Below are 121,896 nucleotides of genomic sequence, written 5' to 3' on the forward strand. Positions count from 1 at the left end.
AAGCAAAAACATCAGCTGTTGAAAGAAACCTCTTATAGCTTGAAAATACAGACTTTTCATGGAAAAATTTGAAAAGAGAGAAAGAGAAGAACTTTTGAACAAAAAGTCTTTTATTTGATTTGTGTTTCTTCAGTATTTCACATACTATTACTGGAACTGCAGTAGTTCTTTGGATCATAGTTTAGTCTCTCTCTTTTCTGGTCCTTCAGTAAAACCAGAAGTCTTTTCTATGTTGTTGGATGGTCTATGTTTTTAATACTGAAGTAATCAGGGTTCAGCTTCCGGTTTGTACCCAAGCTACATACAATTAGTGTAATTCCCCTTTGTCTAGTTTCTCATCTTGAAATGGAGAAGTGGATGTTCCCTTCTCCAGAAGCTCCCTTCTCTTCTCTTGAAAAGAAGGAAGCCTGCTTGTCTTGAAAAGACAAGTAGCTACTTAACTAGCCTTTACAGAAAATGCTGCAATTCTAGTCTTTACATTCATCTAAATTCCATATTCAAGTTCATGCTAAGTGCTGAATTTGGGGCACGTAAGTCTTCCTAAAAAAAAAAAAATAATTGCAAAGTAAGAAGGATTTAAAATTAACCTTTGTGTCTTGATACAGCTTAAGGAGTAGAACTAGAATGGACAAATAAATATTGGGGGTTTTAGCCTCTTTGCTTAGACTGATTTCCTGTGCTTCCTTCCCTGAGCCCACTGTCAATTTATTAGAGATAGTGCTAATTTTGCTTTCATTGAAGACAATGGAAGAGTTAATATTGACTTTATAGACTGAGCCCTTACCTAGCAAAGCATTTTTCAGACCTTCTAATAATTTGCTTTGCCTGTATCACAGGCAGCAGGTTTATTGGGATTTATCAGCTCCCATCTCATTAGAGAGGCTGAAGGCTGGGTAGTGTTTAGAAGCAAAACTTTGTCCTCTCCCCTAAGAGTGATCAGAGGAGAGGGAAAATGCAGAGCAGCAGGCAGAAACTTGCATTGGTTCTCCCTGTCTCACATTCATTTCTATGGATAAATAACTTAAATCCCTGTGGAGTCAAGGTCACCTGGCACCTTTCACAAAATGCGTTTACATCCACTATGCAGAAAAACAATCTCACAAATGTAGCTGACTATAAAAAGCAACTTTAAAAATACAAATGAGTATGTGCTGAAACCACTGACCACAGCTTCTCGGAACATCCATAGTTGATTGAGTTTGATTTGGATTTGATTTGCACCAGCTTTGCACGGATGTTCAGGAACCATTCTCCATTGCAAGGAGCTACTGTCCAATTTAAAACCTTTGCATCTCCGTGAATCATAAGGACTGTCAATGGCTGGTCAGTGTTACAAAGAGTAACCAGAAGGCTTCACGATTCCACATGTGTATAGGTGTTTCTCTTAGTTAAGATTTTGAGTAGTAATGCTGCAAAGAAACAACCTTGCTTGATCACCCGTGAGTTCTGTACAGGCACTCTGCCTATTAGCATGTATTTTCAGGGAGCCGGCCCTAATTTTGTATCGACCCTCAGCTTTGCTCTGTGTCTTTTGCAGGGTATTAGAACTCCTTTCAAAATTCCCTGTTTGCAGTTTGTTAGTGTTTAAGACCAGCTCTGTCACGGTGAGCACAATAGCCGAGAGCAATAGTCTAGCTGCAGAATAGTGAGGGACTGGAACTTGTAATCGTCTCCTCCCTGTGGATCTGCTTGTTTTGTTCATTGTTATTCATCATGAATGGTTTCAACAACTTAGCTGTGAATTGTTAATAGATGAACGCAGAACATGAAACTTAAATACCTCTTGGGTCACTGAGTCATGTCTGTTGTATGTAATACTGTAATATAATCGTATTTGAACTGTGGATTTGGAGTTTTAATCAAAAGACCTATTACATAAAAGATGGATGACTGAATCTCCAGAGTTTATACTTTAGATGGAAAATAAGATCTCAATTCTCTGAAAGAATAGGTGTAGGCAACTATGCTGGTGACTTGGATCCTGAGTGGATGGAGGCAGCTAAAATCCTGAAGAGGCACGGCTCAGGTTCATCTCTGTGCTTTGGGTTTCTTTGAACCTAGGCTGGTTAGGCTTTGGGCAGTTTTTGAGACATCTGACTCAGTCCGTATGTTGTTAGTTAGATGTGTTACAATAAATTCTGGCTTCCCTTTTGAGGGCTTCTCTCCTAAGACTCCTCTAAGTGACTCTGTAGTTCCTGGTAATTTGTGTGAGGTGAAAAGGTGAAAGTTGGTTAATCCCTATAGCAGTACTAAAGATTGTGAAATACATAGTGAAACAACTATAGTTTGTGTAGCCTTATTTTTGTTTCTGTAATCTCTGTAGTTCTCTCTGAAATTATTTGTCCAAACACTGGCATTCCTTTGTATGGGAGGAGACAGCACTTTGGCTAAAATGGAAAAATACTGTTGTTTAGCTGTGCAATGACTATAATCTTGAGCACACAATGACATATCAGAAGGTTCGTTGTTAAGACACCCTCTGAAAATTCCATGGATTTCAAGTGTTATCTGAGTGGCAGGTATAATCTCTTATTTTATTGTCATATGAATACAAAATTTGAATAGCTGTGGTCTGAAAGTTATGTAGAAAATAATTCCTACTTATTTGTGAAAAATGAGAAAAAATGCAAGTATAAAAGCAAAATCTATGGGAAAAAAAAGGCTATTTCTAATAGTATTTTTCCAGGTATCATTCTTCATAATAAAAAATGTATCTTTTTCTTTCCCTTACTTGTAAATTATTCTCCGATATTCTTGATTTCATAGAATGTAACACCCTGCTGGCTTTGTTTGCAGGAGTTACATCAAGTGCTGCTTTTAAAGATCCTGCTAGAATTTGGATGTATATATACACATATAGCAATTCATTTATATGCTTGTGTGTTTTGACCTGACTAAGGTAATAGTTAGATGAAGGATTTTGCCTTCTGCAGAATTACTGAATTTCTTCAACACACATTATACACGAAAATCTTCAGGCTTCTAATATCAGTGTAGAAAGAGGATGTGGATCTGCCTAAATGAGCCAAACCTCCCTTCATCAGGTGGTTTGGTTTAAATGTGTCGCTGGAGAATTTTGTCATAGTTGCTGACTATGGTATATAGTGGGCAGTTAAGCCACAAGTAAACATCACAGCTTTACCAAAAGGATAGGCATGAATAATCATTAGTTTCACAGGAAGGGAGGAAATTACTCTTTTCCTGGTTGTCAGGTAGTTAAACTCTGTCTTTCCAGAGTGGATTTGAATCGATGAGGTGTTAATTCAAACAGTGAGGACAAAGGAACAGTGAATAATTTTTTTTTTTAAAAGAATGGAACTGTAAACAGCTGAATCCTCAAAAGGTAAGTAATTTCTTTCTTGTGCTGTTCATCTTAAATTAACCCTGAGAAAAACTAAATATCTTTTGTTTGACCTAATTTGCAAATTCATGGTTGGTACAGCTTAATTGAATTAGTGCACACTGAATTCAGTCTGGGGTGTTCGTTAGTGCTGAGATTATCTGCACTTACTAATAGGCAGCTTGATGAGATTCGGTGGTCCCAGCAATGGGAAATAATTATCAGAACTATCAGGCAATTGTTGGGTAATCCAGGTAAATTAAAGATACTTTGTTTTTGTTTATTGCTTTGTAATTTGTGCTTTGGTTAATACTGGTATAGTATTTCTGAAGGTTTTTCCCCTGTATCTTCTTTTTCCATACATCCTTTGCCTTTGTTTTGTTTTATAGGGTTAAAAAACCCGCAAAGAATCAGAAGTGCTTTTAAAATTCATTTGCTTTTCAATAGACCTAGTTTATTCACTGCTGGACAACCCAATATCTGTTTTTTGTATGAAAATGCTCTCCTTTTTTCTTTTTCCATCAGGTATAAAGTAGTATTTCTCTGCTCTGCAAGTCCCACATGCATTTTATCTTCATGAATGCATGTCCCTCTTCAGTATAGCTCTGGCATATTGCCATACTTAATGTAGGGTAAAACCTCCAAGACTTCATTAACTTACCATGTTGAAAAAGCACAAATGACATGGCAAAATAAAATACAACTTCCAAGTAGAAAAAGGAGAAGACATGAAAGCAAACAAGGTACATTTTTTTTCATTAATTTTCTTCCAAGCATATAACTTTCACAAAATTATCTGAAAAGATCCCACTCATAAAATTATGTCAATGGTTAACAGGTTGCATGGAAGTGTGTATTAAAAAGCCATGTAATTTGGGACTCACCATTCCAGTTTTACTGTGTCTGAGCATAGAAGGAACTAGAACAAGGAAAGGTTTAGGGCCCCAGCTTATATTCTTCACGAACTTAAGATTCGCACTGTGGTTAATCAAAACTGTAGAAGAATAAAATGCTGCATGTAGCTCTAAACAGAAAACAAGCAGAACAAAATCCTTTCAGATTAAATGCAATTTTGTCTGTAAAAATCTGTTCTCTATTTTTCCTCCCAGATGCATTACATATGCTGGTTATGCTGTGCAAACTGGGTAATTGCTCATCACAGCATAAGTCCCTTTCAATTGAAAAGGAGCAAATGTAGGTAGGACAGATTGGTAGAAAAAAATCTTTTAAATACAGTAATCTGCTGTTCTTGGAAAAAAACCCCTAATTTTCTATGAAAACTTGTCTCTACAAAATGTCTTCTGGGTCCTTAGCAGTTGTGGTTTCATATTTGGTACAGTGGTAGAAAGGGTGAGGAAAACTGCTCTATGATATTTAATCTTCCCTTGGTTCCAAAGGATGAAGGAGCTGAACTATTATCCCCAGTACATGTTAGAGTAGTCCCAAGCCTGCTTTAGTTTATGGTGAAGGAAGCAGCCCCTTAAGGACAGTTCCTCCCTACCCCAAAACTGCTAGAAGCCATTGCACTCTCCAGAATGCTCCCTTCACCAAGAAGGTGAAGAGCATTTGGCAAATGTGTGACTACTTTGCTTGCTGAGGTTTTTTTCTTTTACGGTAGATCATGTGTGAGGGTTATCTACCCAGTAATTTCCTCTTCTGTCATACTGGAATAGTACTGAGCAAGCCCTTGAATTAACTGCCTTACAATAACTGGATTTGGCAAAGTACCTAGAGACACACAGACTCATGCGCCATTACAAGCAAAAAAACCTTGGCAGATCTGCTGTTAAATGGTGCCTATATTTACCCTATCCAAATATTTACAAAAGACGACAACTACTATTAAAAGAGCTTTTATCAGTGAAGGTTCACCAATCAGTTACCTAGAGAAAACAGGAAATCTTTAAAATGCAAGAAATAAACAAGTGAGGTGCCAAATAATGAGTTCCTTGAGTCTTTCCATACTTTTTCCTCAGGCAACCCCCCTGTTCGTCTCCTATGTCATATATTCACAGGAGTCATGCCTGCCCTGTCCTTTCCTCATGGTCCAAGGACTCTGCGTCTCACCATAGCATAATCTCCATCCTCCTTTCATTCATAGCTTTTCCCCCCTCACATACAAGCTATCAGCATTTTAAGTTATATTGGCAGAATAGGAAGAGCTGTCATGGAGGAAAGACAAAGCAGGATAATTTTGCTGGAAGGAGTCTTTGGTTTCTGTTAAGAGAATCTGTGGACCATAAGAAGAGGTGCTTAAAACTGATAACCTTGCTAATCAGATGCTGAAATTTTAGTTTTCCTGCTTCTCACAAAGCACTTCCCTCTTCTGTGGTTGGTTGGTTTGGTTTTTTCCTTTCTAATTTTCACTGTAATCAATAGAGTTGATATCTGGAAAATTTGGCATTGACTCGATTGCATCAGTGTTGAACATTTTACATGTTCCACATTAATGACAGAGGAGTACCACTGTTAGACTATTACTTCCACTAGAAGATTTGATTTTTGGTAAGGGTAAACTGACAAGATGCCCAGCTGATTTAAAATGGTGTGATGAGTGCAGTACCATCAGAGTCAGGTGAAGCTATGGTATGTGGATACTAGTGGAATAATATTCCTGTTTTACTGGCTGAGAAACTAAGCAACATGGACATTATGAGGCCTGGCCACAAAAACTTAGCAGGCTCTTTACAGAACTGGGAATCAAGCCAAGTCCCCTAAAACCCAGCTGAAATTTCTGACCAGTGTTGCACTGACTGAGGCTCTAATTAGTGATGTTTTGAGGAGCTCACTTCTCTCTTACACACAAAAGGAGATTAATCTACTAATCATAAATACAAAATTAATGTATCTCACTGTACAGTTACAAAATGATGCTTTCAATGTGACTTTTTAAGCATCTTTCTGCTCATTCAACATTATTTTCTATGAACCAGAGTGCTTACAAAGAAATACTGTTCAACCTCTTCTCTGCATAACAAAAAGCAGCCTACAACTGTAAGGTCTCTTTCCATTCATCAGCCACCACATCTGTTGCTTGCTTGGACACTGACCAAAATGATTCATTCACATGTCTAACATTTATTTTTGGTGAAATACTGGGATTATACAGAAAGGCAATATTTCAAAACTGGGTCTAGAAAACCAAGGGAAGTTGGAAACAACTTCCTCAGCTGAAAACAAACACAGCGTTATATCGTTCTGCAGCTTTATTAGAAGGAAGGCAGTAGCCAAGTGAAGCAGCTGGAATCACACTGAAGTCACTCTGAACTCTGCAGATCACTTCATTCTTCCTTCTGCTACAGAGCTCACATCCCTGATTTACAGTGCGTTTCATTCCAAAGAACTAAACGAGGTAGGTCAATCTCTCTGTTTACACTTTAAATCTTTCTCTCCCTCCCTTCTAAATAATGTGTTTCTACAGTTACAACAACATTTGCAGGCAAATCCTGTAAGGTACTGTAGCATATACTGGCTAAAAGAGCTTCTTGGAAGAAAGAATGTGATACTCATTTATTTCAAAGATTATTTTGAACCACCCCTGCAGCAAGAAAAGATATGAAAGTATGTGTGAGTTTAATTTTTAATGGCTTTTGAATGTGTTACACAAACTTCAAGGAGTCTTTATCCTGTCAGAGAATGGTAAGTGACTTTGACTTAAATCTCTCTCTCCCTCCCCCCTGTCCCCCTCGGCTCCCATTGTGTGTTGGTTTTAATTTTTTTATTTGCTTAGGGAAAGTATATCTCATATAGCTATAGCAATTCCCAGTGTTATTAGAAATAAGTACATCAAGTCCAATCTGAACAAATTCTAGAACAGAAACTGGAAATAATTTCAATTTAAGTAGCAGATTAACAAAATAATTCTGAAGAATTAGTCATGAAGAATTAGAAGAGGCTTCTATGATCTGAGCTGGAAGGTGTATATGTTTTCTCTAACCATTGTGGAATAAGGTCGGATGTGGATCTAGCTGTCATTAAGTACATGGGAGCATGTTTCCTAGGAAGTGACGAGAAAATTTGAAGCCTTATATACTACCACACAATGAGACAGGGCTAGATTCCACCTCTTATTCAGACTTGGTGATAACCATGTCATTGTCACCTGTAGCCTTTCAAAATGTGGTCTGGCGAAGCCAAACAATATCCCAGACCTGTTTTTGTAGATTTACAGAAGATACATAGATTGGCTATGAATTAAAAGACATTTCCTTTCTAGCTGAATAAAACTGTATTACTGAATAATTTTAAATGTTTATTAATTCATAGTCAAGAGAGTGAGTGAGGGTGAGTCAGGGTAAAGGAATTTGTCAGACCAGGTTTGTAGAAAATGATTCAGGGTTAACTTGCTTAACGGCTTACTTTCACTAGTATCGTATTATTGTTTTGCCTCAGCTGAACTAGGAAATGCAAATATTTTGATAACCCAATTTACTTTTGGTTAATGTCACTGCAGCTTCTGCCTGAATATTTAAAACATTATCAGCCACTTATGCCAGGCAGACAGGGTAGAGGTCCTACCAAGTTTACTTTAATCCTAGGGGTTTTATATATGCTGTGAGTGATATTAGAGTCCACTTTTATTGCACTTAGAATCTCATTGAGTGTGGTGTAGTGGAAGTTATGTGACTCTGGAGAATGAATTTATGGTTTGGATTCTCCAATTGCCTTTGTGGAAAGGGATCACAAGTCAGGGGGAGTCTATATGAGGATTCCTAGGCAGGATCCGACTACAGATTTTTACTGCACCAGTGGGGGCAGAGGAAAACTGTTGATGGCAATAATGCAATCGGTTTGTACCATACATTATAAATTCTTCCTTTTCATTTTAAGAATTTCTTTCTCTGCTTACAACCTAACGAGCAACTTCTGAAATGCTGTTAGATTTGTGTTTATTTCTGATAGATTGAGGAAAATTTATACTTCTGTTTCCTAATAAAGCCAGTTGCCTTAAAGAATTTTCTTTCCCTTATGTTTCTTAAAAGCCACTTGAAGCTTGTGATCTGTTCTTAGATATTCATTTTTTTATTAATAACTGCTATTCCAAGCACTAAGCAGCTAGTTTTGCAGAGGATTGTAGTCTGTTGAAGGGTCTTGTTATTTGCTTATTTATTCAGTTTTATCTTATGGAATTTGCCAACAGTTCAGCTGTCTCTTACTGTGGTGGCTGGTTGTCTGGCTGATTTTCACTCATTATTTCTGATAATGGTTTGATTTGTGTTCATTCAGTCTGAAGCTAGCAGTTTCACAACAGTGCAGGGCTCTGTTGTTGCTGGCTTTGCAAGAGAACACTGAGTGGGAGGAACAGTTTCTCATGGCCTGCTACCAGAAGGGATTGCTGTGACTGGGGTGGGTGGTGTCCAAGAGACATTTGGTTTTAGAAGGGAAGAAGCCGTCATGCACAGATCAACTCTCCCACACTTGCTATTGCTTTTACAATGTGCTTGATGCTCCTGAGACTAAAAGAAAAATTATGTGTCCTCAAAAGAAGCATATAGTATTTCCAGGGGAGCTCAGCTAATTCTGTGCTCTTTGTATCTTCAATACATTCCAGAGTTTGAGGGCCTGGAGACAGGAGCAAAAAGCCCTGTATCAGCCCACGGCTGCTCTTTTCCAGAGAGGATTTTTGCTGGCTTGTTGCAGCTCTCTTATACCTGGCCCACCATTTTACTGCATTACAATTCTTTAGATGAACTGAACAGACCTGCTGCAGATACAATACTTTTTCATTAGTGGGCTCAAAGGGAAACTAACAAAACCCATTGCTACAAGTCAGGTTTGTTTGCAAGGGTTATCTGCGAAGGCCAGTACTCTAGAAGTCTCCAGTCCTTGCCAGGGACATTAGCTAGCAAAGAGTTTGCAGCCTTCCACTTCTCTTCCACAGTCCAGGCTCTCTTATCCCTTTTTGATACTTCTTGAAGGATGTATTTCAAGAATCACAAAGCATAAGTATGAAGAACCAGCACCTTTTCCCTCTATCCACAAAAGGTATTTGCCTTTTCATTCTTCTGGCAAGGTTTGAATTCTGCCTCCAGCCCTACCTTTGAGTCTACTGTTTGGCTTTGGGCAAGATACTTCTGTTGTTTTGCCTACTCTTCTTGTGTCTGTTTATTCTGTTTAATTAAAAACACGGCAGGAATTGTCTCTCATTATGTGCTTATACTGCCTAGATCCAGTGAGGCTTTGATCTTAAAGGCCAAGGCTTTTAGGTACTTTCCCAACATATAAAATACTTGCTTCTTTCAGCAAGTGTGAGCCTGGCACAGAAGTTTTATTCTCTTCTGAAGCCTTCTAGATGGGAGAGAGAGAGATGAGTTGTAAGTCCTGTACTGTCAATGTAATATCGCTTTCTACGCTCCCATTTCATCTTTCTAGTGATCCTCTTTTAAAGAGCTCAGCCCCACATCATTTTAGTGAGATGTTTCAGAAATGTTAGGAACCATTGTCTCCTTTAAGAAACCTGAGTAACATGTTGTCGAGGTCCTAAACTCTTAACTGAGAGTGTTGCACCATATCTGGTGGAGTCAAGTGAGAAGTGATTTGCAAAGGTAATATGGGAAGCCTGTAAAACCTGTATTTCCAAGCTCCTAATTTAACACCTTAATCATAGGTGCCATCTATTCTTATCAGTGCTAGGGAGTGTTCCCAGTGCCATATAAGGGAGATAGATAAATGTCCAGCCCTCCTGAAATTGTGTTAACAATATGAATTTTTCAGTTTTGCAGGAATACAGGCAGGGCTTATTTTAGACTTGATCTTAAAGTAAATAAAAGAGTTAGCTTTGTATAAGTAGGAATATTACACTAACACTGATACAGAAGTAGACACCCTTAATCTACTGTATACAGTGATCCTAGTACATTAACTGTGAGGACAAAATAAAGTATGTTATCAGCTGGAACGTTTTGGTTATATACTAGCCATATTTTGGAATTGGATGTTCTGATATACCCATGCAAGAGTATGTGTCAAGAGTAATATAACCGTAGCAATATTACAATCATGCTAGAAGAAACTGCTGATGTAGATAGATTTAATGAGCAGTAGAATAAACCTAGAAGAACAGAGATCAATTTAGAGGGCAGTACATAACCAAGCATACTGTTAGAAGTGACTGGGAAAACAATATATGAAATAGAATAGAATATAAAAAGGCATATTCGAGGAATGAGTTGTGTTGCTAATTTTCTCTGGGGTTAGCTCTTAACTCTTCTTGTTAAAAGGACTGTAAGTATAACAGGTTGTAAGCTATTTTTTATCTGTTATTCGATAGAGATTTTTGTATCTTGCTGGAGAGGATTATTTTATTTTTTCCGTAATGACCTGTTGTTACCCTGCAGTAACTTTAGAATGGCTGTTGTCTAACATATGTTTAATTGGCCTTAATCGGTCTGCTGAGACAACAGTTGATAGTCTGAAAGAAATCTCTGCATTCACTCTCTTTTCTCTGCTCTCACTTTGCTACTTCCTGTTAGGAGGGAGTTGTGGTTAAAGCATGTGTTTGCTGAAGGAGTACAACCATTTAAAAAACATGCTCAGAGCTGCATTATCATGTAATGATCATATGAATGCTAGTCAAAATCTTCTTTCATCACAAATATATGAAACAGTTGCAAAGTAAAAATTCCAAATTGTTTTTGCATGAAAAAATTAAAAAGCCATGCTTGATTAGAAATACAAGCATTTATTATCTTATCAACCCTGTCACTGTGAAGCTGAGGCACGTAAAAATTTTAAATCTGGTATCTCTGTTACTCTAAGTATGTAGTTATTATGGTGGCTTATAGCCAAAGAAAGTACTGCTGGCATTTGTGGATGAATAGAAAACACATGAAACTTCCCTGGAATAATACTTCATTAGCGTGCATATCTTGCATGCTGAGGACACAGCCAACATGATGTATGGCGTACCTGCTGGGCTTTGTCATCTGAGTGATGTGCTTAATGGCTCTGAGGTATGTCCTGGGCCTGCAGAGACAGATTAATGTATATGACAAGCAAATGGTGGAGATCAGGTTCCTTTTCTCTTCAGTGTAGAGAAAACAGACCAGGATCTGCAAGGGCTGCCCAGGTAGGTGCTGGCTCCCTCCATCACAGTGGGCATGACGGCACAGGGGAGAGCCTCCCTTCAGGAAGGGGAAGGTCTCCCAGAGGTGAAGCTGTGGTTTCTCTGCTCCACCGTGAGTGAGGAGACAGTGTTATGTTTAAGAAAGGAGGACAGGACTGTGGTTGAACCACTAGGCAGGGACTCTAGGTTTAGCACCTGGTTTGATCAGAGACTTCCTGTAGGTCATTCTCACCCTTCTCGCCTGTAAACCAGACTGATGATACCTCTCACTTGAGCCACTTTCACTAAGGATTATGAATACTGAGGTGTTACCACTGGTTCTGTAAATACTTCAGCAATGCTGACACATACGATATAAGACCGTATTTTAAATCTCAAGTGGCATTGTTTACCTAAACTTCTATTTTTACCTACTTGCAAGAATGCTTAGATTTTTTTTTTTTTTCCCCCCCCAGAATGGGGCCACTTTAAGTGTTTCACAAATATCACCTGTCATTTTCTTGACTCTGATGTAATGTGTTTGTGGTCACATGACAGACTTGCAGTGGTTACGGCAACTCCTTACGTTCAAAAGGAATATTAAAAAAGGTATTTCTACTTTTAGCTGTGTTAATGGAAGGGAAGAAGAGCAGGAGCAAGTGCTAACTACATAGTTACCAAGTGTGCCGTCCCGTCCCCCCCCAAGTGCATATCCAGAGGACGTGAGTTTCTTAGTCTTCTTTGGGGACAGAAGTCTTGGTGCTTGGGATCAGCATGAAAATAAATCACTTCTGATGATATGCTGTTGCTGGTTGCACACATTTATGAGTTAGCTGATTGTGGAAATGGTACACTGCTCAATTGTAACAGTTGTCTGGATGATTTGTTATATTCAGACCAGACCTGCTGTGTATACTTTTCCTATTACAGCATTTAGATATAAAGCCGGGTTTTCCATTTGTTGTTTAACATTTCTGTGGCGGCAAAAGTGCTGGTCTGAAATCATTGTGTTACCAGTATTAACTTAGTCTGCTCTATAAGGGTTTGTTAATCCTGCTGTAACACTCACTTTGTGTAAAATATCAGGAGGCTATTATCTGGTCAAATGACTTCAATACCACAGATGAAGTGGTGTGTTATGACTAACAGGGTCATGTTTGGCCTTGCTCAAAGAAAGTTGTTCTTGGCATGTATTTTAGGAGATGTCTAGCTAGTACATTGCGTATACATTTCTAACACTGCTTTACTGAGAGACTTAATGGAGAATGATGGTTATTTGTGTTCTTGTCTTGTCTGATAGAACAAATACATCTGTATCGTGGCTTGAAAAGCTTTCCAGTCACATGTCATATCTATTATGACCCATTCTAGTTGTTGAATTCAGGATGGCTTACAAAGTCATTTTGTTACCATATGTCTAATGACCATTAAAGTGATAGTCAAGATAGGCGTGTGTGTCTGTGAGAGAGAAAACGTACACACAAGACTTGATTCTGCTTTTGTGTATACTAGCTTAAAATGCTCGTTTCCTAGTGGCTTTGTCTGCAGGGCCAGCTTTAGGCTTAAATTATAGCATAGCTACAATTTAATTTTGTAGTATGGGTGTATCATCATGCTATAGGAATGTTTCTACATGGAGGCAAGTGGTCATCTTGGCTTTGTTCTTTTGAGGGAGAAATATGAGTCTATGACAGTTTGTAATCTCATCAGTATTCCTTGTGAGTTTTAGGATCTTTTCTTATGTCTTTGTAAAATACTTGCCAGAAATATGTATGTACCTCTAATAAACTTGCTCAGCCCTCTGTGTTTTGAACTTTACAGATAAATTACTGGGTGAATTTCATGTTTATGTTTTTGAAGCTAGATAAATTCAAAACTGAATTTGAAGCTAGATAAATTCAGAGGCTCTGAGCACTGTTTATCACACCAAACAAATAGATTTTTGGGACTACCACTCAAATATTTGTGTTAGTTAAAAGTTAGCATAGACAATGAATAAGCTCTTCCCTTGGACCTCTCTGTAAATTTCAAAAGTAATGAGGACCAAATGTGAGAGAGAGGTTCTGTGGGCTGTAGCCCAAACATGTGGCTACCAGTGTAATTAAGTTGGACCCTAACTTGTGTGGTGCCCAGAGAGAACTTTGAGCCCCCAGGAAGACTTTGCATCAAGTGAAGTGAGTGGAAATTACAACTGTTTTGTTTTCTCCTATTTTAGACTGAAAACCCAATATAATTTAATTCCAAAGCCATTCCACTGACCTCAGGGCTGAGGCATGGAGAGGTCAAATGACTTCCCCTGGTCAAACAGGATGCATGTGGCATATCCATGAATAGAGTCCAAAGTACTGGTCCCATGTCATAACCGTAAGGCCATTCTTAGCGTGACAAAAGCTGTTCTATTTTAAGCAGATCCAATCATTTGTCAAAGTTGTCATTATGGCTCCGCTTTATGAAATACTGTAATGGTCGCAGAAAAAATGAACTCTAGGTACTTGTAGTAAAAAGCTATGAATATGTCAATTGAGATCCAATTCTGTAACTCCCTGCTGAAATTCAGAGAAGAACAGTTCATGTAGCACATGGTGAAGTCTCTTCCCAGCAGCAATGTGGCTTTGTATTTTAGAAATATTTCCTAATGATCTGTATTTCTTGGTAATTCTGTTTTCTGTCCCAGGATCTAAAAGGTACTAGCACCAAGTGCCAGCCTGTGATATTCCTATGAAGTCGTTTACTAATTAACTTCTGTTTTACAGAAGGAGACAGGAAATGAAACCTCCTGGTCAAACATTCTGAAACCTATTTGCTTAAAATTAAGCAACTATATTCATAATTAAGCAACTGAATCAAGGAGGCTCAGTTTTCAGAGCTGCTTGTGACCTCAGCAAACAGGAACAGACTCCAGTCAAACAACTGCTGAGTGTACACTTTACACAGGCTGTTTACTATTAAAAAAAAAAAAAAGAAAAACAAAAAAACAACCAAAAAAAACCCCAAAACAAAACACAAAACAGACAGGATGAAGTCTAAACTTGGTTATATTCATCCATATGCAATACAACACTGTTCTGTAACCTGCGGCTGCCCCCAAGTCCTATTGCCAGGCCTCTAACCACACTTTCCTGTTTATTGAAAAATATTGTCCTCGCTCTGGCTCCTTTTTGCAACCCTGGACCAGCAGGGACTGAGCCAGTGAACTGCACCAAACCTCCTTTACCTTTTCTAGCAGTTGGCCTGAAAGCCAAGCGGAAACTGCTGGCAAAAAGTCTTGTTTTCTCTACTGAGCCTCTGCAGAGAGGTTCATGAGAGTCTTTCCAGCCTGGAAATTAGGCCATTTGTTAGACATCATACAGGAAATCAGTGACAGAATAAGGAATAGAATTTGATTTCTTCACTTTCAAGACCTAGACTTGAACTGCAAGACAGTTTTCACTCTGAAAGTTTATTAATATATAAAAAACAAACTCATGTATTTGAGACTATGTGTGTTTCAAGAACACAAAGAAACATGCCTGCTGAATGATGGTTAATGGTTATCCCAGAAGAAAAAATCTGGGTCCTTATTGATGTAAACCAGCATAGCTCCACTGACAGTCCCTTACTGCTTATCTTTCTCAGGGCAGGGCTTAACACCATGAGTCCTGCTATAGAAGTTCTTCATATATGTGGATGTCAGAAGTAAAAGTTTCTGGGCTTTGCAAATATAATTGTCAGTCTTTGCTGAGCCCTAGCCATAGAGTCTAGTTTCAGCATCTGTGCAGTGGGAGCAATGGTAAGCAATGTTCCTCCTGTTTTTTTGCCCCCACTGCTAAAGAGTTACTGCATTGGAAGACTAGGAGTTAGAGATAAGGAAAAATACAAGCTTGGAAAAATAATTGCATTCTAAAGGTGTGCTCTTTCAATGGAGGAGTTTTAAACTACAGAAGGCTTGGTAAATATTTGGTATTTATTTAGGTATGTTTTCTTTCTCCTGCTATACATCATCTTTGAAATTCTAAATATAAAATTAACACTGTTGGGCAGTAGGCAAATGTTTGTTATTGTCATTATGTTTTTTAGCACCATTAGGAAAAAAAAGGCTTGGGAAGAAATGTTTGAATCCAAATATTGTGTTGTGCTAGCTCTTGAGAAACTTAAAAACAAAATTGATTAGTGAGTGGAATATAGGATGTTAATCAGCAAGAGTCTGAAAAATTGGATTTTTTTGTTTAATTGCATAAATTCAATGTGAAGGTATAGTTCTGTATATAGGCAAAGACACACAAAAATCCAATTATTAACCTGACTGTCCTCTGAAACTGTCCAAATGTAATGTTGTTCCAGATGTTAGTGGTACTGCTCCTTGTTTATGCTATTTCTCGGCAGCTGTTAAGCTATTTGAAAAAATGACTCAGATGGGTGGTACTGGTATTTGATGCAGAATCTACCCCCAAGGGGCATGTAATTACATAAATGCAGCCCAATAAGTATCATTTTATCAGGACAGCGAACCAAATAACATTCCTTCAGCCTGATGTAAATTACAAAGGGCAAATGTTATCATAGCCTCTTGACAGAACAGGCTGTTTTGACTCTTATTACATATTTTTTTAATCAAGAGATATAAAATTACACAACTTCCCCCCCCCTTGTCTATCCATCTACAAATGAAAAATCTAATTCTGCTAATGTGTGTGCACATGCGTAGCTTCACTTGTGTGAGTAATCCTTTCAAAATAAGCGAACTACTTGTTTGGAGGAAAGATATGTACATGAATACAAGCTTGCAGATGTGGTTCTGCAGGCAGTGTGCTCTGGAGACCCTGCTCCTGTTGTCCTTAGCATGCTAAAATTTCATGGAATTACAGGAATGCAGCGCTAGGTTCCAAAAGTGCGGGCTGAATTCCAGTTTCTGAATGGAGCTAGCACTCAGAAGTGTACCGGTGAGCTCATCCATAGTACAGCTAATGGGATGGTCGTGTTCTGCTTTCAGGGACAGGTTTTTAGTGCAGCCGAGTCCAGCCAGACAATATAGCTTTAAATGATAACAGAATTTAGCAGAGTATTTGTTTTGACCGTGGCAGATACTTTTGTCAGGCTGTGGCTGTGTGTGCTGTGCTGCAGCTTTGTCTGTCCTGTGGAATGGATGTGTAACTTCTGAGTGCTTTTTCCTGTTCAACCTGTTTGCTATCTGTTTTCCTGTTCATTTATTTTTTTCTGGCTTTTTCTTTTGGTTTATATTTTCCTTCCCCCCCCCCCCCCTTCTACCCCTCCCACACTCTTCCTTTGGAGTTTTAGAAGAAAATTCCTATGTGAAAAATCATGTTGTACTTGGAAGTTCCAGAAGCTTTTGCAGCAGAAGAAAACAGACCGTCATTCTGTCTTAAAAAAAAGAAAAAAAGGAGACACACAAATTTTCATCTCTAGCTCTTACAGTGTGTCCTATTCTCCTGGGAAGCTTTATTTTCTTTCAGCTGTTACATGTTTCTCAGCTCGCTAGTGGGAGAATACCATAATTGTATACATTGTCTCTGAAATACGTTCTGTACGTTTCTTTCTCTACATCCTTTGCTGCGTTAAGGAAATCTAATACATTGAATGTGTCTGAAAATCAGCATTCCTTGATACAAAGATAGGTACATGATAGAGAGGAATGAACTTTCTCCATGAACTTTCAGTTGCTGGAGAAATCACTGTCTGTGATTTTAAGTATAATTTGAAGGGGGGGTATGTGGGTGGTAATTTTATAAAAAAAGGCTTCCTGGCATTTTAACTGCCCTTTTTTGCCTACATAGGTGTCTAGTGCTTCTCTGATTTCTGACAGATATAATCCATAAAATTTGCTTCAAATAGGAACAGAGCAATAAAATATGAAGCCCAACTAGAAAAGAATAGAAAAATCACACTTCACTAAAACTTTGCATCTGGTCTCCCAGAAATTTCTCAGTGATACTGTGCTCAGTGCTCTCTTTTAAGAACTAAATGCAAGGAAAACATTTCCTGGAGATTTCAAGTGTTGTCTTGATTTGAGCATTTCTTGAAATGCCTGTGACCAAAACATTCCACAAGCTTTGTGCTAGCAACTGACAGATAAAAAGTGATAGATATGTGAAACTAAGTCAGTGTTTTGGGTTTTTTTTTATGACCAAGAACTTAAAGGAATTGCAGGTTACTATTTGCAGTGCAGTAAAACATTTCTCTTTTGACTGTTCCTTTACTTTTCTTCCCCAGAAAGCAACTGTGCAACATGACATTTGAAGATTTTGAGAACTACTCTTATTTCTACGACCTGTCTGAGGAAGATGAATCACCCCAGTCCTCCCTCAGCATTGCCCATATGATTTCCCTTTCCTTTTACAGTGTGGCATTTTTGCTGGGAGTGCCAGGTAATGCCATTGTCATCTGGTTTATGGGCTTTAAGTGGGATAAGTCTGTTTCTACACTCTGGTTCCTCAATCTGGCCATTGCAGATTTCATTTTTGTTCTCTTCCTGCCCCTCTATATTACATACGTGGCAATGGGCTTCCACTGGCCTTTTGGGAAGTGGCTCTGCAAAATGAACTCATTCATTGCACTACTTAATATGTTTGCCAGTGTTTTCTTCCTGACATTCATCAGCCTTGACCGCTACGTCCGCCTAGTCCACCCAGTCTTTTCCTACAAGTATCGGACTGTAAGGAACACCCTCATTCTTAGTGGGGTCATTTGGATGTCAGCTGCAATTATTGGTGGCCCTGCCTTATACTTTAGAGACACAGCTACAGTTCTCAACAATGTCACCATTTGCTACAACAACTTCCACGTGCATGACAGAGAACTTATTTTGCTGACACATCACATTCTCATTTGGGTGAGGCTTGCATTCGGTTACCTCTTTCCTCTAGTGACCATGGTCATTTGCTACTCGTTGCTGATTGTCAAAGTGAAGAGGAGAACTGTATTGACTTCCAGCAGGCTTTTCTGGACCATCATTGCTGTAGTTGTAGCTTTTTTTGTTTGCTGGACACCATATCACATATTCAGCATTGTGGAGCTGTCTGCTCACCACGATGAAAACTTGCATGACTTACTGCAGGATGGCATTCCCCTCTCCACTGGCCTTGGTTTCATCAACAGTTGCCTCAATCCGATCCTCTATGTTCTGATTAGCAAAAAGTTCCAGGCCCAGGTCAAGACAACAGTCTCCGAGGTGCTAAAATTGGCACTGTGGGAGGTGAGCCGCTCGGGAACTGTCAGCGAGCAGCTGTGGAGCTCGGACGACACCCATGCGCCTGTGCACTATTGTGAAACTGCTCAGTGACTGCTCTTGTCACCATCCCTCTCCAAGACAGCTGACAGGAGATTTGGAGGTGTTCTTGACTTTACATCTGCAAGTCAGATGTGCATCTTTGCATATACAGTTTTACGTAAACAGCTGGCTTAATTGCACTTGCTGCTTTCCTTGAAGGGTTTTTAAAGGACACATCATTTGGGTGTGGTGTACTTGCAATGCACACACTGCCTGAACTGCAAGTTGTCAGCATGAGTGGAATTGCTCTAACTGGGTTTTTGATCAGGAATGTTGTAATCCTGTTGTTTTGTTGTGGTTCCATACCTCATTGATATCAAAAGAGCACATAATAAAAATATTCCCCCTTGCCATCACTGATAACACTCTTGATGGAGGCATTCTCATCCAAGAGGTTGTGGCCGTACATCAATGGGTCATGAGTCTCCTGAGTGTCTAGTATTGCCTTAAGTAGGAATCACCTGGCTACATCCCAGCTAAGTGAAGCTGTCGGTGGTTCCACTCTGCAGTTGGAAAAGAATCCCAAGACAGAGACCACTGAATCGCTTCCTTCTCTTGCCAAAAAATAGAAATACGGAAATAAAATCTGTCTTCTCCCAGTGCTCTTTATCTTATACTCAAAACTAAGACAGGAGATCCTATGTTTTCTGGTCACTTATTCTTGTGCTTTTAGCACCAGTTGGGCGCAAAATACTGAGCAGATGTTTTATATAGGTATTGGGCTCATTTGAAATGTGCAAAGAATTAGTGAAAATGTTTCTTACAGAAGCTGAGATTGAAGGCCCCGTGCCACACTTGTTCTTTTCTATGTTTAAACTTTCAGGCTCAAAGAGGTTTACAACTATCGGTTGTTCTTTATTGCTCTGTCAAACAAAGGTAAAGAAATAATATAAAATTTTGTTTGCCTTAATGCCAATCTTCAAAAAATGGACAGAGTGAATTCAATAATATTCTGTTACAAGTCTGTAGCCAAATCTGGACCTCTTTGCCAAACGAGAGGCAAGACAGTACATCCAGCAAATGGAGTCCACTCCCGTAAGTAAGATGAAGTAGTCCTGGTTATGCTGTACTCTGTTACAACTTGTTGCTTGCTGTAGAATCACACATGCACCAATGCAAATATATATGCTAAGTGGAGTGGACTAATTTCTGACATAATACCACTTAATTAAAAAGTTGAATGTGTGATAAAACTCCACTGAAAGTAAAAAAGCATAAAGCATAAAGCTTTTAGTAAATTTGAACCATTTTTTCCTTGTTATTGGCCTAGGTATATAGAATAAAACTGCCTTTCAGATAATCTGCCTAGTTTCTATGGCCTGCCAACACACATAAGTAGCATTTATACTGTAATTGAGGCCTTATATGTAAATATATTTGCTTTTGTATAATATATATATATGCATGCATGAGCACATCCAGTATTGGTAGCTGTACAAATAGAAACAGTCTGACTGTGATCTGTAACTGTTTGTTTGGGCTCTGGTTTCAGAGTATGAGAGTCAGGGAGGATCAGTGGAATTGCAATGTATTTCACTTTGGGCTGGAAAGTTGGTAACCAGCCCTGTTCCTTTGAGTCATTTGCTGCCTGGCACATAGTGACTCATCATCATGTTTTGGCACCCTGCTGCTGAATGTGCCCAAATCAAACATTTTGCAGTTTTTATTCACATGTTCCCTGACATCTTTCTAAGAATGATGTATTAGTACTACTCTCCTGACTGTACTCCAAGTGAAGTAATAAAATGTTGTTGTTTCCAAAGAATGTGTTCATTTGCTTTCTCAGCAGCGATATGCAGTGACTGTCCATTCTTAGAACAGCTCCTTCCCAAAGATTTTGGAAGACAAAAGCAAGCCCTGGCCCTTTCTGCTACAGGAATTAAGGTTTATGTCAGCTTTCTTCTTGCATGTCAGCTATGTGAGCACACATGTTGCTATATACAGTAAAGAGATTGATTTTCAAATGGGGGAACATACACGTGCTGTCTTGCATAAATTATCAGAAAGCTTCCCTTGAAGTAGACAACAGAGATACAGAATAAAATTGAATAAGGCCAAAGTCAGCCCTGGTCTATGGAATTAAGCAGATGAAAAATTTTGCAATGTAACTGCTACCTCGTTCACACCAAGATCAGTTACAGAATGATCTCCACATCATTTCTGCAAGAGTAACGGAAGATAACTAAACAAAACAGGTAACACTCGAAGTTTCTGTTTCCAAAGAGTGTCCAAAGCAATACTGACAGTTCTATGCTGCTTGGACTGAGGAACGCTCATTCAGCCCACCACAATGGAAGAAAAGCCAGGTGAAGGGGATCTGTCTTATCATGCTGAAAGATACTATGGAAAAACGTGCCACAGGAAATAGCTCTATGATCAACCATTCGTTCAAGAATAATAACTATTGACACATTTTGTAATAGACAGGTTCTGGTTACTTTTACCTGCTTCCTGAACAGTTTGTACTTCTTAAGGTTATTACGTAGAATAGTTTGTAACCAATACTCTTGTTGAAACTGTTTTCCCAGTATTCCTATATATCACATATTTAAGTTACAGAACCTTCTGCTGATCTTTCTGTTAGGGGGTGCACCTGGGATAGAAGCATCTCGTTTACTCTAAGATGCTGATTTTTCACAGGCACGATGACACAGTAATATACCAGCACGTACCCAACTACTACACAAAAAACCCTAACGTAGATATATGTGGATTCTGTGGAATTCTCTTGCCCACATGCCTACCTATTTTGTAACTAACTGGGGAGACTGTGCTCTCCAGCTTTTTTTGTTTTGTTCCTGTGCAGCAAGTTTCCTTCTAACATCAGGGGAAAAAAAAAAAACACAAAAGAAATCCTGACGACTGAAGAGTTTGTGCATGCATGCTGAGCGTGAATGAAACACACACGTAAAAATCCAGTCTGGAGGTCAGATGGATGGCTCATAGTGCTATATACAGGCTATAAATCAAGCCATTTTATCCACTTGGAGCTTTAATTTCAAGGTCAAGGAAGGAGTTTAAAGGTAAGCAGCATGCTGAATGGGAGGTCAGAAAGAGTGATGGCCAAGAATAATGAAAATTACATTTTTGTGGCAGAAATTTTATTTCTTTTTTTTTTTCCTGATGTGGCATTTGCTACGTGATTTAGCAGAAGCGACAGCTAGAGAATTGCCACAGAAAGGGTACTGTGCATTAGTTACACACAGGATGCAGCTAGTCCTTTAGGAGTTAAGTTTATGGAAGGTGGGAATGAAGCTTGTAATTATACTTACTTTCAATTCTTTAGTCATGCTTTAAACCTCTGGCAGGCGGATTTTTTTTTTTTGAGACAAATTATAAAACTGAGCTCTGGCATAACCTGAAGTTGGCAGACCTTCGAACAAGGAGAAGCAGGACCTGCGGTGCCAGATAACCACACACAGATGCTCTGTGAGAAAAAGAACACAAAGTTATTTTAGCTGCTGCTGTCGGGCTTCGGCACTGAGCATCTTCATCTCAGTGACCAACGTGGCACATAAAAGGCTTCCGTTTCATGGTCTCAATACATTCTCTCAGTCCAACAGAAGGCCTAGAAGCGGGAATTTGTCTAGAAGCGTCACAGTTTTGACAGCTTTCACATTTGTGTCATTCCTATGGATAGTTTTTGGAAAACAATTTCGTTCTGATGGGTTCTTCAACCTTTAAAAAAATGTCAAAATCAATCTAGGAACCAATCTGGAGCCAAGTAAGCCGCTCAGACTGGTCTTAATTATGCTACTTGATCTTCACGTTTTAATCGAACACCCATTTTTCTGTTGTTGCTTTTAGCCCAGAGCACGCTTCAAGTCCCCGCGGCCGGCGGGGACAGGCGAGGCCGCAGGCGCTGGCGGGCGCGTGCTGCCCCCTGCCCGCGCCTCTCCGGCAGCGCGAGCCGCTGCCCGCGCCCGCCGCGGGGCGCCGGCACCTGGGAACACGAAGGCGGGGGCTTTTAGCAACGCCCTTGTCTGCCGTACTAGTTCAGAAGCCCCGGAGAAGATGAGAAATTTGAAGTAATCTCACCGCAGAAGTCTCCACACCCGGGAGGAAAACGGCTCCGCGTCCCCCAAGGGGAGAGGAGGAGGAGGCACCGCGGCAGCCGCCGGCCAGACCCAGCCCCCTTCACTCCATGCACTGCCAGAGCCCCTGTTCCTTCCAGCTTCACTCCCTCTGCAACAGCCAAGCTCTAGCTTTCAACAAAAGCCACGGTATATTTGGTTAATCACCACCCTTATTAAACAAAAGGAATTTATACTACTGTTTAACTGCTAAAAAAAAAAAAAAAAAAGTTATTTGCATTTTGCCCTAGTCCTGTGCTTTTCCCTGAAAGCCACCCCTCCGTCCAGAGGTATTATGGAAATTTCCGAAGATGCAACTTCCTCCAAAAATGGAGCAAAAAGCATTTCAGATTTTTAAAGCCATGTAAATGTTAAATCTGGATTGATGGTAAATGCAAATTTTCTATTTCCTCTGCTCAAGCTCTTGGGTACTACAGTGGGGTGGTGGAACGACCCTGAAATTCAGTTTTAGCTTCGACCTTACCCATCAACCAAATTTTACATGTATGAGTTGGATCACACCATGACTTTGAATTAACCACAGACACAGCCCAATTTTTGCAATTACATTTATTCTAGATATATCAAGACTTAAATCTTATTGAAAGCAGCTACATCCATTGATTGTACATAGTCTTCAAAAGCTGTTATTCTCTCTTCCAGCATATCTGTTCCAACTTTATCATCTTCAACAACGCACTGGATCTGAAGCTTTTTGATACCATAGCCAACTGGTACTAGCTTGGCTGGAGGGGAGGGGAAAAAAAAAAAAAAAAGGAGAGAAGAAAAAAGCATTTAGTACTCCTTGACTGGTAGAATCCCTTAAAAATGCAAATCCGAGTTTGTACTGACCAAAGTAGTCTGCAAGAATACATAAAAGCCATAATCTGTTCCATATCATAGACTGCCTAATCAACAACAAAGCATTCATTACAAGGTGGTCAAAAAGAGTTTGTTTTTGTGGGTCCCCCCCCCGCCCCCCCAGACCAGTGATGTGGGTGTACGGGTGTTTTGCTTGCTGCATCAGGAACTGTACAGGGAGACGCAGGATAGCGGAGCCAAGGTTTTAAAGCTTTTCAAACCTGCATTTGTATCTTAACCTGGCCGCTGCACTAACACACCTTTCTGACTATTGCAAGATACTGAAGCACTGTAGTGTTGCGATTCCTGCACTGTTTTAGCTACCCACGTTTTCAGAGATCAGCAAACAGTGACCGCAAGTCTACCTATTCATACACCCTCTTAAGAGGCCGCACTCTCCCCCCTCTCCCCGCTTTGAAATTTTCTCCTACTTACAAGATCCCCAGACCAAGCCATCTGCCTGAATGCTTCGAACGCACTCCTCTAGTTTGGCCATGTCTGTCTCATCATCCCACGGTTTCACATCAAGCAAGATTGATGATTTGGCAACAACAGCTGGTTCTGGGGGAAGAAAATTGCCATTAAAGTGAGGAAATTTTCGAAACCTCATGAATATACATACTTGCAAACTAGCTTTACAAGAACAACTTTTCCTCCTCACATAGCAGTGACAGACCTCTTGTACCAATACACATTTCGGAAGTATTTAAGCTATGCGTATCCCAATGTTCACGATGTTGATACACATGTTCTTGAGAAACAGTCTCCTAAGAAAACATAGATTAAGAAGCTAACGTTGTTTGTTACATAGGAAGTCCTTTTCAGAGGATCTGAGAAGGAGCTTAATGCCGTGTAACAGTTTATTTTCCACAGAGGGAATACTGCAACTGCTACAATTCTGAACAGTTCCAGACCAGTAGCTGTGGAGGGACTTGCATAGTGCAGCCTCTTCTCTAAACTTTTAAAGAAAATCCTGGGGTTCTCTCTGTTTAGATAGAAAGCGCAGTCTCTGGGTAAGACAAACGAGTGTATTAAAGCAGGACAAAAACCTATGTTAAGGTTCCCATTTGCTATGGGAAAGACTAAGTTCACAGGCAATTCAAGGGCAGCTAATTACTCCCATTCTCGTTCCAGTCAAGTTTATCCATTACAGTTAATTAGTGTTTCTAGCCGTCCTGTTCAAATGCATGAAAATTAACCCAAGCATAAAAGATTAATTTGGTAGACATACTTTTGGACTTCTTTGATTCATATTGGGCCAGACGTTCTTCCCTCAGTTTCTTTGCTTCTTCACTTTCCTGGAAGAGAAATGTAAAGTTAAGGAAGAGCACAAACACCCCACCTCTTTAAAGCATTCCCAAATTGACTGGCATCTACTCAGGCAAAAACAAATCATCACAACTGTCAGCCGAAAGATGGTGATTTTTTGTTTTATTCATCATGTAACCAGCCAGAGTTAAAGTAGACAGTCCACCCCATTGCAACACATTCCTTTCTAACTCTTGAGTTTTTACCTTCCAGCTGTTCTCTTCTGCGAAGACAGCTGAATTTGAGAATTCCAAGTAGGACCTGGTATCAAGGTCACAAACTCAAGTATCTTAAACTAGTTAAGGCAAAAATCTGCATACCTGGGTATTTCTAAAAAAACCCAATATAATGCAAAAAGTTCACAAGTACCTCCTCATCATCAGATCCAAAAAGATCAATGTCATCATCATCTTTGCTATCTGTGGCTGCACCTGTTGTGTCCTCAACATCAGCAGGACCATATTTCCCCAAAGCCTTCTTTACTCCTGGCAAGCTGAAAGAAAACAGCAAATATTAGGAACCTACTCAAATGTCGATACAAATACTGCCAATTTGTCAATGAACCTACAAGTGCATTCATAGTAAGAAATGCCGTGCAAAAAAAAACAAGTATCTAATTCTGCTACTTGAAAACAGAACCTTCCCAAAGACAATCCTCAGTGCTCCTGACATGCTAGTTGAGACTACAGCAAATCCCATATTCAAGGACTGTTCATCTAAGCTGACATGATCCTGCCCAACACTGCTGCTCCACCTAAGTATATGGATAGAAAAAGCTTGCTTATTGGAATCATTTATCTGCATTATGTTCTGTGTGGGAGGAGTTATCAACTTCTTGTTCATGCTTCCCTAAAAACATTTTTTGTTTGTTTAAAAAGGAATAGTCACAGAAAACACATTGTTGCAAGGTGACTGAGCCTGTGACTTTTTAAGTTTCAGTGAATGCTGTACTCTGAAAGTTTGCTCTCAACAGCACATGAGGGAGCAGGGCGCCTGAATTAAATCTTCTATAGCTCATATAGTTCTGTAGTCTTAGAACACGCTTGTAGTTCTATTGTTACTGCGAACTGCCATTACGGGAGTCATAAAACTAGCTTTAGTTTTCAGGAACTACAAGCAGTTTCCACAGAGTGGACTTTGCGAAGCAACTTTATCACCTCAGTCCCCTTTAGCATTGTAAGAGCTTTGGAAACAGATGGGTGACTGAGCCACCCAACTTTACAAGGGTTCCCTCCAAACAGGACTGAGGCACACAGAGGAGGCAGTGTAGCAATACTGACACTACCTATGCTGTACCTTTTTAGAGAGGCCTGCAGTCTCCATGGATGTCAATACAGCACCTTTCATGAACACTAAAATCACTAAAAAAGAAAAAAAGATAACATTTGCTTTCATATTTCCCCTTCTTTATATGTGCTTCTGCATTGTAAATCATTGATTTTGCTTTATCTTCTAGGACTAAAAGCTTGAACGAACCACTTTCCTTATTTATCACCTACATACCGTAACGCTTTCTAACCCATTTTGGTGTTGCCTTTATGGGGTCCATTACCAGTAAGCCATTTCCAGCTTTCAGCATAGTTGTCTGTGTAAACGGCAGCAACAAAACTCAAGCCTTTCTTATAAGCTTTAGCAGAAATCTTAGCAAATGAACAGAGACAGAATCAGGTTGCCTGAATTCTACGTGAGAAGCGTGATGTACTGACAGAAGTCTGCTCTGCCTCTAGAGCCATTCCCGTTCCAACGGCAACACAAAAAGCCACGTGGTACCAGTGAAAAACACAGTTTTGTTCAAACTCGAAAAATCAAACGCAACACTTCGCAGGCCAGTTCGCACACATATTCCAGCTTTGCAGTTTAACCATACCTTGCCTTTTGCTTTTCATACGACTTAATATGATTGTACCACCGAAGAGCATGAAACAAGTCTGCAGGAGGTGGGGCAGCGATTGCTTCAAAGACTGCTATATCAGCCTGAGAAGGGACGTACCTGCGGAGAATAAGCCGAAGTTAACCCCCTTCCTCGGTGCACGCAGAGAGACGTGAAGCAGCAGCCGCTGAGCACAGAGACGACCGCGCCGCAGCAGCAGCTCGGTGCGTCCGCCAGGCTGCCGCTGGGCCCCGCGGCCAGCGCCGCAGAAAGTGCCAGAAGCCAGGCGGGCTCGGCACCGCGGGCGCGCTGCAGCGGCCCGCGGGCTCGGCCAGCTCCGGCGCTGCGCCTCCCACAGCGGCCCTGCGGCAGCAGCTGCCGGGGGCTGACACGCAGGCGTGCCTCAAGGGCCCCCGCCGGCACGGCCCCCCGCCCGCCCCCGCTGGTTCCCCTCAGGCCAGCGGGCCTCACCGCGGCCTGGCCAGGCTCGCCTCCCCCGAGCCCCAGCACTCCCCCGGCCGCCTCTCACCCCTCGATATAGCTCCTGTCAGCCAGAAAATCATTGAGGACCCGGAGGCCAGCGGCGGACTTAAGGTCCCCGAAGCCCATGGCGGCAACGGCGCGGCACACACGCTCCCGCCCGCGCCCTCGGCCCGACCGCCGCGCAAAGAGGCCCAGCAGCCCCTGCGCCGCCTTTATATAGCGTTCAGAGTGTGCCGCGCACCTCCACGTACATAGATCCCTCCGCGAGAATGAACCGCGAAGTAGTTCCTGACAAGCTGGCGGCTCCAGCGCAGGGCCTGCAGCGGGCAGGACATCGGAGCTGCGTGAAGGATCGGAGTAATAAATGTGAGGTTAGCGACAAAGCCCAGGAAGCTCGCCGGTGTTACGAGGGTATTGTAGCATTCCCCGTACTGTCCGTCCCTCCCCGCCCCCCCCCCCCCCCCCCCCCCACCGCAGGCACCAGCGGAAGTTGCCGGAGTTGGACGAAGACAGAAGCGGAAGAGGACGGAAATTGCCGAGGGTGGCGCGCCTGACGGTGGCCGAGAGGGCGCTGGGAGAACGGCGGAAATTGCCGAGTTCCATCGTCCGCCGACAAGCTGACGGAAACCCCCGAAGCGGTTAGTTCCGAAGATTGCCGAACGCGCGCGTCAGAAAGCGACGCGCGCCGCTGAGGCCGCCCGCTCCGGAGATTGCCGAAGCGGGCTCCGGGGAGCGGCGGAAAGGCCCGAGGCCGCCGCCATAGAGGCCGAGGCGGAGGGCGGCCCGTGCAGCCGCGGGGAAGGCCGGGGCGCCGCCGCCGCCGCCTGTCCCGCGCCAGGTAACGGCGGCGGCCGCGGCAGGGACGGCGGCGCCTCGGCAGCGCGGGGACGGCGGGTGGCGGCGGTGCCGTTACGGGCGCCCTCCTCCCGTCGCCGCTCCCGGTGCCCTTGACGGCTTCCGCGGCGGGCCGGGGGCTGCCCGGCGGGCAGCGGCGGCGGCGCCTCCAAGGTGACCCCCGCGCCGGGCGGCGCTGCCGCGGGCCGTGCCCTCGGCCCGGCGCTGTGGCGGAGCGCCCCGGGCCCGCCTGGGAGCCCTCGCCGGCTGGGATGGGGACGCCGGGCCCGCCGCCGAGCTGCGCCGTCCGGCAAGGCCGCGGCGCCGTCCCTGCGGAGCGGGGCCCGGGGGCCCGGGGCGGGCAGGCGCCCCGCGGCTTGGCCCGCTGCAGGCGGGGAGCCTGCGTGGCTCCTGGCCGCCGCCGAGCGCTGGTGGTGTGCCTTTGCCTGTGTTTGTAAACAGGGACGGGGTGCAGTGGCGCTGCCGCCCGCTCCCGCTGGCCGCTCGGCCTTCCTCCCTCCTGCCGCAGCTCTGGCGGCGTCAGGGCTGGCGCTGGGCTGCCAGCTGTTGATCACCGTGACTTGCACCGTTTCTGCTGTAAGGTGACATATGTATGTACAAAGTATAGCTAGTTACAAAAAGAGAGCCATATCATGTAGTTTAAGAAAGTAACGTTGTATTCCCCTGCACGTACTGGCACGTACGTACTTTTTTGCAAGTGGTACAGAAGTTTTTACTCTGCCTGTTTAAAACCTGTCAGCAAACGTTTGAACTGATAAAAACTCAGTGCTGTTTTCTCTCTTATCAAAGCACCATGCTTCGACTACCTGCTGTCCGCAGGGCCCTAGCTGGGGTTGCCCAGTCCTCCAAAGTGTGTGGTGAGTGTCGCTATTCTATTCGTGTGTATATGGTGAAAAAGTTAATGTATGTGTAATTGACTTATTGAAGGACGTGTATGCATGCTTCATTTGTAGCTCTGGAATTCTATGTTGTGCTGTTTATAGAAGTGGAATCGTATCAGTACTGTATAACTGTAAGATACGGAGCGTGGGGTCTGACGGTTTGCCTCTAGCAGTAACTGAAAGTTTTTGGGTTTTTTTTCCCATGTCTTTCAGGACGTACAACTGCGACAGCAGCCAGCAACCAAATAGAGGTGTTTGTGGATGGCCATCCTGTATTGGTGAACCCAGGAACCACAGTACTTCAGGTGTGGGGAGTGGCATGCTGAATTTTTCTTGGACTCCCCAAATCACTTCTTGGCAGCATGTTCTATTCTATATAGCAAAAAAAACCCCTTTGCGTTGTTTCTTGCGATTCTTTAGGGGTGTTTTCACTGACTAATACAATTTCACATGGCAGAAATCCTTTGGGGAGTTCAGTGTTTGAAAAAGAAGTATCTGCCATGATTGCCTGAAAGAAGATGCGTGCAGCTTGAATCCCAGCTGCAAAAATTTATGCAATACAATAACGGACTTTGATAAATTCTGGTTGAAATTCTAGCTCTGAACTCTGCGTGACCTGGTAGTCTTTCAGAACCCGTTAATTTTGTATCTTATTAAAGTGGCGTCTCAGGTAAATGAGGGATTGTCTCCTTTCGGTTATTAGTTCTTATGATTCAGAATGCTGATCCTTTGCTGCTTTTATTCTTGGTGTGGGAAGAAATGGAACCTGGATCTCCCAGCCTGTACTCAGCACTGTTGCTTTTCAGGTCAAAATTTAAAGTAGATCTTTTTCCAGTCTAACTTCTTTTAAGAAGCCATTAAATAGGGATGTGGTATAGTGAGCTAGAACACTAAAGTACACAGTGTTTATTTAAAAATATATCCCTCGTTCTTTGGATACAAGTTACTAATTTATTTAGGCATTAGAATCCCCCCAGCGGGAGTCTAATGCAATGTTTTCTTAAATACTGGTTTTTATTAGCTTTTTTAGGTTTTCTTACATGTGCTAATTTTTTGTAGAAATGATCAGAAAAGTTAGATCTTGTTAGTTCTGTTTTATTGAATTCAGTGGTGTTTCTTCTGGCAGGCATAGCTAGCACTATAGCATAGATCCCATCAGCCGTGGGGATTTTACACAGGAAAGGCCGACTTCATCTGTTCTCTGGAAATCTGTCATCTCTGTCCTCCTATCTCTTCTTCAGACATATCATGGAAGAATGTTTCTGAGTTTGAGGTTCTGTTGAAGTTGAAGATTGACTATGCTCCAGTACCTTTATAGAGAGTATCTGTGGTGTTGAATTATCACAAGTCATTATGCCCATTGTTGTTTCCTTTGTATTTTTCAAATTTTCCTCTTTTATGCACTTTTCTTTAAATAGTGCATGCTTTCTTTAAAAAGTTATTTTTATTGCTAGAGTCCTATCTATTAGAGAGAATTCTCTCTATTCTTGGAGGAAAGAATGAAAGAGAGGTCAGTTCTCATTTCCTCAATCAGTTACAAATTTTGGAAAAAATGTATTTGTCATTGATAATCTGACATATTTCTGCTTGATCACTATTTTTTATTTATGGTCACTTAAGATGAAAAGTTGAATGCACTATATTCCTGAGGACTTTACACTGTTAGTCTTTGAAAAACTGAATAATGTTTTATGAGGTGGAACTGAAAGGTCTAACTAAAATTTAATTTTCCATTGTTTCTTGTTCTTTATAGGCCTGTGAGAAGGCTGGAATTCAGATACCTCGTTTTTGTTACCATGATCGTCTCTCTGTTGCTGGAAACTGTAGGATGTGTCTTGTGGAAATAGAGAAAGCTCCCAAGGTATTGTTTCATAGGAATTACAGTTTTCTGCTGTGCTTAGGGCCTAGTTTAAATCTTGTAAATAATTGTTTGCACTGTCGTTAGCACACAAATTGTTGTCATTCAGCTGCTCGAAGCAGGATTTTCCTTTCTTCCCATTGGACCGCAGTGATAGCCTATGGATCAAAGTCAGTTCTCAGGCTCTTATGGATTATCTTGCTCCTGGACATAAGCATTTGATAGCTGTGTGTTTTCAGTCAGATATATTTTTATTTTCTGTAATTCAGGCTTCAACCACACATTTTCAGCTGATATTACACAAACAGTAAATTTCAGATACTGTATGAATTCAGCTGTAGGATTAGTGTCTGCAGGTTTGTTTTAGCTACGCAGAGACTGCAGTTGTTTAGCAGTTTATATTTTAATGCATTATGTACCATTGATGTCTGTTTTAAAATAGTAATTGACTTCAGGATTGAAGGCTGTCTTCAGCAGTATTAAGAAATCTGTGCAGATAGTTGAGGCATTCTTTTGGAGTTCAGTCTTGGATTACACATTTATGTTCACATATGAAACTCTTTAGCTCACCTCAACTTGAATTCCATAGTTTGAGCTTTGTGTCTCTGAAAATGTTGGGTTATCACTAAAGATGGAAATCATGATGGTCTGCCTCATGATGTAATTGAAAAGTAGGAGGGATTCGTTTTCTGAGCAAGAGTTTTTGTTAATCTTGCAGTAATCTTCTGAAAAATTTTATTCCAAGACTCTTTGTATAGGCTTTGTCCATATAAATGTCTAAAATGATGCATACTCTGAACTTCCGTTCTAGAGGTTTTCCAGATCTCTGCTGAATCTCTTTGATTTGCCTTATATCTGCTACAACCGACTTTTGTCCTGCTATTAACTACTTGAATTGGAACCCAAAAGTGTAAAATTTTCAACTTTAAAAATGAATACATCACAACTAATTAACCTTTTTATATAGCAGATTATTAATAAATATGGCTTCTAGTGACTATTAGTTAGATTTTCTTCTTTTTTTTCCCTTGCAAATACCTTTTTATTTTTACAACATGTTAAATTAATAACGGATGTCCGTGTAAGAATTTGGGGGGAGGGGGAGGTTAGGGTTTGTGCCTGTGTTGAGAAGAAATATGCTGTGTTCATGCTTGCTTTTTATGATGAATGCAGCCAGTTGCTGCTTGTGCCATGCCAGTTATGAAGGGCTGGAACATACTGACAAACTCTGAGAAGTCCAGGAAAGCAAGGTACCTTTCTTTTAGCCTCCTATAGCTGATTAGTTGTGCCATCTGCTAAACGATGTAAAACTGACATTAACTTTAATTCCTGAACCCAACAGAGAGGGTGTGATGGAGTTCCTGCTGGCAAATCACCCATTGGACTGTCCTATCTGTGATCAGGGTGGAGAATGTGATCTACAGGTACAAGCTCCAATTAAATTGCGTAGACATGTATTAATACCCTTCTCTTACGTGAAATTGTGCTTTCTGGCAGCCTGGATATGTCTGTTTTCTGTTGTGTGTTCTAGGATCAATCGATGATGTTTGGCAGTGATAGGAGTAGATTTAGAGAGGGAAAACGTGCTGTGGAGGACAAGAACATTGGCCCATTAGTCAAAACAATCATGACTCGGTGTATACAGTGCACTCGATGTATCAGGTAATGATGTCCTTTATTTTTCACTGGAGAGAGTACTGAACAGGCATATTTATATCAGTTTCTTACTTGTGAAAGAAACACCATGAGAGGCAGTCAATTTTTCTTATTTTCTGACTGTACTTAAGAATTTTATTTCTGGTAGGGACTGACAGCTGGTTTCCCAGAGCTACCAGACAGCTGTCATGCAGGTAACAGAGATGGCCAAAACATGAAAGTGAAATGAGAATTCTACAGGGCAGAACTGGTCCCATGGTGTTAGTGCCAGAATGGATTTTAAAACATTAAGTGACTTCCTCAGCCACAGTTGCAAGATTTATTTATTCTTGACAGTCTCTGGTAGCTGTATTTATGCTGTTCTGTAGTCCTGAGATTCAGTGCTAGCAAACTTGAGCCAGATGGAAAAGAATACAATGTACTCACCTAGTTCTAGAAAGAACTTGTTAGTTAGGACTAATCTTGCACTCAGACTGTGAAATTCAATGACCACCGAACTGCGCTGTTTTTTGATTTAACTCTACATGGGTTTTGTAGCCCCATCTGAATGAAATTCTGCAGATGTATAGTCCTGCATGTGATGGCACTGACTAATGCATCTGAACAATTGTTTTCTTCTTTCAGGTGTATGAACTAAGGCTAATGTTTTATCTTAAGAAAATGAGATAAGGGTTGAAAAATGTGCTATGTTGCTGTTGTACATTCCAGATTTGTTTTTCATTCTTTTTGCATCTACCAGGTTTGCTAGTGAGGTTGCAGGGGTAGATGACTTGGGAACAACTGGAAGAGGAAACGATATGCAAGTTGGTACTTACGTTGAAAAAATGTTCATGTCTGAGTTATCAGGAAATATTATTGACATCTGCCCAGTTGGTGCTCTTACCTCCAAGCCATATGCCTTTACTGCACGCCCATGGGAGACAAGGTACGTATCTTAACTCATACTGAAGATGCAGCTTTCTCTGTTTCTGTCATACACTTTATCTTAGAATATGTCTCTATGATACTAAGGGTCTTCTCTGATTTTTATGCTCTCCATTTTTGTTGTAGGCTTTTCCATAGACTGAATCTAACACAAATTCTCTTATTTACTCACAGCTCATTCAAGAAAAGGAAGAGTGTTGTAGTTTGTAGACTATTCTTCCCTTATTTTTACTTTAAAATGGTTTGGACTTGTAGGTTGTGCTGATTGCTCAGTAAAAAAATGTGTATAAAGGAAAATTCAAATTTATTAACTCAGTAATTGTTGAGGATTTTTTTAAAATATCGTGTGCAACTAAACTCTTACATGTATATCTAAAGCTAAACCTACAGCACTTTATTTTTTTGTTTTGTTTGTTATGCAGTCTGTTGCTGCTTGTATATAGAAAACTGCAAATAGTTTATTTGTTCTAAACAGGAAGGTAGAGTCAATTGATGTTCTTGATGCAGTTGGAAGCAACATTGTAGTGAGCACGAGAACTGGAGAAGTGATGAGAATTTTGCCAAGGCTGCATGAAGATATCAACGAGGAATGGATATCTGACAAAACAAGGTGGGTGGGAGGTGTTTGTACCCACGTGCGCGTTTATGCATGTGTTAAAGGCATGCTTTGCAGAACCAGAAATGTGGACAGTAGCACTGACTTCTGGATTCCACTGTTAATATTGTAAAACTATAGTGAAGAATAATTGATAAAACATGTTTTTAATATTGTCATTGAAGTTACTGAGTTTCTAATGTTTTCATTTTTGTAGCTTTTTTTTTACATTAACTTTTTTATTTGTATGACAGGGTTTTTTGCTTGTTTTTGAGAAGGAAAAGTTAAACTTTCAGGGGAAATATTTCTTGGGCTTCTCTTTTCTAATCATTGCAAGCTGTTAGAAAACTCAGTCTTAGAAAATATTTAGTATACACAATTATCTTTGTCTTTGGTCTTTAATAATATTAGTGGTGTTCACTTAGGTTTGCTTATGATGGTCTGAAGCGTCAGAGACTTACTCAGCCAATGATCAAAAATGAGAAAGGACTATTTGTTTATGCCTCATGGGAGGATGTATTAACTCGTGTTGCTGGTGTGGTAAGAACAATTTTCAATATATGTAGCATAAAATTAATTTCTAAAGCTGGACATATTACAATGATTAATATCAAAGTCATATAGAAAAGGGCTTTTTTCTTTAAGGTTAGAGGGGAGCATTTGACTTCTGATCCATTGTATTTCCACTTTAAATTTCTTCTTTTGAATATTATTTCCTGTTTCATGGATTAGACCATCTGAAAAACTTTGTCTTATCATGATTTCATTTGGGCCATTGGGAGAGAAATTACTTTTATTTAAATAGGAAATGAAACTCTTCCTTCAGAAATCTAGGAGGAAGCAACTTTCCTGAATTACTCTGATCTATCTGAAGAGTTCTTTAAATTTATTTAAACTGTGCTATCACCACTTTTGCCATCAAAGCCATTAATTCTGTATTACTTATATCTGAATTGTGCTTGCCTCAGTGCTTTCTCTGTGTGGTGATTGATTCTGCTGCTCAAATGAAGTGCTGCATGACTGCTCTGGGTTTTGATTAAAAATTTTATGTGGGACAAAGTAGAATTGAATAACTGTAATTGAACTTTCCTCAAGGATGTTTCTGCCCGTGGTACGGTAGTGGGATTTGTTATGAAAGCTATTGCTTCACAGATAATACTTTTGAGTTGAGTTTACTACCTGAGCTAGTGTTGTGGAAGTTCGTATTCTGTCTACACTGTAGTTTCATTAAAATAAAAGCATTCACAAATCTTCTTCTCCTCACCACACCAAATGAGAATTAGCCATATCTGAGCAATAACTCAAGTGAGAGAGACTTGCACAGAATACCAAGAGCTGTTCTTTGCTTATCATGAGTTCTGAAGGAGCTAGAGCTGCTGCCTTGCAGAAGTCAGACACTGCGGATCAGTTTGTGCTACTCCAGGCCAGCGGATTGCACTGCTGGCTTTGGCACATCCTAATGTAACAAACATTTACCTGGGCCAAATGGGAATTTATGTCAATGGTTTCTTTTGCTTATGTTTATACTTTCTCTCTCTCTCCAGCTACAGGCTGTCGAAGGTAAGCAAGTAGCAGCAATTGTAGGAGGACTGGTGGATGCAGAAGCGCTAATAGCTCTGAAAGACTTATTGAATAGAGTAAATTGTGATATGCTCTGCACCGAAGAGGTCTTCCCTACTGCTGGAGCTGGGTAAGAGTTCAGGCAGTACTGTAATTAGTATGTTAATAAACTTTCCAGTCTGCAGATCATCTCATGGTAAGATTCTGACATGACCAAGGATAGCAATTGCTGATGCATTAGCAGGTTTTGTTTGAATTTACAATAATAATTTATAGAGAGTATTTATGGATTGTGAGTTGATAAATAGTCTCTACTACAGCAAGGGTTGCACACTTTATGTTGAGGCTGCTGCAGTTTAACAGTAGGCTACCGAAAGCCAGTTACACTGTTGTAAGTTGGATAATTTAGTCTATTTCTATTTTTGTTGTGAAAACTATAGTATAATTATGACCTTGTAAACTGTGGAATAGCAGATGAAGTTTGTGAAGGCTGACAATAACTGTAAATGTAGGAAATATCCACATTGTAATTCCTTTAATGTTTTGCTGTCTCCGATACTCATGAAAGAGAGGCTCTTACTTTTTATTTGAGTTAGTAATTCAGATTGAGAAATCTCTTCTTTCCCTTTCTCCACCTGAGATGAAAAAAATATTTTGAGCATCTAGAATCTTTACCACATCTTCATTCCATCCCTTTACTGAATTCTCATCCCCGTTCTTTCTTAAATCTTTTTGTTATAGCACAGATTTACGCTCTAACTACCTGCTTAATACCAAGATTGCTGGAGTGGAGGAGGCAGATGTCCTGCTTCTGGTTGGCACCAATCCACGCTTTGAGGCACCGCTTTTCAATGCTAGAATTCGAAAGAGGTTTGTCTTCCTTGGTGGTGAATAAGCATGCAAATCCATCTGGATTTGATACAATGCTCAGGTGGAGCCGCAGGCAGTAAGTTGAGAGTGTGCATCCAGACAGACTCACTGGATTTAGTTCACCTTTTAGTAAAGGGAATGGTGATATATGTGTAGAAAAGGGGGTCTCTTCTCCCTGCAGTGTGTAGCTATGTTTTGTTCATTCTCACTTTGACATTTTACCTAAGTTCATATACTTAGGCTTTTATTCATTTGTTACATTACACAGACACCTCAGATTTTCTGTCTTGTAGAAATTTGTTAAAGTGTATTCCTTAAAGATTTATTTTCAGCATCAGTTTGCTGCTTTTTGTATTGTTGTTGTAACAAATCAGACTTGCCGATTTTAGAAGCAGTCATTCAAGTTTAACATTTTCTTTGGCAAGTAATGTGGCTTTCCTAAACTTTTGAACATAGCTAATTCAACTTCAACAAGATATGTCAGCAGGAGACAACTGAGGTTTATAAAAGCCCTGTCTGTCCTAATGCTGGGATCTTCCAAAAATACACCATTTTAAACAATAGTGGCCTTAAAATTTTGAGACAAAAAATGCAATGAAATTTATCATGTATTTTTAGAAGTCTGTGCTATGAGAGGCTGCAAAAAAAGGAAAAATTTCTAACCAGCTGAATTTTTTTCCCTGCTTATCTAAGAAATAAGTGGATTTCTAGAACCGTGAGCACTGTCAAATTCATAGAATCACGGAATCATTTAGATTGGAAAATACCTTTAAGATCATCCAGTCCAACTGTTAACCTAACACTGCCAAGTCCACCATTAAACCATGTCCCTAAGCTCCACATCTACATTAAATACCTGCAGGGATGGTGGCACAACCACTTCCCTGGGTAGCCTGTTCCAGTGCTTAATAACTCTTTTGGTGAAGAAATTTTTCCTAATATCCAGTCTAAACCTCCCTTGCCACAACTTGAGGCCATTTCCTCTTGTCCTGTCACTTGTTACTTGGGAGAAGAGACTGACCCCCACCTCCCTACAACCTCCTTTCAGGTAGCTGTAGAGAGCAATAAGGTCTCCCCTCAGCCTCCTCTTCTCCAGGATAAACAACCCCAGCTCCCTCAGCCGCTCCTCATAAGACTTGTGCTCCAGACCCTTCACCAGCTTCGTTGCCCTCCTCTAGACACGCTCCAGCACCTCGATGTCCTTCTTGTAGTGAGGGGCCCAAAACTGAACACAGTATTTGAGGTGCGGCCTCACCAGTGCTGAGTACAGGGGGATGATCACTTCCCTAGTCCTGCTGGCCACACTATTTCTGATACAAGGAATTCTTTCCTCCTACAACTTACTTCAGTTCTGAAGTAACTACGAGTTAAGTCAAGCTAAATAAACTTAATAGTAGCTGTAGGTGTGGGTTTTTTTTTTTTTGTCTTGTTTGTTTTTGCCCAACACTGGAAAAGATGGTTTAAAGTTGTAGCACCTCATTTTGTGCAATCTTTTTTTCCACTGAATTGGCAAAGGTTTGAGGGGAGGAGGGAATTGAGTTATGAACTTCTCACGTAAGGCGTGTTGCTGCACTGGTCTCAGAATGTATGTAGAGAAGTAGTCCTAAAAAAACCTTAAGCTTGTTTAACAGTCAAAATAATACTAAAATTGAAAAATGAAGCATGAACATGAAGCATGTTACCAAAACAATTAATGCCATTTAAATTCCCTTGAAAGTATTTGCATCCTATTTCAGGTTACTGCTAACATTATTACTAGTGGCTTTCGTTGACTAAAACTCTCTATTTCTCTGATTTTTATAAAATGTTTGCTGTGTTTTCAGCTGGCTTCACAATGACTTGCAAGTGGCCCTTGTTGGCTCTCCTGTGAATTTGACCTACACATATGACCATCTAGGAGAGTCCCCACAGATACTCCAGGATATTGCTTCTGGAAAACATGCATTCTCCAAGGTACACACAACTTAAGAGTGTGACTGTTAAATTTCAGATGTATTGAATAATAATCTGAATTCCCCACAGAGATAGATTTGAAGAGAAGTACCATGTTGTATATGGGGTTATTTGCTATTAATCAAATGCAGAGATGAGGTAATGATCAGTGTGCACCAAGTATGTGTGAGCTGTTTAATATATTCAGGTGTGTAAAACTTTGTGGTGCAGGAAACTCCTGAAACATTTCTTGATATAAACCAAGCTGTTTCAGCCACTGGTGTTCCCACTGAAATGTCTGGTTATCAAGAGTATAGTTCTGTATTGACAGGGTAGCGTACTGCTTACAGCAGTTTCTCTTGGCTTTATCTCTAATGAAACAATGACCACTTCAGAATCGTAGCTTTGCGTGGAAGACTTATGTAGAAATTACAGGATTTGTTACATTGATTTATTACATTATCTGCACCAAGAATTGTCTTCAGAGCCTTGGAATGAATTTTTTGATTCTTTACTTGCACAGGTCCTCGACCAGGCCAAAAAGCCAATGGTGGTGGTAGGTAGTGCAGCACTGCAGCGCAGTGACGGAGCAGCTATCCATGCTGCTGTTTCCACCATTGCACAAAATGCCAGGACTAAGAGCGGTGTTGGTTCCGAGTGGAAAGTCATGAACATCCTCCACAGGTTTGCTTTAAAGCTTTTTTGGGAGCCACTTGCATTCACGCTGTGCCTACACAAGTTACCACAACGTATATATTTTCAGATTTCTTTGTGTACGCACAAGCGGCTCATCAGGTTAGAACCTGTAGGGAATATAAAAAATAGAAGTACAAACTAGCAGAGACTTTTTAATAAAAATGGGTTCCTTGACCTGGCAAACTTTTCAGGCTCTCCATGAGATTTTATTGATCTATTATATTTAAATGTATTTAAATGTAGAATTTACAGTTTAAATTTAGAGGTATAGAATACAAGAGAGCTTAATAACATACCACAGTGCTTAGTAGAATCCATAGCAGACTAGTGTCACTTGCTAAATGATTGCTTTTTATCTAGAGGAAGAAAACCAAACAAAATGGCAAATACATTAATGGCAATTAATATATTTAAATTATATTTAAATAATATGGTTTCTTACAATATTCCTTTTACTGTGCAGTTTCTTAATTGAATAGTTAATAGAAAAGCTTCAAAGCTTTTCATTTTAGGGCTTTTGATCTTAGTTACTCAGTTTATTGGGATATTATTCCTTTTAATAGGCAAGCTTCTCTTGGGACAGTCCTTCCCTACTCTCTTTCTAAAACTGTCTGTCAAATTGACAACCTCTGTAAAGGAAAAATTATTTCAGCAAATGTAGTGGTGCTCAGATTCAGAGATTCAACAAAGTCCTTCTGCCAGAAGCAGCTTCATTGATGTAAAACTATTATAGCAAGAGCAGGGCTTGGTCCTCTGAAGGGAACTTGAATATAAAATCCTGCTGTCGAAACTGAAACATTTAATACCAAAACACTGATGAGTTAAAGAACACTCGTGATACCATTTTTACATGTAGTTTGGCAGTCTTTCATATTATCGACTTTCATACTTTTGGTCCACCATCCTCTCTACCTTAAGTGTAAAAAGCAACTTAATTTACTGGAACCCATATGTCTGACTATGTCAGACAAACATGGGTAACATTGAGAGGTCTGTACTGTACAGAGAGAATCCTTTTTCTTTTAAATATTATTGTAAGTCTGGCATCTGATTATGCAGGATTATGCAAAACTGTTTCTCTGGAAAAGAAAAAGTGCTGGAAAATGAGAATGATTATCTCATTCATTTAAAAGTATTTTTATGTGTGAATAAATGAATAGTGATGCAATAGTGGTCTGAAATCTTAGATGCTTCAGAGTAGCTGATGGTCCAGTAGCTGGTCTTTCATCTTCCATGTGAGTGCCCTCAATTAAAGGCCCATTGAGTTCAATTTGTAGCTGAAATGTGAACCTTGATGTTCCAGATGACAAGTGAGCTGCCTGCCACTAGGCCTTGACGTTTATTTTTGCTATCTCATCTTAAATATGCGAGATTCCCAGTGAAAGCTTCAAATGGCATCAGTTTGTCAAAATGCAAAACCAACCTGATATTTTGTCAAATACTCTGTCAAAATTTTCAGCTGCCTTTATGCTTCATTTTTGTCCTGTTACTGTTAGAGACCTCTTATGTCCCTCCTAAGTATTTAGTCAAAAAAAGAAGTTAGGTCTGTTCTGATGGGAGAGTGAGAATTCTGAAATAACTTAAAGTCGTAATGTGTTTGTTCCTACAGGGTTGCAAGCCAGGTAGCTGCTTTGGATCTGGGTTTCAAACCAGGAGTGGAGGCAATTAGGAAAAATCCTCCCAAAGTATTGTATCTCTTGGGAGCAGATTCAGGTTGTATAACACGTCAGGATTTGCCAAAGGACTGTTTTATCATCTATCAAGGTAATCAGTAGATGTAAATTAAGGAACGTTGCTATCTAATAGCTGGAGAGAAAGCCTAAATAGTGGCATATTCTTACAAACATATCTGACCCTTTGATAAATTGTAGCCTTTATTTTCTGCCAAGAAATAGAACTTCCAACACGTAACTGAGATACTGGTTACCTATTTCTTAGGTAAAAATGAGAAACTGTTGATGAGTAATACGGGAACATAAACCAGTGTGGTCTTCTGGAGCATAGCTTCAAACCTGGCAGACAACAGGATGTTGCTTCCCAGCTGTTCCATCATACCAAAACATGGTCTTATCTTAATTCACTAAGCATCCTTGTTCCAGGAGCCCCCCAAAGCTGAGTGGCTATAGACACTGAACTACCATTTACTACTGCTTGTAGTCTGTTCATTCACCCCAAAGCGTTAGGCGAGTAAGACCTCAGAGCAGTCAGCCTAATAGCTTTTATATGACTGGTTAAGCGAACCTTAGAAACTCCTTTTTTCTGGGAACACAGAAATTCTGTATTGTGTCACTAAAGCATTTATTTTTATTTTTACTTACTTATGTCTTATATGGTTGTATACTGTTTCCTCTTTCCATGTATTTAGGACACCACGGGGATGTGGGAGCTCCCATGGCTGATGTTATTCTCCCAGGAGCAGCATATACAGAGAAGGCGGCCACATACGTGAATACTGAGGGTAGGGCCCAGCAGACAAGAGTAGCAGTAACACCTCCTGGGATGGCAAGGGAAGACTGGAGAATTATCAGAGCTGTCTCTGAGGTACTGTTGCTGTTACAAATTGCTTGTAATAAAAGTATACTGAGAGGTTAAGTTCCTTTTGTATTGAAAAGTGTTTCCAAAAAAGAGGTACGTTTTCAGGGAAATACATGACTGTAGTCTTAAGAAGTAATGTTTTGTATTGAATCCTTTGTTAATTCTGTGAATTAAATCACATTGTTTCCTACAACTAATGTTGTAGCTGTTGCATGCTACTGGAATGCATAATGGTGAAGCTTTGTCTGCAAATTCTGCCCATCTTCATGAAGTGCTTTAGAGGAAACTGGTGGGAGGATGCAGTTTCTTGCTTTTTGGAAAGAAAACAGCATGAATTCTGAGGACAGGATCTGGTGTCATTAGATAAGGTCAAATAAGTGCTCACTAGTCACTGGGAACAAGATGCATTGATAATTGCCTCAACTTTTATCACATTTGGTGGTAAGCTAGGGAAAGGACAAGTGTCATCTGTATGGAAGGAGAAAAGTACTTCTCGTCTTTTTTTTCCTTTGCATAGCAAACAGGACAGCCTAGTTTTTTTAAAATGGGGAAGTCTTAACTGTAGGCATCAGAGGTCCAACAGAATACTGTGACTTTGCTTCAGTTTGTACATTATAACTGCCTTTGTTTTCAGGAGTGTAGATTTTTCCTGATTTTACTTTAGGTATGTTAATGGATTGGTAATCTAAACCACTATGTATTAAATCCCTAGACTTGATGGCATTTCTTTCTGTGAATCTCTTAGTTGGCTGGTATGACCTTGCCTTATGAGAACCTTGATCAAATACGGAAGCGTTTAGAAGAAGTATCTCCTAATCTGGTTCGATATGATGATGTGGAAGAGGCTAACTACTTCAACCAGGCAAATGAATTGTCAAAGGTAACCAAAACTGAAGCATCTGGGCATGATATAGTGCTGTTGCATAGCTTGATGCTTTTTAAAGAAATGGGCCTTCTTCATATGTAGTACTACAAGCATTCTTTGGCCTGCACTGAATGCAGAATTCACTAAACAAATGCTTTGGTAACAAGTTCCTATCATAAAGCTGACTTTCTTTTTTTTTCCTTTCCTGCCACAGTTAGTGAAGCAACAGCTTCTTGCTGATCCTCTTGTTCCACCTCAGCTCACAATAAAAGACTTTTATATGACAGGTATGTATAGTATGGCCTTTCCATTCTGAAATCAGTGATACATTTTACTTAGCTTTACAGTAAGATTCTTACGAGGCATCTAAAGCTTTCTACTAAGATATGTAGGATTTGAGTCTTTTGAAGAAACAAAGTTTTCCAGTAAAATGATGTGGAATTTGCATAAAGCACAGACTACTGGACTATATTTTCAACTAAGCAATTTTCTTTACCCTCTTTCTATTCAGTCCTGTACTAAATCTCTCTTATATTGTGTCTGTGTACAATTTTGAAAATGAACAGTTGTAGCACACTGATGTGTTTGGATTTTCTTTTTCAGATTCAATCAGCAGAGCATCCCAGACAATGGCCAAGTGTGTGAAAGCTGTTGTTGAAGGTGCTCATGCAGTGGAAGAGCCAGCCAGCTGCTAGAGACTAATCAGACTGCTACCACCTCCATCCAAGTATTTGTTGCAGTTAACTGCTGTGACTGATATTTTTTTTTTCCAAAATCTATTTGCTAGGTCGTTGTATTTTTCTTTTCTTCATTCACATTTTCATCAGTTCGAATAGTCCCATAACATTATAGGACTGTTGTTGTGTCTGAGAGAACATGCAGCACTCAACTTACTGTACCCAGAGGCAGAGTACATGATGATTGTATACAAATAAATTATAACACCAAACAATCCATGACCTGTGTAATTCATATAGCTCAGGCTTCTTGCATGAAAAGAACTCAGTAAGCAACTCAGACTCAGTAAGTCTTGATTTGCTAGGAACAAGTCTACATGGCAAAAATACTAAACTGTAACATTCTTCCAAAGTATCCAGGTATTTTAATTTTAAGCAATGGTGAGAGTGTGAACGTCCTATTTTTGCACTTTTAGAGCAAGTTGTCCCTCTTTTGAGTTAAGCATACTTGGTTTATGTCAGTGTTCAGACCTATCACTGCTCTAGATATTTGTATGTTTCTCCATTTCATTTCAGTTGAGAAACTACTCAAGAAGGAACTAAAAATAATTTTGATGTCGTGAAAAAGAAGAGCAATTTTCGCACAGCTTCCTTATATTGAACTGCTTTAAAAATTTAGCAAAAAGATAAAGGCTTTTAGCTAAACCAGTTCAAGTACAGAAAAGATCTCAGAATAGTTTCTCTGTGCAATGATCTTTTTATAGCAAAGTGGGGGAAGGGGTAGCGTGTGGTGGGTTTTGTTTTGCTAAGCTTTAGAATGACTTCAGAACAGCAACTCTCTCCTCTATTATGTTGGTTAATGTAACTTCGAAGGATAGCTTTCTCTTCAGCAGGCTATTAGGGTAATATGGTTTAGAGTAATCCTTCCAGGAATCATGCAAATGGGAACAGTATCATAAAGCCATCACTTCCAACTTTATTAAAAAAACCAAACAAACAAACTTAATTTTGCATGAGGAAAAGCTACATTTTCCAGTGTAGAATAATACTGAGTGCATGAGAGTGCTGCTATAGAAGCCTTAGCTTTATAGAATTCCTTTTTTCTTCTGTGCTTGAAATTTTTCAGTAACAAGCAAGTAATTTTTAAAAAATTGTTTTCCTTCTCCCAGGAAGAAAACTCTCCCTGGTTATCCTGGTATAGCCCCGTGTCCTTAAACTAGCTGACTAAGTCTTAAATGTTGAACATTGTTTCACTCAGCCTGCCATCTTCCAGTTACCAACAGGATCAGTTCTCTCGGTGGTACAAAACCAAAGACAACTATTCACTTTATTCAAAGATACTACTATGCGTGTTAATGAGACGTCTAGAAATACTGTAGTCTATTTTTAATGTGGCAGTTCACAGGACCCCATAGTGTGTATGTCCACGTGTGTGACCAAGTATGGCATAAAACCTTCATGTTGTCCTTGTGGAATGTTATTTCTTTAGGAGGAAGAGGGGCTTATGGCAGGGACATAGCAAAAGAAGAATGTGTGTGAGAACATATGCCCAAAGCAAGGCAGTTGGCTCTTCTCACAGATGGTAGCTTTAAGAGGAAAGGGTGTAGCTGAATCCTATATTCAGTAAAACATTTGGTTCTCAGGTTCCTAGGATGAAAACCTTATTTTTTTCCTGAAAATCCATGTTGTACAAACACAGAGGAATAATTTCAGCTGTGCAAGAAGTCAGTTATCACTTCTTCACTTCAAAATGTATAAAGGTTCAAAAGCTTTAGAGAATTTTTTTTGCCTTAAATGTTACAGCATTATTTAACTCTGGGAGCTCTGGCACACATTACTTTTCGATTCTTTTTTTGAAAGCTCTGCATCCTTCAGTTAGTGTATATAGGAGATCTTTATTTCTATTCAAGAAGTATCCAGCCCTTGTCTTGAAAGACAAAAAGGATACGAAGTACGTGTGGTGCTGTCTGTCCTGCTTTTACCCTCTTCCCCACCTAACTAGTCACCGAGTATAGAACTTTTCAGCCAAACTTGATAATAGCGACAAGGCTCTCTACAACTTTGACGGTTGGAAACTAGACAGTAAAGAGAAATCTAAATTAGCATTCTTATCAACTGAGTTTACAGTGTAGCCCTTCCCTTATCTCTTCTGTTTGTTCTGGTGGCGTGACAGCCAGTGCACGTGTGGACTTTTGCCCAGCTAGCAATAAAAGGATAGTAGGGGTCTGCAACGGAATGGAGGTGATGTAGCCTGGGCAAAGTACTGGAAGATAAATCTACAGAAACAGGGCTATTTATGCAACTTAGTTCTGTTTATTTAAAAAAAAAAAAAGTTAACAGTGCTACTACTTGCTGGTTCTGAAGCTGCAACCTCAGATGAAAGCAGAGCATTATGAGAAGGCAATGAGTTGCTGGGATGATGGGAGATGAACATGCTCAAAGTATTGTTCTTGACTGTTAAAGTAAGGGCTTATTAGCTAGGTGATACATCGCCTGAACGGTCAGTTCTGCCGATGCAGCTAACCTCCAAATGCAACGTTGGTGGGTGCGTTTATCCAGACTGTTGGGGAGTGGGCTGGGGATTTATTGTACTTTAAAATAAAGCTAAGACCAGAACGGAAGGAGATTCAATTCCCCAAGTGCAGCCCTAGTACCACCTGGTGGCCAAACGGCAGAATGTCTCACTGGTTGCATTGCCAGTTACGGTCCAGTAGCCTTCATCTCACCTCTGCCTGTACGCTCCTGCCTGCACGGACAGCAGGAGCAAGAACAGCTGCCGAGCTGGGAGAGAGATGGATGGGTTTAGTCATTAAGTATCCTCTTCTCTCGACACAGCACGGTGTGAACATAGCTCCTGCGTGCAAGCAATTAACCCCAAACACGGCTTAGATTAAACCTTGCCTTTATGTAGACTTGTCTTCAGCAGAAGGTTGTGGGGAGTGGAGAAGGAAAAGGGTGTCTTAATTCAAGGTAAAACCCTACTAAGCACTTATATTTTCAAGCAAGTTTAGGCCAGGTTAACACCAACAGTCAGATTAAATAGAAACAAACTTTGTCAAAATACTGCGGGCAGATTTAAGCATCTAAGTCTAAAGCTGTGATTTTAAAACAAACAAAAAAATTTTTTAAAAAACCCTGTTCAATAGCCACCTTCCTGGAAGCACCAGCATCCCATGGGTACATCCCTACAGTTCCAGAGGGACACTGCTTTAAATCTCAGGCAATTTAGCTTCTTCAATAAAAAGAAACCAGACAACGTGGTCCCAAATGGAAGTCAAGTCAAACTGAGGTATGTTCTCAGCAAGACTCTGCAACAGCCAACAAAACTAGGCCATTCATAAAAATAGTTGTAACTGACTCATTTTTTTAAATGTATTTTGCAGCGTAGCTCAAGGCAGAAAAGGAAGTGTCTGTAGCATTTCCCCAGGAAGTAAAAGACTTGGGATCAATGCCTCTTCTGAGGCTGATAGATTCTTGCAAGACAGTGGCTGCTATCTGCTCAGTGGGGGGATGTGCTGTATATTACTGTTGAAGCCGACAGAAAAGCAGCTCAGATTCACAGAGCTGAAGAAAAAGCAGAGCAGCAGCCTGGCATCAGCCTTAATCAAAGAGAAAAGATAATAAAATCTCATCTCCATCCCTGTCCCCACACGCCTGCTCCTCATAAAATACTCTAAACAATGGCTAAACCAAAACATCCTCTCCCAAAACAAGACAGTCTCTTAATAATGATTTGTTTTGTTGTCCTTCGAATATGCAATTAGATGAAATCACCTTCAGTGATGAAGGGTTGAAAGACTGACTCTTTCAAGGCACTGACAGGACATGAGCAGAAAAAGTGCTAACAAGCAAACTGATAGAAGTGACTACCATCATGGAAAAAACATAGCAATAAGTAAGCAGGGAATTACGGAGAGCGCCTAAAAGTTAAGGACTTCACTGACAACTGAAGTAAGCTTTTTATCAGGAGTACAAGAAGTACAAGTACGTTTTACAGGGTAAGTTCTCCCAGAGCTACCTGAGAAGTTTCCTGGCTCAAGAAGCAGTTTTTAAATTCCTATTTTAAAAAAAAACACAATTATTAATTTATTAATAGATATTAACAGATAATTATTTATTATTCATAAAATGTCAAATGGGCACAGGTACCTTTGGGAATGAAACACTGAAGTTTACAGAGAGTCACAAGGAAAACTTTGTTCAGAAACAAACACTGAATCCTTCGCTGGGTGTGGGGGCTTATACCAGTCACGGTCCTCTCTGTTGTGTAAGGTTTTATCCAAAAGATGTTTTACAGTAACGCATAGTAGCTGATGGAACGATGTCAGCAATGTGTCCCAAAGTACCTGGCTATCCTCAGCTCCCCACAGCTGAGCACAACAGGGGAACGGCAGAGAGAGTCGTGAGAGACATACGTAAAACCTTGTGATCAAACTCTCCACGAGTGACTCCATAATCAGCAAAGCCTACCATGCTAAACGCTGTTAATAAATGTTTTCCTCGGGCTACATGCAAGCATCCATTCACAGTGCCTAATGCTGAGAAGCCTCCTGAGACTGAGAGGCCTCTTTGCGTAGTAAGACATAATAGCTGGTAGAGACACCTCCTCACTCTGATGCTAATACTGTATTTTGAATATACTTAACTAATATTTCAAAGAAATAATTTTATTTCTTCTTGTCACCTTCTGTACCCCTGTGCTTGTTTGAAATGGATCAGAGATGAGAACCGTGCATCAAAAAGAAACATACTAAGAGCAAAAAGCTTCATGTATAACAAATAACTTTCAAAATCCACTGGGATCTCATGACCCTAGACACTAATTAAGCCTTATGCTTTGATGTTAGCTCAACTCCAACTACTTTTGAAAAATCCTGTCCTGCATGCTTTTCATTTCTGAATTATCTGTCACAGGATATTCCACACCTTTGTTTGAGGCATCTTATACTGGCTGCTTTCAGAAGACTAAGAGATCGCTGATTTGGTCCAGAGTGGGAATTCCCATCTTTCCAATTTGCAGTGATGACCAAGACCCCTCTAACCTGAAAGTAAATGACTAACTGGACTAATAGCAGAAAGAAGGACTGGTGATAAAGTAGGTAGCTTAACTGCTACAATTACAGTTAATGAAATATCAATAGACAGAAGCAGATAGTAAAAATACAATAGTATACTTTGAATTAACAGTGGGCTTCCCGGTAAAGCGGGACTGTATTAGAGCAATCTGCTGGGACAATTTATTCCATTCATTTGTCTTCTATTTAAAGAAGTCTCCACAGATGCCTGTCAAGTACTCTGGACAGCCTTCCCACAATTAGTAGTCTTATTATTTTGTCTTTGCTGAGCTTTAGGAAGACAATATCATTTATTTAATGCAGATTAAAATACACATTGATAATGAAGAACAGATTAGTTAAGACTTAGTTAATTACTATTTTCAGTACAGTTCACTATCAATTAATTATATTATCATGCAATAGGTAGCATACGTCTGCTCCCAATTGGTTAAACACTTCTGCAACTATACTCCTACTGAAATCCACAGCAAAATTCCCATTGCTCCAATAAGCTTTAATGAAGCCCCTAAGACTCGGGAAAACAAGGCCAGTCATCTGTACTTTGTGTTGCTCTGGTAGCATTTATGACTTTAAATGAAGCAAAGCAAAGTTACTCTGTTCTACATATGTCTTGTCCTATACTTTCAGCTGTGCTATCTGCCATGTAGGAGTGCACTAAAACATGGGTTTGAAGGGGTTTAGCAGCCAAATGAAGAAACTGAATTTATGCCACAACTTGGGTGTATTTGCTAAAGAAAAATCCTTAGACTGTAGACAATGTTTTTAGTATAGAGACTCCTACTTCAATGTTTGGAAAAGTGGCAAAAAGCATGCCAGTTATCAAATACATACTACTGCAGCAGACAGGATAACTGAAATCCAAATATGCTAGAGATAAGCACTGCAATAAAATTTCCATGTTAAAGAATTGCTGAAAAACAAGAATAAGCATTTTTCAGCAATACTATTATGCTGGGCTTTAATGGTTAGCCTGACCCCAGAGCTTACCACAATTAAATAAACCAATACCACATAAAACTGCTGCTCAAGACATTTCTTAGAAGAACGTGCGTAATCATAATTTTGGTTTTTATTTAATTTGTCACCCTTTTCAGTGTTTAAATGCCTGAAGACAAGATGTTCTATACAAATGTGGCTTTATATATGAAAGTCTCTGATGAACATCTCCACACTTAAGAGTTGTTTCTCCCCTTCTCAATATTCACCTGCATTTTAAATAAATTGCTGATCTCTTCCACAAGCATTAAGACATTGGAACTGTCTCCTCAGAATGTATGTGTCTTTCAAGGAATAATACCAAGACGCTGACATTACAAAACTATTTGCTGAGAACCCCAGACCCTTCACCGCAGACACAGAGTCTAAGTCACGCTCCAGAAATTCCTGAGGTCTGCGCTGGGTGTGCATATGACCTTGGGAGAGAGTCAAGGTTCATGTCTTGATGCGGGCTCCTCCAGTAGCTGGTATACAACCTAAAGCACCTATTCCATTACTTTTATTAGACTCACAAAGCTTATTCACTATGTCACTGCCCTCTGTCTCACTATTAATAGCAGTGAGACACATCAGCAAAGCATGTCTCATCATTAGCTAGAAACTAGTGATTTAGGGAACATTAATGTTCTTTGACCACTCTGTCCTCAAGCGTACAATACGTTTACTGTCTGGAGCGGTTGGTCCAGGGATGCGGCCACTTTAAAGTCAAGGCAGCAGACCTATTCTGTAATGGAGAAATGGAATTTCCAGAATACAACTCTTCATTTTCCAGCCTTAGCGATTCTATGATTCTATGTTGTACAGGGGATGTTTCTTGCTTTGGGTTTACATGCCGTCCTTGTGCAGGAGTCTCAGAGTCCAATTTGTTCTCCAACATAATTTCAGAGCACTGCTCTACTCTATCAAAATGATGCATCACCTAACTAAAGAGAATAGCCTTGTCCATAAAGATAAACAAATCTTTTTTTAAATCTTCTTTTAATTCCGCATTACTAAAGCTAGCAGACTTTGCTCCTCTAGGGTGTTACTGTGTAACATTTTGTTGTCAGCAAAACAATTAAAATAATATTTGCAATTTTTAGTAAATTACTGAAAAGCAAATCCTTTTGATCCTCTCAGGTAAATAAAGTTTTGTTACAGAAATTCCTCCATCCATAACATACAGATTTTAATTTTTCTGTTGAATGATTACACAGTATTCCATGTAACTAAGATCTAGCGAATTTTTCCTCTTTACTTTGTCTTCCTTAAAAAGATTCAATTTTTTTTTTTTGTACAAGACACTAAAAAATATCCCATTTCAGTTTTTGTATTCCAAACTAGATTAAAAATATTTCTCCTTTCCCTTAGCATTAAGCTTCTGGCTTTGCAATTAACACACATCAAATAGATCTCAGGAGGTCACCAAAATGTGTAACACTACTATGATGCATGTTTAAATTTAGGCATGCAAGTAATCCGATTAAAGCCAGTATCTGCAAAGTCAAGCACATAAGCCAAAGAAAGGGTTTAATATTGTTTCTATGTTCAGGTTCTCAAGTGCTTTCACAGACATTTCTCTAACATGTTGTAGCATCTGCATCCCATTTAAAAAAAACCAAAAAACCTAAGATACCCTTCAGTGTGCTGTACAGATATTCTCAAGAGCACCACAGAAAGACTCGGTGTACACCAGCTGTTCATGGTATGCCTCTCTTCCTAAAACACTAAAAATTTCTTAATAGTGCAATAAAGAGAACTAACTTGAATTATAGTTGAACTATACTGAACTACTGAATTACAGTTAAAAGTAGCAATTCTCTTGTTTAACATAATGCTAGATACAAGAAATCACATAGTGCGGAAACTTGACTTCACTACTCTAGCAAAACACTACCAAGTTGGTAAGAGTTTTACGCAAGTAAGTATTGAGTGATTCTTCAAACACTTCTGAATTATTAATCAGGCCTGCAAGGACTTGCAAACTGGGGTCTGAGAATTTGGTCCTTTATTTATTTAGAACAAAAGAAAAGGAAATATTAGTTTACTCTGCATTTGTTGAATTTCTGAATCCATTGAGATAATTTATCTGTAATATTTCAAAAGGTTTTTTTTTTAATCATCCCATATATGACCAATGTTTGCAATCCCTGTCATTCCTGTAATGAATTTTAGACATAGAATATAAAAGTATTTTTTTTTAAATATCTTACAAAAAGAATCATTATACTTCATGCTCCAAAGCACACAATAATGACTACTAAGATTATGAAGTACCCTTATTACTGCATTACTTCTATACAAAATAAAAATATTTTAAAATAGAATATAGGAGCGACATATTTGATTTTTTTTTTGTTGTTTTTCTAATGTCAGAGCAGAATAATGCATTTTATGGATTAATAATCTGACACACAAAAACACCTCCTATGCAATAACTCCATAGAATGCAACACTCTGGATTATTAAAATATGCTAGGTAGACCTACCATAATTTTAAAAAATTCCTGCCGAACAAAAAATATACAGTTTGACACAAAGACCGGCTGACTTTTAGTTACATTTTAATTCAAACTAATTTATCTAAACAAAAACCCACTATAAACACACAACATACGCTCACTGTACTAGCTAGGCAAACTCACAAACTATGTTTTGAAAATGGAATGTATCTGAATTCAGGATTAATTTTTTTTTTTTTAAAGATTACAGTAACTGAGCTAAAACAACATATTTCAGATCTGACAGAGGAGGGGGAGAGGTTGATAACATACTAAGTAATTCAATATCTTCATTCATATGACCTTAGTCTGACTGCAGTTCAATTAGCCTATACTACCTGAACAATTTTTACAATGAAAAAAACTTAAATAATTCTTTTTTTATGCATAGCTCATTAGTTTCCTAATTATTTCCTCTTCCTTCAGGACAAATAAAAAGGCATCTTTGCAGTTCATCTCTGAACGGGGCTGTGCATAATCCCATTTCAAGAAACATTATCATAGGTCTGCTGAATGTAGTGATCAGTGTCTTCACCTATAGATATACGGTAGCATCTCACACTGTTTTGACAGCATTTCATATTTTTTTTACAATCTAATAAAAACATCTGCAACAAAGAAAAACACAATGACTATTTTATACTACAAGATACTGTAGTATAAATTAATAGTATTTCTCAACTCTGTAAAGATGAAGTCAGGAATAACGGTATTCATAAATATCAGGAACAAAGCCCCCAAATCAAAACAGTAACTTAAAAAGAACCAAAACAGATTTTAGAAGGCTGAAAAGTGCTTTGAAAACATTAAAACCAAAACTCAGCTACTGCCTCCAAATTTCTTGCTATGAGCTTTATTTTTTCACATCCCATCCTGAAGGGCAGACAATGCTAAATTTATGACAGATTAGCAGACTTTCTCAGATATATATCGCAGGTTCCACTCACTTGCATTAAATCCCCCATAGCTTCTCTACATGGCCTACTCTAGAAAAAAAAAAAAAAATTAAAAAATAGCTGTTTTTTCCTACCTCTACATACAGTTTTATTTACAATGCCTTGAATGAGAGAAAGACGTAATAGTACAGTTATGCCAAACTATCCCACATCAGTCTCAGCTGTTCTACTGAGAGTATGAGTACCAAAAAAAAGTTACACTAACTTTCACAATTACACATTAATTTTTAGAACTATCACACAACGACAAAACAGTGATCAACTTTACAAATTACAGGAAAAAATACGAATTTTTAATTTTTAAAGAAAAACAAAGTTACTAAAAATATATTTTTTACCGTACCTCCTTTTATTTTTTTTTTTCCAGAAAGCTGATCTTACCAGGTTATAAAGAAAATTATTTCTTCAGCCACACGCCTTTGTATTTTATTTTTATTTAAAATAAAAAGTCACATAAATGATAAAAAATTTGGTTTTGGCCATTTGGCTCCCTCCCCCAAATTGACACTTTATAAAAACCTTCTGTACTTCTTTTCCCCCTCCCTCTCTCCCTCTCTACTACCTTCAAGATGGTAGGAAAGTTGTTGTTTTGGAGGGCAGAGGAGCCGCTCTCTGATGTTATGTCCTTTCAGTGCCTGTAGTGGTGCTGTAGGAGGCTGCTGGCTCTCTTCTTGAGCAGCCCCAGCAGCCCTGCCTTCTTTGCTGGAGAATATATTCAGGGATTCCCCTTAATAATCACCTACCCTCTGAGCACTTTGTAGTTTTAAAATAATAAAGAGCCCCCAAAGCTTCCTCCCCACAAAAAGCAGGATCTTCTAAGAGCCAGGGGGGCAGCAGCTCCACAGCACAGAGCCCGAGCCCATTCCCAGTCCCTCTGCTGGGGAGGAAACTCTGATCTGTCAGCCCAACAGAGGGAAAGGGGGGAGAGGAGAGAGAGGAGAAAAAAAAAGCAGCTGGAAAGGTAAGCCAGGCCCGGCCTGCATCCCCGGGCTCGCGTAGCGCGGCAGGCGGTGCGAAGGGTGCAGGGCGGGCGGGGAGGCGGGCTACGCGAGGCCGGGGATCGGCCGGGGCGGTGTAGGCCGCAGCGGGGGGTGAGGGGAGCGGGGGGGGTTTTTGAGGCTTTCGGGCGCCGAGACGAGCGCCGAAGGGGGGTGAGACGGTCGCCGGGGCCCAGCGGGAGGGTCGGGGCGCGGCGCCGCGGCGCCTTTGCCCGGGAGGTGAAGGGCAGCGGGGGGAACGGGGGCGGGGGGGCGCTAGGCCTCAGCGCGGCGCGGCCCGGCAGCTCCGTTCCCCGCCCCGCCGGGCCCCCCGCGCCGGGCCCCGGGCCCAAAGCGGGCCGAGCCCCGCCGCCGCCGGAGCTTGGCGGCTGGGGGGAGGCGGCGGGGGCGCCTCGGCCGGGGCCGCTCCCCCCCCCACCGCCCCCCCCGCGCGGGGCGGCGGGGCGAGGGGGGCCGCGGGACGGGGGGGCTGGGGGCGGCATTAATTTGCCGAAATGACTTTTAATGAGCGGTGGTGGCGGTGGCCGGGGGGGGGGGGGGGCGCCCCCTCCCCCAGCCCGGTCCGGGGCCGCCGCGGCGGAGGCGGTGCCGGTCCCGCGGGGCGTGCGGGGCCGCGCCGGCCGCGGCCTGGAAAGTTTCGCGGCGTTTTTAGGGTGCTTCCCCCCCTCGCCGCCGCCGCCCGCCCCGCGCCCGCGGCCGTGGGGACGGGGCCGGCGGGGCGGGGGCGCCCCGGGACGCGGCCGCGACCCCCCCCCGTCCGTCCCGTCCCCCCCTTCCCCCCCGCCGGTGTCCCTCCTCGACCGGGCCGGCGGCGGGCTGAGTCGCCTCACAACTTTTTGGGAGGGGGTGGGGGGACGGTTTTGGGGGTGTGGGGAGGCCGTCAGAGTGCCCCCCCATCCCCCGTAAGCTGCCAGCAAATGGGGGCCCCGGACCGGCCCCCGAAGATGGGAGCAAGGGACAGGAGCGAGGGGCTGCCTCGGCCTCGCCTTCGCGCCCCGCCATGTGCCGGGGCTGGCAGCCACCTCAGCCCCACCGGGGCCTGGGCTGGGGTCCCTCAGCCACCCCCGCTGTCCCAGGACTGGTTGGCATCAGTGGGACAGGGGCAACAGCCCGCAGCCGGGGGAAGGGATCGCCTCAGCGGCCCTTACACAGCAAGGGCCGTCCGCGGACTTGTGCCCTGGCCCCCTCTCATGTCCCCGCTGGGGGACCCTAGCTGTCCCCGCGGGCCGGGGTTCTGCCGGGGTGGGGGGTCCCTGTGAGGTGCCGCTGCTCCCCAGGACTGAAAATGAAAGGATCCTTTTTTTCAGGAAAAAGAACGCCTGGTAGTTGTGAAGCGAGTCCACTGGAAAACCCACCAACGTGCTTCACCCTGCACAGGTGAAATAGCTCTGGTTTCTAATGCGGGAGGTTCTAGTTTTGGTCAAGTGTTCCTTAATGTGTCTTTTAGCTCAAAATGCTAATGGCTTTGTACAGGTAACCTCAAATGAATTTTGGAAATGACAGTAATGCTTACCTTAAAGCCTTATATTATACCATCTGATTAAAATATGAAGGTCTATAGTTAGTTCTAACTTTGTTACTTAACAACATACGACGAAGGTTTATTTTAAGGCTGTTCCCAATTTTTGAGGATTGGTAGACGTAAAAAGAAAACTGGCAAATTTAGGGCAACGCATCATTCTCCTGTAGTCGAGTACCCTCTCCTGTGGGCACCCCTGTGCTGGCAGTGTTTCACGCTAAGGCCGTACCCACCAGGTACCGCTGCTGATTGATGAACCGGAGCGCTTGTGTTTTGTATGAAGCTGTCACTTACAACCTGGTGACATTTTCGCAGCCATCTTCAGCCTTTTATGTGATTTGTTTGTAACACATATATACATCAGACAAGCTGTATTAATTGTAAAGCTAAATTATCTACAGAAAGCAACCCAAAATTTACTTAGTGGGAGTTATCTCGATGTTTCAATGTTTTTATGCTGAGTGAATGAATTTGTACGTAAGGCCTGGTCCTACAGAGTTGCACGTACCATGTTCTCACAGTATGGTAAATCCTCAGGAGGTACAAATTTATTGTAATACCATATTGAAACTTTGATAGGTTATAACTGCTAAAAGGCTGCTCTGTGAGGAGCTCTACTGCTTTATTTTATTTATTGAGTATTCCCAGTGAAGCAAGAATGATATTCCTGTATTGTGTGAAAATAAGCTTGTTTGTCTTTGCAGCACTGGGACTGAAAATAAGACTAAGGTATTTTGTTTAACCTCATATGCAAGAGCAGGTTATCCGTTATTTGAATAAATAAAAGGCTTGGACTTGCAGCCTTTTTTTCGTTCAAGTACAGGTGCAGGGTATGCTATGGTATGTTTAGTCTCTGCTTTCTCTCAGGATCATGGTTTTGATATTTTAGATAACGTTTTAAAGTGCATTTCTGCGATGTTGCAGTGGCCTAAATGTTCCATTTGTTGCTGCATCTGAAGGCCGCCTTTCTGCAGCCTCACTCACCCTGGCAAAACTTGGGCCTGTTTATAGCCACACTGAAATAAGTGTGCTTCTGTGCAAGCACGAGAATCTGCCTGTGAGGATGTGATTGCAGGACTGGGGCCTGAGACCTTCTGCTCAAATAGAGAAATCCCTGTTCAAAAGACTTCCAAAGATACGGAGCCTGTCTTGAACCTTAGGTCAGGAATAGCCATGTTTAGGAAATTATTTTATTGAAATCTATAGGAATGTGCTCTATAGCAACAGTTACAAATCTTCCTACTTAACATCTTTTCTCTCTAGAAGTCCTTTGAAGTTTCTCAAATTCCTGGAGTCTTAAATGTTTGTTGTTTTTTAGGCTTTGGACTGCCTTTGTCATATTTTCTTTATGGTACTATTTATCAGAGGAGTGAATCAGCTGATATTAAAATTTCTGCTTAAGTTCATTTTGTGTAGGAAAACAAAAAGAAGAACCTGTTCAGTTTTGGAACAAAAAGAATTATTTTCTCTCCTCTTAGTTATGTTTTCTGCTGTTGATTGAAAGTTTTTACAAGTCTGTAAGTTCTCTAGCCATTATTATTACTAGGAATAATACTTAAATTTAATTCTGTATTTATTGCATTATATTCTGAAGCATAATCTATATTACCAGTATTGCCTAAAATATGCTATTGGACATCCTTATGTAATGTAAACTGCCTTTTTGCAGAGTTGAAGCAATAAGCTTTCTGAAAAGGCAGAATAAGGACGATTTTGCTTATTGTATCTTCCTAGGTAGATTTTAACATATGAAAAAAAGTAGTCCAAAATATGATTCCAGGTGGTAACTGAAAATGTCTAGTAAGATCTTAACATGTTACGTGCCTTGATCTGTCAGGATACTTGCATGTGTGTGCAGTACCTTGACTTGTGCGGGGCTCTTCAGAGGTCATCTTGAGTAAGGGTTGTGCTCTAGTTAATAAAAGTGTTCCCTACAGGAACTCTTGTAGTTGACCTTGGTTGCTTCCCAGTGTTTTCTGCCTCAATTTGGATGCTTTTACCAACAAAAAGTCTCTTGTTTCCGGAATGACAGCAGGCTTGGTTTGGTAGCTGAGCGTGGTAGAGAATTGAGCTGTTAAATGACCAGAACTAAGCCAAAGTTATGGTTAGATCACAGAATGGGGACAGAAGTTACAACTTTGTGGTGTTGATGTTGACCACAATTAGATGTGGTGCAGCTTCTCTTGATAGAACAGAGCACTTCACAGAGAGGTACTAGTTGCCTAAAGTCTCTTAGTCTGAAATAGAAAAAAGAAATGTCTTTGCTTTCTCTCTAATAATATAGATTTTACTAATACTGACTGAAAGTTTTTACTGTAAGGTAGCTTTAAATGCGTGTGTCTCTGCAATGATTTTTATGGTCTCTGTTCATCTCTGAGTGGATGAAATTCCGTGTTGCCCTTACATCTTAAAATCTATGTATTTACTGTTAATCTCAGTGAAAGGGACAGACAGTGTTAGCGCAGGGAATTGTTCTTTTTCGGTCAAGTTGAGGAATCGACAAACCTACTATTTATGCTATTTGTGTCTGTGGAAAAGCTGAGGTTTTTGGAGATCCATGTTCCGCTTCTGGCCCCAAGCTGATGGTTTTGGAAGCATATGTAGATGATTGTACCTTGTCTGTGAGATGTCATGAACACACCAAGCAATTTAACATGAAACCTGCGCTAGTATTAGCAAGTGCAAAACAACACAGTTAAGACCTCTTTAATCGTGGCTTTTGTTTGGATGCAATGTGTGAAGCTCTGAGCTCAGTCCTCTTAATTATACATCTTTTAACCACCAGCATATAATTGCCTTGCAATTTACAATGCATTTGGGGATTCCATTGCCTAAAAGGGTCTTACATACCTTGAATGTCAAGTTCTGAGCATACGTTTAAGAATGTATCCAATCCACATGATTTAAAATAGTCTAATATTTTCAGCACGGTGTTTTCTCAAAATTACCGATTGAGTTTTGGGGCTATAATGCTTTGGGCTTTCTAATAGTGACTAGGCCATTAACTTCTCTGTAGACTACAGATGATGATGTCAGGTACCAAATTTCTGTATGACATAATGCTGATACTCGGTATGGTCTAGCAAAGATTCCCCGCCAAAGTTTGCTGCTACACTGTTTCCCAGCCTCTCTGAAGGACTGTTCAACTGTTTTGGGAGAGGGTATGTGGAGTGCAGAGCTACAGCTTTGTTGTCTTGGAGCTGATGTGCGCTGCAAGGGAACTGATTATGCCTGCTTGCCAATACTAAAAGCAGCTGGGAGCTGGCTTCTTCCTATGCCTGACGGCAGGTACTGATGGTTGCGCAGGTGCGTACCTGTGTGTATTTAATTCTTTCATTTCTCTTTTTACAATCACTTAGAAGCCACCTTCTGTTGTCTTACGGACCACCAGTGGCTGCACTCAGCAGGACAAGTAGCTCTGCTCTAAACGATGATGTTGCAGAGTGTGGCTTTGCTCTGTGTCCCGCCTGTCCTTCCTATAAAGCCTTGCTGGGTTGCTAAGTTTGTTGCTCTTCAGATGTCCAGATAGGGCTTTTGCCAGAGGGAGGAGATTTTCTTCCAGTCAGCTTCTCGGGAATAAAAAAATGGGAGAAGAGGAGAAATGAATGTATTATCAAATGTTAGTGGTAACCTCATAAGAACCTAAGAAATACCCTGCTGGTCAGATCAGGGGTCGATCCAACCTAGTGTTCTGTCTTGGGCAGTAGGAATAAGTGATGCTGTTTAGGAAGAGCATGAAAACCCAGCTACTTTTTAGTGTTTTCTCCTCTTACTCCTCCAATGTCCATATTTGTTAAACTAGGCATGCCAGGAGGTACATCACTTATTTCCCCATTGTCTATGAACTTTTCTATTATCTTTTTGAACCTACTTTTCTATTATCTTTTTGAACCTGATGATACTGTCTGCTTCCATAGCCTCCTGTGACAGCAAGTTCCAGCAGCTCACTACCTGTGAGTAGTAAAAATGAAGAAGTACTTCTTTATTGTGTTCTGAGTCAATCTCTTACTAGCTTCATCAAGTACCCCTAGTGCTAATATCATGTGATATGGTATATGACCATTTTATATTCACCTTATCCCCAACATGATTTTTTTTAAACCTCAGTCATGTCTTACATCATTTGGCAATGGCACACAAAATCTTTTATTTAGAAGGAGTTTTTTAAGGAAAATGTGGGTTCCTCGAGAAGCAGCCTCTGGTTTCTCATTTATGGGTTGTGGCTAAAGCCAGTTTGAGCATATGCAGGCATGAATTATGTTTCTGTTGAACGTTTTTACAACTTCAACGTAGAGTATAAATGCAAAACCCAAAACAGCTTCCAGAAAGTTTTGTACCCTGATATTTTCTCAGTGAAGTACAGCTGCTTAAGCATTTGATTTTTCCAGGGGAAGTCCATGTTTCCGTCATCTCTTACTGAATCCTGTGGGACAAAAATAATTTCTCCCCCACCCACTATTTAGCTAAGCGTAGTTTCAGTTCTCTTCAGTTAAGGGACATGTGCCTATTCCATGCTTGTGCTACTTTCTGTGTAGCAGCAAAAAGCTCTGTTAAGAACTCCCGTATATTTTGTTCAAAATAAAATACTGCATCAGATTAAATCAGAATCAATAGGTTTAAAAGTCTTTGTTATTTTATATATATATATGTGTGTGTGTGTGTGTGTGTGCGCGCGTATATATAGTATGCTATGGAATTAAAAAGAAAAATCTCTTTTTAGATTAAGTACAACTTCAGTCTCTGATCCTGGCAGTGTATCGACATAGTGCCACTGTCTTTTGGGGAGTCTGTGTAGGAATCTACCGGTAGAGATATAATTGCAAGTTTGAGAGCGTTGCTGTAGGGGTTTCTTTTATATAACATTGGCTGCTAGGTATATTAGCTTTCTTTTTGATCGTTACACTGTAGTTGCACTAATTGACCCCTATCAGGATTTTTAACATGGTTATATTTGCATGAGCTTCTCTTAGTGTATATATAGACCCAAAAATTCATGTTCAAGCTCATTGGTTTCCCTGAGGATTATTGTCAGTATTTTTGCTTAAATGTTTCATATGGCATTGTACTTGTGCCCAGTATCTTTCAGACAAGTAAGAAGTAAAATACTACGCATGCCTTGACACAGTCAAGTTAAATGCAAAAATAAGACTTAATTATGAGTTAAATCCAAAAATAAGACTGGGGGCACAAGAATAAATCCAGGATTATAGTGGCTGGGAACTGCAGAGCAGTTTCTTTACAGAAGCTTAACGGAGGCACACCAGGTATGCGTTTCTTGCTGTTTACTTTGGAACCATTCTGAGGAACTCTTTTTCTTTGGTCTGTTCCTTGATAACCTTCAGAAAAGAAATGTTGCTCGGTTGTGCAAGAGAGAAGGTCATTGATCCATCAAAAACACTGCAAAGCATCATAGTAGTAGCTTAAAAGAAGGTGGTAAATGAAACAGAAAGAAATAGAGAGCAGCATGTGAGTCACCCAACTGCAAGATGCAGTTGTTCTTGCAAGTCTTTCATCCTGTCCAGTATGCCACTAAATATGAGCTTTGGTTCACTATCCAGAGACACAAACTCCAGAGCAAAAGGCTTTTTGTCAGCTTCGTTCTGTGTATGAGGTGCAATTAGTTAAGACTCATTTGATTACTTTTTCTGCCGTAGTAATGGAAGAGGCTGTCTCTCAAACACATGGGACCCAAACCCAGGTCACAACTCCCATATTGGGCATGTCACCATGGGATTTATTTTTTTCTTTCACATTGTTGCTGGATAATACTGAAGTGTATGTCAGTATCTGCCTTAACAAAGGTGTCTGAAAGGGTTATTTGGTTCTCAGCACGCTAAAGAAGAGAGAGTTCCCTCTTCCCATTCTGTGTTTTTGAAGGTCACAGCCAACAATGAACTTTTTTGTTCTTAGGACTGATGTGTTGTGAAGGGTCATAATCCAATGATTAGTTTCAAATATATATAGTACGTGCTCTGTACTTTCATGTGCTTCCATGCATTGAGAGAAATTGGGAAAGGTGATTGGGACTGGATTAGACGTCCGTGCTTGCATTGTGGCTATCCGGTATAAACAAAGTGCGAGGCCCCTGCCCCTGGGTGTGTGTGCTTGCATGTGTGCGTGGAAAGGGAACTATGTGTATAAAGAGGAAATATGAAACGATCCTCATTATTGTCAAATGATTAATCAGGTCGCTTAAACTTGCGCTAGTTACATTTTGTAGCGCATGTCTCCATTCTGTATGCTGCATACGCTGCATGTGTGCATATACAACCGTTTAAAGAATTTTAAGTGTGTTTTTAAATTTTTAGTAGTCTTCTGTCCTTCTGCTTCTACAGCTACATATGTGCTAATGAAAGGCCTGGTTTATGCAGTTTACTGTCAGAGGTGTGATAGGGTGTTTTCTTTTTCCCTAGTGACTTAAAGTTGCTTTTCTAGATCCCCCAATGCCATCGTGCTTGCCATTTTCTTAAGGTTCTTTTATACAGTGGGAAGTGAAGGCTTGTACCTTCACAAGAGGAAACTGCATCTTTCCTGCAAAGTGTGTGTAGGCTCCTTCCTTGCATTTCTTGCCATTTCGGGCCTTGGGAACAAGTAAGTTGATTGAGGTGGTAATCTGTACATTTGTCACATGCCTCTAATTTATTACATATTTCCTGAATATCACCTCTGTGTACATTTCTTTGCTTGGTGTATAACACATATGAAACTGAACTGAGTACTGAATATACCATGTTCAAAAGAGTTTATTCCAGTGCTTCAGGATGACCTTTCTGAATCAAAGCTGCCTTTTGCAGGCTAAGCTGGGTGTAGCAGAGTAGCTGCAGAATATGTGTACTGTTAATTTTATTTGAAGCTGCTTTTTTTTTTTTTTTTTAAAGTTGATTGCCTAAGACTCCATAGTGTTAGGAAATGAAAAAGTACCTTATGATTGCATGGATTTGTTATTTTGTTGCACTGTAGGAGTCTATTTTAGGGGGAAAAAAACCCAGCCTCTTGCTGAAATGAAGTTTCAGCCCTCTTGGCACTGATGGGAGTACTGCCTCTGACATTATTAATGCCTGCATTTACCTAAAATAAGTACAATAAGGTAGGAAAAGCTCTGAAGAACCATGATGACCTCAGGAAGGACTGCATATTGATGCTTGCAGAAGCTGTGGGCACCTACAAGATCTGAAGACTGTTTGTCAGGTGTGGTAAAGAAAGCTTTTTTTTTTTTTTTTTTTTTTTTAAAAAAAAAAAGCTTTCTTGCACTGCCTGATGAAATTAAAATTTTGCAGAGCAAGAGTAGTCGCCAGCATTTTTGTAAGCAAAGATACTTGAAGTAAAACCTCTGCAATCAAATGAGTTAATCATCATTCAACTTGATTCCCAAAAGCAAGTGGTCTAATCTGATGCTTAACCTTTTTCAACTTGTAGCTCCTAATCACTTTCTGGTAGATGAGTGGAGTTTTGTTTAACAGGTTTAAGTGTGGTGGCAGTAGAATTTTTTTTCCCCTAATAATTTCCTTTCACAATTTCCAAAGATCTGTGACTACTGATTGAAAACTATTGTGCTAGTGGATTTGGCTTATTGGATGCTAGCTGAACCACAGGTTTTGTGGCTACATCTGGCCACTTACTTATTAAGCAGTAATAATATCTATTTTATTCTGACTGACTTTGACCTTTTTGATATTTTCCTTAGACAATCTGCTTCATCTTGATTCATCATCATTCCAGGATAGTGGTATCCTTGGGGCTCTCTCTTAACATTGATATGGTACAGAAGATTTAAAATCAGGTATTGTTTTGGGTCCCTCTTTCCTGCCAAAAGGAAACACACAATCTAGAATTGAATGCATTTTTTTTTCCTTATGTGATTTGTCTTAATATTTTGGTTCTTTCAGCTGATGTTCACAAGGAATAGAGTCACGTGATGTATGAAGGCAAACACATACACTTCTCTGAGGTTGACAATAAGCCCTTGTGCTCATATAGCCCCAAACTGTGCAAGCAGAGGCGACTTAACGGCTACGCCTTCTGTATCAGACACGTTCTGGAGGACAAGACTGCCCCCTTCAAGCAATGTGAATATGTGGCCAAGTATAACAGCCAACGCTGCACCAACCCCATCCCCAAATCTGAGGACCGTAGGTGAGTTCTGGTTACCTGTCTGCAACATGGGAAGTGGCTGGGACATAGGCGTGAGTTTTCTTTTAAGATGCTGCCTGATTTCAGGATGAGGGAGGAACTTGCCTGAGTGGATTGAATTCCAGGATGTTCCTTTGAGGGTTTTGTTTTAAGACGAGTAAACTTTATTTTGTTTTCTCTGGGAGTCAAGTACTCAGAAAGTGGGCAGTGACTTACTCCCAAGGAAGTTTTTGGGGAGAGTTCATTGCTTTTCTCAAATTCACTATAAACTGTGGATCAAACCTGCTACACAATACCTGCTGTTCTAATTAATTCGCTTTGTCACTCACAGTCCATGCTCTTAAAAAGGCGTGCTTGTTTGGCCTGCTGTGCCAAAAGCACACTTCCATCTACTTTTTCAGGATGAACAGTTGAAAATGCATACCTTCTGGGCTTAGGGAGCAGTGACACATAGGGACGAATCCAGAATTACAATTCAGTCTTTGTGATTTGGTACTGATCTGTAGTGTTGTATTACTGGAATAAAATAAGTATTACTTGATAACAGATGAGCCAGCTGGGAAAGTGCTGTCCAGTCCCTTTCTTCTTTGTTTCCCCCTTTCCACTCCCCCTCCCTGCCCAAATGAAGATGCCCAAGGTGCCCAGGTATTAAATGCCTTCCAAGAGATAGTGCTTGAAGTTGTTGGAGAGCTGGGAATTCAAAACAGATTTCCTGAATTGCAGCCCATACTGTAACCACAAGGACGTTCTTCCTTGCTCTTTAAGACTTCCCGAACACTAGTCTCATTAGTGTTGCTTGGGCTGAAGTAGCAGAATTTGTCTGATCTTGGCTGCCAGGTATATATGACTTTAATTTTTCAGAGTCATTATTGCAGGTTTTGCCAGTAACACAGTATTTAATTAATGTGTGTGTTAACTATCCGAGGCTTTTTCTGTTAGAAATGATTTTTTTAACCTAAAATATAAACAAAATATGCCAAAAAAGAATCAAACCACTATTCACTGACCTTTCACATTATTAGCTGCCATTCACTAACCTTTTGCATTATTAGCAGTGTTCCCACTGTGCCCTACAGATAACTTCCTTCTCAGCTCACAGCTCCCTCTCTTGTCTGAAACAACAGTTGGACTGTGCTCTAAATTAACTTGCACTTCACCTGCCATTTCAGTTGAGGAGACTGATGAAGTGAGAAAAAAACATGAATGTTTGTCAAAAGCTGTAGGGCAAATGCTCAAATGGCACAAGATGAATAACTTTAAGCTGTAATTTGACAGTCAGTGACTATTTCTTTGCTACTGTACAATTGAGGCTCTTTGGAAATAAGCTTATAGAAATGATCATGGAAATTATTAGCCCAAATGGTATGCTGTAATTTCAGATGCAAGAGCTGACTGAGCCAGAGTTGCTGTTTACCAGGGGTCATACTTAAAAACAATAGAAATAATAGTACTTAATGACACTTTTTTAGGTCTCATATGTTCCCATGGAATTTGAGATTTTTCTTTACACCTTGAATTGAGTTCACACTTTGTTCTTTTTGATTTTTCTCAAGTTAAAGTGAAGTGTGGTCATGACATCTGGTGTATGTTATATTAGAATAATTCAATTGCATGTCGAGTGTCACATTACAGTACTTGAAGAGGACAGCAGGTGTCTGAAGGAGAAAATAAACTTTTAATTTCAAATGAGAGGATGTGATAGTTTGAAAGAATATTTTAAAAGACTGCTTCTCAGGGCAGAGTTTAATTTTAACAATAAAATTTAATGAATGCTAGTGATAAGACTGTGCCTGCTCGAAACTTTTTTTTTTTTTTTTTTTTTTTGGCAGGCAAACCTGTATCTGTTTCTTAGGAGACTTTTTTCACACTCCGTTCGATATAAAGATGTTTGCTATGTCTGAGTTCTTCAGTCATAGCTTTTAATTTTCTGTGTACAAAATTACCGTCAGATGGTCATTTTGTCACAGTTTTAGACATGTAACTGTACATGATCAGAAGCAGGCTGTATGATGCTCTGACAGCTATCTCCTTATATACTTTTAAAGGTTATAAAAAATAAAATGCCTTAACAGGATGTGCACATTATATGCCAAAAGCTTCATAGTCTGTCCACAGATAATTAAAAAAAATTATCACTTGACCCCAGACAGATGAGATGCTACCAGCCACAAAGATGTTTAATATGCTGCTATATTATTAGATCTCTTATTAACCATTAACATTCTACAAATTAAATCTATTAATAGTGCATGACTTCATTGCCTTATTTGAAGTCTAGTTTCTCTATTCACGATCTTGTTTTTTTAAAGAATATACACGGGATGATACAGACATGGGTTCTGTATCTGTATTTCCTCTGAATACACGTCTCCTAGTTCTTTCTTATCCAAATACACACATAGATAATAAGGTTCAACTTAATTTTTAAGTACAGGGTTATCACAATTTAGCTGGGTTAAGCACCATTTTATCTCTAATTCTCCTCTTTCAAGAGAATCTTTAAATATTTTGTTAATATGCAAGGTGCTCTCTGGTTTATTTGGATCTTCCTTTAAATAAGTGACAGAACTTGATACAAGTCTGGGATGTACTGGGAAGCAGAATGCAGTTGTAGGTGGAAAACCTTGCTGTCTGGATTCTTGCCCTCCCAGTGATGTGGGAAACTGTCCAGCTGAAGCCTTCAGAGCCCGTCACCTTTTGTGTGCTTTATGTTACAACAGTTTTAATGGATATCAACCCACCGCTTTTACTGTATGTGCTGACTGCATTCGACCTCACCTGCACAGAGTAAGTGCCTTTGGCACTGAGTAAGGAAGGGGGACGAAACTATATTAGATACTCAGTGTGATACTGCCAGCTGAGAATAACTCAGAGGCAGGTTATAGAAGTGACAAATTGTGCCACTAAGGCCAGTACATCAGAACTGGCTCTTGTAGGGCCAGCTTGACCCTAACGGGTTTCATGCTCAGAGCCATGTGAAAGGGACTGTGCTACTTGCACACTCTATTCCAGTCTTCCCAGTAATCTGTCTTCCATGAAGCAGGAACTACTAACACCTTCCCTGACATTACATCTGATCCAAAGAGTTTGTTGCCTTAACTCAGCTGGTTATAGACTGGTTCCAGCAGAGTCAGTTAATGCCTGCACCAGGCTCTGCAGCACTGTGTAAAGTCAGAACCACTTTGGGCCAGGGCCAACTAAAAAGCCATCCTGGAACATGAAGGATGGGGAAGTGGGTGTGTGTGCCCACCTGGCTCCGCATGGGACCAGCTAGAGCCTGGCAAGGCCAGGGTTGAGTTGGTGCTAATAAATTAAGCCTAGCCAAAACTACCTGCATGTAATGCTCTTGCCAGCTGCTTCTTGCTCCGTTTAGTCCATCGGGCAAGGTGTATTAGCCTTGGTTATGCTGGAAGACAGAGAGTTGACAGATGGAGCCTAAAGCACAGAGCCGAGTCAATGTGTACTGGAGTCTGCAAGTGCATGTGATCTATATTTTCATTATGTTGTAGCCTGATATCTATGGGTTTGTGTCTAGAGGTGATGCCTGTGTAAGATACTGTTGGCTTTCAGTGATGCAGTATGGTCAGTTGTAAGAGCCAAAACTTTGTTCTCTGCCATGTAAAAATGATTGTGTTAGAGTTAAAGGAACAAGCAAAACCCTTAATAGCCTAAAACTCAGAGAATGTTAGCAAGCTAATTACCTTTTCATAGGTTTATTCACATTTTCTGTTTTTTTGCTTTCTCTTTGTTTTTAACAATGAAAACAGACTAGCCAATTTTACCTCCTCACTCCTGCACAAGGTGGCAATATTTAAGTTCTGAACAGTAGAAAGGAAGCATTCACATTGAGCAAAACTCTCTTTTTATTGGAATAAGAGGGGAAAAAATTCCATTGTGTTTGTCTTGTCTGTTTAATGTTTTTTCTTCTGTCATACTGAAAGTGCTGTTCTAACTGATCTCATCAGTCTTGTTCAAACAAAATATTTAAAAAGCGCTTAATTTTACTTATGGAAATAGTGCTGTTGACTTTAAGGGAAGCTTTATTGAGCCCTCATTATATAATTTTATTTTTAGAAGTGCATCTCTCAGTATGAATTTACAGTATTCCAGTGTATTCTAACAGGGACTCCACGTGTTGCTGGCTTTCTGCTTGCCTCATTTAGATTTATTTATTACTTAGAACTTAATGTAATAATGAAATTACTTAGACAATAATAATTAGCAGTACTTTTCAGCCTTTTCTGATTTGTGAATCCTTAGGGGTGTGGATCCCTCGAGAAACTACATGCATGGAGATCATTAAGGAGCATTTATTAATTTGCTTTTTATTTTTTACCTTTTATGGACCCTTTAGAAGCAGTTCACACATTGCTTCTTTAGGGGTGGAACAGCAAGTTGTAAGTCACTAAACTGAAGCGTTAAACCTTTTTGGGGATTTTGGTTGGGTTTTTCTGTTATTTTTTCTCCATGAAGACCAGGAATAATTTCATTTTAACCTATTTGTTCAACAAAACTACTTTTGTCAGATTCATACTGATCGGATTTTATACCTTCATGGTACATTTCCTTATCTTGGCCTTATTCATATCCATGGATATTCATATTCATCCATATCCATATTCATGGATATTCATATTCATGGATATGTCCTTAGCTTGTTCATTAGTACCTTGATGTAGACATGACTTTTTCCTCATATCTTTGTTTTCATCTATAAGCTGCAGGTTATAGATGGGGTCCTGCAAGGGCAGAAGTCTGATTGCTGGTGGCATTCTACAGAGGCAGGAGGGCCTGCCTGCCCGTGTGAAACAGGAAAAGGATCAGGTCACGGATCCTACATTTCTACCACCTGCTTGATCAGACAAAAATTAACTGTTTACTTCTTAGTATGTTATCTGTGGCCATAAATTGTAAATCTTCTCCTTTTAATTTTCATGACAAACTTTCGAAGACCTTTTTTCCTTTTTTTTTTTTTTTTAATAACATGACTTTAAAAGCTTTTTTATATTAGAAGAGCTTAAAGTCTATGTTTGTGGATTGTATGTGTACATATTCCTGGCATTGTGTAAACATTTTCTAGCAGCAGAGAATTTCTTTTAAACTAGATTTTTGTTTGAAGAACATGCAGCTAATCCTCTGGCTACAAAATTCATCATGTTAAACTACTAAAGCAGAACTTGAATATTTATGCTACTTGTTCATTAAGTGCAAATAGTGACCCTTCTCAGCAGGTATCTCTAGTGAGATTGTCCGTATAAGAAACTGCTTCCTACTACAGTGGAATTCATAACAATAATGTGTGTGTTGGTGAAAATGTTAACTACTTCCAGTGAAAGAACAGCCGAATGAAAGGAAGTAGTTTTCAATGTATTTTTTCTTGGGAGCTTTTGAAATGATCAGAGTTAATGGCTTGAGTTCTTACTGTTTTATGTGTCAGTCTGTTTTGTTTGCTTTGTTTTGTTACTATTTACCCTATTAGAAAGTAAATATTTTGAATGGTTGTGTGTGAATATCCTATGAATAATGACTGAAGACTTTTATATCTTAAGATTACAAATTGTCACTTGTATAAGTTTTTGTTTTCTGTTACAGTTTGGGAACACCACAGTTACCTGTTGTATTAGAAGCAGTTGTGTACACTTCTTATAAAACCTCTTGTGTTTCAATCTAAATTTGCTTGAGATGGGTGTGTGTGGATTTCCCTTTAGGGATATCTGTTTTCTTCAGGTTTTACTTACAAGAGTTGAGTTAATACCTGACTGCTTTTACTTTTCAAAGGTACTGCAACAGCCATCTGCAGGTACTTGGCTTTATACCGAAAAAGGAGAGGAAGAAAAAGAATGATCCCATAGAGGAGGTAAAGGTCAGGCATCAGATGGATGCTATGGCCTTCAGTCTGACAGTGCCCACCCTGGCCTTGAAGATGCCCAATGGACTGGATGGGATGTCCCTCTCCCCTCCAGGGGCTAGGCTTCCTCTCCACTACCTGGAGGCAGAATTAGAAGACCCCTTTGCTTTCAACGAGGAGGATGATGACCTAAAGAAAGGGGCAACAGTGAGGAAAAAGTTGCAGAGCAAGTTGGCTCAAAACCGGCAGCGCCAGAGAGAGACAGAGATTTTAAAAGTTCGCCAAGAGCACTTTAGCCCCCTTCCTGCACCTTTGCAGCAGCAGCCTCTGCAGCAGCAGCACTCTCATCTGCCACCTTCATCAGCTTCGTTAAAGCCGACAGGGCTACCGCAGGGTGTAGTCTGCAAGTCACCTCAACCTCCGAACACCAGCCTACCAATGCAGGGAGTGGCACCCACCACACACACTATAGCACAAGCCCGGCAGTTGTCTAACAAGAGACCTCTGCCTCTCCTGCCACCCGCTAGGGCTCCTGTCACGGACCCTCCAAGGACTGATCGGGTCCTCATGAAAGCCACAGCCTTTTCTCCGCACTCGTCCTGCATGAGCCGGCTACAGAGACTGGTGAAACTGTGCACTCGAAAACAGCAGCTGGACACTGATCTGTTTCCACATTTAGGTGGGTAGATAATAGATGCACTGCCTGCTTATTTTTTTAGCCTGAAACCAAAAGACAGAAGGGCAATGTCTTCTTAGCCTTGTCCTGCATTTGTGTGTGGTCCTTATAAAATAACCCTGAACTAAGTAATTTCTTGATGTTTTCTTTAGCCCTGTTCTCTGTGAAGGGAATGCCTGGACCCATTGCGTATGGTTTATGGCATTTTGGTTGTTTTTTCTTCTTAATGTCCTGTTAATCATTTGAGAAATCAAACTGAGGTGTAGAAAGCATTGCTTGGATGATACAGACATTGTACAGAAGGTTTGCAACTTGAGTAGTAAAGGTGGCACAGCTGTACCTGCATGAGTAGACAAGGTTAGATTGAACGTTAAATATGTTACAAGTGCACATTATAAAATGAGTGCAAGGAGAAGTTTAGAGATTTGGCCCATCGTTCTGTGCAGATCCAAATTTCCAGTTGACTTGACTGGGAAAGTTGAAACATAAGAGAATTTTTCTAGACTAGGCCTGTTCTGGGCTCATACAGAATGTGGATGAACAAAAGCAAAAGATTACTGCAGGAGGGAAGCACCGTTATGGAAGGTAATTGGAGGGGTGGAGTCTTGTCCACATACCAGCGCAGGAATAGTCTCCTCCTTACTTATTATCTAGAAACCATAATAATCAATTGCTGCTTGTGAAAATGTAAGTAAATATAACCAACTTGCTGCTATGGCAGTAGTGGTCTATAAAGCTTTAAAAAGGCAACTGACTTTGTGGCTTATTTGTCTGATTATGAATACAGATCTAGGTACATCTAGCTGTCCTTGTTATCTCCCTCACCTTCCAAAGTTACCTTACTTTTCTGCTTCGTTTTAGATTGTACTTTTCTAATAAGTAAAATACTGATAGGGAAAAGGGAAACGGGAGTCAGATACTAGAGCAGGAATGCCATTTATGATGTTGGGGGAAAAAAAAAAAAAAAGACTTCAAATCTGGATGTTCTTCATATAGCATCTTATTTAATTGCAAACATCTGTAATTTTTGCTATTTCAATTAACCTTTTTTTAATTTGCTGTTAAGATCTGCCCTTTCGTGCTCATGGGATAGCTTGACTATTTGTTCAGAAGATAATTAGCATCCCATAGCACGTCTCCAAAGGACATTGTTCTTCAGAAAACCACTTTGATGGTCCTACATATAATGCACATCTTTTGAGGAATGGCAACTCCAGAGGCACTTCTGAGTGTCACAGACCCCAGTAGCTTAGAAAGTGACCTGCATTTGGAAAGACTGTAGAAAGATCACTTTCTGTGTTTAATGTTTTACATTCTCAAGTGGTGAAAAGAATACGTTTTCCTAAAAAAGAGGCATAGTAAAAAAACTGATTAGACCTATAAATGTACAGTTATGCAAATGCGTAACTGTATGTGTATGCAATTAGAATATTTTATATTTGGCAAAGTAACAGAATTCACATATTAATTATGTGAGACTGGAAAAATATATTTGTTATTTATTCGTAACATGCCTTAATATTAAAGACTAGTTATGCTGGTTCAGAGAATTTCAGGATTTCTTTTTTATGATAGAGTAGCACCAGAGATGACTGCACAGAATCTTTAAAAAGATGCAGCCAGTTTTATGTGTACCTACATTAGAGCCATGTAATTGAATATTAATATAACTGCAGTCTTCAGTGTGAGTATAGCTGAATCTGGATTAGATTTTATTCCTTCATTTCTACAGTCCCCATTAGAAGCAAAACAACACAACCACTGATTTTATTTTTAAACTTTGGGTAGATAATTTGTTACATTGTATCAGTTGTAGACCTCTTTATCCAATGATTAAGTTGTTTATTCATTCCTTTATGGAAGGGGGCGAGAGTAAAAAAACATTTAACTTGGAAGTATAATTCTGTCTTTTTATCAAATGTCTTAAGATCTCTTAGTTTAGTTCAAATGCATATCATAAAAATAGGGACGAAGAACAGAGTTTTCAGGATGCTGAAGTTCCTGAAAAATAACATTTCTGATATTTCTGGTTCATGTTAAAGCGTTGCTTCTAAATGATGAAGGCACTTTGACGATTGTATTCCAAGTGTGTGTGTATCTTCGACTCTGAAAGCAGGTGACCAAGTACTGATGCATTTCGCAAATTCAAAGCATCTGACTTCAGAATAGTCTCAGATATAGTTATTTAGTTTATTTTTAGCAAAAATAAAGTGCTCCTTAACTCTATCCCAACTGCTGCTTCATTTTCAAGGAGCACACAAGAAAGTGAAAAAATAATAATGCTGGCTTGTAAATGCAGCTACGGGATTTTATCCCACCTGCTGCAAGGAATTGGCAAGAATCCCACTGGAAGTGGGAGAGAGAAAGAAAAACTGCAAAAGATGAAGCTCCAGATAAAATGTTCCACCTGAGAATTTGTTGGATTCTGTTTCTGGCTGTCCTGTTCAACAGTTGTGTTTAGCTTGACTAACTGAGGCTGCTGGTGCATACAATAAGTTGATCCTACTGCATCATCATTAAGCGAAAGCATGCTGCTTAGTAAAAGTGCAGGAGTATTTGCATCTCTCTCTTTAGCTCTCTTTTCATGCTAATGTATGCATTTGGCAGGCAATTACAGAGACTGAGCAGAGGAGCATCCTGTGTAGCTGTGTATCTGTCTCTGTCCATGCTGCTCTGTCTTATGGTTTTCCTATTCTCCCTGTGTTTTGGCACAGAGCAGGGGTCAGAATATAAACAGAAATTAAAGTGGCCTATTTAGATCATATAGTATTAAAAACTGCCAGGCAGTCAGTTCTTCTGAAGGAACTTCTCTCTTACCTTGTCGCTAAAGATTCCATGTGCTTGGTATGAAAGCTTGTGATATTTTTCTGTGGGTAAGAAAGCTGGTGATTTTTCTTCCACTGCTTATGGATAAAGAAGCCAATAAGGATTTTAAAAGGAAAACTCAAATTTGACGGAATTCAGTGCACGCGATTTGCACACTGTAATGGAGCTGTTACTGTAAGTTTTCCTGTGTAATTGAGAATATTATATGATTTAATCAAACGTCATTATGCTTGCAACTATACTACACGTTCATCTTTTGCGCCGTAGGTTGCTCAGAGACTTATATGAGGTGATACACTTTTCATCCGGCTTTCTTATTTTCAATTCCCTTAGGGCTGGATTGGTCTGAAGACAGTGGAGAAGAGTTAGAGGATTCAGAGCAAACCTCCCCTTACCAGGTTGCGTGGTCTGTCCGAGAAACCCTCGGCTATGAGAGACATGAGTGAGTATGATTCTTTAGTATTCATGCTGGCCTTGATGGAATAAATCATGTAAATGTGAGCTTCACTTCAAGTGGAGTCAGTGGAACCTCAGCACTTGTTCGAGTGCTTTGCTGAAACAAAGGACTGTTTGAACTCGTTTGTTTGTAAGAGCTATGAAACAGCTTGTCGCCTTCTGTCCCAGTTTCCACCTAACTTAGAGACCTTTGTGCAGTCTGCTATCAGAAGGATGCATCAGGAAAGAATTCAAGCTTATTTGCCTAAATTTAATTGAGTTTAGTGGGATTTATTCATGAACTTGTGTGCCTTGCTGAGCAGAGGTATTAGAATTAGAACCAAATGAAAGGAGTTGCTATTGGTTTCTTGTCTTTCCTACTATTTGTGAATAACTTCGTTAGTAAACTTGCTACATTTTACTCATTAATCCGTATGGTAATTGTGCAGGATGTTGTTTTAATATGTTTTTTTTTAAAGGGCATGGCATTTCTTTTCATAATTAAATGTTGAATAAATCTCTGTCAAATAGTTGGGAGCATTGAAGGGAAGTGATGTGATTGAAGGGATAAGCAGAGCAGGTATTAGCTGCTGGTGCAGAAAGGCTTGTGGCATTCTCCGTGTACTGCTGCGTCATGGATCTGAACTTACAGCAGGTTATGATAATATATGTCAATTAATGTAAATTTTAAGGTGCAAAGTTAAAGCAAAGCATCCCAAGCATAGTATTGTAATGAAACTGAAGCATGTTGATAACAAAAGAAAATTGGGGTCTCAGTAAAGACTGTAGTTTCTGTAACGTGATTCTCTTTCACTGTGCAACTGGACTTTTTGATGCTACAACTCCCTCCCATTTGTTTAATTTTTAAGTATCGCAGTTAGAGTAACGTCGTTAATGAAACATTATTTTGTTGTTACATGGAAATTCTGAAACTTACCAGAACTTCTTACCATCTCTAAAGATTGTCCACAAGGTCAACAACAAAGCTGTATCTCTGTCATCAGGACAGACACCAGGATACTAAATACTGAGAGCCTTCAGTGAATCAAAGCTTAATAGCCGTGTGTAGACATTCCTTTTAAAAAAGAAAGGGGGTTTTTCTGTTATGAATGACCATTGGTTTTTTAGGACGTCAGCAGTCAGAGAGTGAGCTTTCACAAACACTAGTTTTAACTTAAAAGGCAACTTTAAACTGTTTTGGGAAAACATGAACAGATTTTCAGACTTTTAAATCGTACATAATTTTCAAAGCAGATATATGTATTAAATAACTTTCCTTATGCTCTTCTCTCTTTGACATTTGATCTGGTTCCTCTATAGATCCCTGTTTTTTTGTCAACTTGTAAAGGTCATCTCTGTGTGTTTTGTCTTCTATTTGTCTTAACTTCCTTTGGATTCTTCCTACTCTTTTCACATACCCAGAGAAAATAATACCTTGTCTTGACATTTTCTGTTCCATTCTAGCATTTTATGCACTTCAATTAAACACTGTCTTAACTAAATCATGATGGATAAATTCGTATATGGTACTGGCTGCTTGTGTACTTCATCAGTCTGCCCAGTGTTAGCTCTTCACCAGCTTCCTAATTTTGTTTATGGATAAACATTGATACATTCACCTGATATCAGCCTTCTAAAACTTTAATTTCTATTCTGCAAGCTTCTGTAGAGGTTTTTATTACCTGAAATGTTTCACGTTGACACTTCTGCAATGTGGTCTGTCTGCTGCTGAGGATGAATTAGTTCAGACTATTTCTTGGGTGATTTAATTTGTCAAAATGACTCTGTCTTGCTAATCTGGCAGTGCAGACTGGGGCCAATGACTTGTTATGACTCTGAATGTCGGAGGCTAATTTTACCAGAAAACCAATGGAGATTGTTTCCACAAACCTTTAGATTCTGAAATCACATACCTAAACCTATGGGAATTTACTTACTGTTTTTCATAGTAAAATTAAAGCTATTTTTTCTCTATTCATTTGTGTCTGAGCTTGCAGTCCCTGTGGGAAAAAGGTAACTCTCCACCAGCTAGCTGGATTCTGTCCTTTTCCATTTTACTCTGGAAGACAGCGGGAGGGATGCTTCTCAGAACAGATTAGTACAAGAAAGCGAACAGTTAATTTCTGCGTGCTGGACAGCTTGTTCTCAGCATTTCTGGTTGTGTGATTGTGGGCAGAATCCTCTTAACTTTCTGTTGAACTTCTTGTGTGATACTCTAGTTGCTCAGTGATACTCTAGCTGCTCAAAAATTCACCAGATTGGTTTGAAATTAATGTCTTAACAGTAATACATTTTTGAGTTCATTTGCCTTCTGGCCTTTTAATCTGTAAAATTCATATTGTTGCAGTCATCTGTGGAAACTCAGGCCGAACGTTTGCTTTTATTATTCTGTCCTTTAATTTTGAAAAATCGTGTCCCTGCGGTCGCAGGATTCCAGGATGCAGCGCTGCGAGGCAGGCACAAACGTCTGAGTTCGAGTAGCAGCAGAGGAGTTGGCAGCGGGCGCAGCGCTGGCGGGGAAGGCTGCTGGGGTGGGAGGAATTCCTCGCCGGAGCAGCAGTTCGGAGGGAAAGCAGGGGCTGTTCCCTGCCAGGGATTAGTGGAGCTTCCCCCCAGATGATTCTATTACTGGGTGTTGTAGCTTAGAAAGTATTGGAAACAAAGTAGTTTTTCGCTTCCTATGCTGAAATAATAGATAAAGTGAGTGTTTCAAGTAGCGAGTTTGAAAAGGGGGCCTGGACATTGGAGTCCCTCCTCGTATGAGCTCACTCAAAGGAGCAAATATCCACACTGTATTGTCAAAGTTGGATTTAATAACTCCCAACAGCTAGAAGAACTAAGAGAAAGAAGAGAAGGTTCTTCAAATCCCTCCTTACAGAGGGTTTTGAAGTACAGCTGCTGGCGTGTCTCTGAGTAGAGAGCATGTTCTCCTGGTTCCCTGATGGTGCCCAACTGCTCGCGCTACCCTTTTGCTCTTCCTTTCTGCTGCTCCGTGCTGCCTTTGTTTTCTTCATGAACACTCAGCAATAATTCCCCTGATGTTTACACATGGCAATATTAAAGGGAAGGGCTGGGAAGAAGCATTTTGGATTATCAAATGGTTTGCGTGCACTTTCAGAAATCTTTTAAAAAAATGAAATGCCACGCATTAAGTTGAACTTCAGAAGTTATATATGCAGCTTAAGAGAATAAACTAAATAGAAGTTAGTAAACTTGTTTATGAAAGGACAACAATAAAAGTACCTTTCGGTTTCAGTACTTGCCTAGCGAAAAATAAAAGGAGGTGTTATTGTGATATTTTTAGGTTTCTTTGAACATATAAATATGTTTTGGTTAATCTTACTGGCCTGGAAACAAAATTCTGAATAGGCTTGTAGAAACTGCCTCAAAATAAGCCCTTGTCCACTGCAGGCATGATTTCTTTCTGTCTTGTATATATGTCTTCATCTACTTTTTTAAAATGATCGCATGAACCACAGTTCAAAATATTTTAACATGTGATTACTTTTTTCTCTCTATTTCAATGGGAGGGAAGTAAAAAGTCTCAAATATGGAGACTTTTGCATTAAAAAACACTGTTTTCACCCAAAAGAAACACTTTTTCCCCCTAAGGAATATTCCTGTCTTTTCTTAAAGTTAATTTGTAACCATATTTAAAATTAAATCAGTATGTCTGCAACTTTGTTTAAAAATCTTGGCCCATAGCAGTAATGAAAAATCTAAGACCTTAGACCTACCTATATCTAACTGGTCCCATCCATGTATTCCCATTTTCTATTAATACATTGGAAAAAGGAAAATCTGTATTAAATAGCACACAATTAATTTTTTCTAAACAGCTTGGTTTTCCCAGTAGGCATTCTTTCCTAAGAGATTTTAAAAGTATGTTTTCTTTTCATCTTCAATGTGAAAAGATTTTAAACATTACAGATGTTAAATATTTTTAACAGGTTGTATTTGCTGCTAAGCATTTAATTGCAGGGTTAATTACGTGTAATTTATGCTTCTAGAAAATAATCTGTAATCTGTTTTAACAAACGAAATAAACAGTATAGTTGACTTTACATAAAACTTTATAAAAATGTGCATTTGTGTCAAGGCAGTGTTTGGTCCTGCGGAGTTTTTGTGGGCAGCCGTAGTGGAGACAGATGCCACTTTAGTGTCTTAAATTTAGCCTGTGTGTGAATGGAATAAGATTTTCCAGAAAGGAAAGTAGGTCTTAGTCATATTGCCTTTCAGGGACAGCTATTCTGCCTGCATTTCTGGATCTTACTTTATTTAGTAAATATCATGGCCAGTATTTTGCATCTCTTCTATCATCAGCTAGTTGTGGTCCGCTTTGCTGTGTGCAGGTTCGTATGTTGGCTCATTCAATCTCGCTGGCCAAGCTCTGCAGTCTGAACTTTGGGAGCTCTTGATTTGCTTCATTTGTTTGGACTTGTTTTCTTCACCCTGCCCTTCCTTTGTCTTACAGATAGGAAAGTTAGCAAAAAGCTTCTCTGTTCTATAAAGAAAAACTTAAAGGAAAAACTGAACAAAGTCTGCTTTGCTTAGATTTATTGCATGCTCTTCGTCACTCCATGAACAAAAAAATTCATTCTGCAAACTAGTGCTTGTTGTGGAGGGCTTCTGGGTAGCTTCATGGACCTTGTTTTTTTAACAAGTCCCAATGATGATTTTACTATGTTTCATGATTTTTACTTCATTTAACTGAATGTGTTGACATGGTTTGATGGTCTTGTTGATATGTGCCTGGACTTTCAGAAAGCCAAGATAAATGGGAAAAGACTTTCTTAAGCAGACAAATAATTGGATCAGTCCTTCACCTGGTCATTGTTTAGCCCTGGTCTGATTTCTCCCTCAGTGCCTTTGGAGTTAAATGTGAATTTCTTCTCCATGGGTGTACTGTAACTCAACTTTAACTCTGCAGCAAGGGGAAAACAGTATCAACTGCTAGCTATGTGAGTGTGTATTTTGGTTTAGGAAGGAAAACACCACCTGGCAGAGTAAAAAGAACTGGAAAAGGTCAGCAGTTTTGGTACTTGTTAGAATTTGACCATCTTCTCCAGCATGACCTTTCTTCAATAAATTTCCACTACGTAGTTCCCCACCCTTGTCCTCTCCATTAATTGCACTTTGATTTAAGAGTTTATATCATTTGCTGAGACATTTACAGTAAATAAAGGTTAACAGTATAGATTTTTTTTTTTTTTTAACAGCAGGCTCCAGACATTTAAATGTGTCAGACTTGATGATAAATTGATGTAATCTCTAATAATAACATACTAAGAAGGGTAGGTACCTTTAGAATTCAAAAGGGATCCTGCTCTTACCATTTCTCAAGCATCCCTGCCTGATTTCAGCCTTGGACGTTTGTGGGGCTAGAAGATGGATGCCAACTTAACAATTCTATTAAAATGACAAGTTAGCTTCCTTGGAAAAAAAATACTTAAAGCCCATTTGTTTTTATTTTCCCTCCAGGTCCGATGATGACAATGCAGATGACAGGAGTTCCAGGGTGACCAGACTTTGCACTTACTTTCAGCAGAAATACAAGCACCTCTGCCGCCTGGAGCGGGCAGAATCTCGTCAGAAGAAATGCCGGCATACGCTCCGGAAAGCCTTGCTGCAGGCGGCCAGCAGAGAGCCGGAGCGTGCTGGGCAACTGATACAAGAACTCCGAAGAGCTACGTGTGCTCGTACCAGGTTAGACCTTCCCCTGTGACTGCAGTAACCCGGGGTCTGGACAGGGTGGAGATGGACAGAGTACCCAGCAGCTGAAATGCTGAACTCTGAAACTGGTAGGCATGCACAAGGCAGAAAAACCATGGCACATAAATGCCTGTCAGTGGAGTAAAAGAAACATGGCATACAGTGCTTTCCATGAAGGCAGGCATTCTCCAGCTTTGTGTTTTAAAATGTGGGTTGTTTGTTCAGCAGTATCTGGGCCCGATTTCTTAAATGTCACAAAAGAAGTTAGTAGCCTGCTAAAATTTATTCTTATTAATTGATCTATGTATTTTGGCTTCCGTCAAATATCTGGTACTTTACTAAGCCCAGTTCTTTAGAAGGTGTGCAGTCTGGTCTGCAGTTCACTGCTTCAATTCAGATTTCATTTTTCAGACAGCTTTTTTTGAAAAGTCTGTACCTCCTCTTAATTCTCTTCGCGGCAAATCAAACTTAAGCTCACGTTTTTTGTTAGATTTAACTTAATCTAAATTAAACTTGGCAACAAAATAAATATCTTCTAACAACTCTGAAGGTTACCTTCTGTGGGAATTCTTTCTAGAAAATGTCAACATCCCTCCAGCTCTCGGCATACTGAGGGTTGGTTGATTCATATTTGTGCAGAAACAGAGTAAGTCTGAACCCTGGTGTTACGTCTGGGGTACCAGCAGCATCCTTTTGCTGTTGTGGTTTTGCTTTATGGGATGTGTGACAGTGGGGGGTAGGGGGACTAACATGAGAGGCAGGCTGGAGCAGGTTACTGAGTGTGTATTCTAGTTATGGCATGCTTTTGTTCCTGGACAGTGGTCTGTGGTTCATGACAGTTGGAGGGTTTATTGTTGGGGAGGTGGGGTGATGCTGAAGAGCTGCTCAGAGGTGTAATGTAGAGGTACCTTACTAGTTTACAAAGTTGTGTAAATGTCTCCAAACTGAAGCTACAGCAAAACCTTGCCAGAACTGGCAAGCTCTTGCTGTTTTTTTTCCATTATTTTTGCCTTTTATTATGCTAAAAAGATTATGTTGTTTTGGGTAGACTGGCAAAGCCAGGTATGCCTGTCATCACTGCTCTGGTTAATTTAAGTAACCACAGACTCTTTTCAGTTACGAAATTTTCACAGGAGTAATATTGCTAACTAAAACTTTGCTCAGTCAAAGTGCAGTCGATGACAGAAATGGCTGAAGGAAAACAGTCAGGCTACAAACAGCTTTTTGTCAACCTAGAAAACGTGTACAGAGGTGAAATTCAGCCCTGGAATCGCCAGCTTTATCTACATGAAGGTGACAAATGCCTTGAGAGCAGGCTAACACTAAGCGAGCTGTGTAACGCTTGCAGTACTCATCCACACTGCTGTCTGGTCGCCTGCTTGCAGCTCAGGCTCAAAGCATTGAGGCTGTGCTGAGGAAGCGCTCAGCTCCGGGCACCTGCTGGTGGATTGGGCTGTAGCACGTTGATGAGGGAGAGCTTTTACCCATGTTGAGCACGCTCAGGCTCTGCCACTCCAGAGCTCAGTCTAAGTTTGTCTGAGCACATGCTTGCATGTAAGCTCTGGGGATGCTCGGCATGTTTTGATTTATGGACAGGCTTGGAAGTGCACTTGACTGCCCATGTAGACATACCCAATACATTGTATTCTAAAGATTGACCTCATTTTAAGGGCCACCTGTGTTGACACTCACTTACTGCTGTCCTTGGCTCTGTTTCAGGGTGTTGTAATATTTACATGGTAGTAGCACACAGCACCTCTCATTACAATTAAGGCCCTGTGAAATAAAGAATAATCCTGTTATTGCAGTCACTCCTTCACCTGTCATTGACATCTATTCTGTATCCCTGTGTAGAGTCTGGTAGTAGTGTGCACCCATCTGGATCATGACACACACATGGGTGTTATAATTTTTTGTCCTACTGTGCCACGTTCAGTGCAATACTTGTGCTAAATAACCACCTGAGACTCGTTTTTTGTCTCTAAACTCTTTTATGCTTTTTTTTTCAGCACAAGCCAAGCAAGGCAGAGAGATGCAGAACCCACAACCTGTAGTGGGACTTCGAAGGGAGAACAGTGCACTAACAAGGCCCTTCCATTCACCAGGCATTGTTTTCAGCGTATCCTCTTAACTCTGTTTGGGAGTTGCATGGAAGCTGTTCTGTTTTAGGGGTTTACGTTTGTTTGTTAGGTTTTTGCCTTGACAAATATCTTTTCACAAAGAAATACCTATTTGTTAGTGTCTTATCAACTACTTTGCTTTTAATTTGTCTGTGTGATTTGGATGTGTAGACAGTGAAGATAAGTAGTTTGCTATTGGTATCTATCATAGTCACATTGTTTTACTTTGTAAGCTGTATTTAGTAGGTGCAAGAAGTCTTTACAAAAATTATCATCTTCACAGATGACTTGGTACAAACCACGTGGCTTTCAGCCTCATGGCTTTCATACAGTTCTTGGTAGGTAGACTAACTACCTATGAAGGGTTTATGGGAACAAGTTTTTACACATAGTATAAAAAGATGGCTTACACTGACTAGAAAGATGGAAATCTAATACTTTGCATTGTTTAAAGAAGCAGAATAGAAGGAGTCACAGAATCCAAATTCTAGATGAGGAAGAGTTTCCAGTGCTGGGGATTTCAAGCAGTCTGAAAAGGATGTTCAGGGTCAACGCATGAAGGTCGCAGAAAGGAGGGATCACATTAGATGTGAGGTTTGATTCTGAAGTCTATAAGCGGGCAGAATTCTGACCTGGAATACTTAAGAATTCTGCAGACTTTGTCTTTTTTGTTTTTAGCTGAAGAATTTTTGTTGGAGTGACTCCTTTTGTTTGAGCTTTTTGTTTTGTATTTTAAGGAACTAGTGCTGATCTGTTCCAGTTGCTATCAGACTGCAGCACCTTTTCAGTCTTTTTGGTTTGCAGATGCCTTGTTTTTCTTGGTTGATTTTTGCAGACCCCTTAGAAGTAGTCTGCAGAGCAGTTCAAAACCTTTATGAGAGAGCATCATGGTGTGCAGCTGTGTTTGGGATTTGCCTCATGATTCTCATTTTTTTTATTTTTTTAAAGTTTAAGTGGTCTTGCTTCTTGGTGTGCGTAGAGCAGAGAAGTCAAGACTAGTGATTTTGCATTTGTGCCCATTTTTCCCCTGTGCACTTTCTCCTCAATGGGAACAGTCTCTCCTAAAATGAGCAGGCTCTTGGTTCTGACCCATCTGTCCAAGTCTGCCATCTGGACTGTTCTGCAGGTTTTCCATTTTCTTTGTCCTTTCTTTTGCGTTTTAACATTTTCTGAACATACATAGTGATGTTGAGGTCTGAGAACTGTTCAAGATGGAAGGAGTGCTTCTAATGTTGTTTGAAAAAACACAATGAAATATCTGTTTGATTTGCTCCAAGTCTGGAAACATTTTCACTCCTGCAGGGGATTTTTTCTGAAGGAAATCTCAGCAAGCTTACGTTTGGATTTACTTGACCTTTCTGTCTGATTGCACATCTTTTTTTCAGAGGAGCAGGAAGGATCTTGAAACTTCTTTGTCTGTGCTCTAAAGATAAATGCCAAGAATGTACCTTAAAAGATTGAATTAAGAAATACTCTTTCTTTAATGTTTCAGTATGGATTGTCATTAGTCTGTAAGGAAATAGTCCTGTTGACTACACTGTTCCAACTGCTACTATTGATCTATTGATTAAGACTCCAGGAAAAGGCGTCTTTTTGCTAAGAACTCATTAGTGAAATGGCTGCTTCCATAAAACTATTTCAATATATAATAAAATCATTAGACATTCCGCATGAATGCAGTTTTTCACTTTAAAAGTTGAGTTTGAGCCTTACCTAGCTTTGAACTTGAATAACAAAGTTAAGGTACTCATTAAAAATAGCTTCTATGGACAGGTAGAGTTGAAGGCTCTGGTCTTCATCAGATTGATAAATCAAAGGGCGTTCCTCCATCGTTGCCTCATGTGTTATTCCTGATGCAGAAATGCACAGATATCTTATTGAACCGTTCTCAGCAGCTCTTCTCAAGTTGCACAGCCAAGTTTGCGGATGGTCAACAGTGCTCTGTGCCAGTTTTTGACATTACACATCAGACACCTCTGTGCGAAGAACATGCCAAAAAAATGGTAAGTACAAAGCCAAAACTGTAATTATTTGCGTATTGGGATGAACAGGAGTTTTAGCCCCAGTCTTTCTATGAACTCTTGCTTGACAACTAGCAAGTTTATGAACTTAAGAGCTCATTTCCTTTTATTTTTCTTAAGAGGGTAAAACATGCCAAACATTCCCAATTAGTATAAAGTATGTTGTGAAAATCTTTTACATACTTTTGAGGATATAATAAAGTGCGCATGAGAATATCCTTCACTGGAAGACATTTAATTCCTCTCTTGAATCAAGAAATAGAAAATCATTGTCAGAGATCCTGTGGTCATTTTATTTGGGCTCACTCCTGGCCCTTGGATCTGAATATAGTATAAGTGTGGTATGGTAAGAACGCTGCATCTCAAACAGTCTCAGTACACGGGGCCCAAAATATTTTCTAGAGGAAGTGCAGACAGCAATTACAAGCATACAAATAATGGTTTTGCTACTTTATTTACCTTTTGGTGACTATTAGAATTTATCTTTAACCTTCTTCAGGGATCTGCGGATCCCAGAGGAAAAGCAGTGGCCTATTAAAAGTGGAGTGAATGCAGAAATTAAGATGATGTCGTCTGCTCTCCTTTTATGCCTCCCATCTTCCAGAACAAAACTTTTAGGATAATTCACAAACCCACTTCTGTCTTGCCCCTCCTTCAGGGCATTAGGCCTAAAACTGCCTGGTTTTTTTTTTTCCTTCTGTCATCGGGTTGTTGTGGGTTTTTTGTTATTGTTTCTGTCCAGCTTCTCCAGTACTTGTTAATTATGGAGTTTTCTGGATTAAAATGTGAGGGTCTGCACTACACAGATTTGTATGGGATTTCTCCCCTCTCCCAGGCAGTGTGTCTCTCTCTCTCTCTGTGTCTCTCAAGGTTTACTTCTGTAGTCCTCTGCCATTCCCAGTATGATGGCAGCTGAAAACTGATGATGGTTTGGTTTATTTTTTATTTGGTCAATGATTGCTCTTCAAAAGCAATGAGGCCTTAGTTGTTTACCCATATCCTTACCCTAGCCCTACAGTATTAATTCCGTTTCCTCAGTGCTGTCCGTCTTTTATGGCACTGTGCACTTGAGGACGCTGGCTTCAGCTGCTGCACACTGTTCCTGTTATCACCACCTCACAACAGTGTTCTGTCTTTAATACTTACAGGAATGCTGCCAAAGGCTGCAGTTTTGCACTGATTTAGAGTTTGTTATGATGGTTTTTAAAGTGACACTGCATGATCTCGTATTTAGCATACCTCATAATTTGGTCTATGTGACTTTTGCCATTGGGATGAATGAGGAGGGAAACAACTTAATTTTTGTAACCTTGCCTGGGTGTAAGTTAGCAGTCTCTCTTGCATTACATATGAATGGCTCTGGAATGTCCAGGGGGGAAAAAGCAAGGAAAGCAATACTTGTTCTTAATATACTCCCATTGCTATTGTTTTATTCCCAAAGGACAATTTCTTGAGAGGGGACAGCTCCCGTAAAGTTCAGCACCAGCAGCAGAGGAAACCCAGGAAAAAAACGAAGCCACCTGCACTTACCAAAAAACACAAGAAGAAGAGAAGGCGAGGCCCACGCCGGCCCCAGAAACCCATTCCTCCTGCAGTGCCCCAAGGGAACCTCACCATGCCTGCCAGTGTCTCACTGCCAGTAGAGATGCCCCACATACGGTCAGTGGTAGGCCTGCCCCAGTTTGCCCACTGCTAGCTTGAACGTTGCCAATGAGCACTGTAGAAAGGTGTGATGTTGCTGTGCTGATCAGCATCTGGAGCAGGGCTAGAAATTGCATCTCCATGTGACTGTTGAAAAAAACCTTAGAGTGGGTCATTCTAGATTGAAGCAATTTTTGAGTTCGGATAAAATGTCTTGCTCCTGATGCCTAACTTATGTATTTAATCGATAGGCTAAGTGTAAGCTTCCTAAAGAAACTTTCTAAAAGCATTTTTTCCCTAGATGATGGGGGGGGGGGGGGGGAGGTGTGGGGAAACACCCATTATAGATGGATATGCATTCATAATTGTTGTTTGGATGAATCAGAGTTGAATACCATGGACTAACGGTACTTTCTGTCCAGGAGCCCCTCCACACCAGAGCTGAGTGCTGATGAGCTGCCCGATGATATCGCCAACGAAATCACAGACATTCCACATGACTTGGAATTGAATCAGGAGGACTTCTCTGATGTCCTGCCGCGGCTGCCCGATGACTTGCAAGATTTTGATTTCTTTGAAGGTACCATTTAGTTTTATTTTATGCTAATGTGAACACATTCAGTGAACTGAAGAAGTGAGTGTTTCTAAAATGCATTTGAGGGGTTGCTTGCTTTCCTACAGAGGTAATAACTTCTTGACAAGGAAGAGTGCATTTGCTCTATTGTTTGTTTGTGAGCTCTGAAGTAAAGCAGACTTTAAGAAGACTGATGTGTGTAGTTCTCTGCTTGCTCTTATAATTACTGCTCTGAAAATCCTAATTGGCTTAGTATTTTAATAATTCATTTTACACTTTTACTGCCTGTCAATGTTGCAGTTTAATCAAGAGTATTCTCAGTAATGGCATCTTTCTGCCATCGAGTGGGGCCAGAATCACAGTCAATGTTGGCCTTTGATAAAAGGAGAAGAGAGTGAGAATAAAATCTTTAAATACATTTTTGAAACTAGCTTTTGATCAGAACTGTGCCTGAATTTCTGGATTCTAAAGCTCAGTACCTATCACAGATAACAAAGACATTAGAACAGCCCAGAGTTGGGGTATGCGATTTCTTTGGTCATTTTCTGATACAACATGACATCAGACTGTGTTTGAGTTGAAATTAACCTAAAGTATACTGACTGTGTAGATTTTAGGTCCAGGCTGTAATGTGGTAAGTAGAAGGGAGTTTGCGGACTATTTGTGTTATTGCAGCATTGAAGAAAATCTTATGTAAGCATTTTTGCTTTAAGTCTAGTGAGTCTGGGAGGCATATTGTATTGTAGTATGTGGAAGAGGAGGGCAGAGAGAAGGAATTCTATTGATGAGAGAGGTGTATTTTCTTGTTTTTCTTACCTTGCTTACCTAGTGAAGACTGGTAAAGGAAATTTTCTGTGTACCGCAGGCCATTCTGGCAGTTTATCATACACTGCAGCTCTGTACTGAACTGTCTGTACATCTGCATCCTTAGAGTGCCACTGCCGGGCTCACCTGAGAGGAGCACGCTAACTTCTGGTGTCCCTGTTTCTGCAGGTAAAAATGGAGATCTCCTTCCGACTACAGAAGAGGCTGAAGAACTGGAACGGGCCCTACAGGCTGTGACTTCTCTCGAGTGCCTGAGTACCATTGGAGTACTTACACAGACAGATGGTGTGCCAGTTCAGGAGCTGTCAGATAGAGGGATAGGGGTGTTCTCTACAGGTGCTGGAGCTCCAGGAATGCAGTCCTTGAGTCGAGAGGTTAACACGGATCTGGGGGAGCTGTTGAATGGGCGTATAGTACATGATAATTTCTCCGGTCTGGAGCTGGATGAGAACTTGCTCCGTTCTGCTACCTTGTCCAACCCACCTACGCCCCTGGCAGGGCAGATCCAGGGGCAATTCTCAGCCCCAGCCAACGTCGGCCTTACTTCTGCCACTCTCATAAGCCAGAGTGGCCTTGGGGAGAGAGCCTTCCCAGGACAGTTTCATGGACTTCATGATGGCAGCCATGCCTCCCAGAGGCCCCACCCTGCCCAGCTGCTGAGCAAGGCAGATGACCTGATCACCTCACGACAGCAATACAGCAGTGACCATTCACACTCCTCACCCCATGGAAGCCATTATGATAGTGAGCATGTGCCGTCTCCCTACAGTGACCATATCACATCCCCTCACACCACATCCTTTTCTGGTGATAACTTGGCAGCTACCTTCTCAGCAGAGATGCCCATGATGGCACAGCACTTGCTCCCAACTCAGCTGGATGTGCCACTTAGCGGGGTGGTCAACCCCAGAACTCACTGGGGAAATCTTCCTGTCAATCTTGGGGACCCCTCTCCGTTTAGCAACCTTCTTGGTGCAGATGGACACCTCCTGTCCACCTCCCTGTCCACACCACCTACCACCTCGCACTCAGAGACCACACAGCCTGCCTTCGCCACTGTGACCCCCAACAGCTCCAGTGTGCTTCCGGGGTTACCGCAGACCAGTTTTAGTGGCATGGGTCCTGCCTCTGCTGAACTCATGGCCTCCACCTCCCCTAAACAACAGCTCCCTCAGTTCAGCGCAGCCTTTGGGCACCAGCTGAGCTCCCACAGTGGCATCCCCAAGGACCTGCAGCCCAGCCACAGCTCCATAGCTCCTCCCACGGGCTTCGCAGTGACCGGTGCCACCGCTACCAGTACCAATAACGCATCTGCGCCCTTCACCACCTCCAACTGAGCTTGTCTGCCTGGCTCTGTGCAGGTAGATGGGGGACCTGTGTTTTCTATCTTTCCTTTTTTCCTTTTTCTTTATTTTTTTCTGTCCTCCCTTCCCTTTTTTTTAAGAGGGGGTTGAGAAGAAGACCCCTGCTTCAGTACTGACCAGGGTTAGCCCTCTGTGAACCTTGCTGTAGCGTTCACATGTGCTTGTTATGCACCGGTGCTCATTTATTGCAGGCAGGTTCACCGTTCCCCAATAATTCCTTAAGGATACAGTACAGTTACTGGATGTAATTGATCTTAGAAGTAAGAGCTAGAAATGGGAAGATACCTCAGATTACTGATGCATGTTACTGTTTCCTAGGGTTCGGATCAGTGCTTGCCATCCCATTAGCATCTGGTAGAAAGTTTTCCCGTGGGCAGAAGTCTCTGGCATGGAAAACTTGGCTGCACGCATTGATTTGAGAATGGTGCACTGAAGTCCTAAATCAAGATCATGGTTCAAGGATGAGTTTGGCAGTTTCTTAAAATAGTCTCTTGACCTCCTCTGTGTGCGTGTGTGTGTTTGGGGTGCAGGGAGCAGCAGTTCCTTTTCTTCTTTTGGTGAAGAAGTGGGAGTTGTCCCCTTCCAGAACTGGTCACTGTTCTTACTGCATGCTGATTTTTGTTTTTTTATTATGATGATTTTTAATTCATTGAGCAGCAAGGGGATCAGTTGACTGGTTGCCCAGAATCTGAAGGCTGATGCGAAGTTAGCCCAGGGAAAAAAAGAAAGAAAAACAGAAGGATTGAAATAGATCATGGATTAGTGAAGATTCCTGTACAGAAATTCCCTCCCTTGCTGAATTACTGTGGCCTTGTAGCGTTGATGATTTTGCCTTTTCAAGTGTGGCTTTGTCCAGAACTCCTTGTCTGACAGGCTGACAGGTATTTCCCAGCTGAAACTGGAAGAATTTGGTTGGTATTCTGCCCATCCACACAAGTCTAGGTCAGACCCTTTGGTAAGTTTCAAATGGATGTATTTCTCAAATTATGTCTAGCTACTGAGACTTTCCTGGATAGTTTTTTTCCCCTCTGGGAGCCATATAGTTTTTTCAACACTTGTAGGGTTTGATGCTCTGTATGGGAAGCTGAATGTATGTAAGGAACTAGCAGGTATCTATCAGCAATCATGGCTAACCAAAAGAGAAATCACTAAAGCAAAATAGAAAGATAAGAATTCCTTCTGTCTGCAGGACAGTTCTGCTTTTACTGCCCACCTTAAAGATAGTATTCAGACTCTTTGGTAGTAATTTCAGTTCTTAAAGAAAGGAGTCCGCTAGCTTTAATTTTTTTTCCTAATTTTATTTAATGTTTTTTAATCCAAGAAATAACGGCAGCAGAAATTCTGAGGTGTTTACTTGCATCTCTTTATCAGGAAGGGAAAAAAGGAATTTGCTTGTGACTTTATAGGGCTCAAACTTGCTACTGTACTCTGACTTTGACTGTAAAAGTAGCTCCTACTTAATATAACAAGTCTCTGCTCTTCTTGGTTTGTTTCTGAGATGCAGATGAGAGAGAACAGAAAATCCCACATTTCAGTCTCTTACTGTAGAAGACAGATTTCATTCTGCCTTACAGTAAAATGTCCTAACTGCATGTATTCTAGTCTAATTCAGGAAATTAAGAGATACCAAGCACATGTAATAGGGAGGCCTAGTAAATTGTCTGAGCAAGGGATCATTGAATGAAGTTTAGTTGCTAATAGAAATTCATGTTGTTAGCAGTCAGGCCCACACCGAAATCTCTGACCGAAACCTCTCCTTCCATCCTGCTAAGGAACAGAATTTAAATGGGATAGGTCTTGTTCTTCTTACTATTGTAGCAATCATACTATCCCTCTTTTCTTGAAAGATTTGTTCTCCTTAAATATAAAGGAGTATTGATGATGCATATGTCCTTTTCTGAAATTGCGAGTGTATGTGGGTGGAGGAAACAAAAACTATTTTCATGCTTCTGTTGTTATGAAGTCCTTATTTCATACTTGGTAAAATAGATCTTAATAATATAAGCCGAATATTTTTAAGTGGTGATTTAAATATGTTTGTAACATTTAAATGTTTTTAAATCATGTAAAAAGTTGAATTGAAGCCTATGAAATCCTGCTTGTGATTGTCCTGCTGATTGAGGAATGCCCAGTGGTATTGTGAAATGAGGCAAATCTGACAAGGCATTTATTTATTTTTGTATTATGTTCCCCATACTTTGTTGAGGAGACAACTGTTTGATTTGCAAATGATTTTTGTTGTGTCCGTATACCTTCTTCAATGTGTTTGGATGACTGGCTGAAAAACAGTGGAGAACTAGTATACCAAATGGTTAATTCTTTAATCTGCTTGTGTATTCATGTCATTTTAGAGGATGTTAATTTCTATAAATTGGTTTCAGGACTTTGGTCTTGAAATCATTCTCGTGCCCATCAAACTCTTCAATGAAGCTGCAGCTAGTGCAGAGTATATTTGCCCCACATCACATTTCTCTTTCTTAGCAAATGCCAGGGGGGAAGGGAGGAGGGGAACTGAGAGCCGAGTTGTGCTTGCTCGCGTTGGTATAAATTATGGAGGAGCTCTTTGGTCTAAGGTCACTGTGAGTTTGTACTGGTCTAACTCGGAACAGAACCCAGCTCCTAATCCGAGCATTGATTTAGACAGGGAATTTCAAAAGCTGCCAAAGCTATGCAGGTCCATAGTTCCCATTTGAAATCAATGGCTGTTATGTACCTGCATTCCTCTAAGGCAGCCCAGGATATCAACTCTCTTCCCCTGCTTAGACTTCAATTTTTGTATATCCTTGATGCCTCTTCCCTGAAAAGTGACTACGTAACATTTTCCAATGAGCAAACAAAGTTTGCAATAAAGCTGCACTTTTAAAAATAAACTTCGATTTGTATACGTTTGAAATAGGAATCCCTCTGTCCTGTCTGACACAGAGTTCTGAAATGGGCCACCACTCTTGCCTTTTCCTGGTTCACCTCCCGTTTTTTCACTGCTGCTGATTTCATGGTTACAGCCTACCAAGCAGTTACGGGTCTTGATCTTAGCTTTACAAGGTGGATCATTCCAGGTGGGCTTCTACACCCACACAACCTGTTGACTTCAGTGAATCAGTGTCTTACTGTTGGATGTGAGAGATCCAGTCTGAGAGGTATGTGCAGCCAGAGATGTTTCACACCTTTTCCTCTGGGAAATACTGCAGGTCTGGTTAAGGTAGTCCTCGAGGCTGTTATTTATGTGGTTCCCAAGTAGAATCCATGCTCTCTTGCAAAGGCTTTTGAGTATCATCTCCTCATATAGCAATTAGCACTCTAATCACCCTTTCGCCAAAGAGCCAGTGTAGCAATTTCAGTCCATTGATTTGAGATGGTCGATACCTGTCGTGCCCTTTACGTGTTAACAAATGGAATAAAGCTAGTGGAACCTAAAAGTTAATTTCTTTACATAAGATTATGTAAAACATGAGTTTTAAAGAATTGAAAAAAAATTAGAATAAAATACCAGTAACATCATTTTTGGAAATAATAGCACCTCAATTAGTCTTTGTACAAAAGTACTTAACACAAGATGAACTTTGACAGTGTACAGAGGCTCATCAGGAGCAGCCTCATGCTGGCCCGGTGTGTAAGGCATTCTGTAAGACACACTTTGACGTTTCCTTTCACTTAGGAAGACTTTACGCTAACTTTGAGTGGAGCCATATGCACTTAGATACCTGAAAGTTGATTTATTCTTTGGCCTTGTAATTACTATGATACAAGAAGATGTATGTATGATGCAAGAAGCTGGAAAAGATGCATCATTTTGTCTCCTCCTGCCTTCCAGTTTCTCCAGGTTCTTGCTTAGTTCCCTTCTCGTTAGTAGCATGCTTCTCTCTATGATTGGGCATAAAGGCTTTAAATCAGTAATGCCGAGAGGTGGCACAGTTGCAGGTCTGCCTCAGGCATTGTGGAGGAGACGGCAACAACTAGGTTTCCCACTTCATTCAGCAGGTTAGTGAAACGAGGATTTCCAGTTCTCATTTGGAAAGCATTGGAAGGCTCCGAGAAGCTTATCACCTGCTAGGCAAAAAGCAGAGATGGTATTGGAAGTACAAATGCAAGGAAAAAAGAAGTCCAAGGAGAGTCATCCATAATAGCAAAGAGAAGCCAAGGGAAGTGACTTTTTTTTTTTTTTTTTTTTTTTTTAGGGAGATGAGTATTAGTTCAAAAACTGGGAAGTTCTGTTGTGAGCTGTTAGGCACAGTGTGATGCCACTGGCTTCGGGGGCACAGCCAAGGCGAAGGGCCTAGGATTGAACCTGCAAACCAGTAGCCAAGTTCAGTTTGAAGCTTCATTTTGCTGTAACTACATCTAAATACAGTCTGGGATTGAATGTACTTGCCAGGAAAGAAGAGTCTCATGAAGGAGTACAATAAGCAGTGGACAGGTGTCTTCTCTGAGAAGCTGGCCCTGGTGGTTACATGGACATGTCGTTAGTCTGCTTCTGAACTCCAGCTCCTCCCTGAGCTCCTGCAGCATTGTGGCTGCTGCATTTTCCTGTAGGCATCGGGGCAAGGCTCCAGGGGTATTTCCCCCTGTCTTTGTGCTGCAGCAAGCTGAATCCACTGGTGAATTCTCCAACAGTATGAGCCTTTGGGCAGGGAGGAGGGAAGAATTTTTAGAAGAGCCAGCTACCTGCAGTTGAATCTTTCAAGACCTTTAGGGTATGGGGACAGTGGCAGGAGGTGCTTTCAGCAGACAAACAATAGAAAACTTACCTGCAGTGAGGCATTTGGGTGGGTGTCTGGGCAGCTTCCCTGGTGGGATGTTTCCTTTTGCTTTTGTATTTTTACCATTACATGTGAAGGAGTCTCCTGTGCAGGCCTGTTGCAAGGGTTGTTGTTGGTGGAAATATTAACTGAAGGACTAGTTTTGGGCTAATGTGCTGATCTTTAGATTTTTGATCTTCTGGTCACAAGGTCTTTCTGATTTCGTGGGTAACATTTAATGATGGGGTGTTGTGTGCTGCTTCTCATACCTCCTTTACTTCCTTCTTCTGTACATTCTTCATCATTCTTTCTTTTATTCTCCCATTCTCAGATACTTCTCCAGTGTAAGTAATGCCAACTGGTAAGTCTTCCGTGGTCCTGAGCGAATCTGAGTGTAAAACGAAAAGGAGGAGAGATTCCTGCAATTCATAACATGTATTTTGGATGCTAGAACGACAGTGCAATAGATCAAAGTATTTCTCAGATCAGTGAGTAAGATGATGTTTCACGGCACGCTAATATGTCATGAACTAGATGCTGAGGGTACAACATTGATCATGGGAGTGCACACACTGGCAGTGAATGTGCAGGCATTTTTGACAAGAGTTTACCTTCTCACAGGCTCCTTTTCTTTTGAGAAGTGCATCAATAGAAAGTCAGGAAGAAAACTTAAATTATTCTTTTTAATACCTGCAAGCACAAATAAAAGTAAGGAGGGTTGGTGGAAAAATCTACATTTGCGTTTACTAAACTTAAACTTCGAGGTTAGGAGAGGTCTGGTCATGAGAGACCTTAGCTCTATCAGGTAAAGTTTTAGTTTTGTCTTTAAAACTAGACAAAACCACTGTTGTTGGGAAAGAAAAGTTTGGTGGAAGAGAAGGAGTTACAAAAGATGTGTCTTAGAACAATTTTCTCACTCACGTCTTCAGCCATGTTTTTAAAAAAAACTAACAGTGACTGTTTTGGGAGCTTTTCCCTTTGCTTTTCTGCTACTTCTCATGGTGGCTGGGTTCTTTGCCTTCCCCTGTTTTATTCTGCTTTCACATACCCCTTCTCTGGCTACTATGGAATAAGGTAGTGGAAGCATGAAAGGAGAAAGTGGGCTTGGCCATAGATTGACAGCAGTAGTTGGAGAAGGCCTTCTGTCTCCTTGAAGTAAGTGTTGACACCTTTTCAGTCTACTCTGGCTCATAGAATCCGGTTTGGAAGTGAACAGGATGAAACTTGGGCTTTTGACCTTAAAACCGTACTTACTCGATGTAGAAAAATGCATTCTTCCTACTCCTCCTCCTTGCTAGTCCCCCAAACACACACACAGTCAGATGTCCAGAGTACCAGTGTATCGACCGCATACGCGTGTTGAACTTGGTCCAGTAATGCTAATGTTTTACCTGCTTTCTGTCGTTGTCAGCCAGTGCCCACGGAGGTGAACTCTGGATAGGTAACATTCCCAGATACCCTCTGGAAAACTTTAACTTTGGTGCAGATTGCTCTGATGTAGCTAACTGCAATGGCGTTGGCTTCTACCTTGGAGTGGACTGATTTATCCTGAAATGACTCTCTAACCTGCGTCTTAAACAGTGTAGTTGGTTCCGGTGCAAATAGATTCATTCTGAAGCGATGGACAGTTCGATTCTCATGCAAAATAGCTACATCCTACCAGAAGGGGTTGAACCAGTTTCTCTGAACAGTGATGACCTTCACTGTACAGTTTTGGGTATGTCTCAGGGATTCCTTGTGGAAATAAGGGCAGTTAACAAAAAAAAAAAAATAGTTTTAAAAGTAAATAATAATTTAAGGTAGAGCGTCACCTAAGTGAGAGCGCAAGAAGGAGAAATCTTTGTTCAGTTTTATAGTCCACGGTGTCTGGCTTAGGGACTTTTTCTCTTCTCGGGGCTCTCATCTCAAGTTCAACATACAGAACCTTTTTCATCACGCTCAGCTTTAAACTTTTTATTTAAAGATACCCTTCCCCAATGAGCTTTCAGAATACTTATTGTAGATTTTAAGAGAAATGGTATATTAATTTATGCTATTAACATCACCTCATAAATTATAAGTTTTATACTAAAGCTGTATTGAGTGTAATGAATTATGTTGCATATGTGTTTTTAATAGCTATAAAATTATATACAAGCTTTTTTGGAAAAACAAACTAGTGAAGCACCTTTTTACACTGGATCTTTGCCGTGTCAAGGTGTACAGCTATTCTTTGCTACCTTGCAGATATCTATATCTATATATAGATATATATATATAAATAAAATAAAATGGTATCCTGTATCAACAAAGCATAGAACTCTTTTTAACCCTTATATTACTGTTCCTATAACTCTTTTTAAATTTTATTTTGAGTGTTACATTCTGCAATAATTTATCCGTGGTTTGTACCTATGATTAGAAATTTAGTTACAGGGTAAATAGATCAAATTAAAAAAATCCAACTACTGTAGCTGGAAGTTGTGAACCAAGTTTGTAAGACCTTTTCTTTTTTTTTAATGTATTTGTTTCCAGTTAGCTCTGTGAGTTGGAATTTGAAAAGTCAGAACATTAGGAATCTACAGTGTCTTATTCAGGAATTTTTCCCCTCCTTTCCTCACAAAGGAATTCCCACTGTGACTTATAAATAGAATTAGACTGCTTGTGTGCATGTATGTATTATATATACACACAAAAAATATGCATTGGGGGGGGGATGTATGTGCGATACGAATGTGTATATTGTATGTAGGTCATAGTTTTGTAAAGAGAAAAGTAGTCCGGAGGTGATGGAATGTATTGTAGAAATGTGATTATTTAGTAGGGGGTTGTTATGTCCTCACTGTTGTATAAATAACTGAAACTCTCTACTACATAATCTTCTGTTATAAGGCTAACTCTGATATCATGTCAATTTTACTGTTTTTTAAATGAGTTGCATTGAGCCCTGTTTAAAATGCCATGAAAATACCAAGCTCCCAAAGACAGCCTTTAAATAAAACAAATGGGGGAGGAGGAGGGATGGGAGAAATGAGCGATATTTTTCAGGAGAAACTGAAATGGGAAGGTCTGCATTCGGTGGGATGGGGAGGCATAGGAATTGCGGTATCTTTGCAAATGAATACCTGAATCTCCTATGGTCTGCCTTGGAAAATGTTGTCAATCAGTTCAAATTAGGTTGTAAGGGGCACTGTCTGTGGGGTGATCTCTATTCTGTAAAAGGATCCTGTCTTCAAAGTAGATTCTTTTCTTTCCTGAGGGTCTTGGTGTGTATTAATTTTGCCCCAAAATTGCTGTTGTGGGATTGCAGAACAAAATACAATTTTGATCCAGGGAGTTTCACTTGTGCTGTGAAATTCTGAATTAAATTATGGCCATTTAACTTTTTTTTTCATAATTGGAGAAGGAAGATATCTGCATGGGAGTTCTCACTTGAAACTGTGAGAAGTCAGAAACATTCTTACAGATTGGCTTACTCTTCATACTGTTCTATTTAGGCTGGAGAAAGTAACCTAATTGTTATTTATTCATACAGTATCACTTTTAATGCTGATGATCCTGGTGACTTCAAAAATCTGTTTAGAAAAACAGAGCTTCCAGTATTGCACAGACATTTGAATTTTTTGAAGGCTTTTTTTAAGCAGTTGCAAATCAAATCTTAATTTTCAATTTTTTTTTTATTTTTTTTTTATATCCCCCTCCCTATCAGTATGTTGATCTCCCCCAGGCATCCCTCCCCCTTTCCCCCTCCCCGCAATTCGTTTGTGGCACATATGCATACAAGTGAAAGGGCAGGGAGGTGGAAGTTGTCAGAGGCCTTTCCTTCTGCTTATTTGGTGGTAATGGGAGTTAGCAGCATAAATCTTTATGCCTTTATGGGAAGAATAGACCCATTTTTGTGTATACCTGTACAGAGAGATATATCTGTATATGAGATGTTGGTAGCACTTTGCTGAATGTGGACTTGCCCTCATGATGTACAATAAATACGTATGAATGCAATCAATCTAAATCTATATATACATGCATACAGATGTATAGATGGAATATATGTTGTATCACACACATGTACACTAGTTGTAACATGAGTAAGTGTGTGAGCTAAAGAGAGAGACTATCCACGTAACATATGTGTAGCAGGTAAGCACTTGTGCCAAACCAGGTTGTTGTAATTCTTCTGAGGGATTTGGATGACATCAGTGACTGATCTGAGCTTGGTCACCATTGATTTGTGTTACCTCAGCCCTCACAGTGGAGTTTCCTTGGTACGTTTCTGCTTTTGTTTATTCTATATTACTACTCATTGAGGCCTCTTGCAATGCCAACCTCTTCTGCTTCTCTGCTCCATTGCCTCCATTCCAGCTCCCCCTTGTCCCCGCATTTCTGCAGTTTCTGTTGCTAAGAGCAGTCAGCTTTAATGGCCCAATCCAGCTCTGCTTATGCATTCGGGAAATTCTCTTGGTGACTGTAGTGGCAGCTGAATTGGGCCCTGAGCACTTGCTTGAACTTACGCAGAATTTCCCAGCTATTCAATTGTGCTTGAGTACGACTGCGATTGATTTGCAGATGAACACAAACTTTTCTTAGAACCTGATGCAAAGCTTCCTAGCATATTAAAAGGTTAACCCAGGATTGCATTTTAGAGGTAAACGTTCAAAATGAGAAAAATACACCCACTGAAAATTATCTTCGATTTTCAGCCCCAGGGAGAAAAAGGGAGTTTGGTTTGTGTTTTCCCCTGGCGCAGACAGTAAGCAGAAGGCAGCCCTGTGCTCTGTTCTGAGCAGCGGGGTTGTCATCAAACATATCGAGAGAAACACAGCTCGTTACATTTTACCATTAAACAGACTTTAAAACGAGCCGCAGAGTTGACCATTAACATGCTAGCACTTTGCATCTAATTGTGTATTGAATGATCTTGGTTATGCGAGTAAATTGTGGTTTTAAGTATTTCATTTTCTGTTTTCTGGCTAAATGGAGCTTCTATATCCTTTTAGCAGAAAGCAGCTGTCAGAAACCTGCTCAGTCACATTTAAGCACTGTTGAAAATCTTGGCTAGCTTAGGCTTCAGTTTCAATGGAGAATGCTGCTCCAACTCTGTCACCGAGCCATACTGCATTCCACGTTTTCAGTATGGATATGGCACAATTTTTCTTGGTCACAATTCAGCCATGGAATTTTGTCTTCCTTGCATTTCTATTAGAAAAAGGTAACTGGTGTAGTGTTCCATCTGAGCTTTCATGCAATCATACACGACGATTTCTATAATACATATGTTCGGGCGTGTGTATGGGTATGTCTGTGTACTGTGTGTGTATAATACATATACGCACACATATATTACGCTATTTCAGTTTATGTATGTGGAGAACGTACCTGTTGGTACTCTCCTGATATATACTCATGCATACGTATATTAAATATGTATATAGAGTGTAGATGTCCTGCATATACATGTGTATATGTTATGAACCTTGGTTGGCAATTTTTTTTCCCACTTTTTGCAAATTGCTGTCCCTTATGACATATTTTCACTGAAGCTGCATTATATAGAAGAAATGGAGAAATGTGTTATCAAAGTTTTATTTTAAAAAGGAGACTCTTAATTATCTAAAGCCATTTGTAATTGTCTTTTGAATTTTTACTAGAAGGGTTGTTATTTTAAAAAAGAAAAAAAAAAAGAGAAAAACAAACAAACAAACAAAAGCAAGCAAACAAGCCCTTACTCCCACCATCACTTAGATGGACATAAGAAAGAAATGGAAACACAAGTTTCTAAGTTTTTATTTCCTTAAGGGGTTTCTGAGGCATACTGTAATGGCATCCTGCCCCATCCCCCCTTTTGTCCAATTATAATTAATGATTCATGGTTTCTTTTACACAGCTTTTTCCCTCATTACTTTACTTTCGTAAATCATTGTTCACCTCCTACATTCAATAGTACTGATATCACTAAGGAGATTTCATGTCCTTTTGTCCTTTTCAGGAGAAATACCAGTGCATCACTATTGTGTTACATTTTAACATACTTTGTGGAGGATGGATGTTTTTATTGAAGATGTCTGTAACAAGTCTTTAACTTATTTAATGTGAGAAGCCTTCACTGGAATCTATCGTTTGTTTGTTTCCAACCAGTTTCTGCAACTGTTTTTTCACCAACATATTAAGTAGTTCCCTTCTTATTTGATGCCTGAGGTTTTATGGTTTGGGTTTATTGTTGTGGATTTGGTTTTTGTTTTGTTTTTTTTTTTCCCCTCTAATTCCCCAAAATGTTTATCTGCAAGTGGAGCAACACAGATGTCAGAATCTCAACCAATATCCTTTTTGCAGTTAAGGGTGAATATCTTTACCCTAGATTAATAAAAGAGAAGGTGGCAAATGGACAATCCAAAGTGCTTAGAGGGAATGCTCACTCTTTTTAAGGCTGTCTCAGAGAAGTTTGTGTTTGGTGTCATTTTAAAGGTAGCTTGATCACGCTTTGATATCAGAAACAGCCTTGTAACAAAAAGAGCCTCGTACAGTTGTTTGGCCACTAGAGTTTAAAATGTAAACAAGTTGCAGTGGGAAAGCAAAGGTGAGGCAGTGTATTTTGAACCAGTGAATTGTAGCTTGCAAACGTACCTGATTTTGAAGTAACTGCATGGTAGCAAGGATTAGCAGTCTCTTACACCCCTTCCTTCTTCCCTCTCATCCCTGACACATGTGTTCAGCATACCGTACATTGGGAAAAATAAACAACTTACTCCAGTAAAGCTAAATCCACTTAATGACTGCTTAAAGGGAACATACAAACTTGCATCGCCACATCCCGTCTCACAGTATTAGCTGGAAGACTAGCTAATACGCACAAAAAGCCCGGCCCAGGTTGCTTCTGCGGATGTGTCGCTTTCGGAGAGTGTGGTGCACGGGGATGCCCGAGAAGAAGGGTTCCTTCCTATGGGATCCCCGGCAGCGATGGCAACTCACACTACTGCTTCTAGTGCTGGAGGCTCACGGACAGCATTCCAGGGGCGGATAGGAAAGCTCGCGTTTGTACTTTCCCTTTAAATAGGAAAGGTTGGCTCACATGTTCCTCATACTTCTCAATGAATGTACTGTATTACCATGTAAAAAAAAAAAAAAAAAAATCAATGAAATGATAATAGATTGGTCTCCTTTTGTTATCTGGTCCTTGTTTAATTTGTTTAAGGGTTTTTGTATACAAAAGTTTACATTTTTATGTATATTTTTCTTGTGTAAAAACTGATGTAATATGTGTATAAAACACTGTATGTATTATCTGTATATAGTGTGACAAAATGATTTTCTTTCTTTCTTTTGGATGTATTAATAAATCTTGCTGTGAAGTAGCTGTGTTTACTATGATGAAACCCTCTTCTCCAAGCCATTTTGCTACGTCCAAGATGTATGAATATTGCCAAGGCTGAAATCTAATCCATAAAGTGATTTCTTTTTTTCTTTTAAAACATATCCTAAGTACAGTTATTAAACTGTCCTTTGCTTAGATAGCTGTAGAGTCTGATTCTGCTCTTGCTTATTCTCTGTTGCTTTCTAATGACATTAGCTAATTAGTTTTGCAAACAAACTGGGGTCTTCAATCTCAGTCCTGATTCTAATTATAGTGCTTTCTAGCTCTGGATCACTGTCCTGGAAACCAGATCCTCTTCATTTTGTTTTCTGGTTTGAGTTTGCAGAACTGTACTTGAAATATAATTTAAGGGGTATAGAATAGAATTTTGTCTTACATGTTGTTATGTTTTCTGAGATTTAAAAAATATATACCTGCTTCATCACTGAAACTGGTAAGTTGGAGTTTGGCATTATTTTGAGGATTAGCATGTGGATGAGAAATGATGGTTGCTGAAGTGCCGCGGCGCTCCGATCAGCTCTCGGGCAGGATTGCGAGGCCAGGGCATGCCTGTGGTGACTGCCTGGATCGGTAAGACGCCAGGAGTTGCTGTTGCCTTGTTTGGATGCAGACAGCTGGGCACTGGGGGAAAGCTGCTGTTCCTGCCGCTCTGCTGCATCTGGTGTGAACTAGCCTGCCTTGGTGCGCGCTAACCCCTTTCAGGGTGTGCTCTCGGAGAGCAGCTTTTCCACAGTGGCTTGAAGGATGTCCTCTGTTTAGACAGCACTACGCCTTGGACACTTTGCTGTAAGTAGATGGTGGCTGCATCTTCCTCTCAGCATTTGTTTTGTCAAGTCTTCCCCTTTGCTTTCTGACATGAGAATGTGTGCTACAAGTGTGTTTGCTTTGCTAGTCTCCATCTCCAACATGTTTGAGGTTGTGACTCGTAAGGGAAAAGCAGTCATGTACTAGGTGAGACTGTCTTCCAGTTCTGTTTTTCATAAGCAGTCTCACTTAACGCTGCCCTGGTCATCGGAATAACTATCAGCAGAGATTGATGAGAAGGGGATTCAGTAATCTGACTTTTCTTTTTAATGAACAGCAGCCCAGCCATTCTAGACAGTGTAATTAGAGCTGAGTTTCAGTGCCTGATCGTAATTCAGGCCAAGGGATAAGCAGTGATAGCGAATGATGTAGTCTTCCGTGCTAACACACTGCAAATGTTTTGGGGCAAAGGATGAAACCGGTTTGCGCTTTAATATCTTGCCTTCCTGGGAGATGGGAGTACACTGAAAATGCCGCATCCAGACATCTGTCAAGACAGAGCGATGACAGAAAAGATCCGATGCTTCAAGTAAACAAAAAGGAGAGTCCAGCAGCATAAGTTCAATCCAATGTGGCTGGAGAAAATCTACTTCAAGCTTGTCCATTCTAGGGCATTTTCAAGTTTATGGGCCTGAGGCATTTGGACACTATAGGGGTAATAGTGACGAGGCAGTTCTGGGCTGTTATTGATGCAATTCTGTCTGTGCATGTGGATGTCACGAAGTTGATCCTAGAAAGTGCTCCTGTGTCAAGTAGCGCTCAAAGTCAAAATGGTGAGAGGAGAAAGACTTGACTGTTACAGAGAAAACAGTTGTTAAAAATCTGCTTTTAACAAAACAGCAAAAGTAAGTTGCTATTTGGTATAAGATTCGAGGCTGCGATGAGGAGTAAGAAGGTGGAAGTTAGGAAAATGTGGGCTCTTCTTTGGGGATAACTCCGTGGCAGAAGCAGAGTTGCCTGGTCTGGTCCCAAGCTGGGTCTTCTCCAGCGTGGGCTTGATGAGAGATGGGCCGAGACTCCTCTGCTGACTAAGGCAGAGACCAACTGAATCACCTAGGGTTTTCTCCCAGCACTTCCATGAACAACAAAGAAAGGCTGCTCTTTTAGAAAATGATTGCATGGCGCTCAGCCTGTAACTTTACAAAAACAACTGGCCATTGTTGTAGCGCTACATTTCAAAACACAAATAGGTTTTGTTGGAAGTATCAATTCAGGAAGAATTTGGTACATCTTTCTTTGTATTCTGACAGTCTTCTCAAGGTCCAACAGTAGCCTTTTAATAGTTGGCAATTATTTTCTCAGGAAAGCTCATTTAAGTTCCTACTTGAAAAGCAGGTGACATTTTGTTACAAGAGCAAGTGTTGCTCCTGTAGTTGGTGCAGCAATTGGAAGGAGAAACCTTTATTAAATTTGGGATCTGGCCTCCTGCAGAAGTGAAGACAACCTCTCTCTCTCCCTGCATAGTCATGGGCAATTGTCCATGGGGGGGGCATCTTCCACACTCCCCCCTGGAGCCTACACCCCAAGCACAGGGCTGGTACTCTGCAGCTGTCAGGTCTGAATTGGAGATATAAGATGCTTGTTTTAAGGGGCTAAGAGGTGGTGGTTGTGTTTACTGGCATGAGGTTCAGCCCAGGAATGGCTGCCCTGTTTTACTGCTACTGCTAATTTATGATTTGTGGAAGGTGCCAATGAAGAGTCTTGGTGCCACTGAATCTAGTAAGAAAATTGAAGTGATGTGCTAAAAATGTCCCTGAAAGCAAAGTAGCTTTCATATTCAGATGTATTCTTGTGCTTCTGTAGGGGAATAGTGGTACAAACTTTCTATGCCCACGTCCAAGAACTCCTTTGACAGATGTCCTTAGGACCAAGAGGCTTGCCTGTCCTCTTCACCCTTCACATCTCCCTTGCAATGGCTGCTATAGCCATTGGCATGGATGTGTACTCAGCCTGGCTCTGCTGCCTGTTTCTGCTCAGCTTGTGCACCAGCTTCAGGTTCTTGATTGTTAAAATTTAAAATTTAAAGCCCTGCTTTCATGCTGTGTAACTCTTGGTGGAAGAAACCCCTGTAACCCACCTGCAGCTGTCCCAGGGGCCTCTCGCAAATCTGATCTGCAGGGCCCTCTGTACTGTGGTGACTACCAGAAAGCTGACACTGGTTAGGCTGCTGATACAGATGTAGATGCTGTCACACTGATCAATATTTTCTCACAGCTCCCTTGTGTTCTGCAAGCCCACGGATCCTGGGAGGGTGCCATGAACTCCAGCCACTTCCAGCTTCCCCACTGCAGCCGCATTGGATGAAATGGGCCTCACAGCAGGAGAGAGCGCTTTGGTGAGAGGGAGGGGAGGGGGTCTTCCGAACCGCAGACTGGTGCTGTGAGCCCGCACTGTGACCCCAGGGAGGGCAGTAAGGCTTGTGAAGAGCACAACTGGCATCTGACGCGGCACCCTCTCCTGTCTTTATAGTCCTTCATCAGAGCATCTCTGTGGTACCTGGTAAAACAGAGTATGGCTCATGCTAAAAAGAATTTCACAGACGCAAAAAAAATCTCGATTTCTCTTGGTTTCTAAGTGTGTTGGAACATTTCTCTTCAGGCTGTGGCTTTCTTGCACTGAGGCTTTGCATGTGCCGAGAGCTGCAGTGCTTGTGAAGAAATGCATTGGGTGCAAACTCCAGCTTGAAGGGGGAGCATCAACTTTGTTTCACCCAGCAGGTGCCAAAGCATCAGCGAGAAGAAAGAGCCTGATTAATGTCAGATTTGGGCTGGTACTCTGCCAAAGTCTGATTTTGAGCTGTGAGTCTCAGTTACAATACCACCACGTTGGCAAAGTTGGTCCATGTTTGTGCCAGTGGAATTTGCACAGAACTGGACCCTGGAAATGTTCACGAATATTTCCCAAAGTGACTATTGTCACCATTTCTACACAAGGTATGTGGTACCTGATACAGCTTCCCTGTGTCCCTCCACGGCCAGCTTGGTGGTGCTGGTCCCTTCCAGTGCTGGGAGAGCTGGCTGAGACCAGGGACCTTGAAGCTGTTACCAGTTTTGGGCAGGTCTTCAAAATAATGCCTTTGTCAGATTTTGTTTTCCATTTGCTAATGAAAAATGTTCTTTGCCATCACCCTGCTAGGATGAACCCAACTAGGATGGGCAGAGAGGTTTGAGGGGTGATTCTTTAAGTGCCTAGAAGCATATGAATGGGTTAAATTCAAGACCTATGAGGCACTGGGGTTCTTCTCTGCACATTCCTGCTGCCTGTTGATGCAGACATTTAAACTTGCTGCCTGAATCAAGAGACACGTATTAGCATCAGTAGAGGAAATCTCCCTAAGTGTCGAGTCTTCTATAATTTGTGCTCTCCGCAATTTGCATGCATTTGCTACGGCTTCTTTAGTAAAGAGCTTTTCTAGTCCAGCTGAGTGTTCAAAGTCAGTAAAGCCACTTGACTTATATCTGAGAGCACTTGGTTGTTGGGGTTATTTTTTTGCCCCAACTAGTTTAATGCCTTGTTTAATCCTGCAGAATTTAATTTTTCTGTTAACCTGCATTTACTCAGTGGAGCCAGCCAGTTTCCTCTGTTATTAATCTCATTTTTTCTGCTCTCCCTTGGCTCCTACTGTTTAATATAGCTTTTGTGGTTTTTTTTCTTAACTCTTTTTTTTTCCCAATGTTTTGCCCATTCCATACAATGTTTTTGTCTTGTCTTCATCTCCTTTCCCCTCAGACTGCAACTAAAATTGTTGCTGAAGAGATTCTGGTAAGCAAAATTAGATTCCTAGAACTCAGAATTGTTCCTTGTCAGACCTTATCCTCTTCACTCGGCTCCTTTATCGCTACCAGCTCTGCCCAGGTATAAGGCCTTGCTTGGCAGAGCTACTCCTAATACCCCTAATTAAGAAATTAGAATCAGTCAAGGCCTTGTACAAATACATATGTTGTCTGAGGTAGGCCCTCTCAAAGATGATGGAGATGAGGATGTTGACAAAAAATCTCTCTCAGAAAAATTCAGCAAAGCTGCTGCGATATTTTGCATGCCTTGCAAAGCTGTCTGCCTGTAGCAAATTCCCTGTGATGACACGCCAAAAAGATGATGCCTTTATCAGACACCATTTCCCATTAAAAATGCTTAAAAAGCTAGCAGTCCTGCTCGTACCGGTTCCTGGTTTGCTGTGATGTTGGCTGCTTTCACACAGCCCCATGCTATGGGGAGCAGAGTGTTTCACAAAGACCACGCTGTGTCTCTTTAAGTATGTCCCTGTTTTTTGGGCAGACTTTGCCCACAGGCAGCACTGCTGCCATCTGCCTTTGCAGGTGACAAGAGAGTGGGGCTGGTGGGTGGCAGCTTAACTCTTACTCAACCAATTGAATACTTGCAGGCACTCTTTTCCTTAATTCCCCCACCCCCATCCCCCAGTAACATGGGATATTTATCCACAAGCTTTCTACCTGTCTCTTCCTGTTTCCTCCTGGATTTTGTGACTGGTGCTCTTAACCAATGCCAGAATCTGTATCTGGCTGCTCTAATCTGAGTTTGTAAGAGACAAACAACACATGGATCTTCTAGTGGCTCTAAATGTAATCATCTAAACTGTACAGAAAATGATGGAGGATACCAGCAGAAAAGAGCAAGTGACTCAGTGCGACTGAATCTGTTCAGCATCAGTGGGTGACACAAAAAGACGCTGTCCTTATCTTTCAGTTCTGGTGCCTGTATGCATTTTGGAAGCTCATCTCACAGGGTCTCTGTTGTCCCATGCACCTCACTGTCCCTGTGGCACCTGGCAGCACAGCTGGCTTCACCATCGCTTTGCATATCTTTGCTCCACATCTTCCTCCTTGTCTGTGTGCTGCCCAGTGGCTGTCTCCTCTGGTGGACACCCTGCAGATTTTGCTGTCTTACACCCCAACCTCCTCCAGCAGATCCAAGCTCTTGCTAGCAGCTCTCTCTGGTCTGCTTTCATCTCTTGTCCAAAGCTCCAGTTTGCAGTCCGTGGAGCTATGGCAGACAGTATTTTTCATTCTCTTGCTGCCTCATCAGCCCCCCCAGCCCATGTTGCTCACCCTGTCCTATATGGGCGGCCATCCAGGTGTGAGACTCCCTGGCTGGAAAACTGGTGGTTTTTAAACATCATGTCCCCTCCATGTTACTCTCTGGTTCTCTAATAGAAACACAGCCTGTGGTGCATAATTCTTAAATACATCCAAACTATAAAAGAAAATAATCTTTTTACTTTGGTCATGTCTAATGCCATAAAAATAAATCCACTCATTCATATAATTCATAATTCAGCCTTGTTTTCCCTCTGCCTCCTGTTTTTCCACCAGCTGTTTGGGACTCGATTTGCAGTGGAAGGTGTTGTTTCATGGAAGGGATGCACCGATGAGAGCAAATGGCTTCAACCTCTTGCACTCGGAGTATTAAGTTTTATGGCTTTCCCAGTGCTATAAAACCAACACATCCTATTTTATTTTTCATTTTGGACATCATTCTGTTTATTTTTCTTGCAAGGTTTTATATGAAGATAAGCGTTCTCAGAGTTTTTTGTTTACTCTGGGAAAATGGCTTGGCAAAGGAAAGTATTACTGTGCAAGGCCTGCATTATGAAATTGGTTTATGGCTGTAATTTTTATGTGAAAGATGCCAGACCGTTAACAATTGAGAATTAAGTTTTCTACTTCTATTTTCAAACTGGTAATTTGCTAATTATTTATCTAGGGATTATTCCTTGCTATTGGCCTATCTGTGTCCATGTCATACTTATAATAATCCTGCTGTCATGATCTATGCAGGAGAGAAACGCCATTCCCAGGGCAGAACTGGAGCAGGAAGGCAGCAGCAAGAGGAGGGCAGCAGTCCGAGAGCTGCCCTGCTCTCCTCCGCAGTCAGCCCGGCTGCCTCGCTGGTGGATGCATACGGCGTGCAGTGGTCAGCAGAAGCCCGTTTTCTCACAGGACGTAAGCTAGCATTAACACTGTTAACTGCAAAGGTCTTCTTGCCCCAGCTGCAGAGCAGGACCTGGGTGGATGCCTGCTGGGTTGCTCTCTGGGTGAAAGTGGCCTGCTTGCACCCACACAAATGTGCAATGGTGGAAGAGCGTCGTCGTTCAGGTATGGCTAAGGCAGGACTGTAGTATATTCTTGCTTGAGATTTAGGCTACTTTCTGCAACCCAAAACCAGGACCTGAAAGCCACGTTTTTGAATTGTTTTAACTTTATGGCTGTAGTCTGCGTTGAGTCCCAGACAGCACCACAACACAATGGCCGCCTGTCAAACTCACTCCCTGATGGCGAGACCTCTGTTGGATCAGAAAGCTTCAACTCAAAAGGTTTGAATTTTCTTTTTTCTTCACCAGTGAAAGCTTCCTGGCAGTGTGACACAGCTCACCTGTTTAGTCCCCCCAGGTCTGAACTACACCCAAATGGAGCCGTGTCCTCCAGACCGGCACTGGTGTCAACACTCCCCCACACTTGTGCCAGGCTGGCAGGGCTGTTTGAAGGGGCCTCGGTCAGAAGTGTGGTCCCCAGCAAGTACCTGGGAACTGCTGAATATGGTGTCAGGCCCTGGGAAGGAGCAAGCAGCGAGAACCCAGGCAGACAGCCAAGGGCAAGACAAAGGTGCTGCTGCTTGCCGCAGAGGGAGACTTGACCTACCTGGTCCATCAACTTTACTTTTGCATTCCTGGTTTTATTTCATTGCCCAAACTCTGCAAGGAGCAGCAGGCCGTTGTAAGAGGTTTTTGTAACATAAGCATTGCCTGAGTTTTTAATAATCTACCCAAAGTCGTTCCTGACCTGTGCCGGGTTTATTCCCGAGTGGCCGTGCTGGGGCTGCTGGCGAGCACCCGGCAGAAATGACAGCGACAGCATGTGAGCTGCAGGGCTGGGGCTGTGCAGGGGCTGTGCGGGGGACGCTGAGGAGGTGGACGGGGCCCTCAGTTCCAATTGTTCTTTTCAAACCCAGAAATTACATCTTGCAATATGTGGTATCATCTGTGCAGAGGCTCACATGTGCAGAACCGATGCTCCCCAAGCTGCGTGAGATAAGGGAAAGCGTGGGGAAGCGAAATATCTTTATTACTTTTTTCAAAGGGAGATTCTCTTTCACTTTTCATTTCCTCTTGCATTTCCTTTCTGTATTTGTGCTTTAACACTAGGTTTGATTCTGTCTTGATACCATTCAAGTGAAGGCTTACATATTTCATCAGGATTGTCTCTTTTGTTTTCAGGGCTGAAAGTCCCAAACAATATGAAGCAGTCACAGCCATGTACACATCTGGAGTCCTTTCATCTGCTCCAAACAGGCACTTTCCTTAATTCCTATTCACCCTCATTACTTAATTTCCTAAAGAGGCTGCAGCTCTTTAATGCCTGAGTGACGTATGTCAAAATGTCTCACTAGGCTCTTCCACTATGTGATAATTCAGTATATCCTGTTTCCAGAGCTGAGAAAATACATTTCCTTCACTTTAGCTCATTACTCTTTAGGAAATTGCTTTTCTTCAGTTATCCTGACAACCTGGATTTTGACAGCTCCATACTCGCTGAGTGAAGATCCTGCAGTCTCTGTAAACACTTTTTTTTCCTTGAGACTTCTCTGTTTGTCATCTATAATGCCCTTCCTAGAGAGGACCTTTTATTTGGGACTTTTCTTACCTCTGGTGATGGAGGCTGGGTGTCAGGACGCAATTTACAATGCTGATCCTGAATGTTTACAAAAAACTGTTTTACCGTCCCCTCTCCAACAGGATAATGTGTTGCTTTGCACGCTCACGGAGATCTCCATAGGTGAACTTGTATTACCCATTCCTGTGCTAATGTAACTTTTATGGCCAAGTTTTATAAAAAGAGCCATCACTTGCGTTGTCTGGAACAGGATCTTAAAGAAAGCATTAGCAGAGATAAACTACAGGGAGCACTCCTCAGCACTTTCTAATCCAAGAGCCACTTAACCTATCCGGAGGAAAAACCACAGATTATCTTGCAGAGAGCTGTCACAAGAGCGTTCACTTATGACCAAATACAGATGAGCCCAAACTTCAACGGCGTGAATACTGCTCTCCTTCCTCCTCTGCGCTATTGCTTGTGCATGTAGGAAGATGGGCTCCCCCTTTCCCACACCTCGTAGTCCCCTAGCCCCCTCCCCGGCAGCAGCTGGGGGAGCCGGCACAGCCCTCGCTGTGCTGGTTTGCTCAGTAACTCCAGCAACTTCTTGCTGGTCCTTTCCCAGTGCTTTGTGGTGTGCTCTGACCTTGTCTTAGGAGGCCAGGTCCAGAGGGAGTGTGGCCCCATGCTGAGACACCTGGCTATCTCATGGCTAGACCAGAAATGTCCTGTGCTCCTACACATGCTTCTTGATGCTGTAGGCTGCTAATAGCACCTTCCTACCTCTCAGGGACATCTTGAAGAGAAAGTATGTGACTGTGAGGAGTTCCCATGCCACGTGAGGGAGGAGGCAGCACAGATGGAAATCTAGACCAGTTCGTAAGAAGAAAACACTATACCAACATGAGGAACTGTTTATACTTAATGGGAATCTTGCATTTGAATCCTAGACCCTAGTAAGCCCATTTTTTCTTCAAAATTGCTTCACTTCACTCACATAAGGGTCATGACTGCAAACCGCCCCATCTCTTCTAGGGGCTGTCCTGACCCAGTCAGTTGTCTGTCTGCTGCAGAGATCCCATTTGCAAGCAGAGTGATTCTCCTTGTTTTCAGTTTCCATCAGCTCTAGGTGACAAGTTGGAGAACAGCAGTCCATGGCTCCCCCCAGCCTCTCTCGGGAGGTAAAAGGCTCCTGGCTCTTCTCTTTCACCATACCCCACCAAGAAATATATGTTTTATGGCAAAGTTTCCCCTTCTTCAACCAGCCCTCCACTGGTGACACTGGGTAAGATGCATTTATTCACTGGAGAGCTGCAGACACATGTTGATGTTATTCCCTTCCTAACCGCTGCTCTGAACATGTATCTCATTTTCAGGTGTAATGAACCTCTCTAAGCTTCTCCTTGTCTCATCTTCGACTCTAACATTTTTTGGCAGTTTCCCGTGACAGTCTGATGGGAAAGAAGCTTTGCTAGATGAGTGTACCTCTTGCTGATTGTTTTTTTCCTCTTCTGTGATGAAAAAGCTCCTGTTGGGTATTCATCGCCTGGGCTCTCCTTCAGGAGAGAAGACAGACTGGCTGGTGGCAGCTTCAGCATTAACAGGCTTTCAGGTAAGTGGGTCTCATGGTCCTTTTAGGGACATGGCAACTGTGCCTGCCTGGCTCTGCAAGGGGCACTAGCTGCTCTGTCCTGCTGGTGTGGCTCTTCCGCAGGCTTCACCAGCTTGCCTTAGTTTGGTCCTGGGTTTCGTAGCTGTTTTGCCACTGCTTTTAAGGCAGCCTCAAACCCGCAGGTGTACTCTCCTGTTGACAATTTTTTTCTCCTGCAGTTAAAACCAGACACCAAACTGTGGGGAAAATTAATGGCACCTGCAAATTACGTACACTTAAATACCGAGCTGCTTCATTTGCAAGTACAATCAGGTATTTTGGTGTCTGAGGCCTGTGCCCTCATGCATCTGCATATCTTAAGCATGTAAACAGCTGGAATTTGCTCCGCAGACCCGCTGGCATTGGCAGGCAGGCGTGCTGGTGTGGCCGTGCACAGCACAGTGGAGACAGCTCCTCTGCGCCCCCGGTGTTGTGCATGTGATGTTGGCGATCCCTGCCAAAAAAAGCAGCTCCTGCTCTTACTCTGTCCTCCAGTGGCTTTGGGAACAGCTCTCTGTGGTTCCCTTCAGCACACCTGATTGTTGCTGAGGACCCAAGACTCACCTTGGACCTTGCACCAGGGTACCCTAGTCCAGCTGAGACCCTGCACCACAGCCAGAAGGTGAGATTTAGGTCTGGGAGACCTGCCTGGCCCTTGCTGAGCTCAGCATCAGCCTTGGCCACTTATGTAGAGGACCCACATGCCCTCAGCCAGGGGTGCAGTTTTCTGGAGCCCATCAGGCCCTCTAGATTGCCTTGGCTCTGCAGAAGGGCAGCGTGTGCGTGGTGTGCAAGCAGTTAAATTGAGCAGGGATGCGTTGCTCTTCCTCTCTGTTGTTTTCCCCCAGCTAATCTCAAGTCATTTTCAAAGCTCATGTTTTGATCGTGCTGTATACAGCAAACATAACATCTCCACACCCTCATCCTGGCAGCACGTGGTAACGCCATTGCTGCGCTTGCTATCAGCATGCACGGCTTTCTGCCAAGCCCTGGGGCTTGGGGCAGTGGGCAGAGCTGGCTCATGGTGTTCCCAGGCTGGCACAGGGCTCAGACAGCTCCAGTGCCCACACAGCCCATCCAGGAATCAGGGAATTCAGGTGGATGTTGCTCCCCGGCCCCACGCACCCTTCAGAGATGGGTAGCGACAACAGCCGCTTCCTTGAGGAGTGGGAAGAGGGGAGCTTCGGCAGTGGGACGGGGAGGGGGGTCACATCACTGGCTGAGGCAGTAACTTGGTGCAGCCATGCCCGTGGCAGCCCCGAGCACTCACCTGTGGGGCTGCTGGGGCAAGGGCCCGCAGGGATTTCCTGGAGAAAGGGAAACACTGTTGTTTGAATCCAAAATGAGGTTTTAGGCACCTCCCGTGCCAGGTTGCTTTGCGGGTGGCTGGAAAGTCAAAGGCTCACAGCACCGTTTTGTCCCCTGGGCTCTCTGCTGCCCCGCCGGGAGCTGGAAGCCTCAGGGACGTGGCTGTGCCCAAGTCTCACTGCAGGGGCCGGCAGGGTATGGGACTGACCTTGCCTCTTCAGCGTTACGAACACGTGGAACATAACACATGGCAAATCCTGATTTTAATTATAACATTTGTTTGCTAGAGCAGCTGCTCAAACCCTGAGCCCCCTTGCCCTCCATCCCATAGGGGTAAGGCTGAAGGGCTGCCTGCGCATCCTCCTGCAGCTGAGGCTGGCGGTGTTTCCTGGTCCCTGTGGGGCAGCTTTGATCCCCGGTGGCGAGCAGAGCAGCCCTGTGCTTGGCTGGGGGATGGCAGCTGCCCTCCTTCTCCTGCCCCTGCTTCCTCACATCTCAGAAAGGGCTGAGACTGCCGTCTCCTCCGTGGTCCGGCCGTGGGCAGCACTGTGCACGGCTGGTGTTCACAGCCTCATGGCACGGCCCTTGCGCTGGATAAGAGGGAAACACGTTTCCCAAGCTGAATTGCTGCGAAAACACTGGGCTGAGCGCGCAGGTGGGATAGGCGAGAGCGAGCTGCTGTGGAGGTGGCTGCCCTGCAGGACAGATGGACGATGTGAAATCATTAGACAGGCGAGTGAGCCATGATCAAACAAAGCAGAATTACCTGCAAATGCAAAAAATCAAAGCATGTCGGGGAAAGCAGAAACACAGAAGGGATAAAGAGCTCAGCATTAGCCTCCTCTTGGGAAGAGTGTCAGGGCAATAATAACTTGCCGGGGCTTTGATTTCTGGTGAATGCCTACGACGTGAGTGATTTGTTCGCTGCTGGCAGAAGATTTTGTTGGGGGTGAGGAGACCAGGGGGAGCAGCCCACGCTCGTCGGCTCTCTCCAGATAAGGAAGTGTTTGATGTTGCAGCACTCTGCTGTCGGAGCAGGGAGAGCTGATGGGCTGCTCTGCATGGGCACTTCAGTCCAGCCAGCAGCACGCAAGGTCCTTTATTACAGTTTCTTATTATTATTGTAATTGTTGTTATTATTATTATTACTATTATTTGTTATTATGGACACCTGCCAAGACACACAGGCCATTTTTTCTGCCTTCCTAAATGTCAGCAGTTATTTTGTTAGCAGTGAATCTTTGGCAGGTATCTGGGCAAGCCACAGCCTACCCTGCCTGTGTGCTGATGTGGGGGTGTTCACAGGGGGCTCCTCAGCGTGAACTGGGCCAGGCGTGTAGCGGGGTGTGTGCACATCCATAAGACAGACTGTAATTTCTTAACTTTCTTGCTCTTTCCTCCACACTGCCATGCTCAGACCAGGCAAAATTCAGTTCCGGTACATGGAGAAATATGTTTCTCCATACCCTTTTGGATGCCCAGGCCTTGGGGTCTCACAAGGCTGCGGGCTGGATGTGTTTGTGTCAAGCTCCTGATACATCTGTGGAAAGTCAGAGATAAAAGACTTTAAAGTCAGGGTGTTTTCAGGTGCAGAAAAACTGACTAAGACCATTCCGCATCCTCTGCACAGGACTCCTGCCGGTGCAGCACATGCTAGCTCGGCCATCAGCCCTCCTTGGGCCCTGTCAAGGTGCAGGCATGGCATGCGGTACCGGCTCTGAAATGCACCACACACAGCAGCAGGAGCGCTGCTAGACCGCAGGAAAGTCTGAGTTGCTGATGAGGCTGTTAGCACTCTTTCGGTTGTCTTAATGTACAAGTCCTTATGAGAAGACTCTGGCTTAATCTCAGCTCAACTGGAAAAATGCTGATGACTGGAAATGTCATCAGCTGCCTGTGGGCCAGGCTGGCCCTGAGCTGATAAGGAGCAACGCAGAATAAAAATGTCAACACAAAACTAGAGAAATACAGAGGCTGGTTGCATCTCTTCTGCATCCTGCAGGAAGCAGCGCCCTTCTGCTGCCAGCCCTTCCAGCAGAGCTAGACTTTCCCTCAAGTCTCAGCAAGAAACTCTGCTCTCTCTTAGAAAGGAGAAAAGTGGCTGATCTCATGGCTGCAGAGAAAAACCAAAGCTCTTGCCCCATAGACTCAAACAAAGAGGGTAAGCAAACCCAACTTTTGTTGCTTTCTTTAACTTTTTAAGGCAAATCTTGTGATGTTCTGCGTTAGAACCTTGTTTTCTTGAAGCCCTGGTAGATGGTGGGGGAAGGAGATCCAACCAGAAGGAGAGCCAGCCTACCTCCCTCATTGGCCACCTGGACGGTGGGCTTGGAGCACCACCTGGGCACCAGGTTTGAGCAGCAGCTCCTCTTGCCCCTTTGGGGTAAAGGCAAAGTGTGCACTCAGGACCCCATAGGAACACCAGATACTGCGGCCCTTGGGCAAGGAGTAATGCCAGAAGTAACTATCTAATATGTTCCCTCTGTGGAGGGAGGGACACATTAATTCTCCATGGGGAATGAGGTGCATAGCTCAAACCTTGCAATTTCCAGAGCAGAACAGTGTCTGAAAATGTCACCTGGGATTTGAATCTATGTCCCTTCTCCATGTTTACAGAGAAAATAAAATCTAAAGAAGTTTAGGGAACTATACTTGCACAGCCAGCAGATAAGTAGCTTATGACCTCAGGAAAGCAACCTGTGAACATTTCCATCTGTGTTTTAGTGAGGAATCTTTGAAAGAAAGACAGGAGCCGGGGAGAAGAGAGGCACAGAGTGATTTACAAAGGCTGCAGCTGGCATCAATGCTGGCTTTATGTCACTAAAGCACCGGGGTTTAGGATGGACGCATTCCTCACCCCGCTGGAGTCCTTGGCCAAACTCTGACCCTGGGATTTGCCTGCTCTGCCCAAGGCACAGGAGCCACCCGGGTTGGTCTCCTCGTACCATGTCGCACCAGCCCTGATGTCAGCTCTGCCCTGCGAGGCCCCGTGGGCGCGTCGCGCATCCGGCGTGCGTGCCCAGCGGGCAGCGCGACCTTTGCGGATGGTCTTCTAGGGGCTGTCCCTCCTCCGGCCGGGCGTGCGGGGACAGCCCGTTGGCGGCTCAAACGCATCTCCCTGACCGAGTTCCCCGCACCTTCCCTTTTGCAGTGTGGGCCCTCACGCCTAGATGTACGGGACCGTCTTATAGATTAAACCCCCGAACTCGCTGCCTGGTTCGGGTCCCGTCTTCACAGATAGGGGCCCTGTGGGCAGCCGAGCGGTGGCTCCTGATTTACGGCGCTGTCGGGGAGATCTGGGCGAGGGCCGGCAGCTCCTGGCGGCAGCAGCAGCAGCCGTGTCCCGTCGCCAGCGGGGCACTTTGCGAGGGGCTGCGGGCCCCTCCGCGGGCTCGGCTGGGCGCAGGGCCCGGCCCGGCCCCGCTAGGTGGAGCTCGGGGCTCACGCACCGGCCCGCGGCCTCCGCGCTCCGCCCGCCGCCGGCGGGGCTCCCCCGGCGCGGCCTTGCCCTCCGCGACTCGCCCCGCCCCGCCCCGCCGGCCCGGCCGGGCTGCGGCCCCGGAGCCGCGCCGAGCCGTGGGGGAGAGGGGGCTGTGGGCCACGCCTGCCCCTCGCCCGGCGAGCGGCCCTGGGGGGGGCGGGTGGAGCCGGCGTGGGCGCTGCCCCTGCGCTGGGGGGCTGAAAGCGGCAGCGCGGGGCTTGGGTGGCAGCCACCGGGGAGCGGGCAGAAAACGGGTGCCGGGAGAGCAGGGGGACGCGGCGCGGTGGCGAACGGTGGCGTGAAAAAGGGTTGGCGTGAAAAAGGGTTGGCGTGAAACACGTCACCTCGCTGTCCGGCGCTGCCGCGTGTCTGTGGGGCGCTGTGGCAGAGAGGAGCTTTAAGGAGAGCTGGGAAGGTGCGCAGAGGGGTGGCCTTGGCGTCCAGCTGCTGGTGTGGGGATGTCGGAGAAAAGAGAAAAGCTTTGCTAGAACTCTTGTTTTTCAAATGGATAATTTAATCGGTGACATTAAATCCTCCCAATTATCTCGTGCCATGGGGTACTGCCTATTATTAATTTACTTCATATAAATCCATCAAGCAGTTGTCACACAGCAAGTAAACAAAAGCACCCCAGAGTTTTGATGGGGCCACATAAAAGTAATCGAAGAGGTTAATTATCGCTGCTAATCAGTTGCTTTGCAGACCGGGTCGCGCACAGCACCGCCTGGTGCCCTCGGTGCTTGGAAAGCCGGGGCGGTGGGGCTGGGGGAATGGCAGGGGCAGAGGGCAGGGAAGCCCCGCCATCGGCAGGACACTCATGGAGGGATGGGTGGTTGGGTGTCACTGTCTCCAGGCTGGGACAAGGAGGTTTTGTGGAGGCCTCTGGACAGCAGCGGTGTGACCCGGAGCGTGTTTCCGTACCTACCAGAGCGATTTGCTTAATCAGCCTTGACTTCCTGCTCCATCAGCCCGCTCCCCTGGCGGGGCAGCGCGGCCGGAGGGGCTGCCAGGGGCTGCCGGGGGAAGATGAAGGTTCAGAGGTTGGAAAACTTTCCCTGAAGGGAGCCACGAAGGAAGTTTAAACTAATTTAGTATAACAAAGGAAAGGTTAAGAGGTGACTGGATCATCATCTCTAAGTACTTATTTAGGAATGAGACTTCTGGGAGCAGAGGGCTGTTTAATTTGGAGGACAAAGGCATAACAACATACAATGCCTGAAAGATGAAGACAGGCAAAAAAAGGGGCGTCTCCCCTGTTAATGCTTAAGGTTATCTACTAATGTACTCGGGGATGGTAGAGTTTCCATCCTTCATTATCTTTAAATCCAGCTTGAAAGTCTTTCTAAAAGACATGCCTGGGGTCAGACAGAAATTATGGAGTTGTGATTCTGTGGCCTGTGTCTTGCAGGACTTCATGTTCAATGATTTTATCTGATCCTTTGGCCTTAAGATCTATACATCTTGCAATAGCTAACAGCTGCCGCAAACCTGCTAAATCCATCTGCTAGTTTGTAGATGACCATGATGTGATACGCTTTGTGTCCACCTCACCCTAAAATATGGTCCTGATATGATCCAGCCAGGACCGCTGTGCCATTGCAGACAGCAGGGCACCCCTTGAGCCCCCCTTCTCTCTCAAACAGATTTCAGTGGTGCAGCATTTTTGCCACGCTAGTTTTCTGTCGCAGGATGGCTGAAGACTTGCTGCTGCACAATTTGATGAAAGCATGTTTTGTGGTCTGGGCTCTACTGTTTGCCAAGGACTGCTGAGGTATACGGCATCATCTGCAGAGACCGTATGGCTTTATTTCTGCTGAGCTCTGGCTACTCTGAAAAGTGACCGTCACTGAAATGGTGTGAACCAATACCTGCTTTTACAGAAAACTTTACGGTTTGGGAGGAGTCCTCTCTTGCCCTCAAGAAATATTCAGGTTTCTGTTGGCCAAGTCCAAATTTGCCTGATGGGGGCACGAACCTAAAGCCCTCAGCTGCCAAATCCTCCTGATTTAAGGCTGCTGCTTGGGTTGAATTTCTTCTCCTCGGAGTCCTTGAGCTGCTCAGCTGAGCGTTGTGTTAATGCTGGGCTTTGAATTTGCTATTCCTCCCTTGAATTGCTATGCTCTGTTGCCCAACCATGCGGTAGTTCCTCAGCTAATGTAAATCAGTTTAGCTCCACTGCCTTTGCTCCTCTGTCACGTGCCGTCTCCCTGCAGCCCGGCGCCCTGAGGCAGCCACCACAGCAACCTCACTTGCCCCCATGGGCCCTGCATAGGAAGGTGAGGTTTAGCTGGAGATGCCAATTAAAGGGCAACCCCAGTTGGCTGGGGCAGAGCTTCAGTGGAGCGATGCTCTTGTCATCTCAGTCCTGGGGCCAGCACGGGGCTCTCATATCTCCCACCCTTTGGAACAGGCAGGTGAGGTGTTGCTGTCTGTCAGCCGCCTCAGTGCTGGCGGTGTGGAGGATTCACCCTGGTGAATGTGGCCACAAGCAATACGTAAGAAGGCAGCGTCCCTGCGCGAGGTCCTTGACTTCAGCAGGCTTCCTGGTGGATTCAGACTTCCAGCATGACTCAGGGTATTGCAGTGTATCCTTAAGATAACATCTTTTGCTTGCCAACATGTAGGCTGGCTGCCAAAGGTGGGGGAGGAGATATGTTGCGAGTCTTCTGTATGTGCTCATAGTAAATAGATACATGCCAAATTGATTGCACTTGCCTTTCTATTTCTCCACTAGGAATTGAAGGAAGAGAAGAAGTAGTCCCCTGTGGTCTGCCCCAAACCACTGCCCCAAACCACTTGGTTCCTTGGGTGCCTGCAGCCGCCTGCCGCTGCTGCAGCCAGCACACACCCCAGAAACAACTGCATCAGGATCCAGTTTTTGCAGTGTGGTTATAGATCCCTGACCCACCGACCAGGATGCTCTCCCACTCCACATCTGAACATACTGCTGGGTGAAAGAGATGCTGGTGTCCCTGGTTATGGGTGAAGGGAACCGGGGTGCAGCAAGACAAAGTGATGTGGGGGCACCCTGCCCGGGTCAGCCCTTGTCCTGCAGAGCTGAGCAGCGTGCTGGGCCAGCTCAGCCCCACCTCATGCCCTTGATCCTTGCCTACTCGCAAAACCCCAGGACAGCATCAGTTTTTGATCTACTGCCTCGTTGCCAAACCATTAACTTTTCCAGTTTAAACGCTTAATACAATGGCCTTATTTTGAAGACTGCCAGCTGAGCTGCCTCTGCTTAGGACTATCATTTCCAACTGTTCTCTGGCAAGATGCTTTCTCAAATGATTTAAAAAAAATAATCAAAGTTGTAACCACATCTGTGGCTGCCTTATCTCTGGGAGCAGGGAAAATTAGCTCCGAGGCTGTGAGGTGCTTTCTGAAATGGAAGTCTTCTCCTGCAGACGGCACAGCTCCTGGCGGTGGAAAGACCAGCCACTAATGTGGCTCTCGCTGAAATTTCTGGCACTGGTGTTCTGCAGCTGAGTGAAAAGAGCAGCCTAAAAGCCACCTGATTTAGGCTGTTATCCTAAATCAGCTGTGGGTTCTCTTTATGCACACCATCCAGCTGTGCTGATACATTGGCAGGCCGACCCGGTAAGGAGATCTATAGTGTTAGTGAGTGGTTTTACTTAAATGCTTCTCTTTTTTCTGTTAGTTCTTCCCAGGCTGCAATATCAGTCCTCCACCCTTTCCTAGCACAGCTGGCTGAGGAGGAAGCAACACAAATTTTTGCCTCAGAAGAGAACAGCAAAGGTACAGAGCATATCTGGAGCCATCTCCTGTGCATTGCTCCTGAATTAGTGGGCCAAATTGTCTGCTGGTGTAAAAAAACCACCTCAATGGCATACCAATGAGGTTACACCGGTTTACTGCAGCTGAGGCTCTGTCCCCGTCATCTCTAGGAAAAGTTGATTAGGTCCAGTGGATTGCTGACTTCTTTTATGAAGAAGCTGTAAAAAGTTCTTTTCTTCTGCTAGCGCTTCTCTCCAGGGAGTTGTTGGCAGAGAGAGGCGAGTCTCTCAGCAATAATACATTTCAAAGTTATTATGCCAGCAGAAAAGAAACACAAGGATTTGAACTTGCTAATATATTTTTTTTTTATGGCAGGCCAGAACACTAAAGGGACCACCCCCCGCCCCACCACACAGACCTTCCTGGGTCTGCAGGGTGCCTGGCTTGCTGCACCGTGGGGTGGCAGCAGCTGTGACCAGGACCCTGTTTTGGGTGTAATCCCGGAGGGAGGTGGTAAGTGTGGCTCTTGGTTTCGTTGGCTTGGTCCCGCCACCAAGCTGGCTCCCACACTGGCTGGGAGGGATGGAGATTTGGATGGAGCTGGCCCAGCCTCTGGGCATGTCCCTTCTTCTGGCTGCAAACAGATGGGGTCACCTTCTCCCTCCACCCCACAGCTGTAACAAACCTGCTGGTCATGGTGACACATTTGGGTAGCAAACGCTGCAGCCGAGCCCCAGTCTTTTGCTGCTGTGGTAGTAATAGTGCTTTCACGTAGGAAATGAGTGAATTGTCAGCTGAGACCTTCTCTTTTTGTAATGATTAACCCTCCGCTAATGATTTGATATAATATTAGGCGACGCTGAGTGCTTCGATATTGATGTTTAATGTGGTCCAAAGCAAGGGCTCAGGAAGCAATAAAGATTTACTCCAGCTAATGTGCAAGAGCCGGGTTGTCCCTGGGCCCCGTGCTAGCCGACGGCCTAAGGTGTTTGCCGTGGAGTGGCAGCCTCGCCTAACGGAAGCTGAATTTCTGGCTAATAATTTAATGAAGGCTTCGCTGTATTTCCAATTACTGGAAAAAGCCATGATTCTTTTTTGCTACGTGTTATAAAATCAGCCCTTCATACTCCATGGAGCCAGGGGAGAGCACCTCATCCCTCTCTTTGAGCTCCTAATCGGTCCTGCAGCAAAGCCTGTCCACCCTGCAGTGATGTGCTGGGGCTGTACGCAGGCACTGCCCACAGGGCTGGGAGCCGGCTCCCAAACGGAGGAGGGTAGCAGAGGGTAGCAGAGGTGGAGCACCGCACTGGGGCACCTACCAGGCCCCAGGACCCTCCTGGCCCTGCATATGGCTGAGGTAGATGGAGCTGGTGCAGACTGGCGCCACAAAGAAGGTGGCGTGGGAGGAAAACTTGGAAGGACAAATTACCGCGAGTATTGATTCCCCCGCTGCTTGCAGAGGGATTTCATTTAGCAACATTGCCAATGACATTATGTGCAGGATCTTGTCCATGGCTGGTTCAGTGGCATTAAGAGAATTACTTTGGCCTAATGAATAGGAATAAAAATATTTCAACCTCCTCCCTGGAAAGTAGTGGTGGATCATCAAGTGTGCAGCCAAGTTCAGGTGTAGTCACTTGCCAAGTGAATGCAAATGACAGGTTGTTTTATTTAATGGAGACCATGGTATGTTGGCCAAAACTGTTGTCTCTTTTTTCTGTGGATTGGTTCCCCCCCACTTCTAAATCAGACTTTGTTTCTGCTCCTGACTTTTTTTTTTTGATGCAGAAGAGATTTTTGCTGACTCCTGCACTGAAATCTGCCTGTAGATTGCACCAGAACTCCTCCATCAGCTGTATTTTATGCTGTGCTATGGGAAGAGGCAGGAGCTGGTGTGCTGGTGATGGTCGGTGCCAGCTTGCAGTGGAGCCAGAGCTCCCTGTCTTCTTCCAGCTTGGAGCTAGTGAGATGCTCCATCAAAGTCACTGCTGCCCCATCCCACTGAGACCAAGGGGACATTGTGGAACCCCACACCCTGGCATCGGGCCCTTTGCTGGCATGGTGGCGTGGGAGCACCTGGGCTGCGATGCACTTGGGTTTGGACAAACCACTCGCTCTTGCAGCACACCATCACCTCTGCTGTTCAGCTGCCATTTAGCTGGGCGCCTGCCACCTACTCCCCTCCAAAGCCCATCCCTCCTCCTCCGGCACAGCCTGTGGAAGTGCCGCTTCCCTGAGCCACTGCTGTTAACCAGAGGTTTGTAGGGGTAAAAGCCCCTGCGAAGGGCCAGCCCCTCAGCTGCTGTACACGCACACAGCCCGAATGCCAGGCAGGTGCACTGGGCTGCAGGGTCTGGGTGGTGCGAAAGCAGGGCTGAACCCCCAGCCCAGCGCAGGGTCCAGCAAACCGAGGCCAGGGACGCTGGGGGCAGGGAGGCTCCCACCTGATCCAGGCCTTAATTTATGCTACACTACACCGACTTATTAAACACAGGCCATGCCTCACCACGGCTCACAAACTAGATCTGCATGAGGCAGAATACTGACCATCACGAACAAGCATTTTCAGATGGGCTGCGGTGTTTTGCTTCATACAACAATGATGATTTGTAACAGCCATGGCTGAGGGTGGGTTTTTCCCCTGTCCTTTTGTAAAAAACAGATAGTGTTTGCAAAGTAAACTCTAACATTTCAGCTACAGACCAGTCACCTTTCAAAGGAAATGGCTGTGACTGCTCAGCGGCGGTTAATCCTTGCATGGAGATTTTTGCTTAAAGAGCTGGAAGGAGGTGGGGGTTTTGTTTATTTGTTCAGAATCAGGGTACTTTCCTAATTAATTTTTTAGTTGACAGGGAGCACAGGTTTCTGCTTTGTTTCGCCAAGTGTTTTGATGTATGAGCAGAGATGTCACGCGGGATGTGTGTTTGCAAAAGAGGCTGACGGGAAAGATCAAAACTGATTTGTTACATTTGCAGAGAAGGAGGCTCCATATCCACAAAACAGAGTGGAGAGTGACTGAAGGCCCCAGACACCAGCATTTTGGAGCTGAAATTGTGGCTGTAAGCTGGTGACCAAAGTCCTGTTGACCTTGCAGAAGCCGTGATTTCATGCCAGGTGTGTATCACATCCTGGTCCCCCTTCCCAGCCCCAGTCTCTGACCTGCCCCGGACAATGTAACTCAGCACAGCTCTGGGCCCTTCTCCTGCAGGATGAGCCCAAGGGCTTCTCCTGCTTCAAGGCTGGGCAGAGCAGGGGCTGCTGGGCGGTTTGGGAATGAGCTATGCTGGGAGAGATGCTAGACAGGTCTCCAACCATTTGCAAACCAGCTGCAAAATCATGCTGACAATAGGCCTGCAAAGCCGCCTTTTGGCTGGAACCACGCCTGGAAAATGTATTTCCCAAGTGGGGACTTCAGCAGTTACAAATCCCTGTCTGATGTGGTTGAAGGACATGGCAAACACATGACCCATTACCATGATCTGCCAGGCTGGATCCTGCTAATGTGCTTGTTTAACCCTCTCTGACACCACCCAGAAGCTTCTGCCTCCGAGTGCCACCAGCGTCAGCCCTTCCTGGCGCAAAACCCCCATCCCCACAGGCACGGGCAGATGGGAGCTCCCCGGAGGAGAGCTGGCTCAGCTGCTGGGAAAGCAGCAGTGGAGAGCATGGGAACGGGTGAGGAGCTGGCTGTCCTGCTCCCACGGAGAGCCCGAGAGCGACTGCTCGTCGCGAAGGCTCACCAGGGTGGTGGCACCGCGGCTCCTTGGGGTGGGGCAGGGGATTGTCACCTCTTTCCTGACATGTGACTGCTTCTGAAGGCTGTCAGTCCCCCTGGCTCTTTTTCTGCTGCCTAATCCTTTGCTTGCAGCCTTTGTCCTTC

The 121,896-nt window shown here is 42.2% G+C and overlaps 4 protein-coding genes across 14 annotated transcripts; 3 read left to right on the forward strand and 1 right to left on the reverse strand.

Moving 5' to 3' along the window:
- The first annotated feature begins 6,565 nt into the window (after positions 1–6,565).
- Positions 6,566–19,150, forward strand: CMKLR2 (chemerin chemokine-like receptor 2). Its single transcript, XM_082314735.1, has 2 exons — positions 6,566–6,692; positions 17,592–19,150. The coding sequence occupies exon 2, from the start codon at positions 17,608–17,610 to the stop codon at positions 18,658–18,660; it is 1,053 nt and encodes a 350-aa protein (XP_082170861.1). The 5' UTR covers positions 6,566–6,692; positions 17,592–17,607; the 3' UTR covers positions 18,661–19,150.
- Positions 19,151–23,275: 4,125 nt separating this feature from the next.
- On the reverse strand, positions 23,276–27,444 carry EEF1B2 (eukaryotic translation elongation factor 1 beta 2). Its single transcript, XM_082313424.1, has 6 exons — positions 27,290–27,444; positions 26,758–26,880; positions 25,260–25,383; positions 24,814–24,880; positions 24,018–24,143; positions 23,276–23,467 (listed from the first exon to the last, which is right to left on the reverse strand). The coding sequence occupies exons 1-6, from the start codon at positions 27,367–27,369 to the stop codon at positions 23,313–23,315; spliced, it is 675 nt and encodes a 224-aa protein (XP_082169550.1). The 5' UTR covers positions 27,370–27,444; the 3' UTR covers positions 23,276–23,312.
- A 77-nt stretch (positions 27,445–27,521) lies between these two features.
- NDUFS1 (NADH:ubiquinone oxidoreductase core subunit S1) lies at positions 27,522–49,033 on the forward strand. 3 transcript variants are annotated; one of them, XR_014228323.1, is made up of 21 exons: positions 27,522–27,609; positions 27,721–27,881; positions 28,888–28,955; positions 29,193–29,284; positions 30,733–30,840; positions 32,011–32,087; positions 32,180–32,261; positions 32,369–32,499; positions 33,233–33,418; positions 33,893–34,027; positions 34,438–34,552; positions 35,557–35,702; positions 36,314–36,442; positions 38,266–38,395; positions 38,898–39,058; positions 40,680–40,834; positions 41,436–41,611; positions 42,351–42,485; positions 42,685–42,757; positions 43,074–47,145; positions 48,062–49,033. XR_014228323.1 is itself a non-coding variant. In XM_082313422.1 (20 exons), the coding sequence occupies exons 3-20, from the start codon at positions 28,892–28,894 to the stop codon at positions 43,163–43,165; spliced, it is 2,187 nt and encodes a 728-aa protein (XP_082169548.1). In that variant the 5' UTR covers positions 27,522–27,609; positions 27,721–27,881; positions 28,888–28,891; the 3' UTR covers positions 43,166–49,033. The 3 variants fall into 3 exon arrangements, 2 of the variants coding, with proteins under 2 accessions (XP_082169548.1, XP_082169549.1); XM_082313422.1 differs by having other exon boundaries at positions 43,074–49,033; XM_082313423.1 differs by lacking the exons at positions 27,522–27,609; positions 27,721–27,881 and adding an exon at positions 27,899–28,081 and having other exon boundaries at positions 43,074–49,033.
- A 4,190-nt stretch (positions 49,034–53,223) lies between these two features.
- On the forward strand, positions 53,224–102,542 carry INO80D (INO80 complex subunit D). 9 transcript variants are annotated; one of them, XM_082314341.1, is made up of 14 exons: positions 53,224–53,618; positions 54,963–55,032; positions 58,335–58,480; positions 62,859–62,954; positions 63,061–63,307; positions 69,083–69,831; positions 72,988–73,096; positions 78,571–78,795; positions 80,811–80,920; positions 82,791–82,924; positions 84,384–84,601; positions 85,006–85,163; positions 86,151–87,343; positions 91,522–99,566. In XM_082314341.1, exons 5-13 carry the CDS (start codon positions 63,090–63,092, stop codon positions 87,317–87,319), a joined length of 3,090 nt encoding a protein of 1,029 aa, XP_082170467.1. In that variant the 5' UTR covers positions 53,224–53,618; positions 54,963–55,032; positions 58,335–58,480; positions 62,859–62,954; positions 63,061–63,089; the 3' UTR covers positions 87,320–87,343; positions 91,522–99,566. The 9 variants fall into 9 exon arrangements, with proteins under 9 accessions (XP_082170467.1, XP_082170466.1, XP_082170473.1 ...); XM_082314340.1 differs by lacking the exon at positions 58,335–58,480; XM_082314347.1 differs by lacking the exons at positions 58,335–58,480; positions 62,859–62,954.
- The last annotated feature ends 19,354 nt before the right edge of the window (positions 102,543–121,896 follow it).

Source organism: Platalea leucorodia (assembly GCF_965183815.1).
Source record: "Platalea leucorodia genome assembly, chromosome: 5".
NCBI classification, from domain to species: domain Eukaryota; kingdom Metazoa; phylum Chordata; class Aves; order Pelecaniformes; family Threskiornithidae; genus Platalea; species Platalea leucorodia.

Coding starts and splice junctions, on each gene's coding strand:
- CMKLR2 (XM_082314735.1), top strand. CDS start 17,608: ATGACATTTGAAGATTTTGAGAACTACTCTTATTTCTACGACCTGTCT.
- EEF1B2 (XM_082313424.1), bottom strand. CDS start 27,369: ATGGGCTTCGGGGACCTTAAGTCCGCCGCTGGCCTCCGGGTCCTCAAT. Junction 26,881..27,289: donor GACAGGAGCTATATCGAGGG/GTGAGAGGCGGC, acceptor TATTCTCCGCAG/GTACGTCCCTTCTCAGGCTG. Junction 23,468..24,017: donor TGGCTTGGTCTGGGGATCTT/GTAAGTAGGAGA, acceptor CCTCCCCTCCAG/CCAAGCTAGTACCAGTTGGC.
- NDUFS1 (XM_082313422.1), top strand. CDS start 28,892: ATGCTTCGACTACCTGCTGTCCGCAGGGCCCTAGCTGGGGTTGCCCAG. Junction 32,262..32,368: donor GTGGAGAATGTGATCTACAG/GTACAAGCTCCA, acceptor TGTGTGTTCTAG/GATCAATCGATGATGTTTGG. Junction 33,419..33,892: donor GCACGCCCATGGGAGACAAG/GTACGTATCTTA, acceptor TGTTCTAAACAG/GAAGGTAGAGTCAATTGATG.
- INO80D (XM_082314341.1), top strand. CDS start 63,090: ATGTATGAAGGCAAACACATACACTTCTCTGAGGTTGACAATAAGCCC. Junction 69,832..72,987: donor TGATCTGTTTCCACATTTAG/GTGGGTAGATAA, acceptor CAATTCCCTTAG/GGCTGGATTGGTCTGAAGAC. Junction 78,796..80,810: donor GCTACGTGTGCTCGTACCAG/GTTAGACCTTCC, acceptor TTTTTTTTTCAG/CACAAGCCAAGCAAGGCAGA.